The sequence below is a fragment of the Lepidochelys kempii genome, chromosome 25, assembly GCF_965140265.1.
Source record: "Lepidochelys kempii isolate rLepKem1 chromosome 25, rLepKem1.hap2, whole genome shotgun sequence".
Lineage (NCBI taxonomy): Eukaryota > Metazoa > Chordata > Testudines > Cheloniidae > Lepidochelys > Lepidochelys kempii.
Window position 1 is genome coordinate 8,559,315 of NC_133280.1, and position 118,450 is coordinate 8,677,764.

General features: G+C 49.7%; 4 protein-coding genes, 1 long non-coding RNA gene and 1 other non-coding gene across 10 annotated transcripts; 2 read left to right on the forward strand and 4 right to left on the reverse strand.

The window, feature by feature from the left end:
• Positions 1–8,266: 8,266 nt before the first annotated feature.
• On the reverse strand, positions 8,267–25,681 carry DAPK3 (death associated protein kinase 3). Of its 2 annotated transcripts, none has more exons than XM_073323862.1 (9): positions 25,608–25,681; positions 23,284–23,429; positions 18,616–18,976; positions 17,279–17,408; positions 16,822–16,870; positions 15,715–15,741; positions 15,249–15,401; positions 14,489–14,534; positions 8,267–13,963 (listed from the first exon to the last, which is right to left on the reverse strand). In XM_073323862.1, exons 2-9 carry the CDS (start codon positions 23,343–23,345, stop codon positions 13,421–13,423), a joined length of 1,371 nt encoding a protein of 456 aa, XP_073179963.1. In that variant the 5' UTR covers positions 23,346–23,429; positions 25,608–25,681; the 3' UTR covers positions 8,267–13,420. The 2 variants fall into 2 exon arrangements, with proteins under 2 accessions (XP_073179963.1, XP_073179964.1); XM_073323863.1 differs by lacking the exon at positions 25,608–25,681 and adding an exon at positions 24,230–24,428.
• Positions 25,682–30,502: 4,821 nt separating this feature from the next.
• Positions 30,503–41,395, reverse strand: EEF2 (eukaryotic translation elongation factor 2). Its single transcript, XM_073324197.1, has 15 exons — positions 41,261–41,395; positions 39,786–40,000; positions 39,072–39,253; positions 38,769–38,980; positions 37,556–37,734; positions 36,854–36,959; positions 36,384–36,497; positions 36,039–36,177; positions 35,413–35,608; positions 34,854–35,112; positions 33,638–33,745; positions 32,686–33,039; positions 31,969–32,151; positions 31,703–31,835; positions 30,503–31,319 (listed from the first exon to the last, which is right to left on the reverse strand). Exons 1-15 carry the CDS (start codon positions 41,261–41,263, stop codon positions 31,126–31,128), a joined length of 2,577 nt encoding a protein of 858 aa, XP_073180298.1. The 5' UTR covers positions 41,264–41,395; the 3' UTR covers positions 30,503–31,125.
• Positions 36,740–36,806, reverse strand: LOC140903427 (small nucleolar RNA SNORD37). The gene has a single exon (XR_012156245.1). It is a non-coding gene; the product is annotated as a small nucleolar RNA SNORD37 (small nucleolar RNA).
• A 2,971-nt stretch (positions 41,396–44,366) lies between the features above and the next one.
• LOC140903238 (uncharacterized) lies at positions 44,367–54,865 on the reverse strand. Of its 2 annotated transcripts, XR_012156194.1 has the most exons (4): positions 54,230–54,865; positions 49,747–49,914; positions 46,414–47,504; positions 44,367–45,731 (listed from the first exon to the last, which is right to left on the reverse strand). It is a non-coding gene; the product is annotated as an uncharacterized lncRNA (long non-coding RNA). The 2 variants fall into 2 exon arrangements; XR_012156193.1 differs by lacking the exon at positions 44,367–45,731 and having other exon boundaries at positions 45,766–47,504.
• Positions 54,866–54,994: 129 nt separating this feature from the next.
• Positions 54,995–91,247, forward strand: PIAS4 (protein inhibitor of activated STAT 4). 3 transcript variants are annotated; one of them, XR_012156192.1, is made up of 12 exons: positions 54,995–55,078; positions 59,476–59,905; positions 68,542–68,626; positions 70,368–70,409; positions 70,875–70,965; positions 71,349–71,477; positions 71,566–71,671; positions 75,039–75,112; positions 75,329–75,489; positions 81,181–81,311; positions 88,066–88,517; positions 91,188–91,247. XR_012156192.1 is itself a non-coding variant. In XM_073324199.1 (11 exons), the coding sequence occupies exons 1-11, from the start codon at positions 54,995–54,997 to the stop codon at positions 88,269–88,271; spliced, it is 1,539 nt and encodes a 512-aa protein (XP_073180300.1). In that variant the 3' UTR covers positions 88,272–91,114. The 3 variants fall into 3 exon arrangements, 1 of the variants encoding a protein (XP_073180300.1); XR_012156191.1 differs by lacking the exon at positions 91,188–91,247 and adding an exon at positions 90,889–91,114; XM_073324199.1 differs by lacking the exon at positions 91,188–91,247 and having other exon boundaries at positions 88,066–91,114.
• A 3,755-nt stretch (positions 91,248–95,002) lies between these two features.
• LOC140903237 (uncharacterized) lies at positions 95,003–102,926 on the forward strand. Its single transcript, XM_073324200.1, has 3 exons — positions 95,003–96,475; positions 98,253–98,425; positions 99,803–102,926. The coding sequence occupies exons 1-3, from the start codon at positions 96,143–96,145 to the stop codon at positions 100,086–100,088; spliced, it is 792 nt and encodes a 263-aa protein (XP_073180301.1). The 5' UTR covers positions 95,003–96,142; the 3' UTR covers positions 100,089–102,926.
• Positions 102,927–118,450: the final 15,524 nt, after the last annotated feature.

Sequence of the window (118,450 nt, forward strand, 5' to 3'; positions counted from 1 at the left end):
TTTGTATTGCCCGGTGATTCTCTAGAAGACGCAGTACACAAAATACTACGCAACCAGATGCTACAATAATTAGTGCCGTGTAAAAGCCCAGCAAGAATCCTTCTCTTCCCTCTTCTCCAAGCTGCAGAGTTAATTACAACCCTGCCAAATTCTTGAGGAAGGCACACGCCCAGTTGGATTTTAGGACATGGTTTATTAGGTGGCCATCTTGGTCTGGATAAGAACAAGGAGACCTCCATGTTGTGACAGTTTCTTGTTCCCCTATTCTGGGCAAAAGGCAGGAAAGTGAAAAGAGTGGGAATAAGTTGTTGCTAAATAACTGGTTTCTATATAAACAAACGAAGGGAGGGGCCAGGGACTCTTGAGTGCTGGAATCTTTGGGGCTCAGGTGTCTAAAAGTTCTCTCTCTGTGGGGTGGTACACCCTCCCACATTGGTTACTGGCCTGCAGTAGGTCCCGAGAGACTTTGATGCATGCATGCCCTCTGCTGGAAGGGGAAACTATAGTGACCTGGCCGGACCTGGAGGCCAAGCCACGAAGCATTATATCATAAGGACAGACAAACTGGGTCAGACCAATGGTCCGTTTAACCCAGTATCCTGTCTTCCAGTGGGCAGTGCCAGATGCTTCAAAGGGAATGAACAGAACAAGAAATCATTGAGTGATCCATCCCCTGGTGTCCAGTCCCAGCTTCTAGCCATACAAAATTATTAGAAATCTAAAAGAGATCATTAAATCCTTAACAAGATGTCACCCAAAATGCCCCAAATAGTGGTTAAAATGTGGTTCTCCAAAGACCTCCAGCAGAACGGGATCTGGTAACATCTCCCTCCTCACACCAAGCATAGAGCCCCTTGTAATAATAGGGTCTACAAATTTACCCTGATGAATGAATTTAACCTACGACTGACCCGTGCCAGCTGACTGGGGCTCGCACTGTGGGGCTGTTTCATCGCTCTGTAGGCTTCCAGGCTGGGGCTGGAGCCCGAGCTCTGGGACCGGAGCCCGAGCTCTGGGACCCTCCCACCTTGCAGGTCCTTCAGCCCAAGCCCAAATATCTACACTGCAAATACACAGCCCCACGAGCCAAGTCCGGTTTTTACTCACAGTGTAGACACAACTTCGGAGTCCTTTTCCCAGCCCTGAAGAGAAGCTCTGTGGTGGCTCTCTCACCAACAGACGTTGTCCAGTAAAAGAGGTTACCGCACCCGGCTTGTCCCTTTATACGGGGGTAATTAATGGCTTTACTGCACAGCTGCCCTAGAGCGTGAACTCGCTGCTTTCAGGCCGTCCACACTCATTTAAACACAAACCCTCCCTCCTATCCGAGCTAATTCTTCATAGGAGACGTGACAGCATCGATCTCACTCAATCCCACGATCGACACTTACAAGGCCGTCGCTGAGTCAGGGCTCCCAGCTGTACCTCGGTCACGCGCGGTCAGATGGAAGCGGGTCCTATAGGCACCGCAACATGGGTTCAATCAAATCACGAGGGGCAAAACAAACACACACGAGATCCAGGACTATAACACACGAGCTCACCCCAGACCCTGCCTGGGCCGTTCTCCCTCGGACATCCCCAGGGTTCAGGTCAAAGCAGCTAGAGCATCAGCATCAGACCCCTTGGCCTGAGGATGGTCTTAGGGGGTTATTTCCTCCCCTCCGCCCCCCAGCAACTTTGGGGGTTGGGGCACTCAGGCCTGCGGAGATTCAGACTCTGAAGCCCCAGCACTCTGCTGATGGAGGTGCTTTTCATCCCCTTGCTGAAGCAGGTCATGCTGTGGGGCGAGGGCGAGGGAGGGCAGGCGGGGGGGGGAGGGGAAGGAACCTGCTATTAATAGCAGCAGGGAGTTGCATTCTTCTTTCTACCCAACTTTGGTTAAAGCTTTCAGAGGCTGGCACAGCGTCAGAGGTGGCCGATCTTATCCAGCTCAGCTCTGCCCGACCTAGCCAGTGAAAGAGCTACGTGCTTCCCTGCCATGCTCCTTTCCCAGCCCCTCCCATCACAATATGTTCCCAGGATCCGGGGGGCTCGGATACCCGGGTGATGGCCCCAGTGTAAGAATCTAACTAGAATAGGACAGAGCACAAGTAAGATGTGCCTGAGAGGTGACAACCCTCCCTTGCCACCCCCTTAGGTGTGTGAATCGCCTGGCTCCCTGCCCAGCCCCATATGTTCTAGTTATTATGAAGAATGTACCTGGACCCACAAAGGCTTGGAGAGCATTTGGACCCAGGAGTTTAGTTAGGGGCACAGCAAAGAGATGGAGGCCAGGTGGAAAATTCAGACCTAGATCCAAATTCTGACCTACCTCCATCCCCGAAAGCTTGGGTCTATTCAGACCAGGGGGTTGGTTCAAGTCAGCCTCAGATGATGATGATTAGGAAGGAGATTCCCTACAGACAGGATCCCCTGTAACAAGATCCCTTTGCTCATGAAGATCAAGAGTTGTCACACTATCCTGACGACCAGGGAGTTAACAATCCTTAGCTCTGTTAACTCACAGACCTCACAACAGCCCTGGGCATGGCGGTCCCATTTCACAGACTGGGAACCAGCTGGCCTGGTTCTCCTTGCTGGGCACCTAGCATCTTTATGTACAGCAGTGCAGAGCGGGCGGGGAGCGGTGAAATGCTACGGCCAGCATCAGCAGAGGGAGCATTTGCTTTGTGCTAGTGGAAATAACTACACCAGGAGCAGGGCCGTGGAGAACGAGGCCCGGGGTGGAAAAGTGACTTGCCCAAGGGCAACCTAGGTTTGATGCAAAACCCACTGATGTCAACAGACTTTAGTGGGCTTTGGCTCATGCACCTGTGGCAGAGTGGAAATGGGCCCAGGAGTCCTGACACCCAATCCTGAAAGCCCAGTCAGCAAGAGTCTAGTAATAAATAGTCCAGAGGTTCTCCTTTCCCACTAGTTACCTCCTCCACTGTCTGTCTCTCACACACTCATTTAAATCCCTTTCAGACACTAGCCTTTTTACCAATGGCCACGCAGTTGCCTGCCCCCTCCATCCCCTAACAGGAGGGACAGAGCAGCAGCGGGTACCGAGCAGCTGCCCGATGGAACCTGTGGAAGACCCTATGCCACTGGTCCAGCCCCATTCCAAAGCCACCAGGGAAGAGTACATCCCTCGTTTCATGGGCATCTCCAAGGAAACGCGGCGGAGGATGGGGCGAGTACCGTTTATGGGATGGGGTCCGGGGCCAGCAGGGTGGGGACACACACGCACACCTCGGATTTTACGGAGCGGAAGTAAAAGGCCGGCTCCGGCTCCCAGGCAGGTCAATGGCAGTTTGACCCTTTGTGGAGGAAGTCTCTGAAAGCCCCTGCAGAGCGTCCGGCGCCTGAACCGCTGGCAATTAGCAACGGCGGAAGCCAGCTCCGGCAGGCTCCACGGCGCGTCTGGAGGACACCAGGGGGCTTTGGCACGAAGAAGAGGGCAGGACGTCCAAACACTCCACCGGTGTAATCGGGGGGAGTTTTCTCGTTTATGCCCCGCGAGGCCAGCACAGCGCGCTCTGCAAATCCAGCCCTACCTCGGCAGCGACACAGCCTAGAGGCATTTGGCCCCGCGAGGGCAGGAAATGCCCAGTGGGACAGATGGCTGGTCTATGCGACCTCCTGGAGATCAGTTGGATTTGCAGAGAGGAAGAAGGAAACGGAGGCAAACTAGCCTTGGCCTGCTGGAGAGCTTGCGGCTGGGCGATACCAATGGAGGCCGCGCCTTTGGCCCAGCCTGGGGTGCACCCACGTCACCCATCTGGATCTGCCACAGAAGACAGGCCGAGGGGGACTGGTGACCGCAGGATGGAGGAACTAACCATCTGCTTACTTTGCACCAGTGCCCTGCCTCTCTCTCTTACCTCTTGCTGCAGGGGCCACGAACACTGGCGCAATGGGCCACCCGGGCCAGTTTGAAAAGTCTTTCCCCACCTCTTATTCCTGAGCCCAAGAGTGCCAGGAGAGAATGGGAGAGGCACAGAAAATGGCTGCAACTCAGCTCTCTAGCGAACGCCTGGGGACTGCTGTCTCCTCTCTGCCTACCCGGCAGGAGCCCCCAGAGTTGTCCCTCCAGACCAGCCCTGGTCCTAGGCTGAGTCTACACCAAAGAGCATAGTCAACCGAGCTCCATACCCCTGAGTGGCATAGTTAAGCTGACCTGGTGTAGACAGTGCTAGGTGACTGGAAGAATTCTCCCAGCCAGCTCGCTACCACAGCCTGAGGAGGTGGATTAACTCCAGTGATGGGAGAACCCCTCCCGTCGGTGTGGGTAGTGCCGCTCTGCCAGGCTACGTGTAGACACAGCCCTGCCCTCTCTCCAGGGGGAGATCAAAGCCAGGTACTCACTGCCTGCTGGCTGATGTTCGGGTTGAGCCTTTGACCCCTACCCCAGCTATAGTGCAGAGCAGCGTGTGGCTAGAAAGTGAAGGCAGGCTCCAGGGGCAGTCAGGGGGTGCAGGCAGACAAGGCAGCCATTTGATTTGTTCAGCTGGTGTGGGAGTGGGTTTGTGGCATGCGTTGGGCGTGACTTGAGGAAAGGGCAACGTCCCATGAGATTTCCAGGCAAGGCAAAGACAGGGAATGGCTCAGTCTGCCCAGCCTGGCCAAAGAGCTGATTTATGCAGATGGAGAGGAGAGGAGTCAGATGCTCCTTCCTCCTGAAGAAGGGACAGCTTCCCCAGCTAGGATTGTCAGGACCTGGGAGACATTGCACCTTCCCCAACCCACCGTGGGCCAGAATGACTCAGCCCTCTTGACCCAGCTGCCTCGGGATCCCACAACAGAGCTGGCATGGGACAGCTCCTTGCACATGCAGCAGATGTCACTCCTGAAATCTTTAGGCAGCGTGGCCTAGTAGTGTACCGGGCACTGTACCAAGAATTAGCATCCCTGGATTCTCTTCCTGGCTCTGCCACCAAGCTGGTCTGTGACCATAGGCCGGTCACTTGCCCCCGCTGTTCCTGTTTCCACTCCCACCCTGTGGGTATTTCGATTGGAATCTCATTTGGGGGGGGGGAAGGGGGTCTATACAGCGCCAATCTCAGCTAGGCCCTCCCAGTGCTACTGCGATGTAACTAATCATTTTGGAGGGGCAGCTGCAAACTTCTGCAATCTTCACAAATGCTTTAATTGGGGGAGTCATTAGAATTAAGTGGTTAGGTCCCATTTAAATCCCAAATTTAGGTTTTGTAAAAGAAAAATAAGTTCCCGTTCAGGCACTTGGACCTACCAGGGCAGAGCCCAGCAGCAGTGCAGCACCCCGAGGGACTTGAACCCTGTGGCTCTGAGAGCAAATCCCGCCCTGTGGTTTTAAAACCAAGAACTAATAGGGAAGTTTCTGTGTTTTCCTTCTCCATGGAACCAGGGCTTTGTGTTTTCTTTTAAACTCTGGAGAGATGAAACTAGCATCCATCAAAGGGCAAACATTTCAATGCCAGGTGCCCCAGAGGGAATGAACAGAACAGGGAATCATCAAGTGATCCATTTCCTGTTGCCCATTCCCAGCTCCTGGAAACAAAGGCTAGGGCCACCATCCCTGCCCATCCTGGCTAATAGCCATTGATGGACCTATCCTCCATGAACGTATCTAGTTCATTTTGAACCCTGTTATAGTCTTGGGCTTCACAACAAAGTCTTAGTGTCTCTGTAGAGAGGGAAACTGGGGCACAGCCCTACCCCACAGCAGGGAGATGGGGATAAATACAGATAATAGGGTAGCAGGGCTGTGTAAGGATCATAGATAGATCAGGGTGTTGGTGCAGATGCCTTGGTAGTTATAAGTACCTCCAACCAGTTTAGTTCTAGCCGGTCTGGGCATTGCATCTCCCAGTCAAAAAAAATTAATATCATAACACAAGGAAAATTGCAGTGGATAATTATGGGAAATGCTGCAATCCTTGCCGATTTCTCCGCTGCTACCTAGTGGCTGAATTCTGAAAGGGCCAAAGTCAAAAGTCTGTCAGCTGATCTTTCTCTGGCTATTTCCAAAGGGCAGCACCTGGCAGGCCGGCAGGTAGTTCGGAAAGTGGCAAGAGACTGGAACTTGCTGAACCTCTCAGCTGCCTTATGCCAAAAGGACCCTTGCCGAGGCTGCCCCGTAGCAACGAAACACCTGCTATTAGATTCCAGCCCAGAGCGAGCTGCTGGCCTGCAGGAGGAAAGGGAAGATATGGAGAATGAAAACTCAGCCCTGAATAAAACAGCCTTTGAGCCTCGTGATGAGCTAAATCTTGGCCCCACTGAACAGCATGGGGGCCTGCGGAATGAAGCATTCAGTTAGAACATCCAGCTAGAAAATTCGAACAGTCACAGATTAATTTGGGATTAGACTCACCCAACCCGATTCCCCAGCTGCTTATGCTGGTTTGCAACTTGTGTCCCTTCCATGGAGTTACTCCTGATTGACACCACTGTCCGAGACAGCAGAATCAGGCCCATCTCTACCAAAATTGGATCGAACAAGGTCCCCGAAACCAAACTCCTTTGCGGATCTGGGGCCAAATTCTTCAGGCACAGGCAATGCAAATCAGCCCCTGCAACCCACACCCCGGCAGGGGGCAAACAAAAGGAGTGGCTTGTTTAAGTCTGGGGCACTGGGCACCAGCAACAGCCCATCTGCACATCCCAACCAGGGAGGGAACACACTGGTCAGATTCAGACGCCCAGCCGGGGTTACTCAGCTGGGGGGGGGCCTGGCCAGTTAGCGAGGGGAAGCAGGAAGAGGTGCTGTGATAGGGAAGATAGAGGTTTTTCCATCCCTGGGCAGGAGACAACTGGAATGAGTCACGCTTGCCTCCCATGTACTTCAAGGCAGGATATTACCCTCCTCGTCCCCCACCCCCGCTCTGGCCTATGCTACTGCAGCCCTTAGGGAAGGGGCCCAGGACGCAGCCCTCCCCACTTGCAGGAGGTGAGGCCAAGCCACGCAGCCACAGGTCTCACCCCAGCACCAGGGCAGGCAGGTACCAGGGTAAGACCGAAAACCAGGGCAGCAGCCTGGAGGCAAAGCCTGGGGCCTTGTCTTTAAGAAAGGGAGACCAGTGCCCTCTAGTGGCAGCTGGCCTCTGTTACACACTGCACGCCCCCAGCTTGCTCCACGGCCAGCTCTTAGGGGATTTAAGCAGCTCGTCACAAGACAGACCTCGGAGCTGCTTGGTAACAGCCTCATCAAACTCTCCCCTGGCCTAGGGCCCGGCCCCCATCTCATACTCATCTAACACCTCGACAGGCCCCGCTGCTCTCAGGACCCACCCGCAGGCCCAGGGTAGAGGAGTGTGGAGTAAGCAACTCCCCCACCCCCTTTTTCAAACGGCTCTGGGAGGTGGGGCTTTGGCAGCACCCTGGCTGCCTCCTTGCAACAGAGGAAGCAAAGGCAGAGCAGGTTAATACAGGCCCTGGGTATAAATGGTGACGATCTAGGGGCAGCATGGTGGGGGGGAGGGGGGGAAGAAGAGAAATCGATCCCAGGCACAGGTAGGTATGAAGGGGTGTTTCCCCTCTTAGCACTCCCACCTGAGCATCGCTCATGCGGCAGAGGAAAGTTTTCCGCTGCTGGGGGTCCTGCAGGCTGCCCGCTCCCTGCTTCGGGGCTGCCAAAAGCAATGGCTGCAGAAGCTGCTGCACAGGGGGAGAGATCAGGAGCTTCAGCACCAAGGGCAGAGTTTTCTGCCCCTGAAGCTGCATGGGCATGAGTTGGTTGCCATCCTACATGGGCAGCCCCTGCAGGCACAGGGGCACACGTGCTTAGGGCATTACACTGGCCTAGCTGGGGTAAGTTTGTTTTCCTGTTAGATCAGGGGCAGGGAGGAGGACACCGACGCCTTTAACTCAACCGGCAAAGTACAGAGCCTGCCCAGGGAATTGCATTGAAGGGCAGAGAGCTCCTGCCACAGGGAATCCAGATGAGGCATTTCAAGTGGTATGAATTTAGCGCACGGAAAAGATAGCTGGCCTCCTAGCCCTGGAGAAGAAAGGCCAGTGTTTAGCCACAGGACAGTGCCCGGCCCCTGTGGGGCATGGCGAGGGGGAAGCAGGGTAGGGTTTGCAATCACATGGACATGACGACGTGGACTCTATGCAGGGCACCCTCATGGTGATCTACCATTAAGCAGCTTTGCTAACCCTCTCCTCTGGCTGGATTCGAACCAGCGCCTTGGAGGCGAGAGGCACATAGCGAGTTTACCAATATAAGCTCACCCTGCTGAGGCTACCTTGTCCCCTCTCCCACCCACGTCAAAACAAAAGCCAATGCCGCAGCCCGTTGCTACAGAAATCTTTATTCCTTTCAAATAAAGACAGGCTCGTATAACCTATCGGTACTGGCCTGTGCGTGTCACAGAGCAGAGGAGTGCATGGGTTCACTCGTTCCTAATAAAAACGGACCTACACCAAGGTTAATTCATCTCCCTGCCACACCGGCACTAGGACATGGCACAGAACACGCCACCCATGAGCCCAGACAGCCAGGTGGGCGAACCACGAAAGAGGGCTCAGACCCTGTCTACATTCATAACAATGAGAGTCAGTGATTGGCCAACCCCGACTCCTTTCAGGCAAAGCTGAACACTGACTGGCTGCTGGTTGTTGCTGCGGAGCTGTACTACAGCCCGCCTTCCAACACATGCTTCAGGAAAGGAGCTAGAGGCACCATCTGCCTTTCAACCCTAGGCTCCGATACAAACCAACCAACCCCAGGCCCCGAGCAACGGCAGAGCCGCTGGTCCCCAGAGACCTCTCTTAGCCTTTCCGTTGGGGACCCTACGTCAAGTGGAGACTTGCTCTGGGAGTGGACCAGGGGCTAGTGGCTCTCACACAGAAGGAGTTTCTATCCACCCCCACTGCCATGTTCATGACAAGCGGCGGGATTCCCCAAGATCCAGCCCATGCTTGTCTCCCTCCTCAAGGCCCTGTGTTGTGTTGACATCTGCTTACAGCTTCGGGGACTGGCTAAGGACTTTCCCTGGATGGGAAGTGAAGCTGATCCTTGCTCAAGGACAGCAAAGGATTGCCAAAGTGCAACACACTCGAGCACACCAGAAGGCTCCCAACTAATCCAAGCAGCTCGAGACCAGACCGTGGACAAACCTCACATCTCACCTGGTAGTTCACACCTGCCTCCCCTCATCTATTTAATCCCGCACCGGCACCTGGGGGTAAAGGTATTCAAAAACCAGGAACATACAGGAGTGGCTGCGAGGTTCCCTCCTACAGCCCCTTGGAACGCCCAGCAGATTGGTACGGAAAGGACACTTGGAGATCACACATCACAGCCAAGGAAGAAGCCAGGAAAACACATGTTTTCTGCAGATCTGGTACCAGCTTGGCAACCAACATCTCTTTGTTGAGCATCTCGTTTCTCTGATCCGCTGTGTATCCAACCAAGCCTAGAGATCAACCTGTCCAGGTCCCAGTACTGGTCCCTCCCTCATTTTACACAGACATTTCCATGCTCCTAGAACAAGTTCGCTTGAAAGCACCCTCTGGACGGCATCCACTTCATTACGGAAGTTAGGTGCTGGGTTACGGCATGTGCACTGGTGCTTTCGACTGGGATTGGCACAAACGCACGGGTCTGTTTAATCTCCGAGTGGCCCCGGGGGCCCGACAGCTCAGAGTTCAAGAGGTACATGACAGCCCTCAATGCTGCAGCTTACGCAGGCATGGGGCTGCCTTTCGAATCCATGACCTTTGGAGCTATGGCACAGGAGAAAAGGGTAATACAGTCGGAACGGGAGAAGGGCAAACATCGCCTCTTGCACAGGAAGAGACCATAGCAATATTCTCCGCTAGGCATTTCCTTGTTCTTTCAGTTTACAGTATGGAGCCCAAATCCATTAGCTGGGTAAAGAGAACGTTGGAGAGATTTCTAGGCGTAGCTGCTGTCCTATCCGACCACACCCAGGATACATCCTTGAACCCCGACTGCCGGGGTCCTACTCCCTCTCTGGTTACGTAGCCTGGCAACAAGTGACATGAGCGCAGAGTAGCAGTTACACTCCCTGCAGACATGGGGCCCGATCCTGGGAAGTGACAAGCAATCCTTTATTCCTAGTGAAATCCACAGGACTGGAGTGTATCTGGCAACTGCAAGGATTGGGCCCCTGTGAGATTCAAAGTCTTTGGTCACAGATTGTCTCCTCCGTTAAGCAGAGACACACGGAAGAAAGAAGGGGTTGAGAGAGACCAGCTGAAAAGGGATTCTCAAGCCACACAGTCACTAGCCAGCTTGGCTTTTCAATGTGGAAGCATTGAACTGTAAAGCAACAAATTCCTTGCTGCTACCTCCCTGGAGGGATCAATGAGGAAGAGTTAGCACAAAAGCCAGGAAAATCCAGGGCATTCTTCCACTCCTGACATTAGAGTCCACAGACCAGAAGAGGCCAAACGAGCCGCACATGCCATGTTTGCATCCTGATTATTGTTTTCCAGCTTGAGAGACTGTTTCTTCCCCCACCACTGCCGATCTGTATGCAGACTCTTTCTTGCACTGGATGGTTGTATAGAGCAAATTCCAGGCTAGGGCAGATGGGAGGGAAGCCAAGAAAGGAAACTGATTGGACCTGGGGTTGAAGACAGCATGTGGCTATAAGGGTCAAAGTTAGGGAAACTGAAATTCAAGGTACACTACAGACTCGAACAGTTGCCTTGAACTATCAAAGCAGCTGTCAGTACAATGTAGCAAGGGGGCAGCATCAAGGCAGTGAATGTTTTACCGACGACGAAATACAAAAGTTGACTGGGTAACAGGCCATAGAGCAGCCGTAAATGGATATGGGTGGTGGAGGTAGAAATGTGGTTTAGCTCGCAGGCAAGAGGATTGGCTAGTGGGTCGAGGTGGGGATGGAAGGCAGGACTCCTGGGTTCTGTTCCCACGGGTCAGTGACTGGACCGTGCAATTCAGTTCACCTCTAAAAACGTAGGCGGATTCTGACCACAGAGTCAATGGAGGTTCAGGTGGTGTCTGCAAAGCACTCCGAGGTCCCTGGGTGGAAGGCGGTAGGGGAATAACTACACGGAAGTGACAAATCAAGTACCACAGACGGTGGGCTCTGATCTGGCACATGCTGGCAACATGCAGGGAAATGAGAAGTGCACAGAGGCCAGTCAACGCCCAAAGGCGGGGCAGGGGAGAAGAGGGACAAGCATTGAGAAGTGGCTTCTGCATGTGACTAACATAAGGAGAGGACTGGGGAGAAAAGTCCAAGGGAATTAGGCCCTAGAGGGCCAAACACTGAATCAGGCCACTAGGGCAGGAGAGAAACTGAAGATCTGGCCAGTGACAAATAGCGGTTAGGAACATGCAGAACAAGGAGCAGGAGTCAGGAGAAACCCTTATGACCCTGCTGTGGCCAGCAAATCCAGTCTGGAGTACTGGGCACAATGCCAGGCAGCCTGGAAGAGAATCAGGGAAGAGGCAGAAGAGACAGCAAAGGGAACAGCAAGGAAGGACCTGCATTGCGTTAGCCAACTCCATGTGCCTGCTAGTTGATCTTTCCCATCTCTAGCTTCCACGATGCTGGTATTCCTACTGTACAAAGAAGAAAGAGGTTGATAGAAAAAGGCTGCACAAACCCCTACAAGGTCTCAGGGCCGAGCGGCACCAAGGTCCAAGGGGAGGGAAAACAGAAGCCACGTGACAGGCAGAGACTGAAGCTGGGAGGTATCCAGCTGCTTTGGGAGTGGGAGACGACGAGCAATTCACAGATGAAAAAGGCTCCGAGAAGCAGCAGGAACAGCCCCAGCCAAGAGGGCTCCAGAGAAACATCCAGGCCAGGAGGTGCAGAAAAGGAGATGCAGGCACCAGGCACGGGGAGTTGACATGGGCAGGTATGTTCATGGCAGCCCCTGCTGCCATCAGAGCCACAGCATCCCCAGTGTATCTTGGGAAGACGCCTGCCTGGGTTCGGGATCCTAGACTCCCGGTGCTCTCCTGCCTTGGATAAAGCTGGGTCTTTGATATGCAGGCCAGCAGGGAAGAAGCATGGCAGGAGAAGACCAAACCCTGCCCTCATTAGGACAAAAGGACTCAATTCTCCAACCCAGCACTGGCTCAGGAGAGCTCAGCCGGTCTCTTCCGCAGCCAAGATTGAGGGAGGTGCAAATTAAACCCTGGGAAAGGGCAAGGATCATTGAGAGGAGGCCCTAGCATTACAGAGACCTTCCAGAGCATCCTGTGCAGCTGGGAATGGTGCCCAGAAGCCCTAAAGCAAGCCCAAGCCCCACAGGCCAACAGATAACTAGTAACTGCTGGATGGGAGGCAGCTCTAGTCTCAATGGTTAGGATTATCGCAGGGTGATCAGTTCTCCGCCCAGAATGGTAAGAAAATGTATTTCCAACAGCAAAGTGGCTTGGAGAGTTTAAAAAGAAATTAAAGCCCTCCCCCAACTTGGGTCACTGAGGGACAAAGGCAGTTCCCGAGAAGGAAAGAAGGTCACGCTGCTGAAACAACAGCTCTTGAGGAGACTGCAAATCAGTGAGAGAGATTCTACTGGCAAGAGTACCGACAGGCCGCCACTGTGCAAGCCGGCTGAGGAGGTCGGCTAAGGTGAGTTGCTCAGGTCAGGAGAACTCGACAGCCGGGTTATGGACTGGCCAGTTAGAAGCCCCTTTTTCCAAAGGGTTTGGCTCTTCCCTCTCCAAACGCGTCAGGAGCTATCAAGAGTCTGTACAATGCACAGATCAGAGGCCCCTCCCTGAGCCATTCAGCTGTGCCCCACGGAACTAGTTTATCTGGGAACACTTGCTGATCTCTCTCCCCAGAAAGGCAAGAGTCTTATGAACTTGCAAGAGCAGCTCCCGCTGTCGGGATGCTCTAGAAGTCCAAGCAACTGCAGTACCCAGGTCAGGATCATCACAGCCATGGCTGCAGGGAGTTAGAAGACAAGTCACAGCTTCACTGCTGGTGGTCAGAGTACGAGGGGGGAAGAGAGATGGAACATTAAGAAAGCTCAGCAAGGGATTTCGTTAATTTCAGAGTAAGAAACAGCCCAAGTCCTTGGACAAGGACTGGACCCACTCGCAAGTGATTAAGAGCTGCCATTGCCAATATACCCTCAAAACAGGGGGCTGGCCAGAGACCAGCCCATAAATAGTGCAGCCTTCTACTTCAATATAGCGGGGCAATTAGGGGAAGGCTACAGATCCCAGCATGCAGTGGGCTCAGCAGACTACAGTTTGGATCAAAAGCATTGCATGACGGGAGTTGTAGTTTCTAGGCTGTCATACTTAGATACTACACGCTGCAGCAATCTACTCTGGTTTTATGCCATTAAGGTAGAGTCTCTCGGGCTCCTGGTGAATAGATGAAGCTCAAGTGGGCACAGATTGGGTGTCTCCCCTATACAGGCCGTGGCAAAGGTATTCTCCCCACCACCGTGTCCTCCTCCCCAGCCCCACAAGCTCAGAGGATGAAGGCTAGCGGATGCTGCAGTCCCCCTCTCCAACCTGCAGCTTCTCCTGCTCCATTGACCACACCAGCTCCTGCACAAACTTCATCTCTGAGGCCACCTGCTTGGCCAGAGCTTCATAGCGGTTCTCCAGCTTCCGGTAGCGCCGTTTAAGCCCATTGGCCACCAGGAGGGTGCTCTTGGTCTCCTCCTGGGTCTGCTTTTTCAGGGCCTCTGTCTTCTGCAGCTCCTGCCGGATCTGGCGCAGGTCCTGGCTGATGCTCTCATTCTCCTCCTTGTACCAGGACTCCTTCTCCTCGTAGATGGAGCGCAAGGCTTCGATGTCCTCCCGGAAGGACTTCTTGTTCCTCTCCATCTCCCGGAGGCTCTCCTCAGCCGCAGCCACCTCCTCCAGGACCTTGGAGAAGCGCTCAAAGTTGATGTAGGTGTTGTTGGGGGGCATGCTGGAGTGGGATTTGATGGTGTACTCCTTGAGCCGAGTGGTCTTGAGACGCCGCCTCTCCGGCTTCTTGCCGTTGTCTTCGTTGCGGACGTTCCTCCTCTTGATCACCTGCAAGGAGAAGGGAAAACTCAGCTCTCGGGTACCATCCAGCATCAATGACTCTCCCCTTCCACCTCCAGGCTGTGCATTTAAACAGCCTAACAGCAAGCCCTGCAGTTGCATTCACACCATATCCTTCACAGCATGGTTCACAGCCAGCCCACACACAGTGCCGTTCCCCTACCTCCATGGTGCAAGCCAATATTGATGGAGACATGGCCTCCGGTCCCCCACTTCCCTGCCTGTAGAGAATTCCACATTGTTTTGCCCCCACCCCTGCTTCAAGGTTGGCCAGGAATCAGCTCCCTCTAGACCAAGTCAGCACAGCTGCTAGATCTCTCCAGGCTGGTGGAGCAAATGAGAAGCAAAAGCCTCTTGCTTAAAGGGTGATGCCAAGTGTAATTTAAAGACAACACGATGAATGGCCGGATTCTCCAGAGGAGGCTGAGTGCGCGCCGTTCCCATCCATAGGAGTTGAGCTGTTCGGTACCTTTGGCAAACGGAGCCAGGCCACAAGAATTTATGGATTTTTACCTTAATCCAGGGATGCTCCAAGCTCTGGGCAATTGTCATCCGCTTCCTGCAATGACATTAGGTCTGGTTGTTCGAGGCTACAGCAGCTGGACCGAGCTTTTGGCCCGCTCGGGTCACTAGTTTTCAGATGAAACCCACATGCAGAGAGAGCTGGGCCAGTTATTCTCAGTCTCTGCTTTAATCCCACCAAGTGCCAGCTGTCAAATCAGCAGCAGCTTCCCAAACACAGGCTGTACTGTAATTATTTGCCTTCCTGCCCTGTGGACCCAACCGCTGCCCAAGGCGAACTAGCTTCTCTGCTAAGTGAGGGATCCCTTTTAGAGGGGAGCTGGCTGTCAGAGGTGCTGCAACAGCAGTCTGGTAACAGACTATCGTCCTGGAGAGACGAGAGCCAGTCCAACAGCTCCCATTAAACCTGCACACCTGGAGCAGCAGGTATTTTGGCTTTGAGGATATTGTGCAAACCTGGACCTGTTGATGGCAGATAATAAGCAGCTGTCGGAGGCTATGGACGTGAGAAAACAGCACTTCTAGCTGATTTATGGCCTAAGACAGGGGCAGTCGCCTGCCATTCCGCTTACACGGAGTGTGCTCTGGGGTGACAACAAGCAACAGGTTAGCCAAGCTCATCCACTGCACAATGGCAGCAAGAGGGAGGCTGGGGCTTTTAGAGGCTGCTGGCAGGGGGCAGTACTGGGCACACAGCAGACCATCCCCACGCTCGCTCCCCACAGTTCGTTTCAACCGACTGGTCTCGTACTTGGGATCCTTGACAAGCAGGCGCCGGATGAAGTCCTTGGCCAGCTCGCTGGTGTTGCTGAAATACTCCTCGTCGAAGTCATAGTTCACGGCGGAGATGTTCGTCAGGGTCTCCTGCTTCGTTTCGCCCAGGAACGGAGAGGCGCCACTTAGACTGCAGGGAGAGATCAGACCCTGCTCTGTGCCAAAAGCACCAAGCCCTGCCGCTCGCTCCCAAACTCCAGCTCTGCAGGACTCATGCAGCCCCCAGGAGGAACTAACATTACTTTGGTTCCTCTGACCTTGGTTACATTTGGGGGGTGGGGGGAGGGACACACTGATGGACTCACCCCAGGTCAGGCAATGACTCAGTGGCAGAGCTGGGTGTAGGACCCAGGAGTCCTGAATCCCAGCCCTTGACAACACAGTCTCCTCAGGCACAGAAGAGCATATTCTTACCCAGAGAGAAGAATTGTCTTTATACTCACAGAATGTATGTGATGACCCCGATGCTCCTAGGGGGGAGAGAGAGAGGATATAAGATCACTGCATTGTAGATCAGTTTTTAGTCAGGTCTTTCCTCACTCCAGCCTCAAGTCTTAGGTTTTCCAACAGAGGGCACAGGTTAGTGACAGATCGGTCCATCCTGCAGTCAGCTTTCCCCAAGATTTCACCTTTCCCTTAGCACAGACGTTTTCTAGGTCTAGGACAAGGTTCCCTGTTAGCGTCCCAAGTTAAAGATCAAAGCTCAGGTCAGGGAATCCGAGGTTGGGTTACTTCATTAGAAACATCCAGGATGCGCAAGCCACCCAAATCCCACTCAGCCTCCAGTGATTACAGGCCTATCCCGAGCCCTGGCCCACAAGCCCAACATCCACCCACCCCCACCCCAGAGCTAGATTTAGCAGCATTCAAAGAGACTAGTCTGTCTGAAAGACGGATTGGTGGGGCCCACCAGGAATTAAGGGACTGTCCTCTTCAGAGAGAGAGGTACCACAGAACCAGGTATCGACCTGGGACAATAGATGAAGCACAGGAACAGGAGTGAGGGACAAAAATATATAAAAGCAGGGAATTAGATGGGGACACTGAGCAGACAGCAACGGGGTCAGCAGACCCCAGCCAGAACACTGCCTGGATACGCAAGACAACCAAGGGACAGAAACAAGCCCCACAAATGCAGAATCCCCTCCTCCCAGACTGATTGCCAGTGCCAGGCTGACAGCCCCACAGACTGAAGCAACCCATTTACCTACAAGAATGTGCCACATACATATTAGCACTACAAGCTAGTCTATGGGCCAAGACAGCACATGGCCTGCTAGCTAACATATCAGCTGGTATGAGCCGCTTCCCTCACATTGCCCACATTGAGCACCCCTCAAGCACGGCTTAGAGGGACTCCCCTCCAGCAACAAGACGACGGTTCAGTCTCCAGGTGCATTTAATTCTTGGCCTCTGTAAGGAAGCTGCCAGCTGGTGTCCACCACAGAGAGGGTACAAACACCTGCTCACTAAGAACTGGGCCGAAGCCACCCACATCAGATGTTCTACAACGGGCCTGTGGTTATGATGGAGCGTCATGGCATACTCACCACATGTCAGCCTCCAGCCCCAAGGGCTCGTAGTTCACGATTTCAGGGGCTTTAGAAGGAGAGAGACAGACAAAGTTATGCTGCAGGGAAAATCCATTGCAAGCAGCTTCAGCCATCTCGTGCAACGACTCAAACCCTCACCCAACTGTACATAGCCAGAGCTTTGGTGATACTTTGACATACCCAGGCAAAAAGAGCTGTAGTAAGGGTACCCAAATCTCACCCAGTCCAGGGCTGCACTGGCAGCTTCCTCAGACTCAGGGCGGTCCTGGCTACACAGCTGATAGAGCGAAGGGAGGCCGTTGTGGGCTCTGATACACAGGGGCAGCATGCAGGAATACAACTCCCAACCAGCCACCCTGGCTCTCCTTCACTGCGAAGTCACAGGGCATCTTTCCCAGATTCAAACAAGCCTCCGGAACCCCACGAGCCGCCACTGTCCCACTTCCCCTCCTACCTACGAACTCCGGGGTCCCAAAGATGTTTTTGAACTCGTTCCCTGCTTCGATTTTGTGAGCAATGCCGAAGTCGATGAGTTTGATGCGGGGGTTTGGCACGTTCTTGTCCAGCAGCATGATGTTCTCAGGCTGGAGAGAAGCAAAAGTAGCAGGGCTTTTTCATATTGGCTTCCAGCAACGCTCACTAAGATCCCCATACCTTTGAGCGCAACTCTATACTGGAAAGAGACATCCTGTGATTCCCTAACCCCCTTTCCCCCCCTCAGGCTTGGTCTAGCTCTATACTACAGAGTTAGGTCAACGTAAGGCAGCTTATGGTGGTGCCAGGGCTGGGGGCCCCAGCTGTCAGTTCCCCCTACCCAGTTAAATCAGTGAAAGTGCTCCTGGAGAGGGTGCGACAGCCAACAGAGGGGGCATTGCATGGACACGAACCACCAACCTAGCTTAGGTCAAATTAATTTTTTATCATAGGTCAGGCTTCAGCCGTCTCTGCTCAGAATACGGCTTTCCAAGCTGCCAGCCCAGCAGACTCTGCCTGGGATCTGAAAGGCAGCTTGCTCTCCCGCAGCTGCCGAGGGGAGTTAAAAATGCACGCAGCAGGAAGTAGAGACTAAGCAGCACACGAAGCAAGTGTGGCTGGTGTGGAACCAGTTCTACATGGTTATTTCAAACCTCCACTCAGAATGCCACAGATAAGCCTCAGCTGCAGCTGAGACCCTGGACTCAACGCTCAGTGACTTTACACAAGCACTGCGTGCATTTTGCTACTGTGGTTTGTTTACTGTCTCTCAAGAGCCCTTCACTGCCTGTCCCAGCTTCACCTGCCCAGGTGAAGCACAGGGTATCCGATCTGGATTCAGTGTTTTGCATCTGTGCTTACACGCTTCGGTTTGACTCCAAAGCAACAGGCCAGAGTCTGATCACGGACATGCCAGCAAACACCCAGAGTACTCCACCAGAGTAAACGATTTGGCACCAGTGCAAACGAGAGCAGACTTCAGCCCATGTGTTTGGGTTCAGAGGGCTTGGGAAGTGTAGACAAAAGCAAGTCCTGATTGCTTGGTCTATGCCTCACCTCGAAAAGCACACCTCATTTCCCATCCCCCGCGGCACCACACCACACCCAAGAAAAAAAGAGCGCCAACTACTGGACCATGAACGATTTCCCGCAGCAGCCCTTGGAGCCGACCGGCTTTGTTCTCATTTAGCTGAGGAAAAAAAATCTAATGATATCAACGCACAAGATGGAGCCGGCCTCACAGCCAACAAGTCCGTCCACACTGACTCCTCTGCATCTAGCAGGCAAGGGCCCTGGGCTTCATAGGCCGAAACTTACCTTCAGGTCGAAGTGCGCTATGCGCTTGGAATGCAAGTAGTGGACCCCATCCAGGATCTGTTTGAGGAACTGGGTGGCCTCTTCCTCCGTCAGAGACTCCTTCTCAGCCAGGAAGTCAAAGAGCTCGCCCCCCGAGACCAGCTCCAGGATCAGCACCACGTCCGTCTTGTTCTCGAAGATGTCGTGGAGCGTGATGATGTTGGGGTGCTGGATCTCCCGCAGGATGTCCACCTCCCTCTCGATCTCCTCCCGGCTCACGCCCCGCCGGCTGGACGACAGGCGCCGCTTCTTGATGAACTTGGCTGCATACTCCAGGCCGCTTTTCTTCTCCCGGCACTTCCGCACAATGGCGAACTGGCCACTGCATGGGGAGAGGGGACGCAGCAGTTAATAAGACGTCTCCTCACTGGCACCTGCCTGGAGGAATCGGTGACTGCAGTGGGGCAGCTACAGTCTGCTATGTTCTAAAGAGATCTCCCATTGGTGCATTTCCTCACTGAGAAGGGTACAACTCCTGACAAACCCGCTGGGGCCACAGTGCTTCCATGGGCAGCAGGTAAAGCCCTTCCACTCGACTCCAGGTCTAAGCGTCTGCCTTCTCCATGCACCACTTGGCCAGCTCAGGGATGGTGGCATCATGGACAAAGCTGAGCACCAAGGCAGAATAAAAGCCCCTTTCTTGGAGAGCACACTTCAGCCGCCTGTGGAGTACAAACAGACCGAATTGCTGCCAAGCCAGGACAGATCAATAGCTCAGCTCATCCCCTCTGGTTGTCAATATGTGATGCATCAGATGCAGGATTGGAATAAACCGATACCGCCACTATGTGCTGCTGTGCTGGGTAGGATGAAGGAAGGAAGGAACGAACTTCCCTCCTGGCTGCAGCTAGCATTCAGTTAACATCCTAGAGCGTGAGGATTGATGGCCCATGCTGGTTTTATCCTAAGTACGTCACTGCAGATGCTATTCTGATTCATACAAATCTCTGGCCCTTCCTTGAAACGTATTAATCTACCCAGGTATCAGGAAGCGTATCATGGTAACAATGTGATTATGCTGCTTCGGCATTTGTACAATATCCTGCTGAAACATAGCCCTGTAACTTGCGGTTCAGTGCTGGAATCAGGCAGAGTTCCCGTGTTCTGATGATCACAATGGTCCCTTCCGGCCTTCAGATTTATGAAGCTGGCAGCTCAAGAGTTCCAACCACCATTCCAGAGCACCCCGAGATGTCAATTTCATCGTGAGGAGCATTTGGGGAGAAGGGTGCCTGTGCAACTGACCCAGGCTGTAACGCTCGGCGCTTACAGCGCTCTTTAGATTTGCAAGTGCTTTGTGAATACTAATTTATAACACATGCTCCCTGCCATGGTCTACATCAGTGACACCCCCATTTTACAAGCAGGAAAAGCGAGACTCAGAGGGGATGTTACTGACACACAGGGGGTCAGCGACAGAGTCAAAAAACAGAACCCAGGGAATCCTGACCCCACCCAGTCCCTTGATCTACCCACTAAACCTCTGAAAGTTACATGCCCAGATTTAGGTGCATTTCTTCTTCTTCCTGGGAGGATCAAAATTAACTGCCCCTGCGTTAGGGTGACCAGATACCAAGTGTGAAAAATCGGGACTGGCGGTGGGGAGTAATAGGCGCTTATAAAAGAGAGACAGTCCTGATAAAATAGGGACATCTGGTCACCCTACCCTGCATCGTCGTCCTCCTCATTACACTGCCAGCATTTCCGCCTCCAATGGGGTTATTTACATTTTTAAACAGTGACATCAAGGATCGCTTCATTGGTTGGCAGCTGCTGGGCCTGAACTTTCCATAAAAGGCTGCACTCGGACAGGAAACAGTCAGAGCTGATCAAATGCTAAAGGCTTCCCAGACTCCCACCAGCAAAATCCAGCAGTCTGGCTGGAGGAGAGAGTGCTGCGCAGGGGAGGAAGAAGCGGGGTTACGAAGCATGAAATGTCTAACAAACCAACGTCTTCTAGGAAATGCAGAAATAAGGAGGTCACCTTGCCCTTAACTCTCCCTGTTGGGACAGAGAAGTGATGAAATATTCACACACCAAAGGAGAGAGACCGCCAGAACAGTAAAGACCTAGTGATTCCCTGGATTCCTTCTCCAGGGAGCACGAGGCACACCCTTTTTAAGATGCTCACCCCTTTATAAACACATTAGTCAAACCCAAAGCACAGAGGAAGGGGGAACCACTTGCCTCCTTTAAAAATCTTGTTCCCCGTCCCGTCCCCCCCCAGCACCCATCTCTCTTCACTGCCACAGTGGTCAACCTTCCAGCTGCCTGAACAAGAGGAATTCATGCTGCTCCTTGCTCAGCTGGACAGGTTGGTGACACAAAACTCCTTCCCAAGGGGCTGGGGAGCCCAGAGATTAGAGGAACCCATGAAACAAACCTTTGTCTGCTGCTCAAGAAAGCAGAACTACAGCACCAGCAGGCTGGTCCAGCAGACTTGAAAAGAGAATTCAACTAAAGGTCAACAGGCCCAGGAATGTAACCTTAAAAGCCTCTCGAAGAGCTCACCTGAAGAGTTGCCAGCTCTTATGCCAGGCAATGGAGAAGACCAATTACCATCTCAAGGTAAACAGAAGGATGTACCTATGCACTGCAGCATGGGCCAAACCCACAAAGCCCCACGCCAATACCCCTGCCCGGGTAACACTCCCTGCCTGTCCACCTTCCAGGAGCGGAGGGAGGATTGCTTGGAAAACGTTTTGAGCCTGTGCAGGGTTCTAACAAGCGTCATTCTTATTTAAACGCCAACAGGGCCACCTGTGCGGTTACAGCCCTCAAAAGGAAAACACTGTCCCTAAGGAACTCCCGAGTGATATTCCCATACACAACACCACTTAGCTAGCAGCGGAGGATGCCGAAGAACATCTAACGTTGCACGTTATTTAAACCAGAGACACCATGGCAATCACCAGCTAGGTTTAGATGCCGAAGTCTAATGCCAAACTTAAACGCCATTCACACACACACATGGATCAGAATTTTTCTGGGCTTGCTACACCCGAACCACTTTAACTCTGCTTCTACAGTTCAGACTTGGAATGCAGACTTCTTCAAGGGACACCACCAACTTCAGTTTGATTCAGAAGATTAATTTGGTGGGGAAAGGTTTTCTAAAAAGCCTAAGATCATCAGAAATGTTCCCACCAAAGGATTTTTCCATGTTTACAAGCAAGCGTTCCCCTACAGAGTCAAACTCCAGCAGCACTCAGACCTCAGTGGTTCAGGAGTCAAATTAGCCATCAGCGTTACCCAAAAGAGCCACAGGCAGGTGAATTCATTGTTTCGTTTCCTATTTGTATAGATTATTCTCACAGCAAAATGACTGACCAAGTATTATCATCTTACCAACTACAACTGGTTAATAACATAGTAAAGGCACCCTGATTGGTTAATAATTCAATCACACAGTGTTTTAATATCGTGTGTTGCAAAGAGCCGCGGGAGACATGTTAAAGAGCCACTGGCGGCTCACGAGTCTGTCTGAATATCACTGTGCTAGGCCATAAGCCCTTTGGAACAGGAGCCGCATCTTCCTATGGGTTTATATAGCACCTGGAGCAAAGGCCTACACCGAGTGGGAGCTTTGGGCACTGCTGTAACAAACAGCAGCTCAATCATCAACCCCAAAAGCTTGGGGAGAGTTTATTTTTATGCTAAGGCATGGAACCCAGCTAAGATCCACAAAGGTTTTGCATCCAGCATGAATAAGCCCAGTTTGTACGCAACACAATAACCTCCTCTTCCCGTGTTCTAAAGACGGCCTAGCTTCTGCCGAAAGGCAAAGATGATTCATACCAGAAACGTGCCCCAAACATGCAGAGCGACTGAGACACCAACAGAGAATGCTAAGCAACCCACAGTCATCTGTTCGAGGCAGGGCAGAGCCAGCCAAACAGGGACATGAGGTGAGCTTAAGGGGAAAAAAAGAGCCATAGCACCACTAAAAAAAGGAGTGAATTGTGAATAAAAATGCTTGGCCCTTCTAGGAGGGCCTGTCACCGTATGGTCTCTCTCATTGGCCTAATGAATATTTAATTATTTACACAAATGGAACGACTCCAGCAGGAGAGATTGAGTCCTCCCCCCCACTCCCACCCCCATCGGGCTGGCTGGAGCTCTGTTGAAACTCCACCCTGAACGGGAGAAACTTTCCCCAACTGAAGCAGAATCGAAACTGGCCCATTCCCATAAAAAGTTTGTTTCAATGAATGAACTTTATCCAGCCAAAAAAAAAAAAAAGCGGTGTAAAAACAAATCCCCAACCAGCTCAAGTTTTAAATATTCATTAACCCTCATGCGACCCACGCCGGGAGGTGGATAAGGGATATAAACAGATTTCTTAACCTACCACTGAACTAGAGCTGGCTCTGGAGAAAGACACAGCAGCTGAACAGCAGAACTGCCCAACACTTTGAAACAGCAAGCTGTAGAGAATCCCACACCTGACTGAACATACAGAGCGGGAACATGGAAACAGGGTGTCGTGACCAGAAATGGAATTTGACTAAGGTAGCAAAAGAAACGCTATGGGTTTATTTAATGACTAGAAATGGTCAGGCTCTTGGCTTTATGGCTAGGAGACGGCACCACCCACAGCAGAGCAGGCCCCCTAGTTAGCACACTCACCTGCCCAGCTCTTCTCCCATCTCATAATGGTCCTCCACATTCTCCTGCCTGAAGGTGGACATGGCTGCCAGACCAAAAGGAGCCCGGCCCACACTTCGGAGAGCCAAAGTTTCCCCTGCTCCACGTGCAGACAGCACGTTTCAACTCTGGAAGGAGACAAGGGAAACGGGAGAGAATTGTTATGCCCCAGTCAGCCAAAGACATCCCAGCGCTGTGGAATGAGCAACAGAACCTCTGCATGACACAGCGGCACCTGCTCTAAACTGGATACAAGAGATGAATGAGCCCCGCACTTATGTTGCGTCTATTTCTCGTTCATTCGCACCCAGCCAAGGCAGGACTGATCCCTGCAGTCTGCTCTCCAGGGTTATGATTCAGTGTCCCCACACAGCTCGTGGGAAGATATTTCAGTCTAGCAGATTATTAAGTAGACCCTAGAAGCTACCAGCAGAACCCCATGGTGCTGGGTGCTGTAGAGACACATAGCAAGAGACTGTCCCTGCCCAAGGACTGGCCCATAATCACAGAGGGAGTCTGTGGCACAGCCAGGAATTAAACCCACATCTCGTGAGTCCTAGTCCACTGCTATGACCCCGAAACCATCATTCTTTGTCCCTCAGCCACCCTCCTTCCCACATTTTGGTTCAGCTTCCCCAACACCCTCTGCTAAGGGAGAGGAAGGATCACCCTCCCCTACTCAGCCCCATGACAGCACTGGGGAAGACCCACAAATAAGCCGCCTGGCCCTGGATGGAGGCCACGAGTGGCTCAATCAGCACATTGATTTTATAAAATCTGAAAGAGGAGGAAGCAAAGCTAAGCTTGTTACGATGTCTCCACTCTGCCCACTGGGGTGCACTGGAGGAGAGAGAGATCTACACAAAGGAACTTCAGCCTTCTCTTTAATCCCCCCCCCCACACACACACACACACAAGCAAGCCTCACCCTCTCACCACACTCCAACAACAATACAAGAATCACTGTCCCCATGGGTGCAGGAACAATGTGTATACTGGGGGTAATGAGAGCCATCGAACCAAACTGTAAACCCTATATGTGATGGCAACCACTTCAGGCCAGGAGGTGCGGCAGTAGCCCTAATTCCAGCACCTATGAATGTCCCCAAGTTACATCTGCCTGGAGCGCCACACAACCCTCCCCCCCTAACCCCCGCTCTACTCCTCGGCCCAACACAGTCCCCTACCTTGACCCCTAACTCCCACACAGCCCCCTGCCACACTCCCTACCTACACAGAGCCCCCACTCCCTATGGCCCACCCCCACACAACCCCCTGCCCCACTCGCTATGGCCCACCCCAACACAGCCTCCTAGCCCACCCACAGCCCTCCACCTTGCCCCCATCCCCCCCACAATCCCCTGCCCCACTCCCAACCCACAAATAGCCCCCCCATGGGCCGCCCCCACACAGCCCCCTGCCCTGCCCCCTATCCCCCACACATCCCCCTGCCCCCCTCACACACTGCCCCCCCATGGCCGCCCCCACACAGCCCCCTGCCCTGCCCCCTATCCCCCACACATCCCCCTGCCCCCCTCACACACTGCCTCCACATGGCCCGCCCCCACACAGCCCCCTGCCCCACTCACACACTGCCCCCCTCACACACTGCCCCCACATGGCCCGCCCCCACACAGCCCCCTGCCCCACTCACACACTGCCCCCCCATGGCCCGCCCCCACACAGCCCCCTGCCCTGCCCCCTATCCCCCACACATCCCCCTGCCCCCCTCACACACTGCCCCCACATGGCCCGCCCCCACACAGCCCCCTGCCCCACTCACACACTGCCCCCCCATGGCCCGCCCCCACACAGCCCCCTGCCCTGCCCCCTATCCCCCACACATCCCCCTGCCCCACTCACACACTGCCCCCCATGGCCCGCCCCCACACAGCCCCCTGCCCTGCCCCCTATCCCCCACACATCCCCCTGCCCCACTCACACACTGCCCCCACATGGCCCGTCCCCACACAGCCCCCTGCCCCCCTCACACACTGCCCCCCCATGGCCCGCCCCCACACAGCCCCCTGCCCTGCCCCCTATCCCCCACACATCCCCCTGCCCCCCTCACACACTGCCCCCACATGGCCCGCCCCCACACATCCCCCTGCCCCACTCACACACTGCCCCCCTCACACACTGCCCCCCATGGCCCGCCCCCACACAGCCCCCGCCCTGCCCCACTCCCTACGGCCCGCCCCCACACAGCCCCCCGCCTCACTCCCCGTCCCCACAGAACCGCCCCGAGCCCCCACCCCCCAGCGGCCGCAGCCGGCCGAGCCCCGGCCCCGCTCCAGACCCCGCACCTGGGCCCGCGGCCGCCGCATTCCGACGCTCCCGGCTCCTTCCCCTCGCCCCGCGCCCACCATTGGCTGAGCCGCGGCGCCTACGTCACCGCAGCCAGCCCGGCCCCATGCGCGCCATTGGCCGAGCCGGCAGCGCATCAGCCTGGCCCGGGGCGGGGGCGGGGCTGCAGCTCGGAGCCACGCCGGGATTCCCGGGAGGCGGGGCTCCCCCGGCCCCGCCCCCTCCGGACGGTGAGCGCCCCCTGGCCCCGCCCACCCCCCCTCCGGGCGGCGAGCTCCCCTATGTATGGACCCCCGTCCTATCCCTGCCCCATCCCACAGGCGGTGGGGCTCCCCCATGGCCCCTCCCCCCTGGCGGAGAGCTCCCCTATGGACCCCCGTCCTATCCCTGCCCCATCCCACAGGCGGTGGGGCTCCCCCATGGCCCCTCCCCCCGGGCGGAGAGCTCCCCTATGAACCCCCGTCCTATCCCTGCCCCATCCCACAGGCGGTGGGGCTCCCCCATGGCCCCTCCCCCCGGGCGGAGAGCTCCCCTATGGACCCCCGTCCTATCCCTGCCCCATCCCACAGGCGGTGGGGCTCCCCCATGGCCCCACCCCCCGGGCGGAGAGCTCCCCTATGTATGGACCCCCGTCCTATCCCTGCCCCATCCCACAGGCGATGGGGCTCCCCCATGGCCCCTCCCCCCGGGCGGAGAGCTCCCCTATGTATGGACCCCCGTCCTATCCCTGCCCCATCCCACAGGCGGTGGGGCTCCCCCATGGCCCCTCCCCCCGGGCGGAGAGCTCCCCTATGGACCCCCGTCCTATCCCTGCCCCATCCCACAGGCGGTGGGGCTCCCCCATGGCCCCTCCCCCCGGGCGGAGAGCTCCCCTATGGACCCCCGTCCTATCCCTGCCCCACCCCGCCAGGCAGCAGGACTCCCCTATGCCCCCCCCCCACTCTACCACGCCCTGTCCCCAGGGTTCCTAGTGCCCCCTGTGGCCCGGCTCCTGCCCCATCTCCAGAGTTTCCTCTGCCCTGCCCACCCCACCCCAGTTCTACTGCTGCTCACATCCCTTCCTTCCTTGTCCCTCGTCATGTGCTGACGTGGCCCAGCCCTAGAGAGATTCCCCCCCACCCCGTACCACACCCCCCTTCTCCAGGGGAGGGGAGGTGGGCTCCCCTCCACCTCTGTACCACCACCCCCCTTCTCCAGGGGAGCGGAGGGGGGCTCCCCTCCAGCCCTGTACCACCACCCCCCTTCTCCAGGGGAGCGGAGGGGGGCTCCCCTCCAGCCCTGTACCACCACCCCCCTTCTGCAGGGGACCCAGCTGCAGAAAACACGCAGGAGGTGGACTTGCTTCTGTCTGTTTTAACCCTTGCAAACAGACACGCTCCTCCATGCGCCAGGCTGCAGTGGGGCTGGACTCCCAGCCTCCACTGGGCGTTTTAGGCACAGTTCAATGCGTGCTGTGTATCCGTGTCTAACAGCTGCCGAGCCGGGAGATCGGAGTAGTCCCTCCCTGCCTTTCCACACCCACAATGTTCCAGGGCGGCGGAGCCAGCGACATGTCGGTTGTCAGTCACAGCGGTGTGGATTTTAAAACCATTATTTATAACTATACAATTTAAGAACAGAGGCCCTGTCTGCACTGCTTGGGTGAACCCATGGCACTTACTGTATGGGTCCTTCAATCTCCCCCTCCTACATTTTGGTGTAACCTTTTATGTCCTATCCTCCATGGAAGAGGTGGCTGCACTGGCTTGGAAGCTGTTTGGGGCAGGGACCATCTTGAAAGATACATGTAATTTTAACACTTTCACCTTTTGGTGCTTTTCATCCATAGATTTCCAAGTCCTTTCCAATGGTATTGTGCTGGCAAGTGTCCTTTGCTGCAGGTGTGTCAATTTATTGAGAGTCTTTGGGCTCAACATGAGGGCCCCTGGACTCTTCATTCCCCACATTTAATATTATGCTCCCAAGGTGGGCAGAAAAGACCACTCACCCTTGCACGGTGCTTTGTGCAGAATGCAGCAGACAGAGCTGTGGCTGCTCTTTCTTCAAACACCTCTCTGTGCTGGGCTGACAGAGCAATGTTTGAACAGACCATGTTTCTCAAATGCCAAAAAAACCTGATACCTCCTGACATTTCTGAGCCAAATCCCACATTTTATTTAACAGCACTGAAGCCGTTTTCTTGAAGGTGACTGCCCTCCTCCTTTCGTGTAGAGTTGTGCTAAGAGGCAGCTGGCTAACAGCTCTCAGGAGCAGAGCAGGGAGCCCAAACATCTACACTGCAGTCTTACGCGCCCCAGCCCACGTCAGCGGACACAGGCCAGCTCTGTTTTATTGCAATGTAGGCATGCTATGAACATTCAAACTTAAGAGTAAGAGCTGCTCCTTTGCCTTTGGATGTGGGACTTGGCTTCACTCCACCCGTGGCATCACTTGAGTGGTGGTGGAGGGGTGGGCAGACCGCAAAACACCGATTGGATGGGTAGGAGATAAGTTGTAACTCAAGCTACTGCACCCACACCATGGAACTAGGTGGACCACCAGCAGCTGTTGAACTTAAGCCGCGCTGATGGGCCAGTTAGCTGGAGCTTAAGGCATCCTTAGTTTGCGCTAGAGGTGAGCATGGAGGGCCATCATGCTACAGACGAAACTCTCATTGTAGTTTAGTTCAGGCTAACAGCACAGTGAAGATAAGCCCAGGGAGAAGCTGGTAAGCACCATGTGAGTTCAGTACACCACCAACAGCTAGCAGTAGGAGCTGCATCAGTAGGGATGACATAGGCAAGGCAGGTGAGGTAATATTGGACCAGCTGTTAGTAAGAGAGAGACAAGCTTTCCAAGCTCTTTTTCAGGTCTGGAAAAGATCTTCCATTCAAGGCAGAGTGGCCTGTTAACACCACTGCAGTCATAGGACAAAAAAATGGGAGTTGTGGGTTACACAGATTGTTGTAATAAGCAATAAAGCCAGTGTCTGGTCAGTGCATGATTTTTAGTCTAGCAAAGGAACGAATTTAAGCTCCCAGGCTTGTCTTTTGAAAGGATTGTGCAGGCTTCTAGCTGGATGAGGACTGAAAGGTCAGAGATTGCTTTGTAGGGAAAAGCGTTCACCCATACGTAAGGTTAGGATTCAGTCATGGCTATTTTTAGTAAAAGTCGGTGACAGGTCATGGGCTATAAACATGGAAGCCTATGACCTGTCCCTGACTTTGACTAAAAATACCCAGCAGGGGGGATGAACAGAGCACTGCTGGGCTTGCAGATGCTCCATCCCCATCACTGCTCCTGCACAAGGGGCTGACTACTCCTGCGCTAACCCCAGCCACTGCTCTGGCAGACCAGGAGCCACTGCTCCAGTGGACTCAAGGCTGGCTGCCAGTGAGTTCTTTAAAACTGCCGAGCTTGGCCCCCTGCTCTGTGGCTGACTGCTGCTCCAGCCCTGCCCAAAAAGATGACACAGAGGTCCCAAAAAGTCACCAACTCTGTCACAGAATCAGATCCTTAACCATAGGTGATGAGGTGTTTTTGTCTTGTTTTCCTATGGGAGTTCATTCAAGAGCATAGTGATTGTCTGGGTTCAGCTACCTAGCATTATTGAGGCATTTGGCACACTGAATGAGGTATACCACCTATTGTGATGGGCATGTGTAAGATCCATTGACCTTGAAAGGTTTCAGAGTAACAGCCGTGTTAGTCTGTATTTGCAAAAAGAAAAGGAGTACTTGTGGCACCTTAGAGACTAACCAATTTATCTGAGCATAAGCTTTTGTGAGCTACAGCTCACTTCATTGGATGCAGTGAAACCTTGAAAGCTTTGTTGAACATTGTAGCAGTGCAGATGTCTGCAGATTTTGCATCTGTACTTCTGGCAGGGTCTGGTGCTACTTTGTGTCCCGGTCAGTGGGGAGCTTGCTTTGGATAAGTTTGAAAGGAGAGGGTGGGGGGGGAATATCTGAAGGCCAGAAGTGGTGGGTTCAGAAAAGATTTTTCAGAATGTTTAAAGGCCACATCATCTTGAATGGTCCCTTCTGGGTGCTTTAGGCTAATCTGTCTGTTCCACCTTGCATTTTGCTGCACCAGTGGGAGTATGTTTCCCAGAAGAGCTTGGTGTGGCTCAAAAGCTTATCATCAGAAGGTGGTCTAATAAAAGACATTACGTTATTCACTGTCTTTAAGATCCTGAGACCAACATGGCTACAACTTCACCCCACACACACAGCAGACAGTTCTGCACACTTAACTAAGGACTTGGCTACAAGGAAAGCTGCAGCCATTTCAATTTTAAACTGGTGCAGCTTTTTGTACAGAAGAGTCCTAAACCCTGTACGTCAGGATTAAATAGCTATACAAGGCTAGCAGCCAATCCATGAATTGTATACAGCATGAAAGGGATGTACCTCTTGACAACCATGGCAGAAACAAACCGTTCAGGTTGGACCACACAGTGCTACATTACTGGATCCACACCACCTTTGCCGTACAGAGTTCTTGCTAACCATGAATTACAGGCCCAGGTTTGATTAGCTTTTCTAAGTGAGCCATTGAACTGTGCATTCTTGTACTTGAAGTTAAAAGATTAACATTTGTTCTAGTCCTGTAACTACAGATTTGTCTAGTCTTCAAGTACTTTCCTGATGGAGAGGCCTGATAACCATGAGGCCCAAGCAGACCTGTCATGCAATAATTACGCAGATTTCTCTACCAGTGCCAGTCTTTTTCCATGGCCCATTCTGTACAAGCAGTTATGATTGGGGACCTCTCCCCCCCAGGAATCAGAGCAGGATGATGCTACTTGCCTTAAGACACTCTAGGCTAGCAGCTCTGAATCATTAATGAAGGGGAGCTAGAAGGTTTCCTTTTTGCTGGACTATGCCTGGAATGAAGTGAAACTGAACAAGAATCCAGCTGAATACTCATCACCATATCAAATTTATTATTCCAGTGGCACTAATACATTTGTTGATGTTCATGATGACAATCACACTGCACAAGATCTTCCTGCCTTTGAGTTTCTGCCCAACTAGACGTCCCCTTACACATCCCCCTCCCCTAGACAAAAAAGCGCACACTAGAGGCCATTAACTCAAGCAAACCCTCTTCTTACCACACTGTTTTGCTTGGTTTGCAAGCTGTTGGGTATTATATTTTCCCCCTTTGAAGAGTCAGGTGCCCTCTTACCCCCACCATGCCCCTTTTGCCCAATCCCTGCAGAGAGGAAAGCATCTTTCCCCATGTGTCAAATAAATATGGAACCAGGCAACTTGAGTTGCATCAAGTGGAAATGTTTTTAAGTTACAATGGCACCAAGTGGGGCCCCAATGAGTCATGTGCAACACAGAAACCTATAAGGCTGAATATCAATGTGGTTTTTCTGAAAGTCTCAAAATTGCTATGAAACTGATTAAGTATAATGCAAAGAGATGGTCACTGCAGTCTACAGTTGCCTGCTGCATTTGATGTTATGCTAGTTAGTTTATTCAGAGTCCAACGACAGTGATTTTAAACTGGTGTTGGGGGTAGCTTTTACAATTTGTCCAGGAAGTTGTCTAGTGCCGGGATGCCTTCCTTCAGGCCTTTGCGTTTGCGGGTCTCAGCAACGACCTGGCAAGGACGGCTAGTGTTGTCAAAGGGGTCCCCAGGCAGGATCTGCCAGTGGTCGAACACACACTGGGGAAAAGCCTGGCCACCTGTGTTGGATCTCAAGTCAGCTGTAAAACCTATGGAGGAAAAAGTCCATTGGGATAAGAGTTGAGAGAAGCACACATCTGAGTATGAGGTTCTGTTCCTATCTCAGTCACCAAGAGCAAAACCAAATACTTAAATACCATGCACTCTAATTTCTCTTAAGTCCCAAGAAACCCCTGTTGTATTCCAATCACTTGAGGGAGGAGAGAGAGTTCAGGATCAAAAGAAGAAGAGGTTAAGGGAAGAATGTAACTATTAGGCCCATGCACCATGACCCTGTGAAGGAAGTAATCAGCTGGGAGGACCTCTCTCTAAACATTCTAAAGGTCAGTGCAAGCTCCATGGAGCTCTAACAGAAGTTCTTAGGCTTGTAGAAGGAATCAGATGGAGCAAGAACAATGTGAAGGTCACTTACCAAAAGACTCGTTGACGGGCAGGTAGGCCTTAACAACAAACATGGGAGTGCCTGCCACCTGGGACTCCTCAAAGACATGGCCACGCTTCCTGTTCAGGACACCATAGATACCGCCAACTACTTGTTCTGGACACTGGTACACAAAGTTTGTATTACAGGCATTGCTTTCCATCTTAAGCTTAAAAAGTCAGTCCTTTAATTGTAGAGCTGTTTGCAGCTTGAAGAACTGCAAATGTTAGATCTAAAGCTAAGCAAAGTGTAAGTACCTGGATCTCTACAAGGTAGATGGGCTCCATAAGCCGTGGCTGAGCAGTGAGCACACAGGCATACAGGCACCTCCTGGCAGTGGGGATGATCTGCCCACCGCCACGGTGAATGGCATCAGCGTGCAGGGTCACGTCATGCACATCAAAGCGGACTCCACGCATGTTCTCCTCACACAGAGCTCCCTGAAAGAGCAAAACCCAGATATCAGCCACCAGCGGAGATTCCCCGGGCCCTTCACTAGGTGCCACCTTTTGTTGGACAGGTCCCAAACACAGGACAGTGCCAACCAAGTCCTGCAGAGCTTTGCAAACTGTTCTCTAGCAGGGGCATGCTAGGTGACAACTGTATTAACAGCAGTGAGCTAGAAACAGATGCCACCACTCCGGCTCAGAGTCAGTGTCTCATACTGGGCAGACATTTGCCTATGGAACATTCTGTACATCCAAATGCCAAAGCAAGATACTCCCAAGAGTTACTGGTGGCCTGGCATATCAGAACCCTTGTTAAATGGAGAGAGAGTCTCCTCTATTTTATGGGATAAATGAAAGGCAATTTTAGCAGCTGCATCAAGATATGCCAGTCAATGCTAGTGCACCATATTGCAGTCCTCCCACAGGCAACTGCCCTACTGGTGTTCCACCTAGGATGGGGGTGGGGGGAGGAGGAGGAGAGAAAGAAGGGGAGGCAGGAAGGAACAGGAATGTGTTATCACCTACCTCCTTAGTAGCCCACTGGAAGCCAGCCACAACACTGTCCTTGATTTCATTCAGGTACTGCACTCCCTTGGTGATATCTGTCAGGATGTTGGGGCCAGTGCCATCTGGACCAAAGCACCAAATTTTACGGGCCTCAGTGACATCCCACTCGTACTTCTCAGCTAGGTAGCGTGCACGCTGCTTCAGCTCCTGACGGGAAGAGACGTCGCCTTTGTCGATATCCTCAGCCAATCCATCTGGGAAAGGTCGGGCCTTCATGTACAGCCTATTGTGCTTGTTGGGGGACTTGGAAAGGCACAGCACGTTGGATTCCTCACTGACTGTCTCACGATAAGACACGACAGGGTCAGATTTCTGCAGACAACCAGTCACCAGTTAGTTCCAGAGGATTTGGAAAAGTAATACTGTCACTGAACTGAGCTATGAAGCCTATTTTACACCCACAAACCACATAAGAGGCCTTTGAAGTGTAAGACTGGATGTCCTGCTAATCTGTGCTTGATACAATCAGCATTAATATGCCAGAAACACAAGACAACTGTTACTACTCTGAAGTGTTTGCTGCACTAGACATCAGCTACCCTTTGTAGGAGACTTACTCCGTACACAACATTTTAGGCATCCATCCCCATTTTATCGACTTGTATATACACCTAATGAAAGTAGAATTAGGAGAAGTCAGTGGCTCAGCTGGGTTAGAAACTCCCGACTCTCAGCTATGGTCAGTCCATGTGCTGGAGATAAGGTATTCCACACCTTGCTGCAGCCTCATGATCTGCTACCTACAGAGCTACTATGTGTTTTCCCACTATGAAAACAGCTTCAGTAGTTGTACCTGTTCCCAGTAATCCAGGAGTTCGCAGACTGACTAGATCTGCAGCCATTTCACCCACTCAGCCTTCAGTTGAGTTCTTCTGAGCTTAGTTTAAGACGGAAGATGTGACAGATTTACCTTAATTGGAATACATGCATGGTCCTCTTCCAGATCCTTCAGGCAGATCTCCAAATGCAGCTCTCCTGCACCAGCAATAATGTGCTCTCCAGACTCTTCAATGATGCACTGAAAGAGACCAGTCATGCAATGGGGGGGGTGGGGAGGGAGGAGGAGAGAGAGAGAAAAGACTCCTTACTAGAACTCCATTAAAGCATCAGTGTGTACTGGTCTATATTGTTAAAGGTCACTTGAGATGTTGGATCTTTACACATACAGCTTGCAGTTGATCCCAACCCAGGGGCAGTCAATAGGCAGACCATGGGCCAAATCCAATGGATGGGTACTTTTGAATGTACTGCAAATTTGTTATTTTTTTATTTTCTCTAGAGCGGGGGGGGGGGGGGGGGGCGCAAACTACAGCCCACAGGCCAGATCTGGCTCTCAAGCTCCCACTGGGGAGCGGGGTTTGCGGCTTGCCCTGCTCTGGTGCTGCGGCCAGGTTGGGGGCTCATCCATGTGGCTCCTGGAAGCAGTGGCATGACCCACCCCTCCTACACATGGGGACAGCCAGGGGTTTCCACTCTGCACACTGCCCCAAGCACTGCCCCCGCAGCTCCCATTGGCTGTGGTTCCCAGCCAATGGGAGCTGCAAGGACAGTGCCTGTGGACAGGGCAGCCTGGCTGCGTAGGAGCCAGAGAAGGAAGATGCTGCTGCTTCCAGGAGCTGCTTCAGGTAAGCGCTGCTCAGAGCCTGTGCATGAGCCTCCCCCTGTGCCCCAACACTGATCCCCCTCCCACCATCTGAACCCCTCAGTCCCAGCCCAGAGCATCCTCCTGCACCCTAAACTCATCCCCAGCCCCACCCACCCCAATTTTGGCAGCATTCATGGCCTGCCATACAATTTCTATTCCCAGATGTGGCCTTTGGGCCAAAAAATTTGCCCACCCCTGCTCTAGAGTCTGGGCCTTGACCAAAAATAAATGGATCTACATCCCTGTCCCATGCTTTCATGGCATGCTACAGGTTTCATCCAAAGGAAGGCTTTCACTTGGATGAGTTTTGGAAGCTCTGCGCCAGTACTCCCTCAAATATTGCAGCTCGGGGCGATGAGAACACATGGTTCCTCTATGGTACTGGGCTGCATCATTACATGTGCAATTTGTGGACAAGACTGACAGATATCCTAGATCCCCAGGCAACTGCTATTGAAGAGTTGCCTCACAGGTCCCTTACCTGCACCATAGGGTCAGACTTGGCCAAACGCTTCAGTCCTTCTACTAGCTTGGGCAGGTCAGCTGGGTTCTTTGCTTCAACAGCCACACGCACCACAGGGCTAACGCTGAACTTCATCACTCTCATGTTGTGAGCATGCTCAAAGGTGGTGATTGTTCCGGTCTTGACCAGGTACTGGTCAACACCGACCAGCCCAACGATATTACCACAAGGCACGTCCTCAATGGGTTCAACGTAGCGGCCCATCATAAGAATGGTCCTGGGTTAAGAAAAACTTGAGTCAATCTGGATGGTTCCTTAGAAAGGATTTCTGTGGTGGGAAAGGGAGAGTGGATCCCAGCCTAGAAGTGACAAGTTTGCATAGGAAAGCTAAAGGCATGGTCTCTGGACTGACTAGACAAGCAAACATCAGGAAGCTACTAAAACTGTCACTCCAAGTGCTGGGACTGTAGAAGTAAATATGGAACCTGCATCGTAAAAAAAAAAAAAAAAAAAAAATATATATGAGGCATTAAATCTCAACATGGGATCAATCCATATCAGCCCTGCCTTTACTGACCTTTGGATTGGTTTCAGGTAGAGATCTTCCTTCTTGCCAGGAGTGTAGTTTGGTCCCATGATTCTGACTTTCAAGCCAGTAGAGACGAGACCAGAAAAGACACGTCCGAAAGCATAGAAACGCCCTTTGTCTGAGGTTGGCACCATTTTAGAGATGTACATCATCAGGGGCCCTTTGGGGTCACAGTTCTTAATACCTGGGAAAGAAGAAGCCATCAATGCTGACCTTTGGTCCTTTCTTCCACTACCAGAGCTCTTCATTTTGGAGCAAAGTAATCAACTCTAAGACAGAATGCAGCAGTTTGACACTGGCCTGCTGGCTACCATCCAGGTAGTTGGCTAGCCCAACTGGCAAGGAAAAGCCATGTGCCAAGAGATCACTGTAATTAATATAGACTGAGCCTTTAGTATACACTCTGGCTACTATCCAGGTACTTAGCTAGCCCAGCTATCCACAGGAAAGCTGCTCACTAATAAGCTGGTCTGATCCACATTAGAAAGGCTGCAGGTGTGGTAATTACAAGAACTTCAGCCCAGCTGTATACTTGTTGAAAAGCAAACAAGCAGCTCTGGGCATTTTACAGCCTTAATGCAGTTATGCTCCTGCACACTACAAGTGCTTCATACCCATGGCAGCTTCGTCATCAGGGGGGCCCTCGTACAGCAGCTCACAGCGGTATTTCTGAGCTGTGACAGGGGAAGGCAGGTGGATGGTGATCATCTGCAGCAGAGCTTCTCCAGCAGGCAGCCAGCGCCTCATCACAGCCTGAAAAAGCAGATTGGAGGCATGAGACTCAGGCAAACCCATCTGTGCTCATACTACTGCCCCCACTCGTTAGTTTATCATCCAAGTTGTGCAGACAGGTGATCTCCCAACAGGCCAGTGTTGAAAGAGTAGCTTAGCAACCTACTCTGATACAGGCAAAGCTAACTGCAAGGGTCTTCCCAAGGCAATGCCCAGTCAGTTCTTACCTTCAGTAGGGGTTTGCCCTCCTTGTCTTTATCCTCACTGTCAAGTTTGATATCTAGTTTCTCAATCAGTTTAGCAGTCTCCTCTTTCTTGAAGTTCATGATTGCATCAAAGACCTAGAGCAAGAGTTCCAAGTTAGGGGAGAAAGCATCAAGCGACCCAGTTCACAGAGAAAGCAGCTCACACTCATTCTCCAGGGAGAGCCAGTAAATGGCAGTTGAACTGTCTTATTAACAGCAACCCTTGTATCTGCCAATTAGTAGGTCAGCTGATTAGACAAGAAGCTGTTTATAAACCTTCATGTATCTGGAGAGCACTAACTCTCCCAACTTCCCTTACTGCACAGGTCAGCTGTGCTTGTCAGATATTTAAAATTTCTTCAAACAAAAGTCAGGTCAAAGTGAAGAAATTTTGCCATCATCATGCACAGACCACTGCCAGTTAAGAGGAGACTGAGTACCATGGTAGTTACCTTGAAGATGGGGTCTAGGATCAGCTGGCAGAAAGTCCTGGGCAGTTTCTTTCCATCAGGGTTGGTAGCAGATTTGCTGAACTTGCCGGAAGCAGGATCAAAATATCTAGAAAAATCAAATCAGAGGGCACTGTGGTGCAGTTTCTCCATCTTGTTTAATTAAGACTGCTTATTCTGCTGGCCTTTCAGGATGGAGGGAAGGATTTATCAAGTCAAAGACCTGTTTTGAGATGAGCTTACATCTACTTCCCGAGATTTGATGCACTTTCAGTCACTTGCTTCCAAAGCAAAATGGAGATACATCTGCCTGTATGGTGTATTCCTGTTCCTATCCCCTAATATTTGTCTGCTTGTATCTAGATTAAAGTCCCTCCCATGAACGATTTGCGAAGCAGTCGTCACAATAAGCCATCTACCCTAATTAGGATTCCTTCCTTTGGGTGCTACCATACTTTTGCTTCCTCACTCCCAGCCCAGGAGAGTTCAAGTCTTCCCCCTTTCTGGAGATCTACAGCTGTGTTATATGGGTACTCCCTACCACTGCCTGATCTGAGTTTAGAGACCACCTCTGTGCTCTGCCAACTCTTGTTATGGAGGTCACTGCTCCAGGGAGCAGTTTCAAGGTGTAGCCCAGGTAATACTCGATAGGGCAAGACCAGGCTCAAATCAGCAGCACTAGAGCCAGGAGCTCCAGTCACTTACCTGTCTCCCCACAGCTTCTTCATCATGTCCTCTACCTTCTTGGCACGCTCAGCAGCACTCAGTTGCCCATCACCCTTTGCGGCAAACTTCGCAACATACATCTCAGCAAACTGTTTCAGAGTGAAAGCCCAGCCGTGCAAACCAGAACCAAAGCCAACAGTACCTAGCACAGGATCAATCTGAAAGAGGTCAGACGAGTGGCGCTCAGGTGAAGTTTGTATTGACCCCCCCCCCCCCTCCAACTGTAGCAGCTCCACTGATAAGCAAATCCTGCCTTCCATAGTGCTGCAACCGTTAACTAATCACCACCTCAATTTCAGCTTTAGTACTGAGAATCGGATAGCAAAAAACACTAGTTAACTGAATGTCTTCAGGCCTTCACCAGCTACCTGCACTGATTAGTGATCCAGAGATGTTGCATGACTAGACGTATGCCTATGCTGAGTGATTTGATTAGGGTACCTTCCCAGTGGATGAATAGCAGGCAACCCAGCTCCACTACACACTTCCGAGTATGGTTTCATTAAGCAAAGGGAAGGTGAAGTGCTTTGGGTGCAAGAGGTAGACTTGGCCAAACAAAAGCTACTGGCTATTAACTGGTTGCAAGGCCTCATGACTGACTGCTGAGAAGAATACTTGAGACCCAGATTGGAAGGGGCTCCTAGCAAATTGATAAAAAATTTGCTACATGAATGCATACTAGTCCATTCAAAGGGGATGCAATTCCTATAATTGTTTATGGATCCATGGTATCACCCTCCAAGGCATAGTTGAGGAACCAGAGTGCCTAGAAGAACGTTCTACTCTAAAGAGGAGAGTCCACCTATACCAGCATAGGTAGAAGAAGCATGAGATACAAGACCTGATCAAGTGGAAGAGGGTAGCTGGTGAGGGTTTCAGTTTGACCAGGAATTTGAGGGGTGGTTTGACACTAAGTAGGTCAGATAGCAGTACAATTAAACCTGTAATTCAGTGCATCCAAACCGAAGCATGACTATCATAAGTCAATTGTATTTCAAGCCAACGACCCATACTGTATTATAGTAAACATTCTTCTGGGTCAACAATGCCCGTTTACAATGGAAGTAACCGCCAGAGGAACACAAGACAACTGGTCCTTGCTTCAAAGGAAAAGGACGCCTTTCAAAACACCCGAGGGAAAGCTTTGGGCAGCTGTTCACTTGGAACACATTCCCTTGGTTCTTCTCCTTACCATGATGTTTCCCATGGGGCCACTCTCTCCTTCCCCATAGGTGGAAATGATGACGTTGACATTCTCTACAATACGCTGGAAGGTCTGGTACAGCTCCTCGGGCTCCAACTGAAGCTCCAGCAGAGCTCGGTCCATCTTGTTCATCATCAGGACAGGCTTGATCCTCTCAGCAATGGCCTGTCGCAGCACAGTTTCCGTCTGCACACACACACCTGGAGGGGGCAGAACCGTGGCGATTACTACTGCAGGACTAGCCTGCTGTTTCTATACAACATGCATCTACATGTGGCTACCAGTTCTCACCAGAGACACAGTCCACGACAACCAGGGCACCATCAGTGACACGGAGAGCAGCTGTGACTTCAGAAGAGAAGTCTACGTGTCCAGGAGAGTCAATCAAGTTGATCAGGAAACCAGAACCATCCTTGCTCTGCTTGATAAAGGCCAAGTCATTTTCAGACAGCTCGTAGAACAGAGAGATCGCTCTGAAAAATAAAGATACGTAAGAGAAGTGCTACATGAGAATGCTCATCTTTAAGGCATTCTATTTTTGTCTATGCATTTGTAGCACATTTAGCTCAGGCAGCTCTTCGGCATACTCCAGATAAAAGTTGGAGACCATTAAGTTGCTGGCTAAAGAAATGCAACAACCAACCACTCCAGGGATTCCAGTTAGTACTCCATCTAACTACGTTAACAGGGAACGTTTTAACCTAGAAGTTTTAATTTACTGTTTTGACTACCAAGACAGAGGTACTAATTGATGCACCATGTACAAGCCAATATTCAGTACTCCTACCACATTTAAACACTCACAATGCCCTAGGTTTCAGGGAAGTAAACCTCTGGTGGCAACCAAAGCACTTCATTAAGCAGTTGTTTCTTCTTCCCCCCCCAGCTTAGTATCAGAAACAGAACTAGAACCCAGGAGTTCTTGGGTCCCAGTCCTGTAATCAGACCATGTCTCAAGGAAGAGAAGCAGCTGAACACCAGGATGCTTGAAGGGAAGGAACTTACGTTGACTTGATAGTGATGCACCTTTCCTGCTCATCTTTTCTCGTGTCGGTGAAACGGGTCTCACCAGCACGGGCAGAAGCAATGATACCAGCTTTGCACACCAGGGAGTCAGTCAAGGTGGATTTGCCATGGTCTACATGGGCAATCACAGACATGTTTCGGATATTGGCCTTTTTGTCCATAATGGCCCGAATCTGGTCTACTGTGAAGTTCACCTTGAAGAGAAGGTTATATGATCAGGAGCAAGTTCTTCCAAGAATCCAAACATAGCAGTGCCACGCTGAAATAGATCGCTCGGCAGACATTACAGGGCAACTCAGAGACAGCAGAGTTTTCCAGTGTGCTCTCATCTAGCTGAATGTCCCAACCAGTGGCTTTTACTAATTGCCTTGGGGGAGACAATATCCCTGGAAGCCTAATAGGCTCTTAGGGTCATTAAGTTCCCCTGTATCCCAGTCTTAAGATCACCGTCACTCCTGTTCCTATACCACTCAGAGAGAACCTTCCGCATCAGCTCACTCTTTCGCCACCCAAGCATCCAAGCTAGGATTTTACTCCAGACTGCAGAGTTACATAAAATCGCTACTACCTCTCTGCAGGAAACATTCCCCCGCCCTCCCACCAGGCTGCAGTACCTCCCTTTGGCCAGAGAGGAGAGACCAGAAACATCATCCTGGCACTTGCCTTCCCCCACCCCGCCACATCACTCCTAGCCGCACGGCAGCTTCAGGGCTCCACCAAACCAACCCCTCTGACAGGAGAGCCGGGCTGGGGTGAGCCGGTCTCTCTAGGGCAGAGGCCAACCAGCCTCGCTGGGCCTACCGCTGCAGACTCGGACCCGCTCACGCCTACCACCGCCACTCAGCACAGCACGGAGGCTGGGGAGAGTTAGCAGGCCACAGAGCCTCTTACCCCCTCCCCAATGGCGCAGCCATACGCTGCAGAGGGGGAAGGTCTCTGATCTCCCCCCCCCCGCCCCAAGGGGGAGGCTAGCAGACCCCTCCGAGCAACTGCCCCAAGGCGAGAGGCGACCAGAACTCCCCTGGGGAAGGGGCCTCCTTGAACGGGGGGTCCCCCCATAGGCCACTCCAACAGAGGCCCGGGGCAGATCTCCCCTAGAGAAGAGACATCCCACCCCACCCCATTGCCCCACTTCCCATTAGGGAGCACAGCCCTGGTTGGCACAAGCCACACCCAGGAAAGGGAAGGACACCCTCCTCCCCCCGCCCGGCTCCGGGCCCCACAGTTCCCAGGAGTGTTGGGGGGGGGAAGGAGGAGGAGGGAGTATTTAGGGGTCTAGCCGCCCCACCCCCACTTCCCAGGCCGCCCCACCCCCACTTCCCAGGCCGCCCCACCCCCACTTCCCAGGCCGCCCCGTCGATCGATACCGGCCAGGGGGCGGCCATAACCAGCGGCCCGCCTGGGTCCGGGCCCCCCGCGTCCCCCCAGCCGCCCTCGGGGCGCGGATGGCTCACCATGGTTGCGGATGGCGGCGGATTTTCCGGGAGTGGAGGAAAGGAGGGGACCGGTAATGGCGGCGGCTGCGGCCCTGTCTCGCTGGCGGGGACAGAGCGGGCGGAAGAGAAAGCTGACGTCAACGACCAGCCCTCTTATAGGCCGGAGCCGGCGTAGAGGCGGGGATAGCGGGCTGCCCAAGGCGCATGCGTCAGAGCCTCTCTATTTCCCCCATGCCCTTTAGGACTCTCTATGGTCCGAAGGGCCTTTAACTCTGTAAGAAGGGACATGCTGTAACCACGTGGCTGTACATAGGGGGAGCCCCAGTCGCCAGTCCACTCATGTATCCCACAGGGCAAAGCCCTGGAACTACTACAAACGCTACATAGGCGGAGACTTGGGCTGTTTAATCTTTAACACAAGTTATATAATTCCACTGATGATTCAAAGCAATACAACAGGGAATAACCAGCTCTCCACTTTTAAAATTAAAGTAAACGAAAAATAAAACGTGGGGAAGATTTAGGAAGGATGGTATTAGATATTGTGGGTTTGATGCATATACATAAGTAACGCATTTCATATTTGCAAGCTCTTTGGGGAACTGGGAGTCCCTTAATACTTGTCCCTAAAGTATCCTACTCTGTGGGTGAAATCAACTTCATTTTTAGTGCAGGGTGGTATGCAGAGTTGTGATCTGAGTCACACTCACAACCTAGGGCTAAGGTGCAAAGCTGGAACACAGATCCTCTGCAGTTGACCCTCTAGTTATGGGTCACAGATATATGATCCCTCAAAGGGCCCTGCCTGGTGTTCGACTGAAATCAGTGGGATTCCAGCAAGGCATGAGGATCTGTCCACTCAAATCCCTTTTCAGGACTGGGGCCACATTTCATAGGATACATGTAAAATATGTTAGTAAAACCACTACACAGTGAATGAAAGTGCATTCTGCTTAAAACATTTATCAAGAATACAAGCTAGTCCTGGATGTTGGTTCTGTTTGACACACCATGATTAAATGGAATTAAGCAAATGAATATAATCCTCTAAACACATAATGAAAACAAAAGTAATTACCGATGATGTTATCTCTCTATGACTCACTTCACCATGATGATTAGATAGGACTGTAGTAGTTTACATCAGTTAATTTTTGTTCAGACTCTTGTATAATAAATTATAACAAGGGTCAGATACAGCTCTTGTTAAAATCAGTGGAAATTTTGCCATTTGTTTAAACTGGAAGGAGAATTGGGTTCTAAGGAAATTCCCAGAAAACTTTGGTGAAAACAAGTTATGACTACAGCTTCTACACTGGCAATTAACAGCGCTGTATGTTTCTTGCTCAGAGGTGTGAAAAAACACCCCCTTGAGCGCAGCAAGTTGCAGTGCTGTAAAGCGCCAGTGTAAACTGCTGGGAGCTCCCAGCGCTGGTAGCTATGCCCCTCATGGAGGTGGGTTTTTTAGAGCACTGAGCCGCGACCACACAAGGCACATTAAAGCATTAAACATTAAAGTTGTAGAGCTGTCTATGTATCTTGATTCCTACAAAGTACATAACTAAAATGTATGTGTTAAATAAAACAACATAATAAGGAATAAGCAGATTAAAATATCTGCTTTTGCATTCTTTGGGCAGTTCACTTCCTTTCATTAAAAGTGTAGGTAGTAATACCTTCCTTTCCCTAAAGGAAACTGGGATTCTCTGCTCAGTTTCATCAATTTTACAATGGTACCATTGACTTGAGTTACCTCAGCACAAAGCAGATGAGAATCAGGGTCTCTGAATTAATTTGCAAAGTGCACTGCAGTCTGAGATGATTCATAACAGCTCCAGACTATAGACTGTATACATTATGTCTTGCTTTGGCCCTGATCCTGCAATGAGCTCTGCATGGGCAGAGTCCATGTGGAGCCCTGATTAAGACACAAGGTCTCTGCAGAAGCACAGGCTTGCACCTGTGCTTTGCTCATTGCAGGCTCTCTAGTCTTGTTCTTAAAAGCAAGATGCAAATAAGGGTGTTTTTAAAAAAGCGCCACCGTTTCTTGAAGCACTAACCTTTGGCTCACTGTGTTAACGTTTGGTCAGCTGGAAACCCAGGCCTGATCTTGCAATTCCCTAGGCAAGCCAGTAATCCTGTGAGGTGTCCCATTGAAGCCTAAGGAAACAGCTGCGAGAGGGAAGGTTTCCCAGATTGGGCCCCAGCTTGGTCCAGTCCTCCGCTGTAAATCAAAGGAAAAGCCTTTAATTTATCACCCTAAATGTACACCTAAAGAGTTCGTGAAAAGACAGCACTGCCGATTGCTCGGGGTTGCTTTTATTTTGTGGACTGAGTCTTAGAACCCTTATTCTCCTTGAAACCATTGCCCCCTACAGTGCTGCTGTCAGAGCTTTCAAAATGCAGCTGCTGCCAGATGCTTACAATTCAACAGAAGCTGGAATAATTTAGCACTTTGGGTTCCCGGCTGATATTAACCTCCCTTGGTTTTTTTGGCCTCTGTGTTTTGTTTTTTGTATCTTTACTGCTGCATTAGCTCCATTATTTCTGTGCTTATAAACAAAATACCAAGGGGGTGGGAGCAGGGGGGAGGGCCTCAGAGGCCTGCATTAAATATTGAAGGAGGGGGTGGGGAAGGGAGATGAAAACCTCTGCAGGGAGCCTGTGCTGCGCATGTACTTTCTGCAAGAGAAAGAGGCAGCAGCTACACCTACAGCACGGGAGGTTCCACTGCAAGCCAAGAGCTCCCAGGGGTGCTGCTTTAGCTGGCTCCTGTGTTTTGCTGGCCTGCCAAGAGGGGAGAGCAGGGCTGTTCTGCAGCCCTGCATAAATCAGGTGCTAAAGAGAATTATTTTTAGAGCCTTCACTGAAACCTGGCTCTTGGGTGCCTGTGTATATTGCTCTGTCGTGCGCTTCAATTCTCGCAGGCATCACCTTCGCGAAGATCTTCGTAGGGGGGGAGATTTCTGCCTGCGCCCAGCAGCGAGGGAGGCTTTTAAAATGTCTCCTTGAAATCCACACTGCAGAACTCCTCCCGCTTCGGCAGAATGGTCAGCTCATTGCAGGTGGAGGAATGGGTGGCCCATATCTGTCTAGTTGGGCTCATCGCTGTGGTACCTGAGCATCGATAAAATGAAACGTAGCATCTAATGATCTCCATATTGCCATGGTTTTACTCGGCTCCTTTAAGTGATCTGGCTTTTTCTCCAGAAGAGCCAGTGCTGGCCTATCTATTCCTTACTAGCATAGATTAGAGGATTGTGTAAACAAATGCATCTTGCACTGGGCCCTGAAGGATGCAAGCTCATCCTGCTTCCTGGCAGGGCGGGGTCCTGGCTCTGTTCCCTCCACAGACTTGATATGAACTGCAGAAACATTAAAAAGGCAGGCTCCCCTTAAAGTGCATTCACTGCTGACAGAGGCAGGAGCTGCAGGGGGGACGGCTCTCACAACAACAGTGAAATGGCATGAAGACACAGAGAGGAGGTGGTTGCTAGGTGAAAGGAGGAGCTGAAAGAGGGGTAGAGCGAGGCCAGACCAGTGAAGCTGGCTGGATCAAATCAGGATCCTAAATTGCACGGGGGAGTGGAGTGTTTGAGGGTGGGGCAGCATAGTCCATCACTGAGCTGAGCCACCTGCTTGATTCAGGCTGTGTGGTAACTTTTTTGCATTCAGGACGCATCCCTTTAAAAGATCCACAGCAACACTGCACAAAGCCCAATTGTATCAGGGGATGGTCTGGGGATTCACACCCTCCAGGTGAGAAATTCACTCCTAATCCAGAACCTTTCAGAAGTTGCACCTTGCTCAGTATTTAACCATTCTGCAATTAGCTTACTCTGGATGTTTTGTTTTCTGTTAAAATGCATGTAAAAAACAAAGTATGACTCAGAAAATACATCCTTATGGCCCCTAAGGCCTGGTCTGTACTTAAAAGTTAGGTACTCAGGGATGTGAAAAATTAAGACAACCTATCCCCAAGTGTAGACATGGCTAGGCTGATGATAGCGTTGTCTACAATACGACATGTAGACATGGCCTAAATATCAGCTATCTACCCTGCTCCATCTCATACTTTACTCTGCCCCATGAACAGCTTCCCTCACAGGATCTCAGAGTGCTTCAAAAACCTCTTCAGATTCATATCTCACATGGGGATAAGTCAGGAGTAACTTCACTGAAGGCAGTGGAGTTACAGCCGTGTCGACCTGGTCCGAGAGGAAAATCAGTCATGTTGATTCATGAAGATTCCCCCAGCCCCTGTGTGGTAGGGAAGTCGCCTTGTCCCAATTTCACAGATGGGGAAACTGAGGCAGAGAGCGATTAAGTAACTTGCCCAGGGTCACACAGTGAGAATCCAGGCGGCCCGACTCTTTCTTTCTCCTTCTTTAGAGGATAGATATATTCCCTCTCTTTTATTTATTTTCAATCAGGATAAACAGCATTATGGGATACGAACTGTATTTCTTTTTTTTCAAACTTCAATAAACTACAATAATAAAAGTTAGAGCACAACAAAGTCACTTTGTTTCATAACTACCGTGCCAGTCAGCAGTCTCCTGCTGAATTCCTCACACCTCCTCCCCCAGCTTACTTAAGAATGATCACAGACAGCGGTTGGCAGCATGTATGGGTGAGAAAGGGCCAAATTCACTCCTAGTGTAACTCTGGTGGCTTCAGGGGCGTTACATCAGGGATTGCTTTGCCCCACTGAGTCTGTCTGGGGGTGTACTTTCTCCCTGTGACATGAGGTGCTATCAGCTGTTGCAGTTGCTACGGTAACTGTTTGCATTTTTAGCACAAACCCTGGATTTTGCCAGAATTTAAGTTGGGCACCATTGGCCAGATTAACACACCGGCCTGTCAGGGAAATTGTCTTCAGTGAATATTTGTCGCTGTTGTCAATGTGCGAAAGTCTCTTGGAAATTTCTCTCTTCCCCACCAGCACTGGTTACATGCACTCCCTTTGCATGTCTGGGAGCTTATTCTCCTCTTGGTGTGTCTACACTGCAGCTAGGAGGTGTAATTCCTGGGTAGATATAGGCCTAGGCTATGCTAAAAATTTTGGTTACGTTGCTCAGAGGCATGAAAAGTCTACACCCCTGAATGGCATAGTTAAGCTGACCTCTTCCCCCATGTAGACAGCCCAAGGTCAAGGGAAGAATTCCTACCTTGATGGGAGAGCAGCACCAGCCGCCTGAGTACGCCCCCATCCAAGATCCTAGGTGCACACTCAGGCCACTAGTTTTGAAGTCAATGGCAGTGTTGATTGCATGAGGACTGAAGAATTGGGCTTCTATAGGCAAATCCCGTCCCCGTGGCCCCTCTCCCTGGAAGCACATTCCCACCGTGCCCGGAGCCAGGCTGCCTGGAAGTACATAAGGCACATAACCCCTGCGTGCCGCAGAGCTCAGCTCCGCGGTGGGCTCCTTGTGCAGCAGGTGGAAGGGGAGGAGTGGTGCAGGGCAGGTGGACCAGTGACTATTCCTGTAGGTGGCACATCAGCTACCTTGGCTTTGCAGTCCCAAGCTGCAGGGGCCGCTGCGGAGTGGCTCCACAGCCTGGGCTGTTGGTGGGGATTCTTCTGTGTGCTCCCCACGGTGACCCCAGTTATTCAGGCGGTGTGCTGAGTTCCAGGATTTGCCACTTCCTGAGTCACCAACGCTGCAGACTTTATTTGGGGAGAGCTCACTCTGGAATTTCCCATGGTCATTTACTGAGGCCAGGTCTACACGGCTCACAGTTATACTGACCTAACTCCCCCTGTGTAGACAGGACTAGGTCAATGGGAGAGCTTCTCCCGCCAACCTAGCTACCGCCTCTGGGAGGTGGATTAACTACACCAACGGGAGAACACTCCTGTCGTGTAGGGGTGTCTTCACTTAGCAGCTGCGCTGATGCTGAGCTTTATGTGTAAACCTGCCCTGAGTCCAGAAGCTATTAGCATTAAATGGACTCTACTAGATTGAGACCCCAAATGTACAGCTGGAACAAAAGTGGCAGAGGGTATAAGCCCTAAAGGGAACAGAAATATTTCCAGGCTGTTTGCAAGCCAGACTTTGCAGCCTGATGCTAACGCATAAGAGGTGGAAAATGAAAAGGTTAGAGGAGAGTGGCACTTATCACTCTGTCATCAGTTTCCCATCCACGAAAGGCTCTCGAGCCAGCTTCTCAAGTACTCAGCAGGACCCGACCTGTGTTTGAAAAATCTGGCCACTTCTTTTGGTGTGTAAATGGTAGCTGAGCGCCTCTGAAAATCTGTCTGATGCAAACAGGGAAGGTAAATGGTGAAGAGTTAATGAGAGGTTTAAAACCCTTTGTGTTTCCATAATATAAGGCAATAGTTGTCGCACTGCTAAACAATAATAGAATACCATTTATTTAAATAGTTTGGGATATTTTCTACATATTCAAATATATTGATGTAAATTAAAACACGGAATGCAAAGTGTACAGTGCTCGCTTTATATTATTATTTTTTATTACGAATATTTGCACTGTAAAAAACAAAATAAATAGTATTTTTCAATTAACCCTAATACAAGTACTGTAGTGCAATCTCTTTATCATGAAAGTTGAAATTACAAATGTAGAATTATGTACAAATAAAGAACTGCACTCAAAAGTAAAACAATGTAAAACTTTGGAGCCTACAAGGCCACTCAGTCCTACTTCTTGTTCAGCCAATCGCTCAAACAAGTTTGTTTACATTTGCAGGAGATAATGCTGCCTGCTTCTTGTTTACAATGTTACCTGCAAGAACAGGCATTCGCATGACACTGTTGTAGCCAGCGTCGCAAGATATTTATGTGCCAGATGCACTAAAGATTAATATGTCCTTTCATGCTCCAACCACCATTCCAGAAGACATGCGTCCATGCTGGTGACGGGTTTCGATAATGATCCAAAGTGGTGCAGACTGATGCATGTTCATTTTCATTATCTAAGTCAGATGCCACTAGCAGAAGGTTGATTTTTTTTTTTTGGGGTGTGGTTTAGGTTCTGTAGCTTCCGCATCAGAGTGTTGCTCTTTTAACTCTTCTGAAAGCATGTTCCACATCTCCTCCCTCTCAGATTTTGGAAAGCACTTCAGATTCTTAAACCTTGGGTTGAGTGCTGTAGCTATCTTTAGAAATCTCACATTGATATCTTCTTTGTGTTTTGTCAAATCTGCAGTGAAACTGTTCTTAAAATGAGCAGTGTGTGATAGGTCATTATCCGAGACTGCTATAACACAAAATATATGGCAGAACATGGGTAAAACAGAGCACGAGACATGCAATTCTCCCCAAGGAGTTCAGTCACAAATGTAATTAATGCATTTTTTTTAACGAGCATCATCAGCATGGAAGCATGTCCTCTGGAATGGTGGCTGAAGCATGAAGGGGCATACAAATGTTTAGCATATCTGTCACGTAAATACTTGGCAACACTGGCTACAACAGTGCCATGCGAATGCCTCTTCTCACTTTCAGGTGACATTGTAAATAATAAGTGGGCAGCAATATCTCCCGTAAATGTAAACAAACTTGTTTGTCTGAGTGATTGGCTGAACAAGACATAGGACTGAGTGGACTTGTAGGCTCTGAAGTTTTATATTGTTTTGTTTTGAGTGCAGTTATGTAACAAACAAAAAATTTACTTTTATAAGTTGCACTTTCTCAATAAAGAGATTGCACTGCAGTACATGTAGGAGGTGAATTGAAAAATACTATTTCTTTTGTTCATCATTTTTACAGTGCAAATATTTGTAATCAAAAATAATAATATAAAGTGAGCCCTGTACACTTTGTATTCTGTGTTGTAATTGAAATTAATATATTTGAAAATGTAGAAAAACAGCCACAAATATTTAATAAATTTCAATTGGTATTCTATTGTTTAACCATGTGATTAAAAGTGTGATTAATCAGAATTAATTTTTTTGAGTTAACCGCTTGAGTTAACTGCGATTAATCGACAGCCCTAATATATCTATATCTATCTATATCGGTATATGAGTTTTTTGAGCACCCCTTTCACCCTAAATGTCTCAGGCTTTACAGAGCCAGGGCAACGCTCACAGATAGCTAAGGAAGTTACCTACACCGAAAAGTTTGGGAAGGGGCTTCCCTTTGCCCAGGTCTCTCAACCAAATCAACCAAGGAGTGGCTTTGCACAGCTCATATGCTCAGACAGGTTCCTGAAGCGGCCCAACAAGGAACTGACACCTTAGGGCATGTCTACACTGCACATTAAGGTGGGATTGCGGCACAGGGAGGCACTAGCTTTAATTCAGCGCACGCAGGTAAGAATAGTAGCGACGACAAGGCAGCAAGGTTCCGTATGGGCTCTGGCTACCTCTGTCCAGCCCACTGGGGATGTACGTGGGTTGTGCTAGCCTGTCCCAGGGTCCATGCCACCACGTCTTCATCGCTAATGGTAGCTGCGCTGGCTAAATTCAAGCTGGCATGGCTGTGCCTACCTGCACTACAGTTGCACTGTAATTTGTGGTGTTGACGTACCCCTAGTGCAGGGCGAGCCCAGAGTCCTCCAAACACATGCGTCTTGTAGTGTCCAGAAGGATGACCGTTCACCACAACTGGGGCTAGCCCTGCCCCCCTGGATTCCCAACAATCCCTGAGCGCCGAGGGGTTTTCCTGGGGGAGTGGCTCCCTGCAGCTGTGGTTCTTCTTCAGGGAGAAAAAGCGAGTGAAAGAGTTAACCTCCTCCCTGCCATCCGCTAAGCAGGGTGTATATGCCCCATCACTGTGCTAGAAGATCCCTTTCCTGGTAACTACAGGCTTCTTCACCCTCCCCACAGAGCAGATCTAATTGTCAAAGTGCTTTCAATGGTGGTAGCAGCCAGAGGGCCCATGTTGTGTTGCCATCAATGGAGCTGAGCTGGAGCACTAGCTGGAGAAGAGGGACAGGCAGGGACTTCAGCTGAGCTGCACCCTTTTACGTCGGGTCTGTATTGAGCTCACACCTTTAATAAAGCACCCTGACGCCTGCTGCAGTTTGGATGAGGGACTGGCCTGCCTGGTGTTAGGATAAATCTTCCCAACCAGGCTATGAAGACAACAGCTTGTTGACTTGAACAAAGACTAGACTTTACCCCCTCATCAAAGTGAACTGGCTGGTGAAGAAAGGGATCACTGCTCAGCAAGGGTAATGGGCTGCTGGAGAGAGTTTTTGCCAAGGTTGGGTAATAAACTGCAGGGAGCAGATCCCTGACACCAGCTGAGACTTGGCTGCCATAAACATATAGAGTTAAAATGACCAGGGTGATCAATCCTTGTGCTTCAGGACATAAACTGATTAACAACTAGGGTCAGGAGGGAATCCATCCATGTTACAGAATATGATTGGCCAGGTGCATCTTGTAATATGCTCTGTATAAACTGGCCCTGCACAGTCCATCATTCAAGTCATATTCAACTGGTGAGCAAAAAAGGCCTAGGCCCTGATCCTCAAATGTATTTAGGTGCCTAACTTCCAATGTCAAGTTAGGCATCTAAATGCCTTTGCGAATCTGGACTTTAGGTCCTGATTCTTCTCTGAATCAGGAGTAACTCCACTCAAGTCGATGGAGTTAGGGCTTTTCTACAGTTAAAATGCTACAGCTGTACCGCTCTCGTGAAGACACTACCTACACCGACGGGATGGTTTCCCGGTCAATGTAGGTGCTCCACCTCCCCAAGAGGCAGTAAGTAGGTTGACGGGAGAATTCACTCATTGACCTAGCACTGTCTACACCAAGGGTTAGATCGGTTTAACTGCGTCACTCAGGGGTGTGCATTTTTCACACCCCTGAGTGACGTAATTATCCCAACCTAATTTCCTAGTGTAGACCTCGCCTCACTCAGGTTTAAAGAACAGTGTAAGGGAAAGAAGACTCCCTTTCTTTTTTCAAGATGAAAAAAATATTTCCCCCCACTCTCCCATAACTCAAAACCAGCTGAAAAGATTTTCTTCAAATTTGCCTTTTAAAAAAAAATCAACTCTGGGCTGACCCTAAGCAAAGTTTCAACTCCAAAGACAACTTTTTTGGAAAGTTCTGATCGAGTGAAAACAGAAGGGGTAACAATAGAAATCCAGATGTTACATTAATGCAGAATCCTGCATTAATGCCCAGATCCTGCAAGTAGACCCACCTGAATAGACCCTTGCACCCATGTACAGCCTGCTGCATGTCCTTGGGAAAGTCTCTCCTCTCTGTGTGTCAATGTTCCCATCTGTAAAATGGGACTAAAGGATATTGACCTCCATTGTAAAGCACTGGGGGGGGGGCGCGGAATCCCAGAGACAATTGAGATTTACTGATGAAAAGAAGTATATAAAAACTGGGGATTATTTATTTATTGACGACATGGGGCTCCCCACAAGCAGGAGTTAGGCACCTGAGTACATTTAAAAACCCACTTGACGCCTCTCTGCATGTAATGTAGCCTTTCAAAGCCTGAACTGTGTTGCCTCATGGCTGACATACGGAAGTCAGACTCAGGAGACCTGGGTTCTATTCCTAACTCTATCACTACCCTGTTGGGTGACTTTTCAAATCACATCCCCACTCTGTGCATTATTTTCTCCACCTGTGAAATGGGGACACTGATACTGACCTCCTTTGCAAAGCACTTGAATCTCTTGTGGTAAGAAGGGCTGGCTAAGAACTCGGATGAGGACTGTTATTGACTTTCTATGAGATTTAGGCTCCTACACGCATCTGTGACTTTTGCAAACAGAATTGGGTGCTTTCGAACATTCGGCCTAGAATCTTTCACAGGCACAAACGGGAGTTAGGCACCCAACTCTCATTGCCTAAATGCCATCTGTAGCTGTGCAAATCTCCCTCATTGTCCCTAAAGGCTAAGATTTAAAGAAAAAAGAGCGAGAATAAGTTTAGGCCTTTCAAGCCCCAATCCTTCAAAGAGTTATGGACATGCTTATGTGTATGGTTAACTTTATATATTGTTAAAGTTATATATTAATATATTAAATATATGTTATATTGTTAAAGTTATATATTGTTAAAACCCACTGCAGGACTCCTCACAGTGCATAATGTTAACCATATTCATAAAGACTTTGCAGAAAATCTTGGCCAAGGAGCACTAGTGCCTTTTGTCTAGTTTGCGTGGTTGCCAACGCTTGCAGTTTTATTACCAGGTCTCATGATATTTGGTGACTTTTTTCAAAGCCCCAGCTCCTGGAAGCAAGTGATTCCATGAACATCTCAGGGTGTGTCTACACTGGAAACACTACCGCAGCAGAGCGTCCACGCTGCAGCTGTGCTGCAGTGTAGACACACACTACAGCTACAGAAGGGGTTCTTCCACTGAGGTAGTGAATCCACCTCTCCAAAAGGTGGTAGTTAGGTTGATAGAAGAATTCTTCCGTCAACCTAGCAGTGTCTACACCAAGTCTTAGGTTGGCTTTAATTACATTGCACAGGACATTAAATATTTCACAGCCCTGAACCATGCAGTTGAGCCAACCTAACTTTGTATTTTAGACCAGCCCTTAGCTCCCTTTTAAAAAAAAAAAAAAAAAAACGTTCCTAGCCCTTGTGGTTGTGAAAAAAGCCTAAAATCATGACCGGAGTAGAAAGGTTAGAAACCAGAAGAGAAATTAAAAGAACCCCAAATATATTATCTTTTGAAATCCCATGATTTTTAAGCCACTCTCGTGATATTTTGACTTATGATTGTTGAACACCTGGGGCTGGCACAACAAAGTTTGAATCAAATGCGGCCGGAACAAATATGCAAGTTTGAAAACTGCTCACTGTTCAGTAGACAGTTTCTTAAAGGGTGACTTGCAAAGGAAAACAAATTTGAGCTTGTGTCCTTTTATGTCTCTCTGTGATGGGTCAAGGAAGCCTGAAAGGGTTTATTTGTTTTGTAGAGTGGTTTTCTGGTTTCCCAGAGGTTTTTCTATTTTAATTTGCTTGGATGGGTATATGTGACTGGCGGGGAAGGCAATTTGTTTGTTTGTTTTCAAAAACAGGCCAGAAAGAACATTTCAGATGCACTCGAAAGGGATTTCTTAATCTGGCCACATATAATCCAGTTCTGCAGTAAAATTTAGCCTGATCTACACATAAAACGCAGCTATAGTGCTCAAAGGAATGAAAAATCCACACTCCTGAGTGCTGTAGCTATGTCAACCTAACCGCCGATCCAGACACAACTAGGTCGACGGAAGAATGGTTCTGTCAACCTAGCGACCATTGCTCGAGGAGGTGGATTACCTACATCAACAGGAAACCACTTTCTGTCACTGCAGTCTGCATTTACTAGCTATAGCGCTGGTAGCTGTGCCCCTGTCACGCCTGTAGGTATAGACATGGCCTTTCTCCAACCAAAGAGGATTAACAAATGTGGGAGTCGCCAAGTCCTACCCTAGTCACAGCAGTAAGGCATGTCCTCCGTTCCCCACCACCGCAATCTCCTTAATGAAATAGATTTACTCCCCACTGCCCCATTCCTCAGAACTGCTTGACTCTTCTTCACTGGGGCTGAGGTGGGTTCTGGCTCATGGAACTGGCTTGGGGACTCGGGCCTTGAGACCTAAATAGAATTAGCAGCAATGGTTTTTCCACACCCCAAACTCCCTAAGACTATTTCCTCCCCCGGAAATAGTCTTTGGTTTCACAGGCATTGTTCCATCCTGTAACAGGGTAGCGCTAGCCTGGGGGGGGGGTCCTTATAAAGTACATTCCATTACAGGCTGTGTATTATTATTGTTATACTATAACCCAGGGTTGTGACTTCAATCCTTGAGGGGGCCATTTAGGGATCTGGGGCAAAAATTGGGGATTGGCCCTGCTTTGAGCAGCGGGTTGGCCTAGATGACCTCCTGAGGTCCCTTCCAACCCTGAGATTCCATCATTCTATAACATATCCCCTAACAGTGGGTTGGATCAAACCCCTCTGATCCATGTGCAAAGGAGACGCTCCATGTACAAATATCCCTCTGCCCTGTAGGAGACGGGATATCAGCTACCTCTGTGGCACTTTCCCGTCCCTCCATCCAGACCCTGCAGGACTCACTGCACAAGTCTGGGGTCCACGCCGTGGTAGGAGCCGGAGGACACTGGATGGGTAGGTGTGGTGAAGTGGGTGAGCCTGCATGGAAGTTCCTCATCTTCCCACCAGCAGCCGGGAGTAAGGCAGCTCCAGGACTGTACAAGTCTAGCCAAGTCTGATTCCACGGGCAGGCTGATTCTCTGGTAACATGGCTCCCCCAGGAGCCACTCTGCCATGGAGCCGGCTTTGGGAGCACCGCAAGGACACGCAAGAGCTCCTTGAGGATGACCCTGGGTCATTTGCCATGTTGGAGGGATTATTCCCCCAGCCTTTTCGATGGGAAGGGGCAAACCGCGACCCAGGTGAAATCTCCCCCAAGGGAGATCTGGCCCCTCGTTCTAAACAACGGGCCTGATCCTGCCTCCATAGGTGCTGGAACTAGGGGGGCGGGGGGGCAGCACCGCCCGGCTTGAAGCGGTTCCCACCATGGCCTGGCCTCCCGGGGGGGCCCTGTGCTCGGGGGGGGGGGCTGGGAAGAGCGCTGAGGGGCAGCGCCCCGGGCCGGGCTTGGCGCGCCCCCCGGCCCTGTCGCTTTAAGCGCCCCGAGGCGGCCGGAACGGGGTCAGAGGCGGGGCGCGAGCGCGCGGCAGTGCGCTCGCGCCGGCTGGCGGAGGGAGGGGGAGAAGGGGGCGGAGCGCGATTTGATTGGTCCCCCGGTCCTCCCTCGCACCTCCCCACCTTGATGGGTCACGTGACTCGGCGGCGGCTCCCGGCGCGCCGGTGGACGCTGGAAGCCAAGATGGCGGCGGAGCTGGTGGAGGCGAAAGTGAGTGAGCGGCCTCCCCCCCCCCTCCCGGCGGGGGCGGTGGGGCCGCGGCGGGGGCACGGGGTTGGGGCGGCGGCGACAGGGCCGCGGGCGGCGGCCCCGTTACCCCCGGGCCACGAGGGCCCCAGGAACCTCCCTGCGGGAGCCGCCCCCAGCTCCTGCCTCCTCCGCCGGCCCCCCGCGGGGAACCGGCCCGGCCTGTTCGCCGCTCCCCCGCCAGGGCCCTCACCCGCTAGCTCCCTGGGGGCCTAGGCCTCGACCAGTCCCGCCTCTGCGGGTCTGAGCCCTCACTAGCCTCCTCGTCCCTCAGCGTAGCGCCGTCCCGTCCCGATCACCTTCCCCCCCCACGTCAGCGCCGTCCCGTCCCGATCACCTTCCCCCCCCCACGTCAGCGCCGTCCCGTCCCGATCACCTTCCCCCCCCCCACGTCAGCGCCGTCCCGTCCCGATCACCTTCCCCCCCCCCACGTCAGCGCCGTCCCAATCCTGGAGACACGCTTCCCTCCCCACCCCACCCCACCCCCGCATTGGTGCAGTCCCATCCCCGCCGCCCTGTCCCTGGACACCCCCAATCTCCTGGTGACAGTGCCGTCCTGCCTTCCCCCACCCCCAATAATCTTCCCTGGAGGCTTCTCCCTAATCCCCCTCCCTGGCATCAGTGCCATCCTGCCATTCTATAGCTGACTCCAGCATCAGCCCCTTCCTGACCCTGGAGACTCCACCCAAGCCCCGTGTCAGCCTGACCCTCACGACCCCAGAGAGCCCCCATCCCTCTGGTGTCCCCACCTTCCCCTCCAGTCTGGAGATCCCTCCCCAATCCCACCAGCATCAGTGCCTTCCTATTCCCGCCAACTCCAGAGTCCATTTGGCTCAGCTCCTTCTCATCCCCATGCTGATTCCTGAGATTTCCTCAGGTCCTTTTCATCACCCCCACCCCTGCTTCCCCTGCTTTCACTCTTTGTGACTGTTACTTAACACGTTCCCCACCTGCTGCTGTCTCAGCCTCTTCTCACCCCAACACTGAACCTGAAGATCCCTAGCTTACTCCCCCATTTCAGGGCATCATTTTTTATAACTGTCCTGAAAAAATCATTACAATAGGCATGCTGTTCCCTGCACACCTTGGCTTTCCTCCCCACCTGCTGCTTCATCTTCTCTCACTATTGCCTCCTCCATGGAGTCATTGCCTCAGGTCCCTCCTGCAGTTCTCCCATCCTCACTTCTACTCTTCTCATTTTCCCCTTCCTCTGTGACTCCCTCATGCCACCCCCTTTCCTGTTCCAATCTCAGCTCAGTGGGCTTCAGAGTGAAGAGTTTGCAAGTGCAGTTGGGGGGTGAGTGTGAAGTGATGACATATGGGTTTCCTCCACTGACATTTTAGGAAATAGTTTTGGGGTGAGTGAACTGTCCAGATGTCTCCAGTGGGTCAGATTGTTTGCAAACTTTAAACCCCCACCCCTCCATGAAAGCATAAATGGATTATTTTATTATCTAAATTGAAGGTATGAAGAGGCTTTCAGAGAAGAGAATATGGTGGTTTAAAAGTTCTGGAGAAAATATTGATATGTCTATAAATCTGCATAGACTGGAGGATTCTGTGATGTCTGATGTATTTGGAGATTGTCTAGTGATGTGCCGTTTTTTAAAAATATGTTAAGTTGTATTATACTTACAACATACCTTGTGCATAACGAGCCTCTTTGGGGAGAGGAAGACTTGCAGCACAGATTCCAAGCCTCTCTTTTTATTGAGTCCAGTTCTGCTATGTGATACTGCTCTCTGTATGAGTGGGGCTCTTCAGTTCCTGCCTGCCAATGAGTGGAATCACAGGTGTACTGTCTGTGAAGCAAAACTGTAATCTCTCAGTGCACACAACAGGGCTTTCATAATAAAGTTCCCATTCTTGCCAGATGCTGAACACCTCTGAGTGACTTCAGTGATGGTTGAGGATGCTCAGCATCTGGCAGGATTAGGCATTAAGTAATGGAATGACAGGGCAGACCCAGTGAATGCTGATGTAGGGCAGAAGTAAAATGTGGAGAACCCTGTTTTTAAATGTAGGCATAACACTGGCTGACCCTTTCTCCATATGTTAGCCCTTCCTCATTGATTATTGTGGGCAGAAGCCCACCACTCTTCTGAAAGGAAGCATCTTGAAGACTTCTGTGATCTGTTGCCTGTCTGTAGTGAGAATTCATTATCTTCCATGCTCCTTGAACACACAATTTCCTGTCTTTTGTTGCTGCCCAAAGCCTACATCTATATTCATTTTAAAATGAATAATCTCACTAGCTAATGAGAACTGCATATTCATACCACTCACTCAGAGTTAGAGGTGTGAGGTTCTAGACATATATTTCTCTGTGCCAAAATAGCCTGTTTTGCTTTTTATTGTTCAAATCTGATAACATCTCTAGACCTGAAATCTGGGTAAATGTAAACTGTAAAAATCAATTGAGTTAAGCGCTGGTTTATATGCCCAATACACCAAGAGAACAGGAAATGAGGAACAATGAGTACAGAGCTAACTCCCTTGTCTAGGGTGCTTATGCAGCCTGCTTTGCTGTAGTATTTAGGCACCACATGATCAGTAATGTATTTATTCTAACAATGCCCATGTGGGGTATGGACAAGTTCTATTCCCCCCATTTTACAAATGGATAAGTGATGCACAGAGACTGAATGACTTGCTCAGGGTCACACCAGAAGCATGTGGTGGAGTAGGGAATTGAATCTGGGTCTCCCAAGTCCTAGATTAGATCCCTAACCACTGAACATCTTTCCTTAGTTTGTCAAATCTCTATCTCTCAACCCCCCTCACTTTCTTTTTCTCACTGAAGAGATTCCAGAACACATCACACTACTAAATGTCTCCTTGCACCCCGATGCATTTGGGATGCATTCTAGGACAGCTTCAGTGAAATAGGAAGTCCAAGGGGATTTCACAGGAAAGGGGAACAATAAAATGTAAGAGGTTAACTCTTCCTGTGGCCTGGCCTACATTTAAAATTTAGGTTGACATAACTGTGGCACTCGGGTGAAAAACCAAAACCCATGAATGCCATACTTATGCCCACCTAACCCCCAGTGTAGACACCGCTAATTCCAGGGAAGAATGCTTCCATCAACCTAGCTACCATCGGTCAGGAATGTCGTGTTCCTGCAGTGATCAAAAACTCCTTCTGTCACTGTAGGCTGTCTCTACATTACAGGGTTATGCCAGCAGAGGTAGAGTGCCATAGCTATGCTTCTATAGCCCCCATAGTGTAGACGTGACCTTTGTTAAATTTCATGGCCCACAAACAGTGTTAATGAACATTTCTGGATTTAAATCAGTTGCCATTTTCCTTTAAAAGTTGGCTTGTCAGTTTTTTCAATGATCAGTAAGAATATTATTTTCAACCTATTTTGGTAAATTAATAATCTGATTTCTGTATGCCTTTTCCATATAATCAGAAAATAAATATGGAAAACACCTAGTGCGTGTCTGATTCCATTGCCTGCAGCTGGACATGTAGGAGTGTTTTCTGGAAAATTTCTCCTATATTTTTCACAAACCGGTGAGCAAGCTGCAAAAATAAATGCAAATGTTCAAACATATTTTCAGGGCTTGAAAAACACTTTCTTCACCCTGAGTGTATGTGAAGCTTTTTTTGGCAGTGAGGAAGGCCTTAACAATCCATCTCTGCAGAACAAGTGCATTAATTTTAATTATTATTCTCTCACTCTTATCCTTATGAAGACAATCTTCCCTGTGTAGATCAATTCTGTGTTGTCTTTGAGTCTACAGACAGCTCCAGTTCCCTCTGAGCTTCCCCAGGCAGAAGAAAAGTGAAGTTGACAAGACTGGTCAGTTTCAGTGTTGTTCAAAACCTTAGGATCAGCCTTGAAATAGGTAGTTTCATGGTGCTCCCTCAGAGCAGTAAAAGAAGCAGGCACTGGTCCTATTCACAGGAGAGCTGATTGAAGGAAGTGAGGTGTGAGCTGAAGTAGTTGTTAACCCCCAATACGCTTGCTTTTCCAACAACCTGATGCAAGATATTTAGTGTCCTTGTGATTGCCATTGTTTCCGGCTGTTACCATGAGATTACTTAGTATTTATCACAGATTTTTTTGTAGTAATTCAGTGACTAGCTTGTGTCACTGCTTTCCGATCTGTGTATACTGGCTGATGTTCAGTAGGTCTACTGTGTATTCCCATTGCACAAACAGGTGTCTAATACGTGGCACGTTAAATCAGTTGAAAAGCAGGTGATCTAAACAGAAGCGTTGGTGTCACTCTTGCAAGTGAATTTTAATCTTTTGAGTTCCAGGGTACAGGCTTTGGAGAGAATTGTCACTTGATCTATTTATAGCTTTAAGAATCTTTTATTTTAATTTTTTACCTTTATTTCCTAGAACATGGTGATGAGTTTCAGAGTCTCAGATCTTCAGATGTTACTGGGTTTTGTTGGCCGGAGTAAGAGTGGACTTAAACACGAGCTGGTCACTAGAGCATTGCAGCTGGTCCAGTTTGATTGTAGCCCTGAAGTTTTCAAGAAAATTAAAGAGCTCTATGAGACTCGCTATGCTAAGAAGAGCTCTGAACCAGGGCAGCCACAGCAGCACCGACCTCCAGAGGCACTCTCCATACATTCTTCCTATGACCGTGGGAGCACTGTTGCTAGGACTTCTCTTTCCACGCCTAACATTGACTATCCTGCACTCTATGGGAAATACCTTAACGGACTGGGGAGGTTGCCACCCAAAGTTGTAAAGCCTGAAGTGCGGCTGGTGAAACTTCCCTTCTATACCACCTTGGATGAACTGCTGAAGCCAACTGAGCTAGGTGAGTCTCTCTCATATATGCAGATACATTAGTAATGCCCAGGACTCCATCTGGGAAGGGACGGTGAAAAAGCATACAAGTTTTGAAATGATGGTAGCATTTCTGGTGAGCAGTGAGGCCACATAGTCGAGAGAAAAAGAAAACCAGTGGGTTCTCTTCTAGTTGGTGTGTATTTATTCAGAATATTCCTAGATTAATTTTTGTTGCTTTTTTTTTAAACCTTTCTTAAAGCAGGAGCTGCAGTCACTTTGATAAGTGACTTGAAAGTCTGTCTTGTTTTGCTGTAGCTTTTGTATCCTTCGCTGAAGGTGCTACCTTTTTAACATATTGCATCCTTGTGTACTGAATCATAATCTGTCCTTGCTCTAGCTAACGTAGCAGTATATTAGGAGAGCAGCTGTTTTCTCCGTCATTGTCACAACTCTGCTAAACTGGAACAGTGGCCCTTTCTATGCTGATACCAGTTCTATACTTAATCATGACAGACTTAAAGCTTCCCACAAATAAAGAAAGGGGACTTACTACTTTAATACGCACACACCCCTCTTTTTACTTTTATAAACCTGTCATGCAGTTCTTTATGCACCATACCTTGTGTTTTGAGGAGCAGCTAGAGGAGCTTGGAAGGTGAAAGGAGCAGCTCCTTCCACCTTGAAGCCATGATAACCAGAGTCTGGGTTAGCGTGGTTATGGTTCTAGGTAGTGACGAGCATTGCCATAACTGGCTGTAATGTGGTTTTTTGTGAATGGCGTAGGCAAAATGTGCCTTTTTGCTATGGCTCCCTTTGCTTTGTGACCCATCACACTACACCCATCTTCAATGGCCTGTAGAGTAAACATGGTAACCTCAGGCCTTGTTACAAAACGGACCTTGTTCTGAGCAAAATAAAGACTGAACTTGAGGATCTCCCATTGCTGGAAAGGCTTGATCCTAATGTGCACAGAGGTGAAAGAAGTGTTGATAAATGAAGGTAGTGCATCTTACCAAGATGCAGCTCGATGAACTGCTGCAGTGTCTGAACATGGACTGGACATTTGAAGGCATGTGGGAAGCAACCATTGCTGAATACCCTCACTAGGCAGAAGTGTGGATTTGTTTCTCTAATGTGGACATAAAAGGCGTTTTCTTTAACCATGTTACATGGCTCTGAGAAACCTGCCAGAACACAAATCAGATAATACTTAAACTGCTCTCTTTAATTTGAGAGAACATAAATTTTAGGAACAGGAAACAGCCATCTGGCCCTGTGTGCCTGCACTTTCATAATTTCTTAATCCCATCTTCCTGCTGTTTTCATCATAACCCTTCACTCCCTTCCGCCTTCACAAACTAGGCTGGGTATCCCTTGAGGTTATTTATATCCTCTGTTTCAGTTGCCTTCCTTGTTAACTTATTCCATATGTTTGTTACTACTTGTGGAGTTTCCCTGTTTACTCTTATTTTCCATATTTCTTAGCTTCTGGACTACTTACCAGTATAAAAAGAAAACTGTATTGACTATATTATACAGGCTTCAGATGTATGTGATTTGTCTGCATAAGAAGGCAGTACAGACGGTAAGGCTGTGATGACTTAAACAGAGTTTTAGAAATTGGTTAATTCAGTCTTGAACACTTCATGTGCCAGTCCACTGGAAACACAAATGCAATGTAATCTAATATTTTGAAGGGGGAGGAAAAAAGTTAATTTTTTTTTTCAGCTACAACCCCATCTCCTATTTATAGCTCCAAGAAAAAGGAGCGGAAGCATCTAGAGATGATAAATATATTTAGCCTGATTGCCAGAGGGTACTGAAGTTTGACAATACATAAAAGTTCTATGTCAGATCAGATCTTTAGTTTGGCTAGCTTGGCATCCTGCTCCATGTGAAAGCTAGCACCTCCCAGAAGTCCTCTTGTTCCCGGTGCATGTTTGACAAATGTTCTCTTTTGATGGGTGTAACTTGTGCTTTATCTGTGGGACTTGGTGTAGGGCAGCTCGGTGTGGAACAGGTGCTCTTTTAAATCCTGATTTATCTGCTTTATCACTCCGAATCCGCACTAAAATATAGATTATTTACATTTCTACTTCACCTTACCGACTCTGGAGGTCCGGCATTGGTGGTGGCAGGGAGTACAATTGCTGAGTATCATTAATGGGGAGCAAGCCCAGTGTATGATCCCAGTGTTTAGGCTTCAGCATGGCGGAATGTCTGCAATGTACTCTTTCATTTTGGTAACTGGAAATGAGACTAGTAGGCATCTCTACTGAGATCTGGTTCTGGACTCTTGCTCTCCTAGCATTAACATTAGCAGAGGTGATAGATATCTGAGTGGCTAACTTTTGTACTTGGCTCAGTAAGATTCCAGTTATCATAACCCAAGAACAATGCTCATGAGTGTGCTAGTGAACTATACTCACAAATACACGCTAATTGTTTGTGTTTTGAAAACTGGCATGTTGACAATTTAACTCCAAGAGTATTAAGTTAAGAATACCAATGCAAAGTTAAATGTCTATGGAGTTCTACTTGATGAGACCGAAAAAAGAATAAAGAAGAACAAAGGCTTATCAGTTACTTTGGTTTACTATCTCTTCTTAACTTTACACCTTTTGTTAAAGCAGTGCAACTTCTGTGTGTAGACTAATCCCAAGAGCTATTCTGTAGAAAATTCAGATGCTACTGGTGGTATCCCATAGAAATACCTGAAACAGATCTGAGATCAAAGACCTATTTCACATGCACATCATAATGTGGCCTGGGTAAATGTCCTGCTACAGAAGACATTTTAAGCATATGTACTGTGATGAGGGAAACCAGGGAACTGTAACTTGTGTATTAAAGAAGGATCTTTGTTAATCAAAAGCTAATATGTGCTGAGAAACAACAGAGGATTTCTTGCCTCCTTTAAATTATCACATTGAGATCAAAAGGTGGGCTATATTTAACTAGATTTCTACCATATGTATGCAGTGGTGTTGTAGGTGTGTGGGTCCCAGGGGATATTAGAGAGACAAGGTGCGTGAGTTAGTATCTTTTATTGGGCCAACTTCTGTTGGTTAGAGAGACCAAGCTTTTGAGCTGACACAGAGCTCTTTTGACCTGAAGAAGAGCTCTGTGTAAGCTCGTCTCTCACTAACAGAAGTTAAAAGATATTACATCACCCACCTTGTGTCTCTAGGCAGACATGCTTTTCTCTGCAGAAGAGTGTCAGATTACCATGCTTGCAGACAAAGATACAGCTTCAGGTGTTAGGGCGAGGAGACTTGAAGTGTTTTGTGAACCTGGTAACATTCCATATTTGGTAACTACATAAACACACGTTATACCAATTCAGTTTAGTAATGGATTTAATTAAATGATCACAACTTCCTTGTGTGGACACTTTTAAATTGGTTTTAAGATTGTCCACGCAGGGTAGTTGTGCTGGTTTAGTTGAATCGATACAGCTTGTGTGTGTAGACAAGGCTTAAAACTTAGTATTTGCTGACAGGATGTTTTTGTAGACTTTCCTAGCTGTACTCTGGCTGTCAGTAAATGCCTTGGTTTTTATCAAAGATGAACATGGTTTGGTAATAGCGAAATGTGGTGTGGTAGGGAATTTTGGCTGGTTCTCCTGAGGGGAGAGATGCTTGCTTATTGTGGATGCAGAGTGCTGTGGTCTTCACTTGGAGGCAGTGCCTGAGGGGGATCTGCTGGTATCATTGTGGGAACAGAGGGCTACATAATCTGTGTGTTCCAGCCACTGTCAGAGTAAACTGTATCTCAGTTTGCTTGATACCTTTTGATGGTATCTACTTGGCAATTTGTATACTGCTTTTTATCTAGCTATGAGTAATACAATTGCCAGAATATTTCCTCCCCTGTTGAAGATCATGCTCAGTTCCTGTGTATATTCAGTCTGCCTTGGGGGATGTCTACACTGCAATTAAAAACTTGTGGCTCAGGCTGGCATGGCTCAGTTTAATGGGCTGTTTTATTGCAGTATAGATCATAGAATATCGGGGTTGGAAGGGACCTCAGGAGGTATCTAGTCCAGCCCCCTGCTCAAAGCAGGACCAACCCCAACTAAATCAGCCTGGCCAGGGCTTTGTCAAGCCTGACCTTAAAAACTCCTAAGGAAGGAGATTCCACCACCTCCCTAGGGAACCCATGTTCAAGATCAGGCTGGAGCCTGGCCTCTATCACCCTGTGCTCTGACTCCAGGCCGGGCCTGAACCTATACACCGAAATTAAATGAACCCCTTAGCCAGAGCTCTGCGAGCCTGAGTCAGCTGGCACAGGCCAGCCACTGGTGTCTAACGGCAGTGTAGACATACCTGTGATGGCTGAGGCAACTGCATTCTCTTGATTGCAAAACACACATCCCCGCATTGGACATCCGCTGAGAAATCCTCCCAAGAGCATATTTTCAAGCTGTTGCTTCATTTCTCTCTCTGGGCTAGTTCTCAGAGGTGAACAAATTGGAGGATTTATTGGTTCACTTTGAGTTTGAATAAAAAGTGCCCATCGATATTCCCTGAGAACCCTGCCAGTTACTGTATTTAAAATTATAAAAACAAAATGCAATGGGCTCTCACCCAAGTCCCAGTATGAACTCCACTACCATCCCCTTACATTAGTCAATATGTATTTTCAAAGGTCAGGGAAATGAATGGGCACTGTACCATACTGTGAAAGTCATCAAATCTGGGCTACTTTGGATTGTGGGGTGGAAGGACACTTCAGAGCTCTGGAGCTCTTACAGAGACTCCCATGCCAGCAGCCCCTTCTCTCATATATCAAGTGGAGAATCTAGCATTGCCTCCACTGACCACAACTATGGGAGTATGTTGCAGAAAGAGAGGTGGTAAGTTAGGTAGTAGGCTCCCAGGCTATTAAATATGATGCACTGATACAACATACAGCTTGGTGTAGGGAAACCCTAAAACTAACGATCATTCTGACATCAAAGAGCTTTAAGTGATCATGCTCAGCTGTTCTCAGACTGGCTTGTGGGTTGGCTTCTCAGAATAAGAATCCATTATAATTGGACTAAAATCCTAAAGGGCTATGCCAAGTACTTGTAAGTGTTAGAGGTTCTATGTCTTGTCATAAAGTCTGAGATTTGCTGATCTAGCTCAAACTTCATAATTAATTGACTTCTTTATATCTTGCTATCCTGGGGTTTTAACAGAAATTCATCCCAGCAAGTCACAAAAGCCACACAGTTCAGAAAAGCTGTAACTCATGTACCGGGGATAGCTCACTTTCAGAAAAGGTTTTTGGCTGAAACTTGCTTTTGATTAAAAGTGCCCAACTCTTAAGTGTTAATATGATAGAGGTATATAAAATCATGAGTGGTGTGGAGAAAGTGAATAAGGAAAAGTTATTTACTTGTTCCCATAATATAAGAACTAGGGGCCACCAAATTAAATGGGCAGCAGGTTTAAAACAAATAAAAGGAAGTTCTTCACACAGCATACACTCAACCTGTGGAACTCCTTGCCTGAGGAGGTTGTGAAGGCTAGGACAATAACAGGATTTAAAAGAGAACTGGACAGTTTCATGAGGTTAAGTCCATTAATGGATATTAGCCAGGATGGGTAAGGCATGGTGCCCCTAGCCTCTGTTGTCAGAGGATGGAGATGGATGGCAGGAGAGAGATCACTTGATCATTACCTGTTAGGTTCACTCCCTCTGGGGCACCTGGCATTGGCCACTATACTGGGCTGGATGGACCTTTGGTCTGACCCAGTATGGCCATTCTTATGTTCTAAGTATTGAATAGTTTTACATGACTTTTTTTTTTTTTTTTGCTGTTGGCCAAGGATAATTCATGTATGAGTTATTTAATACTTATCGTAAGATTTTGAAAGGGACTAGTGTCTCATGCTTCAGATCATAAAGCAACCTCTAGTTGAGATCAGGTAAAATTCTCCCTTGGGACAGATTATCCCATAACAACTTACTGAACCGTTTTCCCCCACTCTCTTCTTCCCCCTGCCCTCGCGCCCCCCCCCCCCCCCCCCCCCGGACACACACACACCTTCCTCTGAAGTATCTGGTACTGGCCTCTGTTGATGGAATACTGGAGTAGATGGACCACTGGGCTGACCCAGTTTACGTTTTTTTTCTAGCTTCTTTTGGATCAGGAGTATCTAAGAGTTCTTCACTCACATCAGCCTCTAGCAGCCTCCTCTGGCTCACCCAGTAGAGGTATTGACTGGCTATGGGTGAGGGGAGCCGAACTCTCTGCCAGGAAAGATGAGTTGCCCTGCTCCTTCATGGGGAGAAATAAAGAAAGATCAAAGGGACCCATGTGGCTCAGGTCTCTTAATTCTGTTTCCTTTTCTCTTTCAAGGATCGCCCACTAGCTGCAGAAGGAAAGGGAGAGTTTTGCTTTGGCAGATATTGCTTTTCCTATGGAGTAGTATTGACCAGGGCTGCTGTTGCTTCAGTCTCTGTTTTGTGGTCTGAGGAAAGCACTGCTATGCTGCCTCACAGTCATACTTGTTTTGTTCCCCAGCCTCTGGCAGGACTTGTAGCCCAATTACATTTGAGTGACAAGGGAAAGAGGTAATCTTGGAGTGACACCTCACCCGTGGTGTCTGCCCACTGCCATCTGCCATGTTGTAGAGAGAGGCCTTTTATGTATTTTGAGGTAGGTGGTATGCTAGATATCTTGCTGCTGGGCAATACTTTGATGAAGAGAGATGATCGTAACCTCAGATGAAAACTGAATCCTACAGTGATGATGGGATAAGTGGGGAGACTGCTCGGGTCATGGCTTCGCTGCTGATGCTGAGGTTTGTACTCTCAATCAGGGTACAGGCATTCCTTTTGGAAAAGGTGGCTGCTTTGAAAAAGAAGAGGGATTCTTGCAGGGTGGATTGATTTAAAAAAATAAATCAAAGTAATTTAAATCACCAAGCAGGAAACCTTGATGTGACTCATTGATTTTAATTGTTTTTTATTTGTACTTTTTAGTTAATTTCTGAAGAGGTTGATTCTCACTGTTGTAATTTGGAAACTATTTTTGCTAACCAGAAGGATACCCTGTACACGCTTAAGCAATTGTATGAACTTCATATACATTTATTCAGATTTGTAATTTTGACTTTTTATTACATTAGAAAATGGTGACTGAAATATTTATTTACTAGATTCATTTTTACTGGTAATTTGTGTCCAGCTACATTTGCATGGAAATTGGAATTCAACTGCAAATGCACAAGGCAGCTTTTAAAAATTGTTTTGTTTAGTTATTTGCATTTAAAACTAATTTATTAAAGGAAGTATTATTTGCAGTTGGTGAATTGGTCTCTGGTCACCATGTCATTCAAGATTTTAGAACTAGTAGATCTAGTCCTCACACCTAGTTTTTATTCATAGATCAAAAGAGATAAACAAGCTTTCCTGCTTTTCCAACTCCCAATCTGTTTTTCAAATTTGAGTGATCTAGTCTTTGAACTGATCTAGTCTAATAAACTGAAGTGAAGAAAATATTCTGTCTGTACCTGCAGAAGAGGCTACTGCTGCTTAGCACTTTAGGTAACGAGTGCTTAGCCAATGAGATTTGCTGCCTCTAAACTGGTCAGCAACAGGGGATAGGAGGAATATCCCCTCCCTCTTCATCACCTCCATGATGTGGTGTGCAATATACAGGAGGTCAGCCTAGGTGATCTGGTGGTCCCTTCTGGCCTTAAACTCTGACTTCCACCAGAGCCATGGTTTGGCTTTCTTTAAAAATGTCGTCTGCAAATATGTACTGCTTGAATGTTGTTCAGTGTGAAATATTTTAATACCTTAGAGTAAGGTTAGACCTTAACATAGCTGTCATAATTTCTATTTTAATTTTAAATAAGCTTCTTTTAAAAAAGAAAAACGTATGTCATTTGGATTTTTTTATTAAAATTAAACAGACTTTTTTAATCCAGTTTTTGTCTGCTCTGGGTTGTGGCTAACAGTATCTCCTTAGCGGTCTACAGATCATTACATTACCATACCTAAAACTGCACCATTAACTTACTGTATTTGTTGACACCTCTTTTCTCTGCCCTTTGGGGCCAGCGTTCTGATGCTATCTTATCACCTGATGTTGATGTTAGATTGCTTTTTTCCCTTTCCTCAGCCAGTCTAATGGTCCTGTCTATAAATACTTTCATGTTATGCGTTGACACATGCTTACATTTCTCCCCCTGAATTCTAGTCTTCATGCTGTGATTCCACTCATAATGTGCTCTTATTTTAAAGTATGCACCTGTTGCCTGATTGGGAAATTGAGGGAACACATTAAAAAATGGGTGGGACAGATTCCACTGCATGTTAGTTGCATGGGTAACAAAACAGGCAGGCAAGGAGTGAGCAGTGCATTTTGATCAATGGTGCAAAGACATTTGTCTCACTAATCTCTCCCTTCATTATCCTACCATGAGAAGGTTCCCTTTTTGGACTATCCATGCATATCTTTGGCTTTATAGCAGCATCCTCTAAGCCCAGCAGAGGACTTCTTCTCCAATGCCAATTTAAAGAAAAAAATATCTCTCTAAACAAACTGTGGGTGTATTGATAAACAGGAAGTGAAATGAGGGATCGAACACTACTCATTTCAGTAGCACTTGGATGTACATTGGAGTATAAAGTCTCCTCTTTTTTTCTTCTCCTTCTCTTCAGTCCCACAGAATAACGAGAAGCTTCAGGAGAGTCCATGCATTTTTGCACTGACGCCAAGACAAGTGGAGCTGATCAGAAATTCCAGGTACTCTGTGCTGTGTATTTTTAAAACCCTGTTAAATGCATAACTTTCCTGACAGTCTTCCCTCCATTTTGGGTCTCTGTTCTCTGTCTGATAACACTGCTCACTTGAGAACACCAGCAGACAGGCTTTTCCCCAACATGAGGCCCATAACCATTTTTGGCACCGTCCAATCTGTCTTGGTCTCTGTAGGGTTTCCTTCTGGATAGTGCAATAAATCCCAGTTAGAATAGTAAGTTTAGGCAGGACAAACAGCATGCAATTATTGAGGTCTTGAAACTTCTCTTTTAAGCCTGCAGTGTGAATTGGTTTGCAGAATCCTTTTTTGAATCACAGGTTAAAAGCTCTATACTTAATGCCATTACATGAGGATTCTTACAATAGCTACCTGAGCAATTATCTTGCACTCTGCCACTAGAACTTCCCATGACAACTATGTTCCTCTTCAGTGGCATAACTTTCAACCCCAGGAGCAAGATACACCAGTGCGGGAGATAAAGCTTACTCTGCAGCTGGCCTGTGACTCTGTTGCCATGAGAGATCAGAATGATGATAAACCTTTTGGGCTTCTGAGTGAAATGTAAAAACTCTGATACAACTCTCCCACAGTAAACAACCGAATAATAATGTGTCAGATCGGGGCGAGCTTCCTTCTTGAATATTTATTTTTAAATTAAGTACCCAAATAATATGGTGATCTACGTAGATGAAAGTAGTGCCAGGAAATGCCATTCAAAGAACAGCAGAGAGGAAACAATATACCAAGACTTGGGCAGACCTTTCGGGATGATCTAACAAAAGACTGCTTACTCTGTATCGTGACTGTGGCGAAAGGAAAAGCCAGGACTGTTTGGATCTGTGAGGGGATTCTCATCACCTGTAGTCTGATTAGAATGCAGCATGCACTCCCTGTAGAGGTTCTAGTGAGTGCCTGACATCACACGCCTGCTCATTCTGGGTAGGTCCTGCCTTCTCTGACACCAGCGAGAAGTATCTCAATATGGTCCCTGCTGATGGACTCTTTAAAGCTGTCAGAGTAACTCCTTTTCCCGTAAGGTACGGGCTGAACTCAACCTCCTGAAAACTTTAAACAATTTAAAAGTAGGACTGGATTGTGAAACACGCTCACTGTCAAATCCGGGCAAAATTCTGAATTCAGTCTGGGTATAAGTTAGAGTACATCTTGTGCCTCTGTCTAAAACATTCTAGTAAGAACCCCGTATTCTGCTGTGCAGCTTTTCTGAAACTAGTTAATATACAGTTTGATAAAGCGAATAGTGTCAACAGGAATATTGTGTTGGTACCCTAATGCTCAGATTCCTTGATTTGAAGGAGCAGTTTTAGTTTACTAATTGAATGAAGAGGATGTTGTAGGGACGTTGTCAGCCTAAGCATAGTGGGGGGCAGAGGGTGGGAACGTTTTACAAAATCTCATCTGTCTGGAAATGTTTCCATGGTCACTTCATATTTTTATGAAGACAGATATTTGTCGTTAAACATTTCTCTGCAATTTTGGAAACCCAAACACCACAGCCTCGGTCTAGTGCAGGAGAGCTGGAAAATGAAACTAACCAGACTGTTCCTATTTTCCAGAACAAGTGAAATCTTAAAAGTAAACGGCACAAACCTGACAAGTTATTACAAAAAAAAAATCAGTTCTAATAGCTTTAGGTTATTTTGTTGATTGGATAAAGAAGAAAATGAGGTTTTGTTAAATGAAAGTCTGTTTGTTTTGTTTTACCAGGGAGTTACAAGCCGGTGTGAAATCTGTTCAGGTTGTGCTAAGGTACGTCTGAATAGCATGAAATTAATTAAACCCATGAGGCAGAAAAGTAGGGGAGGGAGATCACTAGCACAACATGGTAACCATTTCAATGCTCTGTGTTCAGTAGCTAAAATAACTGATCACTTTAAGCAAGTCCCTTGTTTGCAAGGATAGCACATGCGTCTACAACGTAACTTTCTACTGCTTTGACCCTCTTGGTTCTCTGCAGATGATGTGAGTTATTGCTTTAATAGAAAACACTGGTTACATCAAATTCGGCTTCACAGCATAATGCTAAGTCTATATCATGTCCTCCAGTAGAGATTCCTGGGTTTAATGGGCTTGGTTTGACCCGATGACAAGCCTAGTTTAGTTTGGCTGGTACTCATAGCTGGCTGCTGTTGAAGTCAATAGTATATATTAGGTTAGAGATCTTTTAAATCGCATATGGGATGTAGACATTTAAAGGTCACCATTTCTTTCCAGAATCTGCTACACGGACACTAGTTCTCCACAGGAGGATCAGTACCCTCCAAACATCGCAGTAAAAGTGAATCATAGTTACTGCTCGGTGCCGGTAAGTCAACCCAGCCACGAAGTGTCACTTGACAGCACAGGGAGAATGTGTGCAATTTAAATGGTTCTGTTTTTTTCTGGAAATTGTTATCTGGCGAATACAGAAGGGGAGCTGCAGTGCTAGAAGTAGATTGTTTTGGCTTTGAAGCTCATTGTGTAATGGATTTGTTTTGTAGAGTTCATTAACAGTATTCTTGCGAAACTGCCATGAAAGTACAGTGTCAACTTCCCTGCTCTTTACTATGACTTGATGATCTTATCCAAAAAAGTTACTCTGTGCATGAGTAGAATTTTGCAAGGCTGATGTTCTTGTAGTTGAAAAGGAAAAAATCCACAGCAGCGTGTCTGGTAAAATAAAGACACAAATGTCTGTCTTTGCTATAGGGCTACTATCCATCCAACAAGCCTGGAGTAGAGCCTAAAAGGCCCTGTCGTCCCATTAACCTCACGCATCTCATGTACCTGTCTGCAGCGACCAATCGTATCACGGTTACATGGGGGAATTATGGAAAGGTAAATGACTGTGTGACTTGGGAACTAAACGAGCATGTATGTGGAGTGTGCCCTTTCTCCTCATCCTGTCCCTTTCCTTTCTCTTCAGAGTTATTCAGTGGGCCTATACTTAGTGCGGCAGATGACCTCAGCAGAATTGCTGCAGAGGTTGAAAACCATTGGAATCAAACATCCAGAGCTCTGCAAGGCACTCGGTAAGTCCATGTCATTGGTAAAGTTCATGCAGCCTTCATCAGATTGGAAAGGCTGAGAAGTAAGGCTACTAGAAATTTGTGCAGAAACAATTGTCAAATTCTATAGAATCGTCCTCTGCAATTCTATAAAAAACATTTGTCAAATCTGAGTGACTTTGCTAAGTTGTGTATTAGGCACATTATCAAATTGCCCCAGATCTGTGCAGAGGTTTTTGCAGCACTTTTTCTTGTGGCTATACAGATAAATCATGACGACATTCAGTTGGATTTAGAATTCATTCCCAGATCATATTATGGTGAGTGCTGCTGAGGGTCAATGTCATTCTGATGAGAGGCTTCCTGCCTTTGGCTGAATAATTATGAATGTTGCCAGAGCACCTGCAGGATCTCCAGAGGAAATCTCTGGAGCAAAGAACTCTTCTGTGGAGATGCCCTGCTGCCAATTCCCCTGTGTTCAGTTCTTAGGGCTGAGAGCTGGAGTTCACAGCACCTCTTTCAAATCTGATGATAGACCTTTAGAAAAGAGGTGATCCTTGGTCGAACCCATTCAGATAGATCATGGTACTGGGTAAATGCAGAACCTTATTGGAAATCTAGGGAAATTACCTTTCAAAGGCAAGGCCAGACCATCAGTTCTTAATAGTCCAAGGAATTTACCTCGTCTTTCAGTGATTCCAAATTATATTATGACATAATGGCCGCAGCACTTAATTCTGTATAAGAGGACAATAAAAAAGATCATGCTATGGTATTCTACACTAACCACAGACTGCACTTACCGGGCTTAGGGGGCACAATTTGAAAAAAGGGTCTATTTAATGTCTAGGAGAAAACGCATGGTTCAGATGTATCAGGTCCTTGTAGCCTGGTCACTAGCTACAAATGACTGATTATTTTGAAAAGAGAGAAGTCAACATGCCTTTAGGAGGCACAGTGTGGCCTAGTTGGTAGAACACTGAATTTGGAATCAAGAGACCTGGGTTCTAGTCCCAGTTCTGACACTGGCCTGCTGGGTGACCTTGGGTATGTCACTTCCTGCTCCATGCCTCGGTTTCCTCATTGATAAAATGAGCTAAAGATACTAACTTCCTTTAAGTGCTTTGAGATCTACCGATGAAAAGTGCTAGATAAGACTTATTACATTGCAACAGTTCAGCCAAACTCCAGCATCCATTTGTACAACTATCTTTGGGGTTCCCTGTGGTCCCAATATACCTTTGTACCTTGCCCCTCGCTCCCATCCCTGCCCAGGTGTGGTGCAGATGGCCATGCTGATCTCTTCCATCTCAACATTCTGGCAGTGGCTTTGGCGCAATTGTGCCTAAATAACAAGCAGTCCCATGTGATTGATGGACATCAGCAGAACTGTTGCATGTTTGCTTAGGGCAGTCTGAGCATAAGGGGAAGGAAAGTGGCAACCAGTTAAGTGTTTGGCAGTCACTAGTTGTTGTGAGGCTTCTGTATCTAGTATATCTGAAGCAGCGGTTGTGGACTGCACTCCCATTTCCCCTAGCTGTTAGTGCTATAAATAAAACCAGATCCCATCATTCCTCTTTGAGCCCAGCACTTTCCTTTTCCTTGAAACAGGACCGTGGGTAATCAGAGTAGAATGGCTCTTCTTTTCAAAACTAGTGCTTACAATATATCCCCTCAAAGTCTGGAACCATCGTGCAAATATTCTACAAACAGGATTTCCTGCCTTCACTGTTCGCAAGCTTGATTTTTGTCATCACCTCAAACTCCAGTGAGATAATTTAATAAAAACCTTGGCTTCATTTGGCTGGCAGAGGTGGATTACTTTTGTTAAATTCTTAACCCTGGAGTCATCTTTCTTTTGTTTAGTTTCTCTGGTCACGTTATGAGCTAATGAGAAATACCATCACTTTGGGTTTACACAAACTCATTTTTTGTGGGCATCTGAATCTGCCACATCCAAGTATCTTGTAAACCCTGCTACGATAGCTCACCAGTGCATTCAACAGATAGTTTTGGATTCTGATCACCTCTATATTTCATTAACCACTAACACTGCCCTTAACTCCACTTGTTTCCCAGGGCTGATTTATCGTCCTCTGCATATGTTTCTGTTGAGTGCTATAAGTGCACTTTCTGAAATCAGGTACTTAGATGCCTAACTGTGAAAGCCAAAGTTTCATCACCCATTTAAAAAAAAATCCATGATGCTAGTTAATAGCTCCTAGGATATAGTTGTTCTCATTTTCCATGTTCGGCTGGACTGGATGGAAAATGAATTTAACTGTTTGCAGAATTTAGTGCTTGGTTTTCTCATAAAACAACACTATACAACCCCACAAGCCATTATGTTTTAGTTGTAAAGCAACATCTTGGCATAGAGCTGTTTCTGTTTCAAAATTGCATAAAGATTCTATATAGAGCTGTTTTATTATGGTCTCAAACAGCCAAGGTAATGCACCCTTCCCCAAAGAGAGGAGATGGTGGAAATGCAGTAAACCTGTATGAACAGCCGCGCTAGTGGCAGGTTTTGTAATGTTTATGGAGTGATTTTGTTTAGGGACAGTATTCTATGTTTGTTCAGCACCTGTTTGATTAAAAACATGTCCCTCCAAATGATGTAAATGGTTGTCTCCCTGTGGCCTCTGCAGTCATGTAGGCTGCCACATTTCACCTGCCAGCTAGAGTATCATCCTTGATTCTGTCTGCTGTCCCACCAGATTTTTACACCGGTGAGCTTCAGCAGAGACTGAACTCCCTACCTCCTCTCCTAATCTGTTGATTCCTTCCAAATACGCCTATTCCCTCCTTGGAAAACAGCATTTTGGCCAGACCTCTTGCCTTGCTTGCTCTCTGGCTTTGCACATGTTAATCTCCCAGACCTGACAAAGGCTGCTGCAGTGTAGAAACTGGCCAGTATGCCCGCAGCCTAGCTCATTGGTTAGCTCCAGAGTTGCATCCCACTGGGGTCTGGATAGAGCTAGTCTATTCAGCTCAGGTGAGACTAGGAGGGTCAGTTGGACTAGGAGTCCAGCTGCCTCGCTATCTCTTGTGCTTGCCTCATTATTGCCGTGCATTACTCTGCATTTTACTATGCTTTTTTTTTTTTTGTTGGTGAGCCCCTAGCTTGAGTGCCAGGTATTTGTCCAGTATCTGTCCTGAGGTTGCAGTGAAGTGACCTACTAACACCTCCCACCCTGTTGTCCCTGCTCTCCATGGTTGACTGAGTTGCTTGCATATTGCAGAGAATTTACTGCATCCTCCCCTGGCATCAGCAGTTTTTTCCCCATGTGACAATCGCAGAAGCTTACCTCTTATACTACATGTTATTCCCATGTTTAAAACGTAATGTTTATTGCTTTAATGTTATCCCCTCTTGTCTTCCTGAATACAGTAAAGGAGAAGTTGCGTTTGGATCCAGACAGTGAAATTGCTACTACAGGTGTTCGAGTCTCTCTCATCTGCCCGGTAAGTTTTTGCACAGCAGTCCAGGCTTTTAACATTAGCTCTCCTATTCATCCGCCCAAACCATCTTTACAGGATAATCATCTTTTTCACCAGAAACATCTAGAAGCAGTTTCTTGTGTATTTGCACATGGCACCAGTATCCAATTTTGGAAGGGGAAGCATCTAGTGATGCAATGGTGGGATGGGTCACTGGTCTGTCTGCTCTTGGTCCCGTAGCTGGTGAAGATGCGTCTGTCTGTCCCATGCCGGGCTGAGACCTGTGCACACCTACAGTGCTTCGATGCAGTCTTCTACCTCCAGATGAATGAAAAGAAACCCACTTGGATGTGCCCTGTGTGTGACAAACCAGCACCCTATGATCAGCTAATAATTGACGGGTGAGTTCACACCCTCTTTCCTCTTCTGCCCCTTTGGTTATTCCTCCCCACCCTCTTCCATGTTGGGCTCATGCTCTGATTTGTAAGGCCTTATAGCTGATCCACCTCCATTTCAAAATTATTTTTAAGTTTAAAATATATAATTGCTCTATGGACATGTAAGAGACTAACCTCCCCGTTACGGGTGGTAGTGGGTTTGCGTGAGACTCGGTCATTAGTCTTTGCTTTTTGATTCTGTAGTTTCTCATCAGCTCGCTCTGAAACTCATACAACCGTATTCATTTTTCATCTTGGTGACCGCAAAAGCTAGGATGCTTTGCTCTTTTCCATGCAGTGATTGTTGATTGTCATTTACACTCCCTAGAGTAAAACTACTTTACACACTCCTGACAAGACAGGCTGCCTTCGGCATGCACTCCTCTCCCACTCCTTCGTTAAGGGCCTGATCCTGCAAGATGCTGAAGGTGCTCAGTACCTCACAAGCAGTTCTCAGCACGTCATAAGTATGTGCCAGCCATTAATCCAGGTGTCATTAGATGCAGAGCTAGCACATCTAAGATGGAGGTACGACTGCAGTTATAAACCAGTGCTCTGTGGGTACATTTTTTTGGATACTCCACCTGCAAACTGTGCAAATAGTGTCTGTAGTGGTAGGCTGCAAACTCCTCAAAGTCCTTTGCCGGCAAAGCTTTTTCTATTTTTATATATATTATGAGTTCCTATAAAAGGAACAAGATATGGGGTTGGAATCTTTGCAGGGGTATATTTAGGGTACTTTGGGCACCTTATTTATGAATATCCACACTTTCAAAGGTTTGGGGTTCTTGTAAGCTTAGTTTGGAATTTTCCTGGCTTTTTAGCCATTGTTTTTACGAATATGTTCTTGAAATGATTTTATTTTTACTTTTGATTCTTTTGGTCTGGGTTCATCAAAGCAGCTTAAGGTTGTAGTCTTGCACCGTTCAGTACTAATCCAGGCTCTTCCCTGCCAGTAGATGGAGACAGTACAACAGACGCTTTTATAATGTTCTTCCATGAATAAAAGGGGCTTGTTGGTTCATGGTTCTAGTAGTACAGTGTCTGCATCCAGTAACCTTACTTTGGTAGGTTCAAAGAACCTCAAGCTGTTAAGAACTGAATCATCTTTGTTATAACGTCACACTAGTTGTTTGTGCTGCTTTCTGAGAGGAGCTTTTTGTGAGTAAGCGTTAAGCTTTCAGATGGAAGATCCTGTATATTGTACCTCTAACAACGTTACGAGGTCTGGTAGCACACCCCAGCACTTACTGTGCCTTCCATGCTGTTTGTAAGTGTGCCAGTAGGATTCCAAAAAAGTCTCTAAGGTTTGTAGATGGCCCTGTTGGGCTCTGATCCAGCCAGTCGAGTTTGGATCACTTTGTTAAAACAGCATATGAAGGAGGAAGACCAGAGAATCAAGAGCATTATGGTCCACATTGGGAGGCAGGAGGGCCTGCATTCTGTCACCCCCAAGCTGGGGCAAGGGTCTGAAGCCACAAATTTTAGGGAAGGTCCTTAAAGACTGGCCATCCCCAAACCAATCTCCCCCTTTTGCCCCTTGTGGAGACTGTGTTTAATATATCTGGAGGAGAGTTCTTTCATTCTGTCATCTTATGCTGCCCAGTGTGTTCTTGTGGGTCCCAAACATTAGGGTGGCGACCCTAAAAGCCCATGCCTTCAGATTGTGAACCGTAGGGGGTTTCTATGCCCTTTGAAAAAACTTGATGAGAGAACAACTGGCCTTTGAGGGGGCGTGTCCTACAGATGCAATATTCAGTGTTGGGGTCCACATACCAATACCAAGCTTTCTTCTTTGGACTAACATGGTGACCATTTATACATCAGCCTGGAAGGGAGAAGGCTTCACAGTCTATCCATACGTGGGCAACTGGCTGAGTCAAAGAAAGTCCTTAATCCTTAGCCTGGAAGACCTTTAAGAATGTCAGCTGCTCAAAGATTAATGCTTGATAATAGACCACCACCTTGGAGGTGATCTGCTTCCATTGTGCATCTCTGAACAAGGTTTGATTCATTGATATTGGAAGATCATATAAAGAAACATGGAGAGATGGAATTGAGTCTTATCAAGAGGATAGCCCTATCCAAGGAATGTCTGCCTCTTATCATTGCTATCTGGTCTCCATATGCAGAACCTGGACAAGAGTCCTCTACAAGAACCACTGAATTAGCTAGTCCTGGCAATAGATGCCACCCAAGTTACAGACTGACTAGGATCCCTGATAGCTCCAGGAACATGGCTTTAGATGCTGATCACCTTAAAGGAGAGCTCAGTAAACTGGCTGCCTGCTCTGCAAAGAGCAAAGTAAGGAACAAAGTGATGACTGCCATTGTTTCCTATGTGAACAAGGCAGCTCAGGAGTCAGGAAATGGCCAGACAGCCTGACTATTCACTGAGCTCCAGTGTGGAAATTGCTGACAGTCATAAAAATGGTGATGGCAACAAGCTGCAGAGCTCCTTGTTTCTGGGAAATGAACTCCCCCGTGCGCCCCCCCCCCCCGCCTCAGATATCTCAGACATCCTAATGGGAATTCCCTCAAATATAATGATGGACTCAATCACAAGAGCTCAGATGAATTCTACAAAGGGCAGATGAGTGAGTATATGTGAACTTCAACCTAGGTTATATATTTCCGTGGATTTAGTCATGCAGACTGTACTCAGGGCATCAAGGAATTCATAGTTACTGATCTTCTCTGGCTCTTGTGTCCTCCTCGGTCAGTCTGAAGCAACCTCGGCATAGATTACCTGTTCACTTTGCCCTGTGGCCAATACATAGGCTTAGATTTTTCTTGGTAAACAGTAAAAATTCAAAGTTACTGATATGCAAAGTAAGAAAAATGCTTGAGAACTTTATTAGAGTTTGATTTAAAGATATTTACTTTGTATATTTTGATGTTTGTTTTAACAGTCATAAAGCTTTAACTTTTTGAATCTCAACATCTACTGTCATTAAATTTTCCACAGTTTCAGGAAGTTAGGTGGGGTCAAACAATAATTATTTAAACAGATGAAAACGGAAGAAGGTGCTTAAATAGTCTTTGAGACTATCCTTCAAAATTATTAAATAAATTCTGCCAAGCCTACCAATACATACTCCAGGGAGAATTTTGCGGCACTGCGTGTGTGCAGAATTCATGTCCCCCGCAGATTTCTTTGCTTCCCCGCAGAAAAATGACTTCTGACAGGAAAGCAAAGGGAAGCTGCAAGAGCAGTCATGTGCCACTTCCCGACAGCACAGGCAGGTTGGCTCAGGTGCCCAGAGCAGCCGGTAGAGGCGTAAATCACCGCCGAGAGGGAGGAGCTGGGCAGTCGTGCAAGTGAAAGAGAGAGACACTCTGTCCCTCTCACTCGCTATTGCAGTATGCTCAGCATGGAGCGGCAGAGCTTCAGGGTGTTTCTGAGGAGGTAGGCATGGGGCAGGCTCTGTCCCCTCAGGCAGAGCAGAATGTAGCAGCCTGCCCGCTTAATGAATTGTTCCCATTGTCTTTTTGAATTCCCCCCAGGTGTATAAAACAGCTGTAAAAGTTTTAAGGCTCCTTCACATTGCCAGAAGGGTGTAAAGGACAGTATCGCCTTATAAATGCTTATTGTGCTTTCGTGATTAGAACTGGTCTAAGTTTCGGACTGAAAACATTTCCTATTAAAATGTGCTCCATGAACTGTTTGCTACTGGCCTTTCTGGAGGTGGTCAGTAGCCAATGTAAATTGTGAGTTTCATTCCCCAGCCCTCACTTGCTCTTCAGTTGCCTATGATGTAACACTGAGCATATGGCTGCATATATTTGTTGACTAATAACTAGAAATAAAGGGTCAAACCTAGCTACATTACTATTAGACAAAGGGGGTTGGGTACTTCCTCCAATGCTCCCCACTCCCATTCTCCATCCATTGTATGGTAGTTTAAATAAATTACCAAAATAATTGAAACCAGAATGATGATATTGCATTATTTTGACAAAATATGTAGATTTTTGCAGAATTTTAAAACATCGTGCGCAGAATTCCCCCCGGAGTAAATACAACAGGAACATTTCCCTTTCTCGTTTATAGCCTGGCTATGGAGGACTAGCTTATAGAAGAAGGGTGCTATCTCCACTGGCAAAGCTTCATTGTCTTTATTTTAGAGCAGAAAACACTGATGTAGAGAAGATGAACTCGATCCAGTCCGTGCCTTTGTCACTAGTCTGGCATTTCTCTAGACAGCTGGACTTGATACCTGTTCGTTTTTTGTAAAATTGGTAGTAATAGTCAGTCTTTAGGAGTAAACTAGAACTGACGATGTTGGAGTCTCATCTGGATGTTGTCCGTTTCAACAAGCAAAGGAACACAACTCATCCAGTAAAGATCCAAAGAAGCTACTGAAGACCAAGCTAGTTGAGGGAGCTCATGTAAGCGTCCCTGAACCATTTTACATCCTTAAAGTTCTATTTCTAGTATTCATTTTGCTAGGCTAGGAGACTAGAGCTGTCCAGATCCTGTCGTGAATCAAATAGCAGATCCTACTCAATCAGGACAAAGCAGTGCTCAGAATGGTATCACACTTCAAGGAAACTTCATGAATGGCCTTTTACAAATCAAGTGTTGGTTCACCCTCATACTGATAAAGGAAAAACTCCACAGCCTAGGCACGAGTGATGCTTTCTACAATCTGAATTCTAGATGGTCTGTTCCAATAGCTATTAAACAAGCACCCTCCTGAGGCCAGTGATGAGAAACACTTCAACAGTAGTAAAGCAAATGCCCAACCTCTAAGGCATGATGAACCAGAGAGGTAGTCTCTTTTTAGTTAGAGGTCCGTCTCCTCGTGATTAGAGATAGGTAAGGTGGCCATCTGGATCTATGCCATCATTTTTGTATTTTCAACACAATATGGGCTGGGCACAGAAGCTTTTTCTGATGCAGCCTCTAGCGGGAGGACATTGCATGCATTATACTTTCCCCAGAGATTTCAGCACTAGCTTGGGAAGTCCAGCGTCTGGACTGATAAAGAGTGAGAAGAGAGGAAGGCTACACTTCCTACCTGACTTTATTAATCTGGTGGATTACTCTGTCCTTTCATAACGTAATAAACTGAATATGTGTGCACAAGTCACCCAGTGTACTATAGATGTGGCATCGTAAGAATATTGTCTGGGGAGCAGCACAAGGAACTTGTCTATTGGTCTAACTTCCCACTTGCAGCGGGGTGGGAATGTGTTCTACTATAATTAAAATTTTAGGGATCTGATGGGGTGTGAGGAGCTGAGTCTTTGGCATGGTGTTCAAATGTGGTCTAATAACTAAGCTGGTATCTCGGCCCACTTCCTAGTGGAAAGTCTTCATTACATAACTACCACCTGTCATAAGTAACAGTAGTTGTCCTCTCCCACACCATGGGCAGCGTCAACAGAGACCAAGGACTGAATTGAGCATGGAGGCTGCTCTGATTCATGGTTTAAGCTGTGTCAGGATGGATTGGGGATGTTGGCACTGCCAGTACCTGTTGTGTGGGGGGAAAACAGGACTTGGGTGTAGCAGCTTTTCACTACCAAATTCCTTCAAACATAAATTTTAGGGCCATTTAAGGTGAGGATCCATCTTAGCGTTCTGTCATCAAAGGTGCTCTGCTGATTGCCTCAAGGTTAACAGATGGCATCTTCTTTCCTCTCCAGGCTGCTATCAAAAATATTGACGGAATGCGAGGATGCAGATGAAATAGAATACCTGGTGGATGGATCCTGGTGTCCAATCAAAGCTGAGAAAGAGAGAAGCTGCAGCCCTCAGTGTCCAATATTGGTACTAGGTAGGTGTGTAGTGAGTGGGGTGAACGATTTTAAATGCACTGAAAGATAAACTGTAAAGAACATACACAAATCACTTGATACAACATCAGGAAGCTGGGTCAGTGTTGGAGAGTTATAGAACACCTTATGAGCTCTGCTCAGAATACCATTATAAGTCAGCTAATAGGTTCCCCCGTCTTTCTACACAAAGGAGTAAGTAGTATCAGAGAGGTAGTAACTGCACAGTAAGGAGGGGATTATTCTGGTTGGGATCCTCCAGCCCTTTGAGTAAATCCCTAATGGTTGAGTTAGCATTCAGATCAGTTGTTTAGCAAAACTTGGTTATGCCTTCAAAGTGGCATGGAATGAATATCTTTTGTATATTCACTTACGGAATAACCCTGAAATGTTTGCCTCCTCTCATGGACAGTGGAAGGCCAGACCTTTCCTTAGTGGTGGTGTTACCAACAAATTCGTCTGCGTTGTTCTGTAACATCTCTGACTGAAGCAGTCCCTTACTTTTGTGCAAATATTTCCCGAGCAAACACTAATTCTTTGAGTGGCTGCAGATGTGTGTTCCATTCACGTGTGCGCTTGCCCACAGCACTGACACCAAGGAACTCTGCTTGGCAGTACCTGTTGGGGTGGCGCTCATGCCCGCTGGCTGCCATAGCCCCTCCTATGGCTATATAGGGGAGGCAGCGCCCTGACCCCCCTCAGTTCCTTCTCGCCCACCCGCGGCTTGAGTTGGAGCATTCAGTGTAGTGTCTCACCTCATGTTCTGCATCGCAGTGTTTATCCAAAAAAACCAAAGAAATAGTTAGTTTAGTAGTACCTTAGGGTTTAGTGTAGTTAGTTTTTAGCCAGGTGTGACGCCTTCTCTGAGTTTTAAGCATTGTCCACCATGTGGAGTAGCTATCCCTACCAGTGATCCCCACACTCAATGTTTATTGTGCCTTGAGGAAGGGCACATTAAGGAAAGATGCTCCATCTGTAAGCTCAAGAAGAGAATGCAGGTGTTTAGAGCCTTGCACTTAAATTAGCACCTACTAGGGCAGAACATGAGGCCTGCTTCAGCATAGGGGACCGCCACAGATCATCAGGCCCCTCAGAGAGCACCTGAGCTGGTACAGGCTGCGACTCCACAGTCTCACTTGGATTCCTCGCCCAGGAGGAACAGCGATTGTTCTCCTTCCTTTGGAAATCTGAGGAAAAGCTCTCACAAAATGGCCTGGAGCCGCTCCAGAGCTTGGAGAGATTCCTCCTCCCCTTCTAAGAAGAATGTAGACCGGCACCGTGAGTTTTTCAATATGTGGGGTAGAGGTGGACTGTCAACCCACCCTGCAGTACCAGTGTGAAACCAGTTAGAGACCGTACAGTAAACTCTGGTACTGATGCCTGTGGGGCATCCACTGAGTCCAGTACCAACAACAGTGGTGTCATCATGGATGCTTCCCATATTGGCGGTGTATTGGGCAGCAGTGGATTTGCTGTGCCTTTCTGTTCCTGACTCACCACTTGTTCAGGAGCATTTTACAGTGGTGGCTTAGTATTCGGTGTCCTTGGTACCACTGGGACTGGCTGCAGACTGTTGTTGGCTCTGTCGACTGAAGCACCTCGTATCCATGGGCCAGGGTTGCAGGTGGCTTCCTGGTCAGCGTCTGCACTGCCAAACCTTTCAGTACCGACAATGATTGCAGCACTGTCTAACTCTGAGTCTGAGACCAACTTTGGTTTTGGTACCAATGCCAGCTTCGATACCAAGTGGGATGCCTTTATCAGGACTGTAAGTGCCATCTCTTGCAGATGATGCAAGGCGTTTACTGGCTTCATCTGGAGTGGCTTCTCCATTATAGCCAGACTATGTGGAAGGGTCTTCAGGATCTAGTTAGGAGACATTTCCATCCCTTCACGTTCACAGTACCACTCTGAGGTCACTTAAACTTCTGGGCGATTGCCAGTGGTACGGGGATCGGTACCATTCATGCAGTAGGGATAACTGCACCTGGCGTAGCTTCTACTGGTCACTAATGTCATTCCCTATCCAAAGTGGCTTACTTGGCATCCTTGGGTGGATCCTTATTCAGCAAGGTCCTGATCTTCCACTAAGTCCAGGGAAGATCACCTGTTCTCTCCCCTTGTGAGCTGCTTGAGCTTCAGCCATAGACTGAGTAAGCTCCCTCTTAATTGGTGCATCCTGGATCCCTTGTTATAGTCATGTACTTCCACTGCTTCCCTCTTCTTCTTTGTCACCAGATGATACTATATTGCTGGATTCTTCATCTCTGGTACCTGAGGATTTAAAATCCTATCAAGATCTCCTGAGATGAATGACCTTGGTCTTGGCTATTCAAGCTGAGGTTTTTAATGAGAACAAACACGTTACTTGATATCCTTCAGCTCTCAGCTCCTAGGAGAGTGGCTCTCATTATAAATGAAGTGATATTAGAGCCTCCCAAATCTGTGAAATACCCCACCGTGTCTCTAACACCCACAGTGTACTGATAAGAGAAATTATGTTCCCAGGCAAGTGTGTTTTCTCACATCCAGCTCCTGATTCCGTGGTTGTAATGGTGAAAAACGAGAAGTTACAACAGGGGAGATATAAATCCACTCCTCACGTCGGCATCTAAGAGGTTGGACTTGATGGGGAGGAAAGTTTATTCAGTCTCTTCATTACAAATGTGCGTTGCCAACCAGCAGAAACTATGACCTAAATATGACTTTGTGAATTGGGATGTTGTGTCCATGTCTACAGATTAGTTATCAGAATCCTTCAGGGAGAGTTTTTAGGCATTTATTGCATAAGGCCATTCAGTGGCCACAACCTCTTTGCAGTCAACATTGGATGTGGCAAATGCTTCATCCAGATTTATGGCCTCATCTGTAACATTGAGAAGGGCCTCGAGGTTACGGAATTCTGGCATAGCTCCTGAGGTCCAAAAGAGCATAGAGGATTTACCTTTTATGGTCAGTTTTTGTTCTCTAAGAAACTGATGATACATTGCATTATTTTGAGGACTTGTACTACTTTCCAGTCATTAGGAATTTTATACCCAGGCCACAAAGAGTCGTCATTTTGCGGGGTCAGCGACAGCCCAGCAACATTGTCTGCAGTGATACTTCCAGCTGTTATCCTCCCTTGCTAGGCCACAAGACTTCTTCAGAAAAGGGCATAAATCACCAGAAGAGACCTGGTTCTAATTTTAACCAACCAGCCCATCCTCCTCCTCCTCCTCCATCTTTGGGCAGGCAGCGTCTTTGACTTACATATCGAGAGCAGCTTACCAGTTGTGACCGTCTCAACTACATCTCAGTTCAGGGACGGGCTGTCTCACTTCTGCAGTGCATGAGAAGCAATAACTACAGACAGATGGGTACTAAGCACTGTGGGGTCAGGTTAAGCCATTCAACTTCTATTTCCCCTTTCCGCACGTTTACCCCCATCCCTTTTCACGGACCCATCTCACAAGCCGCTGCTGCTGCTTCAGCAGGTTCAGACTCTGTGCTCTGGGAGCTGGAGAGAAGGTGCTTCCTCTTCATCATGGAAAGGGATTCTATTCCTGGTACTTCCTGATCCCTATGTCCAAGGGAGGGTTGACACCTATTCTCAGTCTCCATGGTCTCAGCAATTGCATCAAACGCATAAAATTCCACATGGTTACCCTGGCTACTATTCTCCCCACATTGGATCACGCCGTCTGGTTTGTTGCTCTCAATCTTCATGCCGCCTGTTTTCCATCTGGTGATTTTCCCAGACCACAGAAAGTTTCCTAGTCATCAATCAATCATTATCAATACACTGGTCTCCACTTTGGCCTGTCATCAGCCCCACGTGTCTTTAGTGAATGCATGATGATGGTTGTAGTGGCTTATCTCCAGTGGAGGGGAATTCATGTCCTCCCGTACCTAGACAATTGGCTAGTGAGGGGCAGATCCAAAGAATAAGTCCTCAGTCCTCTTCTGTTCACACTGTACCTCTTTGATCACCTGGGTCTGATTTTGAACACAGCAAAGTAGACATTGATTTTTATGGGGACTCTACTAGACTCTATGAATTTGAGGGCCTTTCTCCTGTGTCCGCGATTCCAAACAATATGATGCCTGTGTGCCTCTGGACCTCTAATCTCAGCCTTCAACCCTGGTCCACGTATACCAGAAATTACTAGACCATATTGGCCCTGTGCACTTATGTGGTCCAGCACACGAGATTGCATCTTTGTCCTCTTCAGTCATGGTTGAAGTTGGCCTATCACCTGAGTTGCCAGTCATTGGACAGGCTGGTCTGAGTGCTACCAGAGATACTGGTCTTGCTACTGTGGTGGGCTAAACAGAACAATGCATGTCAGGTTCCCTTTGCCTGTCCTCTACTGACCAGGACTCCAGTCTATGATGCTTCCATAATAGCGCATCTAGGGACATTAAAGGTTCATGATTTTGTGGTCAGAGATGGAAGCGTCTTTTCATATCAACACACTGGAGCTTTGCACCACTTACGATGCTTGTCCTGCCTTTGGGGATCAGATCAGGGGAGCATACCAACTGATGGTACCATCACAGTGGTTCATGTGAACAACCAGAGAGGAGCCCGCTCCAACCAGCTTTGCCAGGAAGCAATAGAGTTCTGGTACTTTGCATCAAAGACATCATGCTTACAGCCTCACGCTTACCGGCTTCGCAAAACCAATTGGCCAACCATCTCAGCAGGACTTTCTCCGAGAACCGCAGGTGGGCTCTGGAAAGCAGCATGGTGAGGTCCATCCTCGGGGAACAGGGCATTCCTTCAGTAAACCTGTTTGGAACAAAGGATAGTAAAAGTGCCATCAGTTTTGTTCTTGACCAAGCCTCAGTCCAGGATCTTTAACCAATGCCTTCCATTTGAATTGGAGATCAGCCCTGATATATACCTTTCCCCTATTCCTCTTATCTCTCAGGTTATCCTCAAACTCTGAAGTCAGACCTTGCCAAACTGATACTTATTGTGCCAGCTTGGTCAAGACAAGGTTGGATCTCTAATCTTCTCAATCTGTCTGTCCAGCCTCCCAGATCTCTCCGTCTCCTTTCCAACCTACTGACTCAGCACCATGGCCAAGTTGCATATCCTATGCTGAGCTGTCTAAACTTCACGGTATGGATGATTAGATGAAGAGGAAAGGCAGTATTCAGAAGCAGTTTGGAGGGTCCTACTTAATAGTAGAAAATCATCTACTAGGACCACCAATTTAGCCAAGTGAAAGTGTTTTTTCCATTTGGTCAATATCTAGGGGAATTCAGCTGATGTTCGCTCGTGCTCAGGATGCTCTGGGATTACTTGTTACATCTGAAGTCCTCCCGTCTGCCTCTTAGCTGTTAACTGAACTCTCAACAAGCTATCTCGGCATTCCATTTTCCAATCCAGGGGAAGTTAGTTTTCTCAGACTCCATAACAGTGAGATTTCTGAAAGGTATTGTCAGTCTGTGTGCACCTGTGAAGGAAATGGTCCCATTGTGAGACCTTAATGCTGTACAGGCCACCCTCCTGTATCCTCCATTTGAGCCGCTACCAGCTTGCTCTTTGTCTCTCCTTTTTCTTTCCAAGAAGACTGCCTTTCTTATTGCTATAACATCCACAAGAAGAGTCTGCCAACTGCAGGCCCTAATGGCAGGATTTCCTCCTACACAGTTCTTCAAACACAGTGTCCTTCAGGCCACATCTGAAGTTCCTTATCCAAAGTGATTTCACAGTTTCACCATAAGCAAGTAATTTACTTACCCTGTATCCTTTACTAAGCCACACTCAGATGATCGGTGTCTTCATATGTTCGATGTGAGGCAATGTTTGGCATTTTATGTGGAAAGGACTAAACCACTTCAATCATTGCACTGGCCTTTTGTCTTTTGTGCGGATTGGATGAAAGGGCACCTGGTCTCAACGCACACAATTTCCAGGTGGGAGAACTTCCAACATTATGACTGCTTATGAAGTAGCCGTAGTGACATCTGTCATTTCTCAACAGTGTTTCGATAGGGGACACTTGCAGGGCTGCTACATGGTCTTCTATACGTACTTTTACTAAACATAATGCTGTTGTGGTGGCATCTAGGTCAGGTGCAAACTTACGGAAGGCAGGTCTGAAGTCATTGTATGAGTAGATTCAAGCAGTACCAGTAGGAGGTAGGGCTTGGAGAATCATCTGAGTGAAATATACGTCTGCAGCTACGCAAAGAAAAGATGGTTACTTACCTGTAACTGTTCTTGGAGATGTGGGTGCAGACCTATCTTCTGCAATCCCGCCCTCTGTTGTGTCTGCTTCAGAGTCTCCAGTCTTGGATTCTGGTCTCAAAGAACTGAGGGGGGTCAGGGTGGAGCGGCCTGTATGTAGCTACGGGGAGGGGCTTTGGGGGCCAGAGTGCATGAGCAGTGCCCTGATGGGTACTGCTAATCAAAGTTCTCTGGGTGTGTGCACATGTGAGTGGAATAAATGTCTGCACCCACATTTCAAAGAGCAACAGTTACAGTACAGATAAGTAACCATCTTCCTTCCAGGATGTATGGGCCTTCCAGGGCATCTCAGGAAGTATTCACTTACCCCACTGGTCTTTGAAGTAGGTGGATTTCCGTACGCAGCCTCCCTAGAAGGAATGTTTTATCTGCCCCTTCTCCAAATACTGTTCAGATATGCAAGGAGGTTGCATCCCTCTGGGATTTGCTGTGGTGGTGATGATGATGGTGAAAGAGCTGCTGAGAAGTGTTAGTAAGTTTTGTAGATGTTCTAATGAAGCCTTTCTTCCCAGGTTCTTCTGATGTGAACGGGCTGTTGCCCACTCCCAACGGTAATGGAGAGAACGGCAAGGTCGCCGCCGACGTTGTGGATTTAACACTGGACAGTTCATCATCTGAGGAAGAGGAGGAGGAAGACGAAGAAGACGAGGACGACGATGACGGACCCCAACCGAAACGACGCTGCTCTTACGAGAAAGGTTTAGTTTCTGCCTGCTGACTGCGGAAGTAGCTCTGAATCTCAGAATGGACAGACTTGAATACTCTGGTGCTTACTAAACTGGAGGGGAGGGGAATTTCTCCTTCGCCTCACTTCCCTTCCTCCCTGGTCTCCTCTTGACGTTCCTATTCCAAGTTAACCATTAAAACGAAAAATAAAACCATTGAGCTGCTTCTTGGTTGGAAAACTGCCCCACTAAACAGCCTGACCCGAGTTCTGCCAGCTCAACCTGACCCGGAGTCTGAAGTAAGGAAAGTGTCTTAAGCCAGGCGGCCAGGATCCAGAGCTAACTGACCTTGGCTGCCATTCAGCATTACAGTGTGAATCTCTGGAGTTCCCCTGAAAATCTACGGGATGGCTAACTCCAGTGCATCTCCAAAGCTGTGTGCATTTTTATTGTCTTGTTAAATAACCATTCCTGATTATCTAAAGTTTTGCTGGACATGTGAATGGGTGGGTTAGGGTGGGAAAGAGAGGGACTTAGGGGGGAGGTTTATATATCCCAGCAAAGTTAGAGGGTTTTTTAGGGGTGGGGGAAGGAATGAAAGGAAAGAGACTTAAGATTGGAATCGCACTGTTCTAGTTAGGAGCTCCAGCAGCTCTGCACCTCATGTAAAGAGACACATTTTGAATCCTTTTAATCTAATCTGAAGATAATGTAGAAATCGTGCATAGTGAATCATTTTAGTTGAGCAGAAGCCATGGGGAGGGTGGGGAGGGCTTGAACCACAAATCTGTTGTATTTTTGAAGTGCAATAACTTGGTGTTTTTGAAGACTAAAAGGGCTGGGCATTCCCTTTTGTAAAGAAGGCTTTGTCTCGGAAATCGGTGCCAGGAGCCTGCAGGACAGCTGACGCCCATCACCTGGACATGTGGCATTGTGTAGGCGTGAGGTGGGGTGGAGGGGATGTATGGCCTTCAAGAAAATGCCAGGTGGGGAAATCTCAGTTTCTAGCCAACTACCTCGGTAACTCCAATTCAGGTTTATTTCAGTCATGAAACAGTGCAAAGCCCATCACTGGTACTGCTGACCGCATTCATGTCATGGTGTTTGGAGACTTAGCCAAGGGCTAAGTGGAGCACAGCGACCACGTGTTGATGGCCTCTGGACTTTTCCACTTCTTTTAAGACTTTGATCCCAGACCCAAAGCTACTGTTAAGCTCTTAATGGCAAAACATTGTTGCTTTTGAGTTTCCAAATGGTAACCTTTTCCTTTGTCTTGTAAAGATTTTTTGGTAACTAAATTGCATACGCCGCTCTGCCTGTTCCTAGTTAAAAGCCTCTGAAGTCTGCATCTCTTTTGCTGACTTTCTCGTCTGTGGATGAGAATAAACTTTAGAAGGAAGTTGGCATGTTAACTTTGCCCGTGTACCAGGGAAGGGTGGAACTCAAAGTAACTGCCCTTAGTAATGCACTGGACCACCCCACCAGCTGAGCAGAGATGCTGTAACCAAGGCTATGCGAGTAGCTTCCAGTTGTGCTGTGTATAGACTTCCCAGCTGCTGGCAAAGGACAGTCTCTCCTTTCCAGCCCCACCACCCCTTCTGCTCACACTGTACTCTCTAACCGTCGAGCCCAGCTGCGGTGAAAGTACAGACACATCTCCTGTAATTACCTCTTCCCCTAAAGCTTGGGCCTGGAGGAAAGGAGGCAGCTATGTTAAAACACAGAACCAAAGTGATGGTGCTTTCCAAAGCACTTCTGATGCATTTAAGAAAAAGTAATGCATTTAAAATACCCCATCAACTTAAAAGCCATCAAGTTCCACTAGAACTCTTTTAAAATACCCTTTTAAGGACCTACTCTAAAGCATGTAGGAAGAGAGCCGAATATTATCCCATAAAGGCTATTGAGCAGAAAGTTAGACCCTGGCTTTTGGAGCCTTCCCTCTCCAAATTCTCACTGAAACTCGTTGCATGATGTATGAATAGAGCTTTCTCCAGTGAGGCATGTTGTCCCTCAGATTAAGCTGCTTCAAGAAATCCCGTGCCCTGCGGTGGTGGGTTATCTCACTCTGCATCCTCTGAGAGCGAGAGCTGATCACCTTGGACCGCATGGGCATGTTTGAAGGGAAAAGTCCTTCCTGCAAATCTGTATTCGGCCCAGCAAACGGAAGCGGAGGCATGTTTCTGCTTTTTCTCCCCTCCCTCCCCCCTAAACGAACACTTGCAAAGCTGACTGGCAGGTGCACATCAGGGCGGGGGGATTGTCAAGAAACCTCCCTTGCATTTCCTCAGCAGCACCAGCCTGTGAAAACACGATGGTGAAGGAATTGCCCAGGGCCCCCCTCAAGAGCAATTGAGGGGATGAGGGACGGGAGGGAAAGAGGCAACCCTGGAATCTAGTTCACTCGTCCACCATTTTAGTTCCTTTCCCACAGGAAAACCTTTATTTGTATGGAAGACTTTTTTCCTTTTTTCTTTTCTTTCTTTTTTTTGCAAATAAGCAATATGTTTTCAGGTTGAAACAAATAAATAAATAAAACCTTGGTAGAGCTCCAATTGTTTTACTGTATAAAGGGTTTGGCGGCTTGCACCCCCAGCCGCCCGGTAGTGTTACAGTCCGGTTTTTTTCCTAATATTTGTATCCTAATTTAATTGTTTTTAAATTTTGCAGGCCAAGCCACTGTTTGGAGACATCATGCTTCTGTTACTGCTTTCTGTTTGGAGTTGGCCAGCTCCTCCTGTACATATGTTTGTTCTTATAGCCTGTTTTTTTTCTTTTTTATAAAGAAGAGGAAAAAAACAAAACAAAAGAAAATTATTTTTCTTTCCCTCCGTACACATTCTTCAGCGTTCAGAATTCTAGTGTTTGTTAAATAAAAAGAAAGATTTACATTTAATTCCCAGCTTGTCCTTTTCCGTTGTATACTTTGGGGTCTCCCTCTTCTGACTGAAGGCATGTCTACCTTACAGCTGCTTCTACGGTCTACACCAGAGCTGGGCCATTGGAGTGCCATTACATGGACCCTGCTTTCCATATATGGACAGAAGGGGTTTTTCCGTTGATGTTGTTAATCCACCTCTTCGAGAGTGAAAAAATTCTTCTGACCTAACTGCGCCTCCACCACGGGTGAGGTCGACCTGATGTCACACCGAGCGAGACGTTTCTCCCAGCACTGAACAACAGAGCTAGGTTGATCTAATTTTTAAGTGTAGAGCGGGCGGGAGAGATGGTGGATTCTCCATTGTGTGGGGTGAAGATTGGGAGCCCGATGCCTTGTTACCCAGCGTTGTCAATTACACCAGGGGGAAGTGGGCATGAATGTTACCATGGTGATTTACTAGCACTTTTAAACTCAGTGAGAAGTTCAGGGCAAGGGAGAATCCGATGCTCCGGACATCTAAAAAAGATGGTCTGGCTCCACTGTATGTTGGGCTTCATGTAGGAGTCACGGGATGGGATTCTCTGGCCAGTATCATGTAGGTGGCCAGGCTAGGTGATCATAATGGTCATCCTTAATCTGTGACTCTCCAGGGGAAGATGTAACATTGCAACTCCTATGCTGTAACTTTGAGTTAATAACTCGATAGCGACGTGGCTGACTTCAGATACAGTTTGCGGCAACATATGATTAATATTCAGAGCTGTAGTAGCTTACCACATGCATCCTAAGCGGGAACACGGATGTCAAATTGGTCACAGCCACCTTTTTGGCTGTGTGGAGGAGACTCCCTTTAACCATTTAACCAGTTTGCCTGCTTCTCCCTCCTAGTTCTCAGTGCGGCAGGCAGGGCATCCTAGAATGCGCAGGTGGACTGCCACTCTGTGGGTGCGTGTTCCCGGCAGAGGCACGGGGCGATAGCTGCCTACATTTTCCCAGACTGCATGGAGTTAAAACTCAGCTGTTCAGAGGCGCTATGGGGGACAAGCTTAGTGGATGTGTGGTTGCCGTGGAATAAGTGCTGTGTGGACAACTCCATGCCTGGGCCAGAAGTGTGTCACAGACTGGTTACTAAGACATAGCTGTAATCTCAGTTTATATGGGGCCTTGGTCTGTCGGAGTGTGTTCATCTCCTGACCATAAATGGGGGGTGTGTACATCTGTTAAATTATAGCAATGAACCTCCCACATGTCCCCCGCCATAACTCCTGAATTCATTAGGAATAAAGTGGCTGCCTTGTCCTTTATTTTGCATTCCTGCTTGTATCATTAACGGGGCTTCTGAGTGGGAAAGGCTGCTCTGAGCTTGCATGGATCCTTTTACCGATTAAATCTGGGACCAGCCCTTGTTCCTCTCTCCTATTCAAGTTGGGGGCTTTTTTTGGTATTGGAGGTCTTATGAGCCATCAGCATTCACACTGAGCTCTGGCTCCATTCCCTGCAGATATGCTCAAATCACCACTTAAAATAGGACACTGAACCAAACTAGGCTTTATACAATGACCCATTTATTTCATATAAATGTCTGGAATTTAGATCAGCACCAAAACAGAAGTGCACCATTTTGTTTCTTATCCATGTTAAGAGGGCACCAATCAGCAACAGCCTGTCCTTGGGCACGGCCACTGAAACAAAAAGCACGTGGCAGCCAGAATTGTGGAAGGAACTACACTTTCCAAACCCTAACCAGCATGGTCCACTGAACTGGGATTTAAGAGAGCTTTTCCTAGCTCTGCCACTGAACAGCGGTGACACCTTGGTCAAGTCACTTCCTTTCTCTGCCTCTTCCCTCTCCCACCCTTTGTTTGACTTGTCCACTTAGATTGTAAGCTCTTTGGAGCAGGGGGCCATTGTGTAAGTAAAAGGCGGAGGGCTTTGGGACCCCTAGGTGTTACTGTAATTTAAATAACTCTCTTCTGTCCTGGAAGAGTTTTGCTACGTAATCTTCAAAAAATGACTGAGGATCAGTGAGAGCTGGGCCAATGAGATCCACTAACAGGCAACCCAGCACGAGAACAACAGCGCAGAGGTCTAAAGCAAAATACGCCAAGCACTGGACTTCCTGGAAGATGCGGCCCTGCTTAATCCTGCTGCAGGTCTCGAATCCTGGCTTTGAAATGTCTGAGCGATTCCAACAAACTGATGGGCTGGAAATTGGCTTTAAAGCGCTTGGAACGCTGGCCCATCCACCCGCAGACAGTGAGAGACCGCAGCCTCTGGTGGGCTGGTTCCCTGTGGATAACACCAGCTGTCTTAGCTGCTGCAGATAAGGGAGTCTTCCCACGTAACAGTCAGATTCTGGTTTCTCCATGCGTTCTCTGCAGCGTTAGAGCATTCAGCCTTTCATTTGGCGAGGAACACAGTTACAGCACCATCTATCAAGCCACTTTTAAAAACCTTCCCTAGAAAGGGCATAAAATCTTCCCATACCAGTAGCCAAAGCCCTGATGGTTGGCTTGAAAGTACAAATTAGCACAAAGAAACCTGGTAAGTTGCACAGAGTTTTTAACGTTCCCGTGCCCTACTGCAGGAGCACATAGATGCTGGGTAAGGGTGGCCCATCTGGGGCCTAAGATCATGAGGTTTGGAGGGAATCTTCAAAAGCGCCTCAGTGGCTTACGAGCACACGTCCCATTGGCTTTCGGTGTGCTCCTAAGTCACTATGGGTCTGTCTACACTGCAATTAAACACATGCAGCTGGCCCTTGCCAGCTGACTCGAGCTGGGGCTGTAAAACTGGTGTAGACATGCGGGCTGGAGGCTGAGCACCCTCCTCGTGGGGCCCCAGAGCTTGGGCTCCAGCCTGAACGGCCACCCTGAAATTTTACAGCCCCAGAGCCAGAGCGTGAGTCAGCTGACACAGGCCAGCTACAGGTGTTTCAAGGCAGTGTAGACGCATTCCTTCGGCTACCTCTGGGCGCTTCCCAGCACGGGTAGAATAACGTGCACTAGCTTTGCGCAAGCTATCCCGCGAAAAATGGTAGCGTGGCCACAGCACCTTGGGTCACCCATCCAAAATCCTGGATACATGCTTGGGGGCTTGTCCGCGCTGCCAGGGCCACCCTGCTATTTTAGCACACTGGCTTGAGGAGAGCTAGCCCGTGTCCATCTGCCTAAGCTGGGAATTACACCTCCCGTCTGCAGTATAGATGTACCCTTAGGGTCTTCTGCAAAAGCCTGGTTCTCATTTACACTAGGGCCTCCTGATACTGTTCTGGTGGTGCAAAGGGGTCTCCCTTTGGGTGTAAATGACTTCGAGTTTAAGTCCGGCAGAACCTTATGTCTAAATGTGAATCAGGCCCTAAGTTCTGAATTGGTCCATACAGTGGAGGAAGGGGAGTTAATTTCTCATGCACGAGGCTGACTAGACAGGCCAAATGGGAACCTTGCCAGCTGGTTCTCTTAACCTGTGTATTAAAATACATTGGGATTTTAAGTTGGTTTAATTTTTATGGGCACTTTAAAAAAAATTGGGTAAAATGCCCTGCTTCTATCAGACCAAGGCCTGTTCTCTATTCTGAAGGAGCGTGTCCGTTTGATCACGGCAGGGGTGGAGTGAGGTGATCTTTCAGTTCTATTTTTAAACAGGTGGACCACTCACTCCAATGGGAAAGTGGGAAGGGCAAGGGGGGGCGGTAAGGGTAGAAATTGTCCTTTTGCAAGACAGGCCTAGAAGAACATGAGAACGCTGTAAGTGGGAGGCTGGTTGAGATGAGAGCTCGACACATCATTCAATTGTAGAAGAGGCACAAGCCATCCTAAATGCACAAATACGCACATCGGAGTGGACAGGCCTAATGCCGAAGGTCAGTACGGTTTCGTATTGACTTTCTTGTGGCCACAGGAAGGTTTTAAGAATTGGCAGCTGCTCTAACCTCAGTGGTTTAGAGCAATTTTGCTTTTAGTTACTGAGCATCTCACCCCTCTTGCTGTCCTCAGGGTCAGAGATTAAAGGTCAGTGAGGTACCCAACTTCTGTTGATTTGCCGGGCCAGTTGGGCACTGAACTCTCATTTGCGCCTTTGGAAATCTGGCCCTAACAGCAGCTAGTGCTTGGTGATGCAACATGAGTGGGTTGTTACTTGAATACATCTTTGCTGGTTTGCCTGGCTAGTGCCTCATTCTTAAGTTGCTGGCTGAGGATGTGAAATTTCTTCCCTTCAAAAGCTTTCGATTCATCCTATGATTCTTTGTGATCAGTTATCCTGTGACCAGTATGAAAAATGTAGCTCTTCAGAGATACCCTCACCATGGGATTCCCAGTCTTGTGCTCCTTGTTCACGGCTGAAAAAACACCCATTGCTCTGTGATTCTTTGACATCAGAAGTAGCGGCCTGGAGCACAAGACCCCTTGGGCACACTCAAGCCACGCCGGTACCTTGGCTTCTTTTATCGACTTCCCTAGTTGGCTTTTTGCTGATCCTGCTCAGCAATGGAGTTCCACAACTTGTCCCCCAACTCTCCTTTGACACCTTTCCACCCAAGGGAGAAAGCTGATCTTGGGTCCCTTGCTTATGGATCTGCAGCCCCTCTGCGGTAACAGAGCCAGCGAATAAGCGTGCTGATGGCTTTCAGGTTTTGTTTTTCCGGAAGAGCCACCCTCCTTAAATATCTCCGAGCCCTCTTCTGTGTCCTCCCTTGCGTCGCTCGAGCAGCTCTTTTCTCTTTGTGAACCCTGGCCTTGTTGGAGAGCTTGGCTCAGAATTCCTCCACCTCGAGCGGATTAATCATTTTATTTATTAGGCTTACGGGCCAAATCCTGCTAAACCCGGGGCTTTGCCAGATAAACAGGCTGCTTTGCAAAGGCAGCCCGTTTGTGAAAACACAATTAGCAAACCCTGTAATCTGCACTAATTATCAGGCAGCACTCAGGAGGTTCATTCGCCTCGGCTCCCGCAGGGTTTCCCTGGCCCCACTGGAAGCTGCTCCTCGTGCTGGAGGAGGAGAGGGGCAAGAGCTCAGGTGAAACCCCCAGAATTGCCCAGACCATGGAGGAGGCAGAAGCTGGGAGCAGACGCCAACCTGGAGCCTCCTTCACAATTGATTATCTGCTCTTCGCTAAGGGGAAGCCAGCCAGCAAGGAGCGGGAGCCCAGGAGCTGCCGGCCACAGGACACCCCTGGCTCCTCTGAAAGGAAATCAGTGGAGGAGGTGGTTCGGGGGAACCCGCCCGTCCCGGAGTCTCTGGATCCACTGGACAAACCCAACCAGTCTTACATCGCCCTCATTTCCACAGCCATCCTCTCCTCCCCGGGAAAGAAGCTGCTGCTCTCGGATATTTACCAGTGGATCATGGATAACTACCCTTACTTCAAAAATAAGGTGAGTTCCCCCTCTCTTGGGCTGGTAGGCTTTCTAGGCCAGGATGAGGGCTGGAGCGGGTCCAGCTGTCCCCAGTGCGTTCACATCCTGGGCTTCAAGCTTTCCAAACCTCTCTAGCTCCGGAGTCACTCCTTTGGGGCTGTGTTTTGGCCCCTGGTATATTCCCAAGGGGAGCAGAGCGATTCTATAGAACTCGGTTACGCTTTCTTTCGTAAAACCCACCAGCCCCGTCTGAGCCTATCGGCGTGGGGGCTTGCACAGCTGAATCGCAAAGCATTGCTTCTCTCTCTCTCTCTGATGTTTTCACTGGGATTTTGGGGGGATTTAATTGTCCAATACAAACTTCTCCCTCTTCGGTGAGGAATAGACACGAGATCGCCTGGCCTCTGAAATTAGACCAGCAGAGACGAAGGGCGGTGGGTCAGAACTAGGGAAAACCTCCTCTTTTTGAAGGCAAGTGGAAAGTTCTCAGTCGTTCGCCCTTTCGCGCCCTGAACTAGTTGAGTCCCCAGGGTGCTGTATCCTGTTCGTTGCTGTTGTGTCTCCTCTTCCTGATTTTCAAACTTGCTCTTTGTGATCTGCCGCTTGCGAGAGAGGGCAGGGTGAAGGTAACACTCCCGCTCCTGCCTTCCGGCCACTCTGGGTATAACGGATGGAAAAGGTCAGGAAACATTGAAATGGAAAGTCTGCTCTAAACCTCCATTGCTGGGGGAATGCAAAGGCCCTTTTCCAGCCTGGCAGGAGAATGCAGCGGTTTGAGGGGCAGGTGCAGAGAGGGTCCATAGCTTTCGGGCCTGGAGTGGTGTTGGGTTGGGGTTTGTTTGTTTTCAGGTCAGACTCATCTTTGAAAACAATCGGACTGTGACTGTACTAGGAAAGCGTCCCCGTCCATGGGTCGTCCGAGCGATTGAGCAAACACAATGGGAATTGTGACACTGCCATCTGGAGTACATGGGGGGGTGCCCCTGTGCGGGGGAGAGGGGTCGTCAGTTCTGCTTAGGGCTTCGAGTAGGGTGCGGGGAACCAAGCTGTGGGGCGAACTCATGGCTTGCTGCGGGAGTCATTTAAGTGACCCGCAAAGGAGGCAGAAAAATATCCCGCATCTGCCTTTGTTTTTCCATACGTTACAAACCCCTGCTTGCTCACATTGCAAAGTGAGGGCTGGTCGTCCCTGGAAGCATCTCCGATGGCAGCGGGGTGAGAGGGGACCTAGCAGAAGCAACACGAGCAGAGAGGCTGCAAGCTGCAGCAAGTGAGAGAGGGAAGCGGTTTGTCCCATCACTAAAACTTGGGTCATTCGACGCTGCTTTAATTCCACTGGCGAATGAACCGTTTGGAGCAGAGACATCTCTGTTAAAAGAGTCACCCGGCAATCACAAGTACCTCCAGCCACACCTTTGCTCCAGCAAACCTGGAGAAGAGCAGACTGGATATTTCTAAAGTTAGGGGGAAAAACACCAGGGGAGGGAAAAACTTCCTTTATCCATTAGAAAGATGGCAGGAGTGTCTAAGTCTCAAGTCCAGAGATGGTGGGCTTTATTTTTTTAAGTCCTTTGCTGGACCCCCTCTAACTCGGTTTATCCATCTGTAGAGCTTGGGGACGTGACAGGACGGTTGAGGGATCCACCGATGATCTGGGATCATGAAAACAGGTTTGCGGCTCGTGTAGCCGCTGCCTCGCCCCGTGGGCTTTTGCCATGGAGGTTTGATTGCCTGTGTCCCTACCCCGCTTGCCGTATCTCAATCCCCCCACCGCCCCCACTCATTGGCTTTGCAGGAGAAGAGCTGGCGCAACAGTGTCCGGCATAACTTGTCCCTGAACGAATGCTTCATCAAGGCCGGGCGAAGCGACAATGGCAAAGGGCACTTCTGGGCCATCCACCCGGCCAACCTGGACGACTTCTCCAAGGGCGACTACCACCGGCGCCGAGCCCGGAGGCGCATCCGCAGGTGAGAGGTGGCTCAGGGTGGGGGAGTGGGGCCAGGCGCTCAAATCCTCCGCTTATCCCTCCAGTAACCCCCTCCCTAATGGACTCTTAGCCTCTAGCCTGATGACCAGCCGGCATTACTCCCCCTTCAGGGCTAAGACCATTATTCCTTCATGCTGACCTGAATCTGACCTTGCCAGACCCCAAATGCTACCCACGTTCTCCTTTCACTGGAGCCTGGTCCCGCAGGTGACCTTGTCTCCACCCTTGCTTTAAAATCACCCTTCTGCTCTTGGAAGGAGAAAAACTGCCATGTCTCCTCTCAGCCAGCTGGGGAGACTCGGCCTGGTGGTGGTTTGTGGTGAGGCGTGAAGAGACCAAGTCAGGTCTCCGGGGAGGGCGTTTGCCCAGTGCACCAGGGCTCCTGGCCTCCCGTGTTTACCAAACATTCCTTGGTGCACGAGACCAAGGACCACTGCAGGTTCTCGGCCATTTAATGAAATGCAGCCTCATTCGTTTCTGGCTTCTGGAGCTCCAGCTCTTCTGTGGGCAGGAGATGGACACTGGGGAGCTAGGACTCCTGGGTTCAGCTGTGCAGCTTCTAGACCAGTCAGCGTGTGGGGCGCAGTTTCATCTGTACAACGGGCATAATGCTCACCTCCCTCCCCAGCTGCTGAGAGAGGGCTGATGTCGGGTAAGCGTGTTCGGAGAGGCGCTCAGGTGAAAGATACTAGGGAAGGGAAAATAAGGGTCCCATGGGAAGGGATGGGGGACTATGGAAAATCAGGGCATGTTGGAGAGAGACCCACTTCCAGTCAACCTGGGGAACTCCTTGCCAGAGGATGTTGTGAAGGCCAAGACTATAACGGGTTTCAAAAAAGAACTAGATAAGTTCATGGAGGATAGGTCCATCAATGGCTATTAGCCAGGATGGGCAGGGACGGTGTCCCTAGCCTCTGTTTGCCAGGAGCTGGGAACGGGTGACAGGGGATGGATCACTTGATGATTCCCTGTTCTGTTCATTCCCTCTGGGGCACCTGGCACTGGCCACTGTCAGAGGACAGGACACTGGGCTAGATGGACCTTTGGTCTGACCCAGTATGGCCGCTCTTATGTTCCCTCCTGGAGGCCAATATGAACTCTTGTGCCAGTGGGGTGGAAGCTGCAGAAGGGGACGTAGCTGAGACAACTGACCCTCCCATGGAGTTGCTGAAGCTGCCCTGCCTTGGCGGGGGTCGGGGGCGACCCTCCCTCCCCTCCATCAGGGCCAACCCTCCTGGCGAGCTGGCTGCCGCGGGAGGCCCGATCTTCCCCTTCTGCAGCCAGCTCGGGTGAATCTGCCCCAGGCTGGGAGCAGGGGCCTTTGTCTGTCTGACTGTCCTCTCCTTGCCCGATGCAGGATGGCGGTGAACCTGAACTATTGCCACCCGTACGCCTTCTACGGACTGAGCTGCTGCCCGGGACGTGTCTGCCTCTGCTGCCCTCCCTACGCGCACCATGCTGGCCCCAGCCCTTCTGCGCATTGCCAGCCTGGATTCCCCCTCCTCCCTCTCTACCCGCCCGCCTCCCAGCGTCACCCCTACCTTCCCGCGGGCGCCCACAAAGGCCTGCAGGAGAAGCCGCTCAGCTGGCCTTGGCACAGACCCCACTTCCATCGCCCCCTGCAGGCTCATCCGTACCTGTAGCCTCCACTTCGCCAGCCTCCGGGGAGCCTTGGGCCACCAGGGATCGTCCCAGCAAGGAGATCTTTGGGTGCTTTTCCTTCTCTGCTTGGCCTGGGACGCGGCTTTGGAGCAGCCCCTGAGCAGCTCGGCGTGGTTTGCCTTTGGGTCCCTGGGGCCTGGCTATCTTCCCCACCTCCACCCTCTTCAAAGGGGGAAGTGACTCTTGCAACTCCAGTCCCCGAGTAGCCCCGCTCCATCTGGCTCCCTACGTACAGCCGTGGAACCGTCCATGCTCATGGCCATACCTGCCCAGCGTCTTTAGCGTTTGAATGCTGACGGGCTGCCCTTCCTCATTGCTTGGGGCTGCTCCTTTCTGTGTCTCCCCGTGGTTTTGATTTCAAAAGACAAGAGGCCTACGCAAGACTGAAGGGGCCCTAAAGCTCCGTAGCACCTCACTGCTGTTAAACCGTCAAGCAGGCAGGAACTCGGCCTGCCAGCCACCTACAGGACATCTGTCCACCTCTGTATTGCTCCAGGGGCATGCATGCAATCCTCTCCAGCCCTCCCCTCCCGCCGTCCGCTAGGTCTTCTACAATGCGCCCAGAAGCTCTGCCAATTCTGGTCTGTGAGCTCCTCAGACTTGACCACTCCTGCTCTGGGGGCCCAGGCCATCGGTAAAGGGATGCACAGAGCCTTTCGCATCTAGCTCCTGAGCTCAAGCGTGGCTCGGCTCAGCCGCTGATGGTTGGTGGGTGACTGGCCCCAGCTGCTCGCTGGGCTGGGCATTAACGTGATGATAACCAGTTGTCTGCATCCCACACCACTCTTGTGGGCAGCCTCTGGAGACAGGCCAAGGACTGAATAGGTCATGGAGTCTCCATTCTCCTGCTGGGCTGGGGTCAAACGCAGGGCCGTCACATACCAGGATTAGCACCATGTTGATGCCTAAGATAAAGACAATGTGACCTGCCTCCCTTCAGTGTGGTGCTCTGGGCACCACTAGGGATGTCTGGGTCACAGATAGATCTTGACGACCCATCTGCAGCCGTGGCGAATGCACACGGGTGCGTCAGCTCAGGCAGCCAGAGCCGGAGGTCCCACCTTCAAGCCCTGCTGCTAATGACCCTCCCTGGGCCATGGCCTGATGTTCACAAGCAAAACCATTTTCCAGTTGGGCAACTGATCCTCTCAACGTTGCCTTGTAGGCTAAGCCGCTGAGCCCAGGGTGAGCCTGGCCCACACTCCCCTATTCAGGGCCAGGAAGCTGGGATGGAATTTGCACCCCCCAGCCGGTGCAAACCCACTCTGGCGGTGGAGCCAGAAGGTAGTGATAGAGAGGAGGAGTCGGGGTTCCCATACACAGAAGTGTATTCGTGCGACTGAGGGAACGTGGGATTGGAAGCACAGCTACCCTTGATGTGCAAAGAACTTCACGTAGGAAGGAAAAGTCCACTGCACAGCTACTATCTGGGGAATAACTGGCTAGGTGGCCGTGCTGCTGAACAGGTTACAGCGGATCACAACTTGAATGTGAGTCACCAATGCGATAGTGGCCTTTTTCGCAGCTGTTGTCAACCTGGAATGGATTAATGGGAGTGTCATGGTGACATGGGCGGTAATTGTCCTGCTCTCCTCGGCACCGGTGAGGAGCACGGTGTCCAGTTCTGGGCACCACCCTGTAATAAAGATGTGAACAAAGTGGAGAGAGGCTGGAGGAGAGTGAGAAAAGCGAGGGAAGGTTTAGAAAACCTGATTGCTGAGGAAAGGTTAAAAAAATGGCCATGTTTAGTCTTGAGAAAAGATGATGGGGGTGAGGGGAGACCTAATACGTCTTCAAATCTGTCCAGGGATGTTATAAAGAGGACTGTGATCAATTGTTCTCCATGCCCATGGACGACAAGAAGCAATGGGCTTAATCTGCAGCCAGGGAGAGTTAGGTTAGATATTAGGGGAAACTTTCGAACTCTCAGGGGAGTTAAGCTCTGGACCAGGTTGTAGAATCCCTGTCATTTGGGGTTTTTAAGAACAGGTTGGACAAACCCCTGTCAGGGATGGTCTAGGTTGACTTGGTCCTGCCTCGGTGCAGGGGTCTGGAGTTGATGACCTCTCGGATCCCTTTCCCCCTCCATTTCTATGATTCTTCCCGTGCCACTTACAACCAAGCTGGGCCCAGCACTCGCTAACGGGCTGCAGAGAACAATCACCAGTGGGCGAGCGGGGACCTAGCAGGCTCTTAATTCCCTTGAGACTTTGATGTGGCATTTTGGTTTGAACCAGGCAGTAATGTTCTACTTCTGCCTTGCGCTTTGTCTGGGTGGGTTTGGGTGACCCCTTCCCTGCGGACACTCAGCGCCCCCTACCCTCCTCTCGTGTTAATGACTCCGACCCTGGCTGGCTTGTGAAGTCGATCGGGTGGGTTTCTTTGCGGGGTAAGGTCTTGTGCAGCACGAACCCTTTTCAGACGTAGCTGGAGTGAAATCGAGCGAACCCCCCGCCCCTCCCAGCGTGGAAATACACCGCCACCCTGCCTCGTATTAAAGCGCTGTCCAAGCATCAACGCTTCAGTGTGAAAGTCTGTTCCTGGGACAGTGCAGTGAATCCTCTGGGAACGGCCACTTCCTTTTCTCTCCTGACTTCTAGAAGTGTGCACATGTAGGTTCCTCCCACCCCTCCCAGAAGCCGCTTACACATATGGGGCTTAAAATCTCCTCCTTGCATGGGGGGCGGGGGTATTGCGGTGCTTTGATTGGAAATTCATTTGACTGATGGGATAAGCCTCCATTTTTATTTAAGAACGACCCTGCCCTGATTTCCCCCTGCTAATTGTTCCTGACGCCCTTAATGAAAATCGCAGATCCCAGGCCCTAAGTGGCATTAGCAGCCTTGCTAAGAAAGACGACTTTGCTGGTTTAAGCCCAGCGGCTAAGCCCCCCAAATCTTATAGCGGCCTCGCAAAATAGGAAGCTTATGACACAAACTAATCTTTTAACGTGGTCCGTGCCCTTTGGATTGAGGCTGCTGGGGAAACACATTTCAACCCCTGGGTCAAATGTACATGTAGGTGCAGGCCCGAGGGCTGCAAGGGGGCTGGTGCACTGAAATCCTCTTTCAAAATGTCCTGCCTTCACTAAGGCTTTCGGCTGCTAGTTACCTGCTCCTTTCCTGAGCCGATTTTCCACTGCACCTCCCGCAAGCCCTCATCTTCTTTTCCCCGGAGGGGAAGCCACTGTCTTGGTCCTCTCCCAAAATCCTGTGCCCCTCCTGTGAACAAACAAGGGCCCTTTCCTAGCTCAAGTCCCTCCCCTGCTGCCTTGGGGGGCCCTGGCTTGAGTGTTGAACCTCTAGCAGAGTAAATGTGGCCCGTGCCAGGGTGAGTGGGGGTAGGGTTGTAATGCGTGGGCCCAGGCGAACCAGGCGCCGCTATGCTAAAGCAGGAAGGAGATGTGATTGTTTTCTATTTAACTAGCAGCTAATGCCTGGATCCCACCCAGCGAGGGTCCTGATGCTGAGCTCGTGCACACGGGCTCCGCAGCGAGCGGCTGGACGTCCCGAGAATGTTGGGCTCGTCCCGATATTTGAGGCTTTGTCTTATAGACACAACTACCTCTGCTTCCCTTCCCCCGGCAAAGAAAAGTAGCCCGATTTCTCACGCGGGTCCCCCTCTCTCTGCAGGCTTGGGGATAGTTTTGTTCTCGACCCTTGAAGGCCGCAGGGGGCCTTGCACACGGCGGTCACCCCACCCTTCCCAGCTGGCTCCATGGGAGGAGGGTCCTGACTTCACGACGATGGGGGGTGGTGGGGCGGTCACGGCAGAGGCTGAGACTCGCCGCTTTTACCTCCTTACTTGGGTGGGGGCCTTTGGGAAATGAGTTTGGGTCTCAAACCAGTCCCCCCCCCACCCCCCCATTGCCGCTTTGTGCACTAGCCTCTGCCCTGGCGTATTTGGAATTGCACCCGCTGCCCACCCTGGGGAGGGTCCCGGGTGGAGCTGTCCCAGCTTCCCCCAGGTGGTGAGACCTGTAATCAAAGCCTCTCTCCCTGCTACCACAATAGCCCTGGTTGACCCTGATGGCCAGCTGTGCTTCTAACCATGTTGCCAACGGGCAAGTTCTTGAAAGAACAGCCTGGTCTGTGGGCGTGGGATCCAGTCAGAGCAAGGCTATGCCCACTTGGTAATCAAGGCACCTGGCAGGGCCAAACCACGGTTCCCCCCTATGGGCAGGCGCAATGTTTGAACGGGGCTGGGTGCCCCACTCTGTGTCCGGGGGGCAGCTGGGGCCTGTCTCATCCCTGCGGGATGAGCACATGATCACATAACTGTGAGGTTGCAGCATCACCCCCGCTGCCTTTGGCTACTGAGGGAGGTGGGGATGCTTACAGGTGTGTGTCTGTCTGTCTCCCTCCAACACCCAGCGTGGGCTAGACTTCCTGGGGCCTGGCAGTACGAGGAAGCACCTTCCCATCCAAAACTCCCAACCTCCCAGGAGGCGGGTCAGTAGCATTGTCCCAGGGTACTGGTGGGGAAACTGAGGCAGCGAGCAGGGCAGTGGCTTGTCTAAGGTCAGGGGCAGACCCCAGGCAGTGCTGCCATTGCCCTGGGGAGCCGTTTCGCTAGGTAAAAAGCCAGCTTCTGACTCCCCTAACCTAGCCCTGTAGTTGCACGACCTTCATCTTCTGCCCCGCTGAGCCCCACGAGAGGGAGGCCGCCTGACCGGGGCAGAGGGCCACCTGCTGGCTGCAGGAGAGCTGAGTTCTAATCCCACCGCTGGATCCTTGAGCAATCTGCTCCCCATCCCGCCCCCGTTAGATTGAAACCCTTGGCCAGGGCCTCTCTCGTTCAGGGTCCGTGCAGCGCCCTGCTCTTGGGTGGGGCCTCTGGGCGTCACTGCCCCACTGCTAATCCCAGCAGCCCTGGAGTTCTAGAGACTCTAATCTCTGTGTTAGTGAGGCTGACGATGCAGCACCCAGGGGCTCCCCGGGGCTGGGCCGTGTCTCCCCACGCTGCGCCCGCCAATCTGTAATGCCTCTCTCCTCCCCTTGCCCCTGTGCGGGCGGGCAACCGAGGCACACAGCGCCTATGGCCTAGCTCCTCCATGGGGTCCAAGGGGAGTTAGGTGCCTAGATGCCTTTGAGGATGTGGGTCTAGGCGACCTGCCCAGGGTCACTCAGCAAAGAGACCTAAACCCAGAGGTCCCAAGGCCTGGGCTGGCACCAAACCATCTGTCTTTCCTCTCCCGTCTCGCCCGTTTGCGCCCTGCAGTGCGTTGTTGGAGCCTCCATGGCTGAGTCTTCCCTCTGGTATGTCTACCCCAGGACCCGATACTCCCAGCGCTTAATTTGTAATGAAAGAGGGGCCGGGACTCAAGCAATTATTTTACTTTCATAACTGACGCAGCAAGCCCAGAAGTGCCAGGGCTCTGAACGGCCCAAGCCCAGAGGTGCCGGGGGGGCTCTGAACAGCCAAGCCCAGAGGTGCCGGGGGGGCTAGGAACGGCCGAGCCCAGAGCTGCCGGGGCCAGAGGTGCCGGGGGGGCTCTGAACGGCCAAGGCCTGAGGTGCCGGGGGGGGCTAGGAACGGCCGAGCCCAGAGGTGGTGGGGGGGGCGGGGGGGCTTGGAATGGCCAAGCCCAGAGGTGCCGGGGCCAGAGATGCCGGGGGGGCTCTGAATGGCCAAGGCCTGAGGTGCCGGGGGGGGGCTAGGAACGGCCGAGCCCAGAGGTGCCGGGGGGGGGGGGGGGGGCTTGGAACAGCCAAGCCCAGAGGTGCCGGGGGGGCTAGGAATGGCTGAGCCCAGAGGTGCCGGGGGGGGGCTAGGAACGGCTGAGCCCAGAGGTGCCAGGGGGGGCTAGGAACGGCCAAGCCCAGAGGTGCTGGGGCCAGAGATGCCGGGGGGGCTCTGAATGGCCAAGGCCTGAGGTGCCGGGGGGGGGCTAGGAACGGCCGAGCCCAGAGGTGCCGGGGGGGGGGGGGGGCTTGGAACAGCCAAGCCCAGAGGTGCCGGGGGCTTAAGCATTGGCTATGCTGCCTGTGCAAGGCCAGGCTAGTGCGGGGCCAGCCGGGCTCTGGTGCACGTCCCACCTGGGGCGATTGCTTTGCACCAGCATCCGCCATTGGCCGCCTCGGGGGGGTGGGGGGGGGTCACGCTGGCCAAGGGGGTTGGCACGCAGGAAGTGTTACCCAATCCCATGCGTTTCACAGGGCCTGCGTTCCTGCTGACTTGCGTCCACAGTTATGTAAGCATGACACAGCTGTGTGCCCCCCCCCGCCCCCAGCTCCCCCAGGCCCTGGCCTGGCCTCTCCCACCCGCCCAGGGTTCCCTGTTCTCAGGCAGGCCCCACCTTCGGGCCGGGGGCGAGACCAAGTGGCCAGATCACTGCACATGCCAAAGCTCCAGGACCAGCAAAATGCGACCAACCTGGGGGGGGGGGGGCAGCTGTGGCCCTTGGCCGCCCAGGCAAACCTGCTTGTATAAGGACGTGCTTTGGGGGGGGGGCTTCATGCCTATGTAGGTGCTTTACTTTTTTGGGGCGGGGGGGGGCCTCATCCCAACACCCCCAAACTGCAGGCCGCCCAGGTTATCCAGCAGCGGCCGGGCTGAGCTGGCCCCTGCGGGTGCAGGGCTTGGCCCAATCCCCTGCCCCCAGTGCTGCTCTGAAATAGCCTGGCTGGGGGCGGGGGGGGGAAGGCTGCGCTGTGCCAGGCGCGGCCCCAGGTGCTGCTGGGCAAGGTGTGAACGCCCCCAGCAGCAGCAGGGAGGCTGCAGGGGCGCTGGGGGCGAGGGCTGGGCTCCCTGCCAGCAATGGGTTCGGCTGTGTGGAGTTCCCTGGCTGGACGATGGCGTGAGCGGCCCCCCCCCAAGCCCAGGGGGGATCAGCTGCAGATTTTTAACGCATGGGGCCCTCAGCCAGCCAGCCCGGGCCGGGCAGAGCCCGGGTTAATCAGCACAGCCCTGCCTGGCGCATACACCCTGCCTCCCCGCAGACCTCCCCGCTGCCACGCGGGGGCTGGCGAGACTGCGCTTCGGGGGCTGTCAGCTGACCCCGGCAGTGAGGGGGAGGGGAGCGTGAGTGGCCCGACCCTTGCCAGGGGCAGCACACAACTGGGGGGGAAGGGGTAAGGGGGGGGGATGGTGCTGGAGCTTCAGGGCGAATCCATCCGTGGGGGTAACATGACGCGGGGCAGCGCTCTGAGGCAGGGAGCGGCCTGGCGCGGCTGAGAACCCGGCGCTTGCGTTGGCTGACACATAGCGGGCGGGTGGGAAAGGGGTGGGCAGGGGGCAGGGATGGGCGGCAGGGCTCCTGGCTGCGGGGGCGGTGGGGAGAAGAGGAACAACTGTCAGGCCTCAGGTTCTCGGCCCGGCTGTGGGATTAGTTTCATTTTTGCTCATGGACGTGGCCCTGCCCCCATCCTGTGCATCAGGCCAAGGCTGCCCCGGCCTGTTGAGCCTTTATGGCCCGTGGGCCTTCCGTAAAAAAGCCACGCCTGAGCGCCTGGGCCGTGTGGCTCCAGCCATCCTTGCTGTTTTAATGGCTGCCTTAATGCACAGCCCCCCACCCCCTTGTGACTCCCGGCCCTGGCCCACAGCTGAGCCCCCGGGGGGCTCGTTAAGCCCGTGCCATATGCTGCCGCGTTCCCGCTGGGCGACAGGTTGGCCTGCGCTCAGCAGCGGCTCTGGCCCAGCTCCTTAACACGCTGCGCAAAGGGGGGTGGGGGGGGCATTAGCAGCCGTTCAGGCAGTAAGCTGAGCAAAACGAGGATTACACGCGTGCTTTGTGTTTCTATCCCGGCGTCGGCAGCATCACCTCGCACTTCTTGCCAGCGCCGGCAAGCGGCTTAGAGCGCTGAGCGCCGGGAAAGCTCCTTTAAGACAATAAGCAAAGATGGGCCACATTGTGTCACCCAATAAATAAGCAAGAGGCAGGGGTGGGGAGGAACCCCCCCCGGGGTGTTCCACCCAGCAGGGGCCATCAGCTGCACAGGGCCTGGTACCGGGCGCTTGCTGGGTTTGTTCCAGCTCCCACCACAAGGAGTCACTGCAGAGCGCAGGGGGGCTGAGCTGGCATCTCCCGGAGGGCCTTAGATTGCCCCGCACCATCTTCTCCCGCAGCACAGGCCCCCCCCCACCTCTGCGGCAGGGGTCAGGGGGGGATCGGGGCCTACGCACAGAGACCTCCTGAGCCCCTGGCTCACACCCTGATCACTGCGCCATCCAGCGCGGTGCGTCCCCTCCCAGCACGGGCTGCTGGGGGGGGTGCGGGGGGGGGAGAGGAGCCCCTGCCCCTGCTGGGGTCCTGCTGCTTTGGAGCCCCCCTAGTGGAAGGGGAGTGGTCGCGGCGCTCCAGCCTCCCTCCTTCGGGGGGAGCTGGTGGAATTGGGCTGGCGAGCCACGTGGGTCGATGGCATTTGATTTCCTTATTTCCCCTGCCTGTCACAGGGCAGAAGCTCTCAGGAGTGGGATTGCAAAGCTGATTTCTAGGGGGAGAAGCCGGGAGAGTTCAGAGCTTCTCCACTCTCAGCCTCCCCCAGCAGGAGCTGGGGTGGGAGGAGCGCCTGTGAAGAAGCTTCCAGCAGGAGGCGCTGCAGGAGCGTGGGCTGCAGGGCCCGTTCCCAGCAGGTGGTGCTGGGAAAGCTCTGGTTCCACAGGGAGCTCTCAGGTGCCCTTGCGCTCACGCAGGGACTGGCCGCAAGGGCATGAGCCACGTTTCCCCGGGCCGGCGGAGCCACGTGCGAGTCGTGAACGCCAGTGGTCACGAGGAAGCCGCCACGGGAATGAGAGTCGGACACAAGTAAACAGAGCAGATGCCGGAAGTCAGAGAGACAACAATCTGTTAGTGCAAAAATGACCATTTCTCTAGTACAGGACAACAGAGGGAGCGGAACAGACAACGGCCTTCATTTCAGTCAGCAGCCGATCCTGACCAAGAGCAGAAAAGGATCAAATGTAGCGTTTCGACTGGCATCTCCTTACAAGACAGAAAATCCAGGGGACGGGAACGTGGCCTGCGCAGACTTGAAATTAGTGGTGGCTGCCCCAGCCTGGACATCGATTAATAATAATAATTTAAAAAAAAATACCCAGGTCTCCCAGCAAACCAGCCAGGCCTTCTCCAGCCCGCCTCCCCCTGGGCGTTAGCAGCCGCCCTGACCATCGGTCACTAGTCGACTCATAAAGGAGACACGTGGAAGCGACACCGGAATCGGCCTGAGCCCTGCGTCTCAGGGCAGCCTAAGAGCGACACCGTGGACTGCCGGCGCTTCGGGCAGACGGGCTCTGCGGGTAACGGGCCTGGAACGACGGGTTCGAGGCCATCGGCGAGCCAGTGCAGCTCTCCTCCTCCTCTGCAGTTTGGAGCAGCTACCGCAGTGAAGTCTGGCATTTACAGGAGGGAGCTACTTTACGGGGAGGCGGGGTGGGAGCATCCCTGTTTCAGCATCCCCGGGGTCATAGTCACTTTCAGCAGGAGACGGGCAGGGCGGGGAAGGCACCTGACTTGATTTTTAAATTGTTGTGTTGACCCCGGCTACTTGAGCCACAAGAGGGGCGAGGTCCCATCTTCTGTTGGACCAGCGGCTGGTGGGGAGCGAGCCAAGCGTCCGAGCCACACAGCTGTGCGGTGGGCCCAACGGCTTGACTTTCTTCCACCGTCGGAACTCGGGCCCAAACAAAATGTGACCGCTCTCACCTTGTCGCTTGGGTTTTAAAAAGGTGTCTGCGAGGAAGATGCATGTTTGCTGCTAGATCCTGGGCAAAATGAGTCGGGTTCTTCGATTATTCTGGGACTGGGGTGGAGTCATTGGTTGGTTTCTTTCTTCTAGGGCGGGTGGGGAGGGGAATTCAGGCCTGCTGCCGAACTGAGCCAGTTTAAAACAAGTGGATCCACCCCAGGAAGGTGATTGAAAACACTCCCTTCCTGAGCAGTCCCTCCAGGATATTACTGCTCACTAGGGGAGAAAAAACCCAAGTGAAGTGAGTGGTGAGGCAAGTCCACTCTGGCCTTTAGCCAGGAAGTCAAATGCCTGATTTCCAATCTAAGTGTCACCCCCATCCCCTTCCCAGGCTCGCTGCCGCTGGCCTCTTCCACTCTCCAGTCCTCACTCCTGTGTAAGTTTTTCCTGCAAAAGGACTTTGGGGTTCATCTTGGGGCCTGGGATAGAACCAGACTGGCAGAGATCCCTGCGTCATTTCCAATTGCAGGCAGGTCCCAAACCAAACTAGAACAATTAAAACTAGAAACTAAAAAATTAGAACTAGACAGTCCCAAACCAAACTAGAACAATTAAAATCAGGCGGTTAGCTCCTGGGTCGGTGACTTGGTGTTTCCCAGCAGTTAGTACAGGGCAGGACAGATGGGCGTTTGCCCCAGGGGTGTGCGGTGAATAATCCCAAACTTCTGTGAATCTATTGGCTCGGTCAGGGCCCTGAGCTCACTAAGGCCTTGTCTATGCTGGCGAAAACTGGTCCATCGACCACTGTTAGACTCTGCCCAGCCAGGATGGGCACAAAGCGGGTTCCAAAGCCCTCGACCTTTCCCTGCCTGGGCTGGGGGCTGGTTTTGGGGAATTGGCCAGGCCAGGCACACGGTTTGCATTAGAACCCAGCAGACTCCGAGCAGAACCTCAGATGGGACCTAATAGTTCAGGCAAAGAGCTCTGAGTTACTTTGTCAATAGCGCCAAGTAGCTTGGGAGAAACGTGCCTCTCTCCAACACCAAAGGGCCAGATTCTGATTCTACTCCAGCTTCCAGCCCGGGCAGTCGGGAGGACAGCCACTGACCTGGTACCACGGGGTAGAGTTTGGCCCCCAAAACTTTACCAGCCCTTCCTGGCCTCCGTCCAGCTGGGGTTGGGAATGGGCTGTCTTACCGGGCCAGAAATGAGATCAACATCCCCTATCGCAGAGGGAACCAGGACAGATCCACAGCACTGTTCAGATCCTGGTCCAGGGGAGAACACTGACAGGAGTGCAGTGGTGGGGAAAAGCCATATCGGCCACCCACTTTCCAACAACAGGCCATTTTCATAGTGTAGACCCAGGGCTGGATCCTCAGCTGGCGTAAACCAGCATCAGCCCACTGGCTTCAACTGAGTGATGCAGATTTACATCAGCTGAGGATTGTGCCCCACAGTCTTGGGGACTAATTTTCAGTGGTCTCAGGCACCCACTGGGGTGGTGGGTCTGAAAAGCAGACCTGCCTCCACCCCCACCTACGCTTGGCTTCCTCAGCACTGGGATTTGACTTGCCCGACCCACATCCGGGGCAAATGGGATCAGCTCCCTCGTATAAATAGCGCCAGACAGAAAGGAGAGTCCGAAGTGGCTGGTCGCTGTGAAACAAGTCACAAGTCCAGTTGCGAGGCGCCCAGCAAACAGGACCTGGGTGAGACAGACAGCTTTCAGAAAGAGCCATTAGCCAGAGTGCAGTGAGCTTGAGGAGCGGGATGCAGGCAAATGACCAAGCAATGGCCCCATCCAAAGACTCCCCTGCCCTCCTTCAGCAAACAAAGCCAAGAGCATGGATATAAAACCCAAATCTCCATCCTTCTCCCCCATTTCCCCCAACACTGTTCCAAGCTCAGCGCTGGGGGGAAAGGAGTAGAAAGAATCCAAGAGCAGCAACCTAGTTAACAAAGCTCCAAACCTCCTTCTGCCTGGCTTGATCCTGCACAGCCCAAATCCAAATAAAAGCGAAATCAACAAAAAGGGAAATCAGCTCCAATGAAAACACCTGTCAGAACAATTTCCCCTGACCCTCAGCTGGCGTAAATCAGCTTCGCTCCATTCAGTCCAGAGAGCCACAGGTGATTTATGCCAGCTAATGACCAGGATGTGGGGGGTGAGGTTTGTACACCTGGGAGGCATAAGAGGGTTGTTCTCCGCATCCGTTCTTGTGGCATCTGCTAGGCCCGTGCACCAGTTCAGCTCAACGCCACAGCCTGCCGTCATTGTCTGTCCTTGGATCCCAGGGTGGCATCCATCCTGGTGCAAAGGAGTCCGTACAAGGCCTCCGGGCCATTAGAGGTGTTAGCCTCTCTGCTCTGGGGTGAACAGCAGCTGCAATGGGGCACAAACTCTCCCCCCTGAGGAATGCAGGGGAAAGTACTGGGGCATCGTGAGGGATTGGGATTGGAATTGCCATGCATTTGGTGACATGCCAGGAGTGCGCGTTAGCTGCTGCCTCTCGTCCCACCAGGATCCTAGCTCGCCTCAAGTGTTAGCCCAGAAACAGGCAGTTTTTATGCAGCTGTAGTTTCTCTTTTCTTCTCTTTTGATTTCAAACAAGTTTTTTAAAAAAACAAAAACTACCCCCACATTCGTAACGGGCAGATTGTTACATTGCTGTGTGGTGGGGTTTAGTGGTTCTTATATACAAGAAGAAAAACCGGTTGCATTTTTATATTTTTAATATATCTCTTTTATTTTTTTTAACGCCCCCAAAAAGTGCATTTTTTTATTATTTTTTTTTCTCGTCTCCCACACTTTATAAAGAACTACCAAAGTTACAATCTATGGAATGTCTTTTCTGTGCTTTTCTTGCCTCGCTCATTACCCAGATACCACACAAAGTAGTTTACACATAAAACTGATGAAACTTGCGAGTACTTTATATATAGAATTTGTTTTTCTGTGTTTATATATAAAGACGCAGGAAATGTGGCCCTAGCCTTAATATTCTCTTTCTTCCTCCTGGTATCAAATCAGTTGATTTCTGGGGAGGTGATGGGAGAGTTTAAAATCTACCCACCTCAGATTAAAGATTAATCTCTGTGTGTGTATACATATATATATATATATATATTTTAGAAAACATAACTTCAATACAGCATCTCGTTACTTGTCCCAGGCAGTATAAATGCTACCCACACAGGTTCCCAACTAGGAAGCTAAATCTGCTACCTGCTCTTTAAAAAGTGTTCCTCTTTATTTAAATAAAACTTTCATAATAAATCAAAAATATAAATATATAGAGATTTTTTTAAATAGTCGAATCAGGCCTCCCGAATGCTCCTCACACCGGCATTTTGAGAATACAGACAGAGCTTTTGGTTTGCTAACCTGACGGATGGGCTCAAGACGGGGTCATTTCAAGCATCCCAAATGTTCGGGGATGATGTAGGGACTTACGACGGTTTGTCAATTTCAAGGGACTGTTATGGTTGCTCAGGCTGACCATTCCTGCTTCCAGATGGCACCCTGTGGCTGGACAACGGTGTAATCTTATCGGAAACAGCCAATCTCAATTTAAAAATACCACGGGACGGAGAATCCACCCATCCCTTGAGGAGCTGTCCCAATGGCTTAATACCTGCACTGCGCAGAAACCTCCATGCGCCCCCGCCACACCCCAAAGCCGAACTCTCCCTCCGGGTTTTCAACCTATCCCCCTCTTCCCTTGGAGCTGGGCTCCACAGGCTCTGAGGGTAGCTGTGGCTGGTGAGAGCTCTGGAGGGGAGGGGATAGAAGGGAGAAAATTCCCTTGCAGCATTGAACAGCAGATGCTAAAGGAAAAGGAGCCCTTTGCATGCAGAGATCGGCCCCCAAGAAATGAGGGAAATGGCTAGGAAAGCCCTCTCCCCATCCCCCAACAGCCTGGGCTCGCCTAGGAACAGCCACTAGCCTAGCTCCCATGTGCCACAGAACAACTTCCCACTGAGTCTAATGGGTCCCGTTAGTGCAAAGAAACCTCCTGCACCTCCAAGATGCTGCATCCCTCTTTCTTGTTTAAGGCCTGGGGGAAAGTAGAGTCTTTGCCCCTTACTCAGACCCCCGCTCTGGGGCAGGTGACTCGAGGTCTGGGTTGGAAGAGCGGGCAGCTTCCTTGGCTGCACCCACACCAGGGCAGACGGGACGTGTGATGCTCCCCCATGACAGCGATGGAAGGGGACAGCTGTGCCGCTCCCACTGCATGGTTTTGCTCTGTGCTGTGACTCCTTTCTCTCTCCGCCCCCGCCTCCCCCCAAATTCAGGACTGGGGGCAGCCCCCGCCCAGCCCAAGCTCTACCTGGGCGTGGCCGGTTTTCCGCCTCCGCAGGCAAAGCTGTCGACTCACACGTGGGTCCAGCGGAGGCTGGGGGAGGGTTTCAGCAAGAAGATGCAGCATCTTTAAAAGGAGCTCAGAGAAGGGGAAGGAGGGGCACAAAAATGGGGAAAGGGGGGCTAGAGTATGACAAACGGAGAGGAAAATACACCCCACGCTCACGTCAGGTGGCTTCCGCAGCACTAGGATCTTGGCCCACCCACCACCTGCTGGTTCATCACCCCCAGAAAGTTCCCCACATGGGCTGGGGCAGCAGCCAATCGAAGAACGAATCCCAGTCTGTGGGAAGGGATCAAAGGGGTCCTGTCAGAAATCCCCTTCCTGCCCCCCCAGAGAGAGCTCTGCAGTGAGGGTGGAGTATACTTTGGTATTGACTGAAGAAATCGCTGGAACTCACGGTTCTTGATCTCATCACCGTTAGGCCCGGACGCAAACAGGATCTTTTACAACACAGCTGGGCAGTTCTGCCCGTACCTCTCCCCGCCTTCCTTAACCCTTCGCCACGGTCACGGGTTTACATTCACTGGTTTCATGTGGGGAGGGCAGGGGGAGGAGAAGGGAAAAGAAGGGAGGAGATAACAACCTAAAACGACGACAATAGCATTCCCTCCGTGAGCCTGACAGCCTTGGGTGCAACCCAAATCCATGGTTTCCTAGAGCAGAGGTGCAAGCAGAGGTGGTTTCTCTGTATCCCACCATGGCTGGGAGACATGGGACAGTATGTGTGTCTCTGTAAGTTTCCTTCTAGACTGGGGGGGTGGGTAGCGGGTCAGGTGCATTGGACAATCTGTGCTTTCCTCCCACAACACTAGAGGGTGATGGGACCACACCGACATTTTGTCTTTAGTGTCAAAAACCCCAGGCCTGTTTCGGAGCCCACTTACACTGCTGACTTCGAAGGGTGTTCTTCCTGATTGGCACTCGTGTAGAAGCTATGATCCCATGGCTGGGCAATTAGGATCCTCAACTAGCCCCCAAAGCAGGAGAGCTCTCAAATGGCCCCCGTGAAACCCCCACTCCACAGATAAAGCCCCATCTAGGGTGGCTGGACAACCCAGGCATCCCCCCAGTCTAGGGGAACCCACTGTCTGAGACACGCATACCCACACACACAGTTATATCACAACTGAAATTACAGGGTTTGTTTTGTACCAAGAAATGAAGAGAGGCAATACTAAAAAGTCCGCGGTGTTGTCTGTTTGTTTCGTAGGAGTTATGGGTTGGGTTGGGTTTTTTTCCTGAAACGTCATAATTCAGCAGTATCTTTGGCAACACTTTATCACAACCTGAATTTCAAAAGAATAATAATAACCTTAACAACATTAAGAATCAATGCTTATATACAGTATATGATTGGGGAGGTTTTGCATGCACTAGTCTGTTCATCGTCGGTTGGTACATAGAGTAAGACAGGTCAAAAAGTTAAGGCAGAATGTACGTGGAGGCAACGCCTCCCTACACGGAGAAGGGAGAAGATTGGTTGGTTGGTTTTTAGTGCAAACTTATCAAGGCTTGTGCTAAAGTGTTGCCGGCACTCATGTATCAATCAAAGCTCACGCGGCGGCTCCCCGGATCTCTAATAAAGGTAAAAGCATCTCATATCACATATAAGGTGCGGTATCTCTGTTCAGAAGCCATCGCTGATCTGCCTCCAAACCCACCTCTGCCCAGGGGCCCCCAGGGGACAGGGAGAGGAGGTTCGCTCTGGAGAGAGGACACTGGCAGGGTGTGGGTCGGGGGGCGTGGAGGGCAGGTGTAGTGCCATCCTACATCATGTGGAAGCTGCCCTCTGTTCCTCCGGGGGTGGAAGGATACTCCCTGGCCTGTAGCAGAGATGGATCCCAACCCAAACCACAGACCAGAACACCGGATCCCCACAGTTAACTGACTGACCAGGGAGTTTTCTGCTCCAGCTCCCCAGGGGATCTATCCCAAAGTGTGGGATTGTTCTGGTTTGGGTGGGGGCCCTGGGATTGGAACTGGGATCTGGGCTTTTAATTCAGGCCCCAGCTCTGCTGTGCAGATTTCACAGAGGAGGGGACAGGACTTTTGCCCTTAAGAACAGCCCCATCCCTGTTTGTTCATTCTCAGAGGCAGAGAGCACCTCCAAAGTGGCTCACCCTGGGATCTCCAAGATGGGGGCTCGGCAGGCTGGGACTGTCAAGGCCCCAGGGCTGCTCTCATTTCTCACAAGGAATCTAGGTGTCTGACTCGCTCTCTCCAACAAGAATCCTGAGACTTTTTTTTTTCCTGTCCATTTTGGAGGGGGGAGGGGGATTCCCCCCCCCTGAAATGGCAGAAGGAGGTTTGGAGAGAAACACAAGCTTTAAAAGGTGGTGGGGGCAGAGAAGGGGTAACACAAACGAGAAAAGAGATACCACAACTTTTGATTACAATAAAGAACCTCAAGTAACTGTCTATTTACAAGTCCACACTAGTTTTTGCATATGCAATAGGTAGCCAGTGCTAAGCAGAGGTTCATCCCTGGAAGAGGTGGCTTGCCACATCCAGCTAGTGCCCGGGTCATGGGACATTCCACTCCGCTCTCTTTGGGATGGGAAGGCGGGGGCCAAGATTAAGCTGTTTTACAGCACGGAGGAAGGACCCAGCATCTGCACTGTCACCAACACTACGGAGAAACTGGGATTGGATTTGGGGCATTTCAGAGTCACCCTTAGTTGGCTGCTGCATGGAGACATATGGTCCCTCCTTTGGCTTTTGGTACATTTCAGCTGACCGACAGCCTCCAACCCCTGCAGTTTAATAGATGGGACACCTGCTTCTGGCACTAAATGCAACTAACTACTGAGCCATCTTATTAAAATGTATCTCAACTGTCATGGGATCAGAAGAGTCAAAGGTGAAGAGACCTCCTAGGTCATCAATTCCATCCCCTTGAGGGCAGGGCACATTCTCCCAACAGTTTGTCTCCTAGGCCCTGATCTTACAGCGCCTCCGAGCCCAGCCTCGTGCTCTGCAAACAGGAACTAGAGCCTGAAAGCAAAGGCACCAGCCCAGAGGTTTCCGTGTCCCCTGGAGCGAGCCCACGTTCAGACACTAAGGCCGGGCCTAGGCCCTGGGGGAAACGCTGAGTCAGGACTGCCAGGTTTTGTACCCTTTTTATTCTCTTCACCCTTGGGGGGGGGGGGGGAATTCCTTGTGCGAAATTTTGGGGGGCTTTTACGTTACTCCAGAAGCAGGGCGCTCCTGTGAGGCAAAGATCTGGCTACCAGCCTATCGGTTGGTAAAGAAAAGCAATGGGGGACATTATTTTTGATATTTGCTTTCTTTGTATTTAATTTGTAAGGTGGGTCCCCCCCCTCCACTCTGAGCATCTGATTCTGGAATAGTCACTGGGCTCATGGCAAGTGGGGAGGAGGAGGGTTTATGTGCATCATCAAGCCACAAAAGTCTCTATCCTGAATTAGACATCAACAAACTGACTTCAAACCTGAATCCCTGCTTCATGCTAGAAACACGTCTACTGCTGTCCAAACAGTGGAGTGGCAGGAGGCAGAGCTGGGAAATGCTAGATTAACTTCAAAGATCGAGTATGCTTTTGGCTTTGAGCTCTATACCCAGGAGACGTATCTCATCATCTACCCAAGCCTGGCTGAGTATCCCTCGGAGAAGAAATGAAACAAGGAAGAACACAGGGGCTGCCCCGTCCCATGGTCCTTTCCCCCTGATCAACTACATCACCCAGCAGTTGAGACACTTTCTTTCCTCCTTGCTACACAAGCTAAGATGCTCCTGGGGCGGGAGGGGCCTGGGGGAAGCTGGGAGAGACATCTGGGCTAGCACTGGCTATAAGACATTTAAGAAACAAACAAACAAACAAATAAAAAAAAAAAGGAAAATAGAAGGAAAAAAATACAAAAACAAAAACACCCATGATTCCTGCCTAATATTCAAGCTTCCGTTTTGTGAAGTGCAATCACTTCTGAGGGGTTTATTTTCAGGTCATGTCACAGAACCTAATTAGCATCCTTCCTCTCCTTGGATATCTTTTTGTTTTATTATTCCATGAAATAGACATTGGATTCTGCCTAGGTTGGGGTTTGTTTTGTTTTTTAATATATATATATATATACACTTTTTTTTTTCTTACAAAAATAAATTTAGGAATTTTTTTTTCATAATTTTTTTTCCATAGAAGTTGGTTTCAACTTGTAAACATGTTTCGCTTTTGCTTTTTAAATTAAGATAAAGTGATTTTGAAGTACCCGTTCCATCGCAAAGTGCTAAGACTTCTTGGTTGGTTTTTTTTTTATGTTTTTTTAATAATGGTTTTTTAAATTTTTATTGCTTTTTCTGCATTAAATAAACATCCATCTTTCTCTCCCC

Excerpts from the sequence above, each read along its gene's own strand:
- LOC140903237 (XM_073324200.1), top strand. The coding sequence starts at position 96,143 with ATGGAGGAGGCAGAAGCTGGGAGCAGACGCCAACCTGGAGCCTCCTTC. Across the intron at positions 96,476-98,252 it reads ACCCTTACTTCAAAAATAAG|GAGAAGAGCTGGCGCAACAG; the intron begins GTGAGTTCCCCC and ends TTGGCTTTGCAG. Across the intron at positions 98,426-99,802 it reads GCCCGGAGGCGCATCCGCAG|GATGGCGGTGAACCTGAACT; the intron begins GTGAGAGGTGGC and ends TGCCCGATGCAG.
- EEF2 (XM_073324197.1), bottom strand. Across the intron at positions 33,040-33,637 it reads ATGCATGTATTCCAATTAAG|AAATCTGACCCTGTCGTGTC; the intron begins GTAAATCTGTCA and ends GGTTGTCTGCAG. Across the intron at positions 31,836-31,968 it reads TCTACCTTGTAGAGATCCAG|TGTCCAGAACAAGTAGTTGG; the intron begins GTACTTACACTT and ends TTTGTGTACCAG.
- DAPK3 (XM_073323862.1), bottom strand. The coding sequence starts at position 23,345 with ATGTCCACCTTCAGGCAGGAGAATGTGGAGGACCATTATGAGATGGGA. Across the intron at positions 17,409-18,615 it reads TAGCGCACTTCGACCTGAAG|CCTGAGAACATCATGCTGCT; the intron begins GTAAGTTTCGGC and ends GCTTCTCTCCAG. Across the intron at positions 15,742-16,821 it reads GGGCTGGAGGCTGACATGTG|GAGCATCGGGGTCATCACAT; the intron begins GTGAGTATGCCA and ends TCTCCCCCCTAG.
- PIAS4 (XM_073324199.1), top strand. The coding sequence starts at position 54,995 with ATGGGTCACGTGACTCGGCGGCGGCTCCCGGCGCGCCGGTGGACGCTG. Across the intron at positions 68,627-70,367 it reads GAGCTGATCAGAAATTCCAG|GGAGTTACAAGCCGGTGTGA; the intron begins GTACTCTGTGCT and ends TTGTTTTACCAG. Across the intron at positions 71,478-71,565 it reads CATGGGGGAATTATGGAAAG|AGTTATTCAGTGGGCCTATA; the intron begins GTAAATGACTGT and ends CTTTCTCTTCAG.